Source organism: Delphinus delphis, chromosome X (assembly GCF_949987515.2).
Source record: "Delphinus delphis chromosome X, mDelDel1.2, whole genome shotgun sequence".
NCBI lineage: Eukaryota > Metazoa > Chordata > Mammalia > Artiodactyla > Delphinidae > Delphinus > Delphinus delphis.
The window spans coordinates 46,429,135-46,573,313 of record NC_082704.1 but is presented as its reverse complement, the minus strand read 5'-3'; the positions used below and the strand labels follow the sequence as shown (position 1 = coordinate 46,573,313).

The window sequence follows — 144,179 nt, the reverse complement described above, 5'->3', positions numbered from 1 at the left end:
GAATATCTATCCTGAGGGACAAAGGTCCAAATAATGCTAGCCTATTGATTGAAATCTGCAATCCAGAAGATAGTGAATGATATCATCAAAGCACTGAATGATAGACAACTGTCAAACAAGAATTCTATATCCAGTGAAAATAGCCTTCAAATATGAAGGCAAAATACCTTTTCAGACAAAAATTCGCTGAGAGAATTTTTAGTCCTCAAATGTTTACTATTGAAATGTTAAAACAAGTTCTTTAAGCAGAAGGAAATGATACCCAACAGAAACTTGTTTTCTACAGTAAGAAATGAATAAGGGCCATACAAATTGTAGATACACAGGTAAATGTAAAAGACTTTTTCTCATATTTTGATTTCTTTAGAAGATAATTGATTGTTTAAAAGTAATATCCAAATATTGTGCTGTTTGTAATAAATGCTGATGTGAGAAGCATACTTTTATAAAGATCTCATATTATACATTAAGTGGTGTAATAGTATTTGAAGGTAAATTGTGAAAATGTAAAAGTACATATCATAAACCAGGGAGGAAAATATATGGGACATGTAGAAAAAAAGATGATGGTAGTTTTAAGCCCAACTATATTAGTAATTGCATTAAAGATGAATAGTCTAAATATTTCAATTAAAAGATGGATGTAGTAAGAATGGATTAAAGAAAGACCCAACAGGGGCTTCCCTGGTGGCGCAGTGGTTGAGAGTCCGCCTGCGGATGCAGGGGACACGGGTTCGTGCCCCGGTCCAGGAGGATCCCACATGCAGCGGAGCGGCTGGGCCCGTGAGCCATGGCCGCTGAGCCTGCGCATCCGGAGCCTGTGCTCCACAGCGGGAGAGGCCACAACAGTGAGAGGCCCGCGTACCGCAAAAACAAACAAACAAAAAAAAAGACCCAACAATATGACCTAAGACATGCACTTTAAAGATAAAATCACAGATAGCTTCAATGTAAAAGAATAAAGAAAGATAACACCATGTAAACACTATTCATAACATAAACAGAGTGGTTTTATTAATATCAGACAAACTAGACTTTGGGACAAAAAATATTGCCAGGAGAAAGAAGGATATTTCCTAAAAATAATAAGTCAATTCCCACAGAAGATATGATAATCCTAAATGTGCACGCACCTAATTATAGAACTTTAAATATATGATAGAACAGAATGGAGAAATAGAAAAAGCCCAAATTGTGGTTGGAAATTTCAGAATTATTTTCTTTGTAATCAATACAACAAGTACATAGAAAATCAGGATGGATATAGAAGGCTTGAACAACACAATAAACCCACTTAACCAAATGGAAATTTTATAGAATACTTACCCAATTAAGAGAAGAACACAGATTTGTTTTAAGTTCACATGAAATAGCCATAAATGGAGCCATAAAAAAAACCCTCAGTTACAAAGTAGTGAAATCATAAAGACAATGTTCTCTGACCACAATAGAATTAAATTCTAAATCAATAACAGAAAGATATCCTCAGTCATGCATAGCTCCAGTGGCAGAAAACTAAAGCCTCATGGGCTTCAGGTGTCAGAGGACAGAGTTAGATGCCAGCAGAGTAGTTGGAAATTGGAAGTCAATCCCTAAAAGCAAGGAAGTCAGGGAGAGGAAGCTAAAACTCTGCCCAAATCATTAACTGACTGCAAAATTATTCATGTACGGTGGAGAACTTGGAAGAGCGAGGCTAAAAAGTGCAATCCTAGGAGGTCTTAAGAATGGAGCAGAAATATTGGCTGCTGTATACTGTAAGTGAGACAAAGTTTGCAGTTTGAGAGCAGGCAAAACCCAAACAAAGAAAAACAAATGCAATCATAAAACAACTCAATATCCATTCATGATAAAAAAAATTCTCAAGAAAATAGGAAGAGAAGGGAACTTCCTCAACCTGATGAAGGACAGCTCTGAAAAACTCTATGGCTAATACCTGACTTCTTTCCCTCTAAATAAGAAATAGGGTAAGGCTATCCACTCTCAAAACAAAATATGTACAAAACATCATTGAAAGGAATTAAAGAAAACCTAAGTAGAAAGATATGTGATGTATATGTGTTGAAAGATTCAATATTGATAAGATGTCAATTATCTAAGATTAGACATAAAGATCAATGAAACAGCTCTGAGAATCCAGAAATTGATCCATACTTAAAAGGTCAGTTGACCTTTTTTGCCAAAGGTGCCAAGGTAATTCACTGAGGAAATCCTAGTCTTTTCAACTAGAGATGTCAATACAATTCAGATATACATTTAGGGAAAAAAAATGAACATCAACTTTTACCTCATACCATATATGAAAATTAACTTGAAATGGATCATAGGCCTAAACATACAAGCCACAGCTATAAATCTATAAGTCTTTGAGAACAGAAGTAGGCAGAACTACAGTGCATGGACCATATTTGATCTATACTCTTTTTTAAGCATGGCACTTGAGCTAAGGATATTTTTTACATTTTTGTATGAGAGGAAGAGAGGAGAAGGAAAATATGCAGCAGTGACCATATGTAATCTCAAAGCCTAAGATATTTGTTATCTGACCCTTTAAGGAAAAAGTTTTCTGGACACATTATAGAAGGCAACAAAGGAGGAATTCTTTGCAACTTAGAGACAGGCAAAGTGCTCTTGTATAGTATACAAAAAGCACAAATTATAAAAGAAAACATCAATAAATTGTAATTCATAAAAATTAAAATCTTCAATTCTGAAATACTGTCTAGAAAATGAAAAAGCATGCCATAGATTGGGAAAAAAGATTTACAATTCACTTATCTGTCATGGGATTTATAACTAGAATATATAAGTATTTCTTATAAATAATAAAAAGAGAGAACACAATAAATAAATTGGGAAGTTTTCAGAAGACTTCACAGTAGAAGATAGTATGTACATGAACAATAAACCCATTAGAAGGAAACTCTGTACATTGCTGTTGGGAATGTAAAATGGTATAACTTTGGATAACAGTTTAACAGGATGATATGAAGTTAAACACACACTTAACATAAGACACAGCTAAGTTAAAGGAAAGCTCATGTCAACACAAAGACTTGTAAGTGAATGTTCATAGCAGCTTCATTCCTAATAGCTAAAACCTGGAAACAATCCAAATATCCATTGACAGGTAAATGGATAAAGAAATTGTCATAGAACTACAAATCAGAATATAAGCCATTATAAAGAAGACCACACTACTAATGTAAATGTGTATGAATCTAAAAATATGCTTAGTGAAATGAGTTAGATACAAAATAGTAAATACTGTATGATTTCATTTTTATGAAATTCTAGATAAAACAACACTAACCTACAGTTACAGAAAGAAGGTCACTGGATGCCTATGGCCAGGTTTGGAGAGACATGACTAGAAAGGGAATTTTTGAGTTATGAAAACGTTTTATATTTTGATTATTATGATGGCTACACAGGCATACACATATGTCAAACCTCATCAAACTGGCACTTAAAATGTACATTATTGTACATAAATTGTACCTCAATAAAGTTATTTTATTAGATGCATATGAGCAATACAAGTGAGGTAATATGGGTGACATAAAGACAAAATTTCAGGGCCTTGTTTTAGGCCTACTTTCAAAAGCAATATAGGAACTTCTCAAAGGAAATTCCATTAGCAAAGAATAAGTGAACAGGCTGCCAGGAATATCCTCATGGAAGTTTCTCAGGAAGAAGCCTAGGGGAGGTTGCCAGTTCCTAGAGATAGCAGACACTGTTGATCACCTACCTAATAGCTAGCATTCCCTTCTTACTTGCTGCTAGAACCATAATTTAATACCTAATAGCTAGCATTCCCTTCTTACTTGCTGCTAGAACCATAATTTAATACCCCTCCACCATGTGATTCAGGGATAAGTCTTAAGTATTTTAATCTAATTACAATGATCTCTTAACTCTGGCCAATGTTTGATTTATAGGTGAGCATGTGATCCCCTTTTGGCTGATCAGACATAAACAGAGATCTGTTGGATGCTTTTCGTAAAGAAATCTTTCTTCTTAAAAAGAGACCCAAGGAAGAAAATTATTCCATTGGACATTATCCTTTCTGGGGCAGCCATGTTGTGACAATGAGGGAAAATAGCTTGAAGACAAAGCTAGCACACTGAAGATATCAGAACCGAAAAATGGAAAGGACCAATGTCCTTGAGGCTGTCACTGAGCCAATGTAATGACCTACACAGGCTATATCTACTACGAATTTCTTTTACTGAAGGAAGTAAATTTATTGTTAGTTCACTTTTGTCTAGGTTTTCTGTTACTTAAAGCTGAAGGCACTCTGATAATTGCACTGCTATTGCAGCCTTGGGAAGGAACTCGCTAAAGAATAACTAGGTAGCTCAGTGGCTGGACATTTTCCATACAGTAAATAGCAACTCAAAACAAAATTATTGATTCACATCAATTAAGAATGGAAGGTAAACTACTAAGACCTAGAGTAGATTTGAACATAAATGGGCTCCATTTGACAAAAACAGCTTAAAGGAAAAGAAAAATAATTCTTCAAATCTATGTGCACTCATGCAGTCTGAAATGGAAAATGGAGATAATTACTCAAACAATTCACTTTTGCTTGAATTACCTGGTCCAATTATGAAAAACCTGTGTTGTATATGATATGTTGTGAAAGCAAGAACATGAGTACATATGAAATGCATAAATTAATGAAATAATTTTATTATATAATACATGCAAATATGATTTTTAACTATAAAATTCTACCTTTAACTTTATGAGTTATTTAGTTGGGCTTCATTATTCACTTGATTTTGCACGTGTAGACACATGTAAAGTTTCAACTTTATAAGTAATATAAACAATATGGGCTGCTTCTAGCACTTATGAAAATTTAGCTATGCTAAATAATAGCGATCCTCACTATTTTTCATATACCCCTTAGGTACATATACAGTAACATTATTCTACCTACTTTGCAAATGGAGAAATAGAGAAGGTTACCAAAAAAAAGATCAACTCACCCACTCTGAAGTATTTGATAGAAATGACCAGATGGAATTCAAAACAGAATTAGAATTCAGGCACAGACTGATCTTTTGTCCTTTTAACAAGTATACCAAATCTCATTTCTTTCCAGAAAAGAAATAAAATGACACCATGCGATGTATTGAAAAGCAGGGTTAGTTAATCTGCAACTGTGAAAAAACACAGCAGGTTGTTTCCTAACACGTATCTCCTAAGAAAAGAAATGAGGCCAGATAAGCAAAAGGGCATTGTGCTTCTTCAGTGGTAGGAAATGAACTGGCTGAGTATCAGTCTTTGAACACTGAAGTGTCCCCTGAACAATACCTTTAAAAAGAATAAGAAGAAAGAAAAAAAAAAAGTATTCCAAAGCAGTGGGCTACATAAGCAGCCGAGAGAAGGAAGAGTCACAATTCATAATTAAACAATTGTGTGTGACTTATTTACGTGGGACCTGAGGCAAACTAATTTCATTTGCAGAAATGGATAAAGAAGATGTTACAAAGCCACATTACACGGTTATTTGGAGGAAGAAATAAAAGAAATGCAATGAAAAGTAATGCTTTACTAAAAGAAAATCAAAAGTGAAGAATTCAAAGCCTAAACTCTTTGTGGTAAGGATAAGACAGACAGAGAATTTAGAGCTCTACCTGAGAAGACAGCACATGTAAATTGTATAACCCCTCTAAGGTTCTGAATATAATTCCCCAAACAAAACACAATCCAAGATCCACATGCACAGTCACAGAGTACATCTTTCTAGCATGTTTATACAGAGCATAGTTGGGGTTCATCTAAATGACCGAAACAAAACAAAATAAAATAAATAAAATGTCTATTTCTAATTAAAAGTTATTTTGTGTGCTAGTAAAATATCCTAGGAATACTGACTAATATTTAATAAGCATATATTTCCTTAATGTTTATACTCTGAGTTAAAATTGTGTTTTTATTTGACTCTGTTCCTCAAGCCCTGTCTCCTTCCTCTCACATAAAAACTTCCATAAATCAGGGCGCGGCTCTGTCCTGGATGACAGCTAGTGAAAGTAATTCACTCTATAGATTTCTGGTACTAACGGGATACTATGTTACTTCTCCCCTCCTCTCTGTCCCCATATAGGAGTCCCATTTGAATAGATGCTTCTAGATGCATTCAACTTTTAAAGAAGCTTGGATACCATAGAAAGTGCACTTAAAATTAAACCATCCATGTTCGAGCTTCAGCTTTTTCGTGACTTACGTGCCTGACCTCAAGTGAGTAAATTAACCTCACTAAGTATTAGTTTTCTCTAGCTACAAAAATTGTATAACAGTACCTCTAAGCTAAAGTTGTTGTGAGAATTCAATGAGATAATGTATGTAAAAACACTTCGAAAATGGTAATATACTATATAGATGTAGGACACTATTGCCCCCCACCCCACAAGCCCGAAAGAGTAACTCCAATTAGAGGTAAGAATTCAAAGCTCTGAAAGTAGCCAGCAAGACAAAGGTTTGAGACACTTCTTATATTATACTATGTATGGGACAACCACATATTTCATCAGGCCTAACAACCTCTGTCCTGTACCACAGATTTTTGAAGAACATGATTATATGAATTAAAAAATGACTTTTAACTCTCTATCCTATTTGTATTGAAAATAACCTAAACTAAATATATCTTACAGAGAAGTTATTCAAATGAGTTTCAGATACCCACCCTCATGCATGAAAAATGCATAGGTCTGTGTGAGTGTGTGTCTGTGTATGTATTAGCACTGGAACATTGGTGCTGCTATACTATTTCCATGATGCCTGAAGCAGTTATTAAACATATTAGAAATGTGCAAGAAATGGCATAGGACTATCTTCTATTCTTAGTTAAAATACATTTTTCCAGGAATTAACACAGCATTGTAAATTAACTATACTTCAATGAAACAAATAAAAATATTTTTCCAGATTTTATTAGTTTTATATTATTTAGTGATTAAATGTGGTTTTGTCTCTATTAGCTTTCAATTAGAATCCCATAGTCACAAATTGGCTCCATTACTGATAAACAGCCCCTGAAATCATCACAGTCTGGTTTTTACAAAGCTTTGTTAAGATGTAATTCACATACTTTTGAACTACTATTCAGTGAGTTTTAGTATATTCACAGAGTTGTGCAATCATCACTACAATTTAATTTTAGAACATTTTCATCACCCTCCCAAAAGAAACCCCGTACCTATTAGCAGACATTCTCCATTCCCTCACAACACCCCATCCCTAAGCAGCCAACAACCTAATATTGGTTTCTATAACTCTGCCTACTCTGGACATTTCATATAAATGGAATCCTTCAATATGTGTTCCGCTGTGATTGGCTTCTGTCGCTTAGCATAATGTTTTCAGGGGTCTTTGGTGTTGTTTCGTATATCACTACTTCATTCCTTTTTATTGCCCAATAACATTCCATAAAAAGGATACACCATAATTTGTTTATCCATTTATCAGTTGAAGGTTATTTGAGTAGTTTCTACTTTGGGGCTATTATGAGTAATGCTGCAATGAACATTTGTGTGCACATTTTCGTGCGGACATATGTTTTCATTTCTCTTGGGTATATACCTAGAAAGGGAATTGCTGGATCATATGATAATTTTATGTAAATTTTTTGAGGAACTGCCAAACTGTTTCCCACAGTGACTGCACCATTTCACATTCCCACCAGCAATGTGTATGAGGGTTCCTATTTTTCCATATCCTCATGGACATTTGTTGTTGTCTTCCTTTTTTATTATAAGCATCCTAGTGGGTGTGAAGTAGTATCTTATTGTGATTTGGATTTGTGATTGACTGCATTTCCCTGATCTTTTCTTGTACTTATTAGCCACTTGTATATCTTCAGAGAAATATCTATTCAGATCCTTTGCCCATTTTTTCAATTGGGTTATTTGTCTTTTTTACCTTTTAGTTGTAAGATTTCTTTATATATTCTGGATACGAGACTTTTTTCAAATATATGATTTACAAATATTTTCTCCCATTTTGTGGGTTTTCCTTTCATTTTCTTGATGGTGTCTTTTGCACAAAAGTATTTAATTTTGATGAAGTTCAATTTATCTATTTTTTTATGCTGTTGCTTGTGCTTAATTATCACATCTAAGAAATCAATGATTGGTGGGGGCTGGGAGCTGAGGCTCGGGCTTCAGTCGGATCGCAGGGAGAGGACTGGGTTTAGCGGCGTGAACACAGCCTGAAGGGGTTAGTTGGCCGGGAGGGACTCCGGGAAAAAGTCTCACCTGCTGAAGAGGCAAGAGACTTTTTCTTCCCTCTTTGTTTCCTGGTGCGCAAGGAGAGGGGATTAAGAGCACTGCTTAAAGGAGCTCCAGAGATGGGCGCGAGTGGCGGCTAACAGCGCAGATCCCAGAGACGGGCATGAGACGCTAAGGCTGCTGCTGCAGCCACCAAGAAGCCTGTGTGCCAGCACAGGTCACTATCCACACCTCCCCTCCCGGGAGCCTGTACAGCCCGCCACTGCCAGGGTCCCGTGATCCAGGGACAACTTCCCAGGGAGAACGCATGGCGCGCCTCAGGCTGGTGCAACGTCATGCTGGCCTCTGCCGCCGCAGGCTCGCCCCGCATCCATACCCCTCCCTCCCCCCGGCCTGAGTGAGGCAGAGCCCCCGAATCAGCTGTTCCTTTAATCCCGTCCTGTCTGAGCGAAGAAAAGACGCCCTCAGGCGACCTACACACAGAGGCAGGGTCAAACCAAAGCTGAATCCCAGAAGCTGTGCGAACAAAGCATAGAAAGGGAAATCTCTCCCAGCAGCCTCAGGAGCAGCAGATTTAATCTCCACAATCAACTTGAGGTACCCTGCATCTGTGGAATACCTGAATAGACAGCGAATCATCCCAAATAGAGAAGGTGGACTTTGAGAGCAAGATTTATTGTTTTTTCTCCTTTTCCTCTATTTGTGAGTGTGTATGTGTATGCTTCTGTGTGATATTTTGTCTGTATAGCTTTGCTTACCGTTTGTCCTAGGGTTCTGTCCATCCATATTTGTCTGTTTGTTTTACTTTAAAAAAAACTTTTTTCTTCATAATTATTTTTTTACTTTTTTTTTTAACACCTTTATTGGGGTATAATTGCTTTACAATGGTGTGTTAGTTTCTGCTTTATAACAAAGTGAATCAGTTATACATATACATATGTTCCCATATCTCTTCCCTCTTGCGTCTCCCTCCCTCCCACCCTCCCTATCCCACCCCTCCAGGTGGTCACAAAGCAACGGGCTGATATCCCTGTGCCATGCGGCTGCTTCCCACTAGCTATCTACCTTACGTTTGTTAGTGTGTATATGTCCATGACTCTCTCTTGCCCTGTCACAGCTCACCCTTCCCCCTCCCCATATCCTCAAGTCCATTCTCCAGTAGGTCTGGGTCTTTATTCCTGTCTTACCCCTAGGTTCTTCATGACATTTTTTTCCCCTTAAATTCCATATATATGTGTTAGCATACGGTATTTGTCTTTTACTTTCTGACTTACTTCACTCTGTATGACAGACTCTAGGTCTATCCACCTCATTACAAATAGCTCAATTTCGTTTCTTTATATGGCTGAGTAATACTCCATTGTATATATGTGCCACATCTTCTTTATCCATTCATCCGATGATGGGCACCTAGGTTGTTTCCATCTCCGGGCTATTGTAAATAGAGCTGCGATGAACATTTTGGTACATGACTCTTTTTGAATTTTGGTTTTCTCACGGTATATGCCCAGTGGTGGGATTGCTGGGTCATATGGTAGTTCTATTTGTAGTTTTTTAAGGAACCTCCATACTGTTCTCCATAGTGGCTGTACCAATTCACATTCCCACCAGCAGTGCAAGAGTGTTCCCTTTTCTCCACACCCTCTCCAGCATTTATTGTTTCTAGATTTTTTGATGATGGCCATTCTGACTGGTGTGAGGTGATACCTCATTGTAGTTTTGATTTGCATTTCTCTAATGATTAATGATGTTGAGCATTCTTTCATGTGTTTGTTGGCAGTCTGTATATCTTCTTGGAGGTTCCTTAAAAAACTACAAATAGAACTACCATATGACCCAGCAATCCCACCACTGGGCATATACCGTGAGAAAACCAAAATTCAAAAAGACATGTACCAAAATGTTCATCGCAGCTCTATTTACAATAGCCCGGAGATGGAAACAACCTAAGTGCCCATCATCGGATGAATGGATAAAGAAGATGTGGCACATATGTACAATGGAATATTACTCAGCCATAAAAAGAAACGAAATTGAGCTATTTGTAATGAGGTGGATAGACCTAGAGTCTGTCATACAGAGTGAAGTAAGTCAGAAAGAAAAAGACAAATACCGTATGCTAACACATATATATGGAATTTAAGAAAAAAAAATGTCACAAATAACCTAGGGGTAAGACAGGAATAAAGACACAGACCTACTAGAGAATGGACTTGAGGATATGGGGAGTGGTAAGGGTAGGCTGTGACAAAGCGAGAGAGAGGCATGGACATATATACACTACCAAATGTAAGGTAGATAGCTAATGGGAAGCAGCCACATAGCACAGGGAGATCAGCTCAGTGCTTTGTGACCACCTGGAGGGGTGGGATAGGGAGGCTGGGAGGGAGGGAGGCGCAAGAGGGAAAAAATATGGGAACATATGTATATATATAAAACTGATTCATTTTGTTGTAAAGCAGAAACTAACACAACATTGTAAAGCAATTACACTCCAATAAAGATATTAAAAAAAATGCTTCCACCAAAAGACACAGACTGGCTGAATGGATACAAAAACAAGGTCCATATATATGCCATCTACAAGAGACCCACTTCAGACCTAGGGACACATACAGACTGAAAGTGAGGAGATGGAAATGATATTCCATGCAAACGGAAATCAAAAGAAAGCTGGAGTAGCAATTCTCATATCAGACAAAATAGACTTTAAAATAAAGACTACTACAAGACAGAAAAGAGGACATTACATAATGATCAAGGGATTGATTCAAGAAGAAGATATAACAATTGTAAATATTTATGCACCCAACATAGGAGCACCTCAATACATAAGGCAAATACTAACAGCCACAAAAGGGGAAATCAACAGTAACACAATCATTATAGGGGACTTTAACACCCCACTTTCACCAATGGACAGATCGCCCAAAATGAATATAAATAAGGAAACACAAGTTTTACACGATACATTAAAAAAGACGGACTTAATTGATATTTATAGGACATTCCATCCAAAAACAACAGAATACATATTTTTCTCAAGTGCTCATGGAACATTCTCCAGGATAGATCATATCTTGGGTCACAAATCAAGCATTGATAAATTTAAGAAAATTGAAATCATGTCATGTATCTTTTCCAACCACAAAACTATGAGACAAGATATCAATTACAGGATAAGATCTGTAAAATATACAAACACATGGAGGCTAAACAATACAATACTTAATAACGAAGTAACACTGCAGAAATCAAAGAGGAAATCAAAAAATAGCTAGAAACAAATGACAGTGGAGACACGACGACCCAATACCTATGGGATACAGCGAAAGCAGTTCTAAGAGGGAAGTTTATAGCAATACAATCCTACCTTAAGAAACAGGAAACATCTCGAATAAATGACCTAACCTTGCACATAAAGCAAGTAGAGAATGAAGAACAAGAAAACCCCAAAGTTAGCAGAAGGAAAGAAATCATAAAGATCAGATCAGAAATAAATGAAAAAGAAATGAAGGAAACAATAGCAAAGATCAATAAAACTAAAACCTGGTTCTTTGAGAAGATAAACAAAATTGACAATCCACTAGCCAGGCTCATCAAGAAAAAAAGGGAGAAGACTCAAATCAATAGAATTAGAAATGAAAAAGGAGAAGTAACAACTGACACTGCAGAAATACAAAGGATCATGAGACATTACTACAAACAACTCTATGCCAATAAAATGGACAACCTGGAAGAAATGGACAAAGTCTTAGAAATGCACAACCTGCAGAGACTGAATCAGGAAGAAATAGAAAATATGAACAGACCAATCACAAGTACTGAAATTGAAACTGTGATTAAAAATCTTCCAACAAACAAAAGCCCAGGACCAGATGGCTTCACAGGCGAATTCTATCAAACATTTAGAGAAGAGCTAACACCTATCCTTTTCAAACTCTTCCAAAATATAGCAGAGGGAGGAACACTCCCCAACTCATTTTACGAGGCCACCATCACCCTGATACCAAAAACAGACAAAGATGTCACAAAGAAAGAAAACTACAGGCCAGTATTACTAAGGAACATAGATGCAAAAATCTTCAACAAAATAACAGCAAACAGAATCCAACAGCAAATTAAAAGGATCATACACCATGATCAAGTGGGATTTATTCCAGGAATGCAAGGATTCTTCGATATACACAAATCAATCAACGTGATACACCAATATTAACAAATTGAAGGAGAAAAACCATATGATCATCACAATAGATGCAGAGAAAGCTTTCGACAAAATTCAACACCCATTTATAATAAAAACCCTGAAGAAAGTAGGCATAGAGGGAACTTTCCTCAACATAATAAAGGCCATATATGACAAACACACAGCCAACATTGTCCTCAGTGGTGAAAAACTGAAACCACTTCCAATAAGATCAGGAACAAGACAAGGTTGCCCACTCTCACCACTCTTATTCAACATAGTTTTGGAAGTTTTAGCCACAGCAATCAGAGAAGAAAAAGAAATAAAAGGAATGCAAATCAGAAAAGAAGAAGTAAAGCTGTTTGCAGATGACATGATACTCTACATAGAGAATCCTAAAGATGCTACCAGAAAACTACTAGAGCTAATCAGTGAATTTGGTAAAGGAGCAGGATACAAAATTAATGCACAGAAATCTCTGGCATTCCTACAAACTAATGATGAAAAATCTGAAAGTGAAAGTAAGGAAGCACTCCCATTTACCATTGCAACAAAAAGAATAAAATATCTAGGAATAAACCTACCTATGGAGACAAAAGACCTGTATGCAGAAACTTATATGACACTGATGAAAGAAATTAAAGATGATACAAATAGATGGAGAAATATACCATGTTCTTGGACTGGAAGAGTCAACATTGTGAAAATGACTCTACTACCCAAAGCAATCTACAGATTCAATGCAATCCCTATCAAACTACCACTGGCATTTTTCACAGAACTAGAACAAAAAATTTCACAATTTGTATAGAAACACAAGACCCCTAATAGCCAAAGCAATCTTGAGAACAAAAAACGGAGCTGGAGGGATCAGGCTCCCTGACTTCAGACTACACTACAAAGCTACAGTAATCAAGACAGTATGGTACTGGCACAAAAACAGAAATATAGATCAATGGAACAGGATAGAAAGGACAGAGCTAAACCCACACACATATGGTCACCTTGACTTAGATGAGGGAGGCAAAAATATACAGTGGATAAAAGACAGCCTCTTCAATAAGTGGTGCTGGGAATACTGAACAGGTACATGTAAAAGGATGAGATTAGATCACTCCCTAATGCCATACACAAAAATAAGCTCAAAATGGGTTAAAGAACTAAATGTAAGGCCAGAAACTATAAAACTCTTAGAGGAAAACATAGGCAGAACACTCTATGACATACATCACAGCAAGATCCTTTTTGACTCACCTCCTAGAGAAATGGAAATTAAAACAAAAATAAACAAATGGGACCTAATGAAACTTCAAAGCTTTTGCACAGCAAAGGAAACCATAAACAAGACCAAAAGACAACCCTCAGAATGGGAGAAAATATTTGCAAATGAAGCAGCTGACAAAGGATTAATCTCCAAAATTTACAAGAGGCACATGCAGCTCAATAACAAAAAACAAACAAACAACCCAATACACAAATGGGCAGAACACCTAAACAGACATTTCTCCAAAGAAGATACACAGATTGCCAACAAACACATGAAAGAATGTTCAACATCATTAATCATTAGAGAAATGCAAATCAAAACTACTATGAGATATCATCTCAAACCGGTCAGAATGGCCAGCATCTAAAAATCTAGAAACAATAAATGCTGGAGAGGGTGTGGAGAAAAGGGAACCCTCTTGCACTGTTGGTGGGAATGTAAATTGATACAGCCACTATGGAGAACAGTATGGAGGTTCCTTGAAACACTAAAAATAGAACTACCATACGACCCAGCAATCCCGCTACTGGGCATATACCCTGAGCAAACCATAATTCAAAAAGAATCATGTACCAATATGTTCATTGCAGCTGTATTTACAATAGCCAGGATATGGAAGCAACCTAAGTGTCCATCAACAGATGAATGGATAAAGAAGATGTGGCACATATATACAATGGAATATTACTCAGCCATAAAAAGAAACGAAATTGAGCTATTTGTAATGAGGTGGATAGACCTAGAGTCTGTCATACAGAGTGAAGTAAGTCAGAAAGAGAAAAACAAATACCGTATGCTAACACATATATATGGAATTTAAGGAAAAAAAAAAGTTCATGCAGAACGTAGGGGTAAGATGGGAATAAAGACACAGACCTACTAGAGAATGGACTTGAGGATATGGGGAGGGGGAAGCGTAAGCTGTGACAAAGTGAGAGAGTGGCATGGACATATATACACTACCAAATGTAAAATAGATAGTGGGAGCTGCCGCATAACACTGGGAGTTCTGCTCGGTGGTTTGTGACCACCTAGAGGGATGGGATAGAGAGGGTGGGAAGGAGGGAGACGCAAGAGGGAAGAGATATGGGAACTTATGTATATGTATAACTGATTCACTTTGTTATAAAGTAGAAACTAACACATCATTGTAAAGCAATTATACTCCAATAAACATGTTAAAATAAAAAAGAAATCAATGATTAATCCAGTATCACAGCTGCCACTCATTTCTCTTAACTTCCTTTTTTTTAATACCATGGCTTTATTGATATAATTAATATACCACAAATTAACAACATAAAGTGTACAATTCAGTTTTTTTTTTAGCTTCCTTCCTTTGCCTATTTTTTAACTGGGTTGTTTGTCCTTTTGCTCTTGGGTTATGATTACTTTGTATTAATATATCCTGGCTACTAGGCCTTTATCAGATAGATGATTTATAAATATTTCTCCTATTTTGTATGTTGTCTTTTAACTTTCTTGATAAATCCTTTATTTGCCAAAGTTTTTAATTTTGATAAGTCCAAATTCTTATCTAAATAACTAAATCAATCATGGATGGACTCTGGGTATAGTCCATCCTGGGGTAATATTTTTTTCCACCTGTGGAACTGTGAAATCAGGAAACGAGCTATCTCTTCCAAAATATAATGGTAAGACAGGCATAGGATCAACACTCCCATTCCTAAAGGGATAAATAGGAATCAAATGGACCACACGTTCCAAGCAAGTCCAAAACTCAGCAGGGAAAATTCCATTAGATCTCAAGACTTGAGAATAATTCTCTGTGGCTCAAAACTCTGTCCTTTGCATCCATGGCTCTGCCCTTGGAGCAATTTTTCCTTTGTTTTGTCCCATCTCTGTCCCTTTCAGTCCAGGCCGGCAGCATTTTTGCTGGTAAAAAAAAAATTTTCCAAAACTTATTTGTCCCATCAAATTTATAAGGGTCCAAGACATTAGACAAAGGGGTTCTCCACAGATACTTCCTGGATAACCACATCTCTGTTCCCAGCTTCTGATGAGATGGTTGATTGAATCTGTAAGTTACATGTCTAATCTCTTAGCAAGTTGTCCAGCCACACACTTGGCCCTGATTACAGAGCATACTATCTGGACAGGCAGATATCATCAGGTGCTGGTGCCCTTGTACTTAATTTATCTTTTTTCTTTCATTTTCTATAAGCCGCAAGGAGAAACCAGACTGAACTTTCCACACTTTGCTTATAAATCTCCTTGACTAAATATCCAAGATTATTGTTTACAAGTTCCACTTTCCTCCCAATGATAGAACATAACTCAGTCAAGCCTCTGCCACTTTATACCAAGAATCACGTCTCCACCAGTGTCCAAAAACATGTTTATCATTTACATCTAAGGCGTCACCAGAAGTATATTTAACGTTTGTATTTCTACCAACCATCAAGGCAACCTATGATTTTTCTATCAAGCATCTCAAAATTCTTCTGGTTTCTACTCATGACTCAATTCCAAAACCAACTCCACATTTTCAGGCATATTTTACAACAGCACCCCCTCTCCATGATACTATAATCTGTATTCGATTCCTAGGTCTGCTATAACTAATTAACACTAACTGGGTGGTTCAGAACAACAGAAATTAGTTCTCTCATAGTTCTGGAGTCTAAAAATCTGAAACCAAGGTGTTGGGAGGGCCATGCTCTCCCCAAAGGTTCTGTGGAAGAGTCCTTCCTTGTCTCTTCCAGCTTCTGGGAGTCCTGACAATCTTTACCATTCCTGGACTTGTAGATGTACCTCCAATCTATGTAGTCATCATCACATGGCATTCTCCTTTTTTTATCTCTGTGTCTCTTTACCTCTTCTTAAAGGATACCAGTCATATTGGATTAAAAGCCAACCCTAATCTAATATGACCTCATCTTAATTAATTACATTTGCAATGGCCCTATTTCTAAACAATGTCACATTCTGAGTGAGGTACTGGGAGCACCTCAGACTTAAATGTATCTTGTTGGGGGACACAATTCAAACCATAATAAATATTGGTTGGTTTTTTTTTTTCTTTAGTAGATTCCATGGGATTTTCTACTTAGAGGATTATGTTATCTGCACATAGAAACAGTTTTATTTCTTTGCCAATTTTGAAGGCTTTTATTTCTCTTTATTGCCTAATTGCTCTAGTTAGGGGAAGGAAGGAAGGAAGGAAGGAAGGAAGGAAGGAAGGAAGGAAGGAAGGAAGGAAGGAAGGAAAAAAGGAGGGAAGGAAGGATGGAAAGAAGACAAGGAGGGAGGAAAAATTATTTAAAAGAATAAAAAGTCTCCTACTCTTTGCAAATTGGCTCTGTTCTGTGACACTTTAGAACTTAGCCAGACCATTTACAATTCTGCCTGTCCTTCACTTCCTGTTAACATTGAGCCTAGAGTTCAGCCAGAAGTGAAAGTTTAGAGTCTTCTCAGTTCTTTTCCAATCAAATATTTTGTCCTGGGCATGCACATGACTTTCTTAATTACCCAGAATACACAGGTACTTTTGAATACCTGGATTTCCCAAAGAAACTCTCTCTCCAGCTTTTCCTCCCAGACTTTGAACACTTTATCTGTTGCCTCAGCTATAATCTTTTGCCCCATGTGGCTACAGGTTGTTCTTGTGGCTTACAGTATTTTTAAGAAGCCCACCATTTTGGTACCCTGAGTGAGTTCCAAGTTGGAAAAAACAAAAGCCTTGTATCAGTCCTTCAGGTAGCCCCCAGACAGGTTAGAACAAATACAATTCTTTCAGAATAATGTCTGCTCTTATCCTTCTGCAAACAGGGACCAGGTTTCCAGATTGAGAATGTGACTACTGCTGTGCAGGGAAAGAATATGGGGTAAGGGCAAATAAAATGCCACAAAACTTTTCTACCACTTTAATTTGCCTTTTTCTTAATTCAGCATTTACTTGGTTGTTTTAAACTTTGTTCTCCATAGTTCCAACAAAGTTTATTCTGACAGTTTTTGTAATTTTTTGATAATTCTGTGGAGGAATGGGTCTTTGGAGATATCTACTCTGCCATTTTCACTGATGTCTAAAGTAAGACATTTTGATAACAGAAAAGAGGGATATAATCTCATAATAAATTAAATTTTTGTCCTTAACATTTAACAAATGCTGGAGATAAAAGATAAGTAATTTGGGCTTCCCTGGTGACGCAGTGGTTGAGAATCTGCCTGCTAATGCAGAGGACACAGGTTCGAGCCCTGGTCTGGACTAGGCCCGTGAGCCACAACTACCGAGCCCGTGCGTCTGGAGCCTGTGCTCAGCAACAAGAGAGGCCGCAGTAGTGAGAGGCCCGAGCACAAAGAGTGGCCCCCGCTTGCCACAACTAGAGAAAGCCCTCGCACAGAAACGAAGACCCAACACAGCAAAAATAAATTAATTAATTAAACTCCTACCCCCAACATCTTCTTTAAAAAAAAAAAAAGGTAAGTAATTTTAATGAGTATAAATTAAGTTATTTTAAGCTTTACTGAGAGCTCAGTACATGGGCCTCATTTATCATTTATCACTGCCAACAGGAGGAAATATCATGGCCTATGAATGAGTGTCCTGCATTGGAGGTCAGTAGATAAATATTTATAATGTTCTTATTTGTGCTTACATCCATCCCATATCCTTTCAAGAATTAAAACATGCTGAATATAAAATATAACAACTTTAAATGGAGTAAAATACTAAAAATATAGTAATCTAGGAAGAGGAATATAAGAAAACATTTTAACAGATAATCTACCAGCTGGATAATGAGCTGTACAATAATAGGTAATAAAAAATGATACTCTAAAAAACTGAGAATTGAAATGCAGCTGATAAGAGTCAAAGAGGTCACACTAGTTGGGGGGGGGGGGGGAAGTGATACCAAAAGAGGTTAGAACTCTTCACACATGGGATGGACATATTGATAATCTATCATTGAGGAGGCTTTTGATACAAGTCTGCCATGGATGGTGGGAATGGTCTAGGCTTGTAAAGGCAGAAGTCTTTTTTAGGTAGCAAATCTGATTCCATTGCTCTAATTGTTTATTTAAAATTAAATCAAAACATCTCTTTGAAAATATTCTTTTAAGTACATCTTACTATAACAGAGTCCAGTTTTCTAATCTCATATTAGTATAACACCCAAGGAGAATTACAAAATGGAAATACTGGGCAAAATGGGGAAAAAGTAAAAGAGACCTTTCTGGACTTCATTTCTAGAGTTTATTCTAAGGTCATTAAAAAGTTATATAAAAAAAAAGTTACATATAAAAATTTGGTTTCGGGGACTTCCCTGGTGGCGCAGTGGTTAAGAATCCACCTGCCAACGCAGGGAACTTGGGTTCGAGCCCTGGTCTGGGAAGATCCCACATGCCTTGGAGCAACTAAGCCCATGCACCACAACTACTGAGCCTGTGCTCTAGAGCCCACGTGCCGCAACAAATGAAGCCCGTGCGTGCCTAGAGCCCGTGCTCCGCAGCAAGAGAAGCCAATGAGAAGCAATGAGAAGCCTGCACACCGCAATGAAGAGTGGTCCCTGCTCGCTGCAACCAGAGAAAGCCCACGCACAGCAACGAAGACCCAACACAGCCAAAAATAAATAAATAAGTAAATTTAAAAAAAAAAAAAAAGAAAAAAAATTTGGTTTCATTTTTAGGTAAGTAAAGACGTGTGTATGTTGTTGATATTCATATTCTTTGCAGTTCTGTTTTATAGATAGAACAAAAGGGGTTTTTTAGTTCAGGAATATATCACAATATTTAACGTAGGCTCCAAAATTCAGGACAAATTGAATGTGATCAGAAAGTTTGTTTTGTTTTGTTTTGTTTTTTACAAGTGAGAAGAGCAATATCTAAAGTACACTAGAGCTTCTGTAGAAACTAAAGAGCCAAAGGGGCCTAATTGATTTTTTTTTTCTAAATTGTGAATAAGCTATAAAAATCCCCTTTGTGGGCTTCCCCGGTGGCGCAGTGGTTGAGAGTCCGCCTGCCGCTGCAGGGGACGCAGGTTCGTGCCTCAGTCCGGGAAGGTCCCACATGCCGCGGAGCGGCTGGGCCCTTGAGCCATGGCCACTGAGCCTGCGCGTCCGGAGTCTGTGCTCCGCAGTGGGAGAGGCCACGGCAGTGAGAGGCCCGCGTACCACAAAAAAAAAAAAAAAAAAAAAAAAAAAAGAAAAATCCCCTTTGTGCAGAGAGAGAGTCCACACATTATATTTAAGTTCTAAATCCCACTGCAAATCAGGATATTCAAAGAATTACTGACACACCTTAAACTATCTGGGCAGCAATGTACATTGTTAATACTCATTCCTTTCATTTGCTTCACCTATAGATGACTCAGTTTCACTGTCTTCTTCCTATTACTTCTGTCTATATTATTTTCATCCTAACTTACATTTAAGCACTTTTCCCTTTTTATCAGTTTTGATAGTCATTCTTATTCAGAGAAATCTTGTTCCCTTTCCTTTTTCATTTCATAGAGCTCTGGTTTATATCAATATGATGAAATAGAGCTCAATCTTTTTGGTTTCAATTATAAAAGTAGTCATGGCTATCTTATTAAAACACTGCTTCTCTACTACAGGGTAAGAAATTTTATGAGAAAATGGTGATGAAAAGAACAAGATCTCAGGCAAAGTAACTATACTGCATTATGCCAAATACATATCAAATTCTGGTCCTCTGACATTCTATTTTTTTACATGGCAAATGCTTTTAGCATTTCATTGGTAGTAGAGTCTATTCATGCAACATATATTACACTCAAAATATTTTGGTTTTGTTGTTTTTTGTCCTGGCCTTACATTTCTTTGTTTCTTTATTATTCATTTCAATCTATATGTATTCAGTGAAAACTTAAAACTTGGCTACTTTTTGCTTGTCTCTCCTTTTCTACTCCTCTCTAGGATAACCTGCTTTTATTATAAATTGACCAAAACCAGGATGATCACTTCTGTGACTATTTCCTTATAAAAGATTGGAGTGATTCTTTTTGACTGATATTCTACATTTTAATTCATTCACCATTGTTTGCTTCTTTATACTGATGCTAAGCACTCTTTCAAACTTTTAATAGTTTTCTCCTCCATTAAGCAAGTTCTTCCTCTGATGGTATGTTTGGTACTCCATGACTTGAAGGGCAAATTTCACTTAATTTCTTTTTATTTATTTATATGTTTGCTACTCTAAAATTGGATTCCATTCACCATTTGCTTCCTTATTCATCATCTGGAGCAATAATTAAATTTTTTTTCTGTAGCATACGTGCTGCATTTGCAGGCTTCAGAACTTAACATTGATTGACTTTAGGAACGTCACATCTTGAGCTAAAAATGGATGAAACCAGAAAGTATTAGTATTAGCATTAATACTAATTAGCATATGACTTTCAGCTAAATTTGTTTAGGCAGCAGCACTTACATTAAATCCTTGTCCAGAAGGAACCAAAAGGACCCTGACCTTTATGTGACCTCCACTAATGTGTGAGTGTTTGTGTGGATCCTTTGTGCCTTACCAATTATTTAGTACACACTGAACACAGTAAATAAAGGTTACTATCTGGAACATCTATTGCCCAAATTGGCATAGACTTGAAACCTAATGCCTCTGGCAATATCCATAAAAATAAGGTAATCGATATAAAAAGTATGTCAAATACCCAACTCTTTAGAGATATCCATACATTCAGAAGTGGGGTGACAAGACCCTATTAATCAACAGTATATTTCCCTTTCCATCAAAAGGCATGATGTGAAGACACAAGAAACAGGCTGAGTGTGATCAGCTTGACACACCTTTGTGTATGCATGCAATCTGATCCTCATATTTGACTCCAAACCTTTTCTAAGAACAAAATAACTCATACATTGACTGCTACACACTTTGCCTGTCTGCTGCTATTTCTCAAACAATTGTACTCTTGCTTCACTTTGGTAAGCTGTACTTTAGTAAATCCATGCAAAAGTATGTTCTCCTAGCCTCTCTCACCTTCTGTTGCCAGTTTCAGCTGCAAGCTACCCCTCTGAAATTCATCACTGTCACGACTAGCCCTGCGGAATTTCAAGAAACCTTGTAAAGCTTCTGTGCCCATTGCAAAGCATTTTGGAAATCCTCAGCTGCAAATGAAGTCAAAGTGCAAAATTGTTTCTACAGTGAAATCTTGCAATGTGTTGAACTTGTGTACTTTTGAAGAGATCACCTTCACATACTCTTTTTTTTCCCCTTCTGTCTTCCTAAAAGATGCAGGATCCTCCTAGCTTGAGCAGATTCAGGTCACCTCTAAGCCTGATCGTTTCCTGATTATTCACAAATAAATCATCGTCAAAATAAAGGAAAAAGTCACACAATCCTCCTACAGCATTAAATTTGTAATCACACAAGACAGGTCATGAAATTCAGGATCACGGTTCCCACGGTAACCCTGCTCTTCTCCGATTGTGTATGCCCTACACCACTGTCTCTACATTGAAAATGTTTTTCTTACATTGTATTCCAACTCTTAGTATCAGCATCTTGCAAAAGCTGCCTGATTAAGTATTCACCTTACCATATGAACAAAGATTATTAAGTTTTAAAATCAAACTAAAATTAAATTAATCAATATAGCTAATGGGAATTCTAGCTAGAACAGAAAATAAGATTCATGTGATAAGCAATTCTATAAATCTAACTTGTATTTCTTAATTTAGCCACTAGTTGTCTACTCTTTGAAGAATCGTCTCCTGAGGGGGGAGCAAACTCATAACCCAATGGGAAATGAAACTGGATTATCTTTTATGCTTGAAGTATTTTGTGACATCAGAAAATAACATTAAATGTTTAGAATTTTTCCAGAACAGACAATGTGTGTGGCATTTTTCAATTTTAGTTTTGGTTGTAAACAATCACACTTTGTCCAATTTTCTTAACTAAACTGTTAAATATAAGGTACATTCTTTATTCATATAGGAGTATGACTATATAATGTTAAAAGATTAGTACTTTCTCTTTAGTATGATATTTCTGGTTGTTAGAGATTCAATAGCAAATTAGCAGACTTTCAGATTTCTGGATTATTGCCTGAAATAACATTTCAGTTTTGCTTAATCTCCTAAACCTTATTCAATATCCTGGACTCAGCCTATTTTTGCTTTGATTAATTTATGCAACCTATATTTGTCCAAGAACTGAACCCAAATCCCTGGATTCTGGCCTCACTCTTTTATAATGGCTTTTCCTTTGTTACTTATAACTTCTCTATAAGATACCTTGGCTCATCAGCATGGCTCAGATAAGCAATCACCACATTTCGATTCTTCTTCCATTGTGTGTATGGATTTGTCCCTTTCTCCATAGCCACCACTCTCCTTCATACTTTTACCACCTACTAATTAAATTACTATAAGATATCCATAAGCAGAAGTTTTTTTCTGTCTAGAGACAATTAAAATCCACCCTGAGTATGATTGCCTGAAAAAGTATAAGCTGTCCAATTAAATTCGAATTTCAGATAAACAGTAAATAAGTTTTGTGTAAGTCCCAAATATCACATGGGATGTATTTATACTAAAAATTATTCATTATATGAGATTCAAATTTGCAATGGAGTCATGTATTTATATTTGCTAAACCTAGCAATTCAATGAGCCAGAATTTAATCCCAAATTGCACCACAAATAGTAAAGATTTTTCCTTTCCACAGAAATCCAGAGGGTAGTAATGAATTCAGGGTGAGTAGAGGAGGCAGGAGTCTCTGAAGTGCTGTGAAAACTATCCAATCTCTTATGACCTTTGCATCTGCCAAGGAAGTACTGATAGCACCACAAAGCCAAGCTGTCCATAAAGGTAGGGGAAGTATGTAATTATCTACCTTTTTTGCAATTTGAGGAGCTTTTAGAAATCTTACCTACTTAATATTTACCCAATCTCCTCTCCATGCATCCTCTTTGAAAATGCAAATATTTCTGGAAGAGTTAACATTTTCTATACCTGAAAGAATATATTTCTGAGAGGAATAACATAATATATATTTTTAGAGAATATATTTTATCGTGTGCTTTCCATTAGAACAAAAGTGTAGGGTAGCGGTAAAGCATGAGACACTGGGGTGGGAGGGCTGCTGTGAAAGTTAGGAAAGGGTGGAGAAAGGGATGATTGAGTTGTGCCAGACACAAACTGCACCGGCTCACAAAGATGCCTAAGCTGTGGTCTTGTAATAAGCCAAGTCAAAAAACACATAGCCTTGTTTTAGGAGCAGCAGTACCTCAAGCAATAAAGGGTGCAGACTCTCGAACCACCCTACCTAGGACTGAATCTCCAATCTGCCTCTTTTGTAAAATGAGCATATTAGTACCTAGCTCACAGAGTTTTCTGCACTCAGGCATACATGAGATGATAAATGTAAGACAGTTAGAAGAGTGCTTGGCACATAGGAAGTGCTATACGTGTTGGTAGTCGTGTTGGTATTGTCATTACCAAATACATTTTTTAAACTCATTGCATTTATTCTGTGTATATATTTTTTCTAATTACAGATATCATGAGGGTACACATCTAATTTATTTAGCAGACTAAAAAAGACCTTGAAACCACTTTGTTTCACAAAAAGTATTAGGGCAAAGAAGGTATATATATGTATAACTGAATCACTTTGCTGTACAGTAGAAATTAATTCAACATTGTAAATCAACTATACTTCAATAAAATAAATTTTTTTAAGTATTAGGGCAAATATTTATCATCTTCAGAGCATTTCATCCCCCAACACAATCCCCAGAGCTCAACAGAGGCAGATTGGTGAAATGGACACACATACTGGGCGTAGTCTCTCAAACTGGTCTTTTTCGATAGTCTTAAAAGACAATATGTCAGCATGACCATTATTAAAACTATAATGAAAAGTCCTTAAAGGAATTCATTTGAAAGCATGTCCTTCAGATATATAGAGGAGATCATCAAAAGACAATTCCTTATCTATGTGCTAGTTTCCTCAGCAAACAAAGGTACAAACTCTGGCTCCCTTTGATGTCAGAACCCTGCTTCCCTATTATCCAATATATTCTAGCCCTGTCCATACTACCCAACATAGCTTCCCCCAGTCATTATATTCTCCTCAACTGTCTTCACTGTTAAACTTGCAGGGGCATATGCCTCCAGGAGACACAGTCAAAGTCACCACACGAACATGGATATATATGAAAATTAAAAGCAAAGACAAGAAAGGAAAGACAAATATATCATTATATGTTCTTTTGATTATAGCCTTTATAGTAAACAGCTCACAGTTTATATTCATGCCTGTATAAGATGATGCTTAATGCATTAAAAGAAGAAAGAGAGAAACAGGGTATCAGGTTTTTAAATTTTAAAATGCTTGATTTATATTCATATCACTTTCTTTCTTTTGGGGTCATTTTGAGGTTTTGATTTTTAGGAGAAAAGTTCAGATATTAAAGCATAATTACAATAGGCACCACTGATTTTTTTTTCTTAGAAAAGAAAGATTATGTCAGAAAAGAGTAATTCTTTTGACAAATAATAAAGAATTCGGATGGGGCTTCCCTGGTGGCGCAGTGGTTGAGAGTCCACCTGCCGATGCAGGGGACGTGGGTTCGTGCCCCGGTCTGGGAGGATCCCACATGCCGCGGAGCGGTTGGGCCTGTAAGCCATGGCCACTGAGCCTGCGTGTCCGGGGCCTGTGCTCCGCAATGGGAGAGGCCACAGCAGTGAGAGGCCCGCGTACCGCAAAAAAAAAAAAAAAAAAAAAAAAAGAATTCGGATGAACATTGCTAGCTGCTCCGAGTGTAGCTGTACTATACAGAGGGTACACCAAACAGTATGTTCTTTAAAAATCACCATGCTTCTAGTTGCATTGTCATTGATATGGCAACAGTCCATGAAGAGTTCACAGAAAAATATAAATTTAATATCTTAACCTCCCACTATCTCAGGACTAGGGCCCTGGGAATGACAGCTGTAATATTTCAGGAAAAATACTCATCATATTTTACTTCCTAATTCCCTCATGCTTCTATATAGAATCTCATGTTTGGGATAGAACTGTCTCTGGTTAAATCAAGAGTTGAGAAGTAGGATTCAAATTTATTTTCTGCTCAATTCATGTCTTCTTATACATCTTTGGTCTTCTTATATAGCTTCACCATATTTCATCTGTTTACTGATCCATAAAGAAGTCATAACAGTACCTATTCCTCAGTTGTATTTGGAGGTTAATTTCCTTGTGCAAAAAAACAAAAGACTATTATTTCCATCTCCACTAGTCCCAAACTGTACAATGACAATTTTTGGTAAGCTGGCAATTCTCCAATTCAGTCATGATAATATGTCTCCCAAGTTGGAACTAAAGAGTTATGAAAATTGAAAAGGCTTCAAAATGACAACACATACCATGCTCACATGAAACATAATTTTGTCCTATTTTATAAACTACCTACCTTTTACCTCAGCCTTATTATCTTTCCAGTCCCCAAAGACTGGATTTTCTGTATCCTATCTCCATGTTGCACTAGTCATTCTCTGCAACCCTCCAAAATACTAGGCCTGTTGTAAATGTGCTATGCAATTCCACAGTGTATATTACCTACAGTTTGTCACCTCTCCCAGGTCTCTGCATCCTCACCACTTAAGTATGGTTTCCACCTGCGGCTCCTTCTATAATAGGATCTCAAATACCCCAACAATAAAGATTATCCAAAAATTTTCAGGTTAAAGGGTATAGAAATCTCCTATCCCTTAAACCCTGTTCAGTAATAAAAAGCCAATTTGTATGCAGTTTATTGAAAGTCAAAGATGTATTTATTGAAAAACTACTATCTGAAAACTATGTTGCCTGAAAGGCACACACAAAGCTTGCGAGAGAATAAGAGTGGTAGAGAATCACAATTGCTCAGGCTATCAAATGATTATAAGTTTCGTGTGCATTGTAATGAAATTATACAAATATATTCACATGTATATCGTGTATTTCAAGGTATTAAAGAACTTTTGAAAAATATGTATATTCTGCTCCAGAACTGTTGCCTAAAGGAAAGGAAGTGAGTTTCTTAAGACGATCTGGGATCTTACTGCTTTTCCAGACTTTTAACCAATCTTCTTGCTTAATTTAAAAATCAAAACCAGAAAATCTGCCTCTAGGGGTACCTGCTGTCTTTAGTTTCTGAGCCTTTCTATTGTATTACAGGAATTCACATCTCCCTGTGCAGATATTTGAGTTTTATCTCCTTCTATTCTGTTCATAAATTACTACTCATCCGTTTGCCTTCCATCTCCCAAAATGTGTGGATATACTAGTCTTCTGGGTTTCCTTTCCCATTCTCTTTGTCCTTGTGGTTTTATGACTTTTTAGTTGCTTTTACTATCCATGTTTTTATGGGCTTCAAGAAGTGGCTCAGATAAACACTCGTATAAACTCACGTGTTTATCTAGAAGTCTCACTGAAGTACTTTAGTTATGGGAGTAACATGGTCAGATATACATTCCATAAAGGATAACTCAGGCTGTAGGGAGGACAGAATGGTTTTGAAGAAGGCAAGATTGGAAACAAGTAGAAGAGCTTGAAGAGAGATAAGTACAGACTGAACTTAGTGAGGATGTAGAGGAGGTGCCACATCCAAAAAGTGCTAAGGAGGTAGGATTATTAGGAAGTGCTTTCAAATTGAATATAAAAGCCTGTATTTCCATTACAGGTGGACCTAATGGAAAGGGTAAGGATGTAGAGACCTGGGAGACATGGCAAAGGGAAAACAAGCTTGGGTAAAGAAACACATGATTTCCATGTTGGACATGTTGATTTAAGGGACCAATGGGATATACGGGAGACACCCAGTAGACAGTTGGCCATACCAAACTGAAATTCTGGGGAGAGGTCTAGGGTGAAAATATAGATTTTAGAGCCATCCAAATAGATATGCTGTAACTTATCAAAAATACAATTTCTCCATATTAATATTAAAAATACATTATTATATAGAGATAATGATTTTTTTTCTCTATTTCAGTGACTTTAGATCTCCCTGAAATGGGAATACATGTATACAAAACATCATTTTAGGAAAGCAGTCTCAGGTGCACATAAAATCATTATGCATATCACACACAGTTTTGTATATGAATAACATCCATCTAATAATACTGTCATATTTTATAATCAGGTGAATCAAATGGAATCTGGCTCTCACCACGTTGGTCACCAGGGCTGATTCTGATCATGTAACTAGCTAAGCAGGTGTCTATCTCCTTCCTCACTTCACTAGATGTCTCTCCCAAAGATATGTGCTCACTCAAATAAATAATCAGGTCGAAATTTAGTTAAGATTATACGTTAATCTTCTTATGGTAGCAAAATAATTGCATAGCCCTACTAGTCTTTGCTCTAATATTGTTTAGAAAGATTATAAAAAAGACATATCTTTTATGTTGCATAAATTCTGACTTCTCCCATGCTTATGAAAATATTTTTTTTCCTTGAGGGAGAAACAATAAAACAAGTTCCACATTTTTCAAGGGGGTGGATTCCTCAGTTTTACTTATTATTATCATGAAGCACTTTCATGTGCTCAAAGGAATTTTCTTTTTTTTTTTTTAACACTTTTAGTGGAGTATAATTGCTTTACAATGCTGTGCTAGCTTCTGCTATATAACAAAGTGAATCAGCTATATGTACACATATCCCCATATCCCCTCCCTCTTGCGATTCCCTCCCACCCTCCCTATCCCACCCCTCTAGGTGGTCACAAAGCACCAAGCTGATCTCTCTGTGCTATGCAGCTGCTTCCCACTAGCTATCTATTTTACATTTAGTAGTGTATATATGTCCATGTCACTCTCTCACTTCATCCCAGCTTACCCTTCCCCCTCCCTGTGTCCTCAAGTCCATTCTCTACATCTGCATCTTTATTCCTGTCCTGCCCCTAGGTTTTTCAGAACCTTTTTTTCTTTTTTTAAGATTCCATATATATGTGTTAGCATACGGTATTTGTTTTTCTCTTTCTGACTTACTTCACTCTGTATGACAGACTCTAGGTCCATCCACCTCACTACAAATAACTCAATTTTGTTTCTTTTTATGGCTGAGTAATATTCCACTGTATGTATGTGCCACATCTTCTTTATCCATTCATCTGTCGATGGACACAGGTTGCTTCTATGTCCTGCTATTGTAAATAGAGCTGCAATGAACATTGTGGTACATGACTCTTTCTGAATTATGGTTTTCTCAGGGTATATGCCCAGTAGTGGGATTGCTGGGTCGTATGGTAGTTCTATTTTTAGTATTTAAAGGAACCTCCATACTGTTCTCCATAGTGGTTGTATCAATTTACATTCCCACCAACAGTGCAAGAGGGTTCCCTTTAATTTGTTATCTTTTTAGGCTTGTATCAAAGTCTTAGATTCTTGTCTCCCTGTTAACTTTGCATAATGAAAAATGACGGTGCTATTATTTCTACAGGTTTAGGATCAAAGTTCTCTCCTGATGATCATTACTTTCTTGTATATTTTGGCCTCAAAAACATCGTTTCCCCAAATTCCAGCATACTAAGACATGATAATAAGGGATTATTCATATATAAAATCCCCAAAAGTGTTTTTTATCAAAATTACACATTTTTATCCCTATTACACCACACTGGGAGGCACGTCTTTTTCTTTCATTCCCTTCTTTCTTCTTCCTTTTTTCCTCACAATCTGTTTGTAATGTTCTATTTGTCCAGTTAATGGAGATTTTAATTAAACAAGAGCACAATTTCAGCAATGATTTCCAATTAAAATTATGAATTCCAAACTATTCATGATCAACTAATTCCATAAGCTGATTTATTTTAAAACAAATGATTAAAATCATACATAACTCTACTTGTTTGAAATGAATTTGATGGCATATACAATTCTTGACATCAACGTGCTTATTCTTCCAATGCCTTATTCATTAAAGAACAATAGAATGTTCTTTTGTTGCTGATTGGCACGGAATTATTATCTTTTCAAGTGTCAAACTAAGGTCATAGTTATGAGTGTACATAGCTAATGTGTTTTGTGTAAGTGCACACTTTGATGTATTTGCTGTATAGATTTTCTGTAAGCTCATATATGCAGATCCTAATTAATCCAGAGAGTTGTGGATAGGAGAGCTTACAGTATTCTAGATCACAAATCATAGAAGAGTCACAGGTGATATGAGGTAAAAGAATCTGAAACAAAAAGACATATATGTACATATAACTGAATCACTTTGCTGTACACTTAAAACTAACACAACATTGTAAATCGACTATACTTCAATTTAAAAAAAAAAAAAGAAGAAGAAGAAGAGTCCCAGGTGAGAAAATACAGCCCAGAAGGCTGAAATTCTGAGGCTGAAGTCCTACTCTCATGCATACAAAACTAAATCTTTCTCCTTATTTATTTTTATTTACTGGGGTGTAATGCTCTAGAGAAAAATGAAATAAAATTAAAATCACTTCTGAGCCCAGTGTCAATCATTACAGCACTAAGCTTAAAAGAAATTTTTATCCGCAATAAGATTTGCCATTTGTCTGTTTTACAAAACCAAACATTCCTCTCTTGTTTCTCTAACACCAAATAGACAAGCACAGGTTGAAAGAGTAGGATTAGTATTTCTGCTGTAAGGCCTTATTACTGAACCTCAGTTTTCACTAAAATGTATGCCTAGGCTGGAATGCAACATCATAATTATCTTCATACCTTTGCACATAAGGCAGGAGGATGTGAAGGGACTGAAAGGCCCTTTTTACAGTGCAATGCTTTCCTTTTATCAGGATACAACTGATCAAATAGTGTTTAATCCCTTTCCTGAAGGAACACTACCAGTGTTCACTGGGGAATTTTGTCTTATTTTTACTGGTCCTTATACTTGAAAAGTCAAATACAAGAACAATGAATGGAAACTGAATAAAAACATATAGATATAAGAAAAATTCTTAAAATAATAGCTAAATCTATATGCAGAGCTGGCCCTAGACAAAACTTCAGCATATAAGAAAAAAATGGTGAGTGTCCTTGACCCAATGCTCAGCTCATGGTAATTTCTTGCTAAAATTTCCCCCAGAAACTTTATTTTTCTTCTTCCAGCTTTTTTCCCTACTCACAGACACGTTTACACCATCCTCCAGGTATCCCCACAGTATCTTTACTCTGCATGCCTCTACCACTCTCTAATCAAATTGACTCCCACCAGATAATTTCCTATATTCTTTCTTGGAAAACCTATTTTCAATAGATTATTTTGTTGGAAAGGACCTGACCAATTAATTCTCACTTAAGGTTTAACAACACTTCATAGCTTAATACATTATTCCTCCCAAAGCTAAATATTAGCAACTTAATAGGAACCATCAAAATTTCAAGTCAAAAGAGTGATTAATGATTATTACAGGCACCAGTAGGGAGCTATTTGGGGATGCAATACCATTATTGTAAGGAACACAATATCCTTACAATCCCTCTATTGACACTCATGGACAGCAATATATTCCAGAGGGCCTTTAAAACACTAAACACACAGCTTAGGATATAATAAAAAATTGGGCTAACACTGCATAGATTGTATTCAAATAATGAAATATATCATATGTTCCTTCTACTTCGCTTTGGGGTTAGCAGTGGTAGTCTTTAAGTGGTTCTGTTCCTCAATTCTTCCCCCTACGTTCTGAAAGTATTGTGATCAGTAATCCTGTTAATAGCTGGTTCTGTAGTTAATAGGTTTCTTTTTTTGGGGATATGTGAAAAAGTTTGCAAACATCATGGTTTGAGAGATGCTCTCAAATTTGCAGTGACTAAAATTTCCACTGACCCCACTGATACTCGAAAACTGCTAGTTTCACACCATTCTAATTAACACTAATACCGTTTCCTGAGTAAACTGATTGTACTTCCAACTTAATCAGGCTCTGGCAATAGGAATAGTAAACATAAAAGGTAATGTCTAGAGCTGATTTTTTTTTTTTTTCCCTTCTTTTTGCGGTATGCTGGCCTCTCACTGTTGTGGCCTCTCCCGTCGCAGAGCACAGGCTCCAGACGCGCAGGCTCAGCGGCCATGGCTCACGGGCCCAGCCGCTCTGCGGCATGTGGGATCCTCCCAGACCAGGGCACGAACCCGCGTCCCCCGCATCGGCAGGCAGACTCCCAACCACTGCACCACCAGGGAAGCCCTAGAGCTGATTTTTAAAGAGCCTCTTTCTTTTTCTTGGGATCTGCCTGCATGAGACAGAGATTGTTTGCTCTTCTGTTGTTTTTTTAAAATCACATCTAAGAGGCTCCTTATATTACACCGTTATTCCCTTGCTTGTGCTGGCTGTTCCTTCCAACTTCAAGTCCTCCTCTCTCCCAACTACTTAGTCAATTCAGCCTGTTGAGGCACCCTATAAACCTGAAGATGACTGCTGCCTTGCACTGGCATCTTTCACAGCGTACTGTGTTCTAAGATAAACTAAATGCCATTTGTTTTAATGCTTACTATATGTTCTATCTCATTTCTTTCTTACAGAAACCTGTGAGTTACATATTAACCTCATTTTACACAGATAAGACTCAAAGAGGTTAAGTCATCACCCAAGGTCATAGGCCTTAGTAACAAGCAGGGCTTAGATTAAAACCCTGGATCTGGATCGTCTGATTCTGTCTGACTATACATACCATTTACACAAATGGACTTTCTCCTGCCACTTGAATCTCTGTATTGCTTGCCCCATCTGTGCAAATGTATCCATCTTTCTCAAATGTTCTCATTCATTTAAATTACCCAAATTCTGGCCCAGCTGGATTCAGAGATAACCTAATGAGGCAGTTGTCTTTCCTCATTGTCCCAAGTGACTTGTAGAGTGTTTGGAAGAAGCACAGACTAAACAGAGCGACCTCAAGAGTTCCTGTGACAAGAGCCCTCACTCATTTGTTCCTCTGCTGAGGCAGGGATTTAAAGTGGTATCAATAAAGGCAACTGGTACTCTAATGTTCCAGCAGCCTCGGAGGCCGGTAGGAACAGAGTCTGGAAGGCAGTGAAGCATTTCCCTGGCACTATCAAATAGGTAGGTGTGGTGTTACATGGGCCGAACACATGGACAAGAATTTTAACTTTTTATGCACGTGGTTTAGCATGATATGGGTAGGTTCCTACACTGGACAAACTGATGTGCAAGGAAAAAAATAAAGATCCATTTATTCAAAGTTGAAAGGTAATATCTCAGAAATGTTCATATTAATAAACTAAAGCAAAAATCTTCCTTATCACTAGCAATAAGTATAAAGTGTTCCCATGATCAAGGCTTTCTTCTGCTTTTTCTCTTGCCTGGTACTCCATATCTAATTTCTGAATATTACGCTGAATTCAACAATTATCATTCTCAGAATATGCTGCCCTCTATTTTTAGAGCACTTTCCCAGGAAACCTGTACAACATTGCTCTTGTGTAAGTGATGACTAACTCATTCATTTGAATGAGGACCACTCAGCAGCATCGTCTTCATGACCATCTAAAAGTAATTTTTCACCAAGGTTGGCTCTACCGTGTCATTATGGAGTATCCCATATGCAGACCGTCTGTCCAAATATAGAGGATTTTAACTTTCTCCACCACTGAAAATCTTCTATATCACACACTCTTCATAGAAAATATGTTAAACTGAGAAAAGAGAGGTAGTAGGAAACCCAAGAAGCATGAAGTCATAACAGATCATTCTCATAGTCTGTTGGTCTCTGTAACTTGCCTCCAGGCCTCTAGGATTGTCATTTGATGCCAGAGACCCAACATCCTCTTGTAGACCCTTATTGGAAGAGCATTATATCTGTTTTTTTTTTGAACATCAACTCAAAAGTGGGGTCACTGGGGTCACTGGTCCTTTGATGCTCATAGAAGGAGGCAAGAGGCTAAGAGTCCTGGGATATGAGGAAAGTGTTTTTTCAAGAAAGTTTCTCCCTATTCTGACATCCATGGTGAACATTGTTTATTTTGTCCCTTGATTTGACTTGTTACTTTTCCTTTTGGATTCCCTGGTTCTGGGTTTTTGGATAGTGTCTCTTATTGGCTAGTTCTTGATCCTGACCTATTCTTTTCCATCAAAACTTCAGAACCTGGCCTGAGTGTTAGATTTTCTCCTTTCATGGTAATATCTTAAATGTAGGTAAGGTATATTATTCTGCATCAAGAATGGAAACAGAAGAAAAAAATGAATGGTTGGAGGATATGGGTAGGTGTGGGGGCAGATTAAGGGGAGCCAAAGGAAATTACCATTGCTTATGCTCTCGACATGGCAGCCATTTTGGAGAGAGAAAAACAAGAGAGAATTCTGTTTATTTATTTTTAATTAATGTAATGGCCAAAATTTATAAGCACCTTAATAACAGGATTTGCCTTCAACTATTTCAGTAATCATCATTGGATTTGCCTGTGTGCACCTGTCTTCACATACTATCTTTTCAACTCAAGGTGGAAATATTATAAGATCTTTTCTTCCTAGAGATATCTTTTCCTCAGTAGATTTATATGAATAATAAACAAGAGATACATGCTTTCTTACTGGAGATAATTTTAGCATCAATTTATGCAAATATTATTGCCAATGCTCATGTATGTAACCAGGTATCTAATCATCTGGTCAGAGAATTCTTTTTCTGAAAGTAAAAATTTAATACATTTATTGAGTGTTTATTTATATGTTGTTATTTATATGATAGACAATGTGTGCCAGACACCCTTGTTTCACCACATACACCAGTCAGATGTAGGTAATTTTTAGAGGCCATTTATGTTCATTACACAGAGTCAGCTATATCTGCATGGCTCAGGAGAAAGGAAGAGAGTGGCATATTGACTCTATCTTAATATATACTTTTATAATGATTGTACTGTAAATATCCCAGGAGAATCATTATTAAAGTAGTATAGCTGCCACCTTTTACCATGTACAGAGTAAGATAATTAGTTTGGAAAATAAAAATTTTAAAAAGCTGATGCTCAGAGATGTTAAGTGACTTGGACAAGGTCATACACCCTGCACGAGGTCGTGAGAAAAGATTGACTGAATGAAAATTAGGGAAGTTACTTACATGCTTCTCACACATTCTAAAACACAAGACTAGAATGTCTTGAAACTGCTGTCATCACACTAGTAATTTAGTTACCTTTTGCTAACTCCTTTGTTTTTTGGGAAACATATGTTTTTGAAACTTTGGACAAATGAATTAAGAGGTTATTTTTATTAAATGCAAACAAATTAATGAGGTTTTCTAAATGAAAACCAATGTAATATGTTATTATTTTATTTAATTTAATCATAACTCAGTTTTAGTATGATATTTAATGGGAATGATTAAATATAATAGCAGAACCATCTATCATAGGCTGCCTCAGAAAATATTTAGTTGTTGTGGAGATCTGTAGAGGCAATTAAAATGCCCCACAAACAGATGGAAAGAGGGAAAGGTGCAGCCAAAAGATAAAGTACCATTAATAAGATCCCTAGTGTGATAAATATTAAGGGGAAGATGGTTCTAACAAATCCTGATAGAAATTTTGAAAATACATTGAAACTCAAGAAAATTAATCACATTACATTGGTGAGATAGTCACTAGGCCCTGATATTCTGCCCCACCTTTTTTAACTCTACCAAAATCAAAAGCCAGACAATATTGACTTTTAATAAATAAGGTATGTTTCATGAATCTACTTTGCTATTATTCAAAAGCATTACATATGAGGTCATTAAGACCCCATGAAAAATCTGCAAACATTCTTACTTATTGGGCTGAAAGAGTGTTGTCCACCTGCTGCAAACGCTTTCATATAAATCCAAATATTACTAAATTTCTTGAAATAAAAATAAATTAAGGGAGCTTTCTGAGTAAGTTGGAGGAGAGTAAGCTAAAGTAAAATTGAAAAACAAAGAGAAATGAAAACTAGTTATGTAGCTCTTATATTATGAATACTATCATAACCCAAGGTAACATATGCCATTATATATAAATTGTAATAACCATTGCTATGATGGAGAAGAGACTGCAGAATAAAATAAAACCCATCTAAATACAGGCTACATATATATGGCATCAAATATTCTAAATTTCATTATAGGTAATGAAGTAAACAGTAATGTAGGGATTCACTATATGCTTCGAGAATTTAATTTGCAGTTTTTCAGTTTAATTCAACAATGACTAGGTATTGAGTATCATTAAGATAAAGAAGATTTGAGCTAGATATTGTGATGGACACTACTAAGAATGAATAAATTAGTCTCTGCTTTCAAAGATCTCTTAGAATTAGACTGGGTTAAGTTGAAATATAAGACATGCACATAAATAATTACATTACTAAACAAACCAGGATAAACAGCCAAGAATAGCTACGAACTACTTTTGCAAATTAGTAAATAAATAAAATGTGTTCAAAGTCTATATATTAAAATGTATTTTTGAGTTGGTCAGTTATTGCTGCATAATAAGCAACCATGAAAATCTTACTGGCATTTATTTATTTCACATGGTTGTGAATCAGTTAGGGACTAGCTAATCTAGTATAGTACAGGCTATTCAGCTTTATGGGAATTGGCTGGGATTTCTTAAACATCTTTCAGTTGACTAATGGTTATCTACCCTAGGCTAAGCCTAGCTGTGGCAGCTTAGCTGAGGCAGCTCCTCTCTATATGTCTTTCATCCTCCTCCTGGGTCTAGCAGGGTAACTAGGTATGTTCTTCTCATGGCAGTTCTATGAGAACAAAGAGAGCAAGCCTAACTCTGGAAACACGAATCAAGTCCCTCTCTCTATCACATTTCCTAAAATCACATGGGCCAAAGCATGTCACAGCCAAGCCCAGAATGACAGTAGGAAGGCACTGCACAGTTCATGGCAAACGATGTGATTATATAATCTTATCACTGGTGATAGAAGAAAGATTTAGAATAATACAATCTACCACAAATATAAAGTTTTAAAACCAAGTTGTATAGGTGAAGGCACTGGCAGGCATATCATTGGAACAGAACTTACAGGCCAGATTAAGACATGGGAATATCAATTTAATTTATGATAAAGGGCATTATTCAAAACCAAAGTGGGTAAAGTGCAGGTTACTAAACAATAAACAAAAGATGTTGGGAACTTTAGCTCACAGTTTATAAAGAAATCAGGCTAGATCCTTACCCACATACAATACATCCAAATAAATTCCACATGGCTTAAAAAATGAAATATGAAAAATGCAATCATAGCATTTAGAAGAAAATGTAGGTAAAAATGAAATCAATCTTGAAAAGGGAAGGACCTTCTAATTCTCAAAGGAAAAGAAATCAATAGATTTCAAAACATAAATAAAATGAACACTAATAGCAACAAAATTAAAGGGCAAACAGAAAATAGACAAAAGCTCATAATCTTTATACATTGAGCTTTTTAAAAAAAGTTCATAATAAACTACTAACACTCAAACTAAAAATGGACAAAAAAACAATAACAAAAAGCAATTCATGAGTGACATGGAGTAGGATATTTCAGGAATTCATCCTTCCACGGAAATAACAAATGAACTGTCAGGAACTATCTAAAGCAACTATTTTGGAACTCTGAATTGAATATAACACTTGCAGCATCCAGGGGAGAGCTTGATGAAAGCTTGATGAAGAGGATGGTAAATTTCAGTCAATTTTGGCTGTTATAGTTACTAGCTACTATCATCCATCCACCAACCCCATGGCAGGCAGCTATGTAGACTATATCCCATGTTTCTGATACAACTTGCTAGAGTCAGATGGACAGTAAACATTTGTTCCCCAGGGATACATATTTTGCAATTTGATTGCTGATTGCTGCTTTTTATCACTGAGGGACTGGCATAGAGATCAGTCACTGTTTCAACACCAAAGGGCTAACGTGCCTTCCTAGCCACAAGGGGATTTAAAGACACAAGACTCCTCTTCCACCCTATTGAGAGCCAGATATTTAAGGAAATCTTGTCAGGTCACTGGCTGATTGCAGGAAAAAAAAAAAGTGAAAGAGAAACTTCAGTGGCCACCCACAACAAGGATACACAATTTACAAAACTAGTTCATAAAATCATCAAAGGATGGTTCCAGCCCTCAAACAGCAAAAAAACAACAATCAGGGAGGAATGAGAGAATTAGATTTCCAGAGTTACCACAACATAATACTCAGAATGTTCAAATCTCAACAAAAATTTACAAAGCATACACAGGAATTTTAAAGAATAGCCTATTCACAGGGAAAAAATAATTTGACAGAAACTATCACCCAGGAAGTCCAGACATTGGAAATATTAGTCAAAGAAGTTAAATCAACTATATTAAATATATTTGATAAGGGAAACCATGAAAAAAGAACTAAAGGAAATCAGGAACACAAATGTCTGAACAAACTAAGACATTAGGAGCAGAGTATCTTTTTTTTTTTTTTTTTTTTTTTTTGGTGGTACGCAGGCCTCTCACTGTTGTGGCCTCTCCCATTGTGGAGCACAGGCTCCGGACGCGCAGGCTCAGCGGCCATGGCTCACGGGCCCAGCTGCTTCACGGCATGTGGGATCTTCCCAGACTGGGGCACAAACCCATGTCCCCTGCATTGGCAGGCAGATTCTCAACCACTGCGCCACCAGGGAAGCCCACAGAGTATCTTTATAGTATTGAAATTAAGTTGGTATTATTTGAACTAGAATGCTCTAAATTTAAGATGTAAATTGTAATCCCCAAAGTAACCAATAAGAAAATAATTTAAAAACATACAAAAAAGGAAAAAAGAAAGAGATCAAAATGGTACACTATGAAAAGTAAATTTTATAAGGTCAGTAACGGAGGAAGTGAAGAACAAAAATATATGACATGCAGAAAAAAATAGCTAAATTGCAGAAATAAATCCTTCTTTAATACATTTAAATGTATTAAATTCTCCTATTAAAACACAGAGATTGGCAGATTGGATTAGAAGGATAGAAAATAATATTCCATTCAAATAGTAACCAAAAGAGAGCTGTTCAGACAAAATAGACATTAAGTCAGAAAAGATTACAAAACAAAAGAACAGGTCAATACAACAAGATATCTAAAAATTATAAACATGCACAACCTAACAAAGAAGCTCCAAAATATATGAAGGAAAATTGACAGAATTGAAGGGGAAAATAGAAAATTCTACAATTGTTTGAAATTTTAATACCCCACTTTCAATAATGGATAGAACAACCATATATAAAATCAATAAGGATATAGAAAACTTTAACTACACCATTAGCCAATTAGAACTAACAGAGAGAGACCATTTCACCCAATAACAGCAGATACACATTTTCCTTAAGTTTACATGAAAAATTCTCCAGGGTAGACAATACTTAGGCCACATAAATTTAAAATGTTTGATGTCTTAATAAATGTCTTAATAAATTTAAAATGTTTGAAATCATACAAAGTATCTTTTCTGATAACAATGCAAAGAAACTAGAAATCAACAGCAGAAAGAAACAAAAATATCCACAAATATGTGGAAATTAAACAACACACTTATAAACAACCAGTGAGTAAAAAAAGAAATCATAAAGGAAATTAGAAAATACCTTGAGACAAATGAAAATGAAAACAGAACATATCAAAACTTATAAGCTGCAGTGAAAGCAGTACTATAAGAGAAATCTATAGTTTTAAATGCATACATTAAAAAAAGAAGAAAGAGTTCAAATCAAGGACCTAACTATGCATCTTAAAGAACTAGAAAAAGACCAAACTAAACCCAAAGGTAGCAGAAGGAAAGAAATAATAAAGGTTAAGTGGAGATAAATAAAATAGAGAATAGAAAAACAATAAAATATTCAACAAAACCAAAGGTGGTTCTTTGAAAAGACTAACAAAACTAACAAAACTTTAGCTACATTTAGTATGAAGAAACAAGAAAACTGAAATTACTAAAAGCATAAATGAAAATGGGGATATTACTAACAAAATTATAAAAATAAAATGGTTATGAGAGAATATTATGAACAATTGTATACCAACAATAGATAACCTTGATGGAATGGAACAATTCCTAGAAACACACAAACTATGAAAACTGACTCAAGAACAAATAGAGGGACTTCCCTGGAGGTCCAGTGGTTAAGACTCCGGGCTTCCATTGCAGGGGGCATGGGTTCGATCCTTGGTCGGGGAACTAATATCCCGTATGCCACAACGCACGTCCAAAAAAAAATTAAAATAAATAAATTAATTAAGTAAGTAACACAGTACTTTAAAAAAAGAAAAAATAGAAACTCTGACTAGACCTATAACAAATAAGGAGTTTGAATCCATAATCAAAAACCTCTAATACAGAAAAGCCTAGGACCAGATGACCTCACTGTTGAATTCTATGAAAGCTTTAAAAAGGATATAACACCAATTTTTCTCAAATTCTTCCAAAAAATTGAAGAGAAGGGAACACTTCCTAATTCAATCCATGGGGACAACATTATCCTGATAACAAAATCAGACACAGTACAAGAAAAGAAAACCATAGACTAATATCCCACGTGAATATTGATGTAATACTTCTCAACTAAATATTAGCAAATCAATTAAGCAGCATGTTAAAAGGATTATATATCATGATAAAATGAGAATTATTGCTGAAATGCAAGGATAATTCAATATACAAAAATACTACATTAAGAGAATTAAAGAAAAGAATCACATGATTATCTCAATTGATGCAAAGAAAGCATTTGACAGAATACAACACCTATTTGTGATTAAAAAAATACTCAATAAACTAGGAATATAACTTCCTCAGCATAATAAAGGACACATATGAAAAACACAAAGCTATCACCATAATACTCAAAGCTGAAAGAAAACAAGCTTTTCCTCTGACATCACAAGCAAGACAAAGATCTTTCGCCACTTCTATTCAACATAGTAATGGAATTTCCAGCCAAGAAAAGAAATAAAAGACATTCAAATTGGAAAGGAAAAAGTAAAATTCTCTGTTTATAGATAACATGATCTTATATGTAGAAAATCCCTAAAGATTACACACACACACACAAAGTTAGAACTAATAAATTTAGCAAAGTTACAAAGTTACAAAGATACAAAATCAAAAGACAAATACAAGTTGTATTTCTTATACTAACAATGAAAAATCTGTAAAGGAAATTTTAAAAATTATTTATAATAGGATCAGTAGGAATAAAATATTTCTGAATAAATTTAAACAAAGAGGTGAAAGAGTTTTTCATTGAAAATTACAAAATATTGCTGAAAGAAATTAAAAATGACCCAAATAAAAAGAAAGACAACCTGGGGGTGGTGGCCAAGATGGCTGAGCAGGAAGGCCTGAGCTCAATTCCTCCCACAGGTAGACCAAAATTATAGCTATTAACAGAGCAACTATCTATGAAAACGACCAGCAGAAAGATTTTCTGCAACTAAAGATATAAAGAAGGAATCATAGTGAGACAAGTAAAAATGATGGAGATGCAGTATGGTCAAGACCCACACCCCGAGGTAGGCAACTCACAAATGGGAGAATAATCACAACTGCAGAGTTTCTCCCCCAAAAGTGAGGAATCTGAGCCCTATATTGGGCTCTCCAGCCCAGGGGTCCTGCACTGGGAAGATGAGCCCCCAGAATGTCTGTCTTTGAAGGCCAGAGGGACATGAAGACAAGAGAGTCAGAGGGCTATAGGAAACAAAGAGTCCACTCTTAGAATGGCAAGAAAATCTCACACTCTCCGAGTTGCAGTGCAGAGGCAGTAATTTGAAAGGAGCCTAGTCAGACCCACTTGCTGATCTTGTAGAGCCTCCTAGAGAGGCAGAAGGCAACTGGGAAACCCCTGTGGACACAGACACTTCTACTACTAGAGCAGCCATTTGGGGGGGTTTGTTCTACCAGGAGGACACTGGTGCTGGCAAGCACCATACTGGATTCCTCCCTCTAGCATATTAGCACCAGGGCTTACCTGCCCAACAGCGGCCAGCAACAGTACCAAGGTGCCTGGGCCCAAGTAGGCAGCTGCCTGTGGACCTGGCCCCACCTACCTGTGGGCCAGCACCAGGCTTGAGACCCCCACCAGCCCAGCAGCCAGTGAGGTGTTGTGACCCAGCCTTGCCCACCAGTGTGTCAGCATAATCCCCAAACTCCAAGCCCTGCAGCCAGCCACCCCCAGAACCCAGTCCCATAAAACAGGGTGCCAGAACCACCTCTGAGCCTTGGCCCATGGGCCATGCAGCCAGCTACATGGGGAACCAGTTCCACCCTCCAGTGGTTGGGCGCCAACTCCAAGTCCCCCTGAGCTACACAAACAGCCATCCAACAAGTCTACCATGCCTTCTAGTGGGCCTGCAGCCACTGCATGAGGCAAAATCTTGCAGCCAACCAGGCCAGGGCCAGTCCTGCCTACCAGCATGCCCACATTAGTCAGCCCCACCACAACAGAAGGGCACACACAACCCACATAGGGAGAACCCCTAGAATACAAAATTCTGGTGACCAGAGGGGAACATGCTTCTAGGCCTCATAGGACGTCTCCTACTTAGGACCACTTCTCCAAGATTGGGAAATGGATCCTACCTATCACATAGAAATAAACACAGAGAATTGGGCAAAATGAGGAGACAGAAGAAAATGTTCCAAAGAAAGGAATAAGACATAATATCAGAAAAAGAACTAAGAGTGGAGATAAGAAACCTAACATGCACATGGACTGGAATAATTAATATTGTTAAAATGACCATACTACCCAAGGCAATCTACAGATTCAGTGCAATCCCTATCCAAATAACAATACCAAGGGCATTTTTCACAGTACTAGAACAACAAATAATTCTAAAATGTGTATGGAAACACAAATGACTCTGAATAGCCAAAATAACCTTGAGAAAGAAGAACAAAACTGAAGGTATCATGTTAACTGATTTCAAACTATACAACAAAGCTATAGTAATCAAAACAGTTATGGTACTGGCACAAAAACAGACACATAGACCAATGAAACAGAAGAGAGAGCCCAGAAACAATCCACACTTATGAGGCCTGTTAATCTAAGACAAAGGAGGCAAGAATACAGAATAGGGAAATGACAGCCTCTTCAATAAATGGTGTTGGGAAAACTGAACAGCTACATGCAAAAGAATCAAACTGGTCTACTTGCTCAGACCATATACAAAAATGAAATGGATTAAAGACCTATATGTAAGACCCCAAACCATAAAACTCCTAGAAGAACATAGGCAGTAAGTTCTTTAACATCAGTCTTAGCAATATTTTTTCCAATATGTTTCCCCAGGCAAGGAAAAGGAAAATAAACAAATGGAACTTCATCAAAGTAAAAAGCTTCTACAGAGAAAAGGAAACCATCCACCAAACAAAAAGAGAACCTATTGAATGGAAGGAGATATTTGTAAACAATATATCTCTGATAAGGGGTTAATACCCAAAATATAAAAAGAACTCACAACTCAACATCAAAAAAACAAACAACCACAATCGGGTTGAAAAATGGGAAGAGTAAACGAATAGATAGTTTTCCAAAGAAGACATGCAGATGGCTAACAGGCACATGAAAAAATGCTCAACATCACTAAACATCAGACAAATGCAAATCAAAACCACGTAAACTACCTCACACTTGTTAGAATGACTATCATCAAAAAGACAACAAATGACAAATGATGGTGAGGATGTGGAGAAAAGAAAGCTTTGTGCACTGTTGGTGGCAATGTAAATTAGTGCAGCCACTATGGAAAACAGTAGGTTTCTCAAAAAAATCAAAAATAGAACTACGATATGATCCAGCAATTCCGCTTCTGGGTATTTTTTCAAAAAAAAACCCAAAAACAATAATACAGAAAGTTATATGAACCTCATGTTCATTGCAGAATTATTTACAATAGCCAAGATATGGAAGCAACCTAAGTGTTCATTGATAGATGAATGGATAATGTAGACATGGTACAGACACACACAGACACACACACACACACACACACACACACACACACACAATGGAAGCCATAAAAAGAATGAAATCTAGCCATTTGCAACAACATGGATGGACCTACAGGGTATCATGTTAAGTGAAATAAGTCAGAGAAAGACAAATACTGGATGATTTCACTTATATGTGGAATCTAAAAACCAAAACAAACAAACAAACAAACATAATAAAACAGAAACAGACTCATAGATACAGAGAACGAACTGGTGATTTTCAAAGGGGAAGTCGGTGAAGGCACAAGTGAAATAGGTGAGGGAGATTAAGAGGTACAAACTTGCAGTTATAAAATAAATAATTCATGCAGGAAAAAAGATAACTCATGTTCACAAATTGGAAGACTTAATATTATTAAGATGAAATTCTTCTCAAAGTGATCTACAGAGCAGACCATTGTAAAGTGAGCAGCATTCTAAAGTAGACAAATCCCCTACTTTTTCAAAGTGAAAAATCAAACCACCAGAGAAAAATGGATGACTATGTTTCAATCACATATCAGCTATATATTCTTTTGAATTGCAGTTGCAGAGATGGGTTCCTATCTGTAAATTAGGATGGTCCTTTTACAGGCTATTGCTGTATTCCTTGTGTCTGGCTAAGGGACTACTTAGAATCACCTTCTGCACAGAGATTAGGAGAGTTACATCATTCTGATTTGACTTTATATTAACTTCTGTTGGGAAGTAGGGACATGGACCTCCTAACTATACTGACAACATAAATGATCTTTTCTCTTTCATTCCCCATATCCATTCTTATATTTGTCAATGCTTAGACCAATCATCTACATAATTGACTCAGTACCCTCCTTCCTTTTAATCAGCTTGTTGTAGTCTTGAGTGTAAACACTGACTATTCCATTTTCTAGTTGCTCATCCTAATAAAGTCTGAGATATGAAAGTAATCTGTACAGCTAAAGATGGCAAAGGGGGCCTCCAGTGAACATGGTGGAGTAGATTCATGTTATTATAGCTTTGATAGGAAAATACAGAAAATCAAAAAGATATGGCTAAGCTCAACAAAGGGATCAATCATGCACCAGAAACAGAACTGAAATGTAATCAAGTGAGCAAAGCTGAAGTCACAGCACTTCAAGGCTCCAAGCCTGAAAGCAAGCACTGGTTTCCAGGAGTCAGAATCGTGAAGAGTGAGACTAAAATTGCTCTACTCATTATAAAGGACTGACAATGAGAAATACAAAATCTTTGGAAATGACCAATAGAAATACTAATCGTCAAATCTTGTGGGATACCGCTAAAATGGTATTTGGGACAAATTTATAGGAGTAAATGCATTTGTTAAAATAAAAAAAGTTGTAAAAAGGAAGCTATAAAATTAACAGAATATACCTATAGAAAAATGTAACAGAGGAAGTAATGGAATAGAAAACAAATAGTACTGAGAATTAACAAAACCAAAATCTGGTTCCCTTAAAAAAATAAAAAGACTGGTAAGAGTTTCACAAAACTAATAAAGAAGGACAGAAGTCATGCATTAAAAAAAATTAGAAACCAAAAAGGGAATATAACTGCAGAGAAAACAGAGCTAAATAATCATAAGAATATATTATAAACAATATTATACCAATAAATTTAAAACCTTCAACAAAATGAATAATTGCTTAGAAAGTATAAATGACCAAAACTGACTGATAAAAACAGAAAGCCTGAATAAATCAATAACCATTAAATAAATTATATCAATAATAAAAAAATCACCAGGCAAAAAAATGACACTAGCCCCTAGTGATTTTAACAGGTGACTTTTATCAAAAATTCAAGGGAACAAGAATCTCTATTTTATGTGAAATATTCAGAGAACAGAGAAGTAAAGAAAACCCTAAGTCACCACTCATTAGTAAAGTTGTATGGCAAAGGGAAGACATACACTACCATTGAGAATGTAAATAACTGCATGTACAAGTCTCCAACTTACGATGGTTCAACTTATGAGTTTTGACTTTAAGATAGTGCAAAAGTGATACGCATTCAGTAGGAACTGTACTTTGAATTTTGATCTTTTCCCAGGCTAGTGATATGCAGTGCAATAGTCTCTTGTGATGCTGGGTGGCAGCAGCTCCCAGTCAGCCCGGAGATCACAAGGGGAAACAACCGATACATTTACAGCCATTCTGAACCCATACAACCATTCCGTTTTTCACTTTCAGTATATTATTCAACAAATTATATGAGATATTCAATACTCTATTATAAAATAGGCTTCGCATTAGATGATTTTGCCCAACTGTAGGCTAATGTAAGTGTTCTGAGCACTTTTAAGGTAGGCAAGGCTAAGCTATGATGTTTGGTAGGTTAGGTGTATTAAGTGTATCTTCAACTTATGATATTTTCAACTAATGATGGATTTATCAGGATGTAACCCTATCATAATATGAGGAAGATCTGTACATTATTTGGATGGCAACTTGGCAATATCTAGCAAATTTGATGATAGATATACCCTTTGATCCAACAATATCAGTACTAGGTATAAAACTAGAGAAACACCTCACACGTTTGTAAAATATATCCCTACAATACTTTTTTCTTTTGCCTGTAGAGCTGTTAGAAATACCTAAAAAATCAAAAGAATCTAAAATCCATCAACAAGAGAACAAAGTGTGGAATATTCAAACAATGGAACATAGTAATTAAAATGCAAGAAGTAGAGCTACTCGTATGGATTTAAGCTCAAAAACATAAGTTTGAGCAACAAAATTAGGTTGCAGAATGATAGAATGATACTATTTATATGCAATTTATACACAATTTTAAAACATGCAAATAAATCTTATAAATTGGTATAGATACATGCATATGTATGAAAGTATATAAAATGAAGGCTGTTGGTCACCTCGAGGGAATAAGTGAAAGTAATAGGAACAGGAAAAACATCTCTCATATTTTACTTCTTTTACAAAATATCTGGATAAAATACCAAAAAATGGTAAGGCTTAGTGGTAAGCACAAAAATATTGATTTAGTTGTCATCTATTCCTTTCTAACAGCTAGATACATCTCAGAACTTTTAAAAAAGAGGGTAAAACACACAAGAATCATTGATATGGACTGTATGTAAGTCAAAGCATGGCGCTTGACAATTAGATATACTGGGTATATTTGATGAATGAGTGAATGAATGAATGAACTAACCTATAAAACTCAGCCATATAAATTAAAATTATTCCTCTTATCTTACCTTTATCACCCACAGGTCTTAACTTTATGTCTTCCATCTTGCATAAACAATATCTTTAGGAGGCACTCTAATTGAAGAAATCTAGAAACAAAAGTAAGAAAGAAAAATGAATCCTTTGCCATTTCACACTGAGTAACTGGCATCTCTACCACAGCACCCTTCCTTTGGAATAGTGATTTCTTTTTTTTTAATTTCCTATTGGGTTGTTCTATAGATTCCTCTGATTCTGATTCAAACACAAGTATTATTGTCTGAAACACGTTCTAAACCTCTCTCCTGAAGTGTGAGAACAAAATTGGATGTTCTTTATTGAAGGACATTAATGCATCACAGGAAAGAAAATTAACTCATACAACAATGAACTATTTCTCTTTTGTCAATAAATTCTGTCATCTTATTTATTACTGCACTGCTAAAGAGCTGCAAGTTTAAAAAAAGATATAATTATCATACTTCAATGCTGATTTGTTTCTCAAGATGACAAAAAAAAAGAGGGCTTCAAAATGGCTGCTATAACTGTAAATAAATCGAAAATATTCTTCTAAAGATGTTGAAAACCGTACCTCATAACAAATGTTATTGTCTTGTAAAGGTAGTCTTAAAACAATAGATCACAGATATTCAGAGATAAAAAAGGAACATAAAAAGTCTAAATCTCTTTGTGTATATGTGTGTAATATATCTGCTTTTCTTTCTCTTTCCAGTTTGACAATCTTTTTTTCTTTTTCATTGAAGTGTAGATGATTTACAATGTTGCATTAATTTCAGGTGTACAGCAAAGTGATTCAGTTATACGTGCATATATATCTATTTCTTTTTGGATTCTTTTCTCTTATAGGTTATTACAAAACACTGACTATAGTTCCCTATGCTATACGTCGGTCCTTCTTGGTGATCTATTTATATATAGTAGTGTGTATATGTTAATCCCAAATGCCTAATTTATCCCTCCCTGCCCTTCCCCTTTGGCAACCATAAGTTTGTTTTCTATATCTGTGGATCTATTTCTGTTTTGTGTATAAGTTCATTAGTATCCTTTTTTTACATTCCACATATAAGTGATATATGATATTTGTCTTTGTCTGGCATACTTCACTTAGTATGATAATCTCTAAGTCCATCCATGTTGCTGCAAATGGCATTATTTCAATCTTTTCTTTTAAATTTTTATTGGGGTATAGTTGATTTACAATGTTGTGTTAGTTTCAGGTGTATAGCAAAGTGAATCAGTTATACATATACATATATCCACTCTTTTTTAGATTCTTTTCCCATATAGTCATTACAGAGTATTGAGTAGAGTTCCCTGTGCTATACAGCAGGTTCTTATTAGTTATCTATTTTATATGTAGTAGTGTGTATATGTCAATCCAAATATCCCAATTAATCCCACCCCTCCCCTTTCCCCCCGGTAACCATAAGTTTGTTTTCTACATCTGTGACTCTATTTCTGTCATTCTTTTTTATGTTAATCAAAGCTAAATACCTTCTTTTCCAAAGATAATATGGGGCCCAGTGAAGGAAAGTGACTTGCCTTACATCATCCATCCATTTAGTGGCAAAGTCTGGATCAGAGTATTAGCCCCCTGATCCCTGGATTAGTGCACTTTTCACAAATGTCTTATTCATAGTTATAACCATTTATTATTAGTTTTGAAAATTCAATGAGTGAAGAGGGCAGCCAGCAAGTATGCACTGTTGGAAGTACAGCACTGCATTTCAGACATTTAACTTCAATATAATCTGGGACTCAATTCAATTCATGCAGCACACAGAATAGAGTTTGGGCATCAATTTAAACTAAAGTAACCAGCTAGCTCCCAGAATAGTAGAAACAAACCTGGGCAATTTTACAGGCCTTTCATCAAAGAAAAAGTTCATTGAGGCTTCAGGGAAGAATGGAAATTTTGACTCATTTCATAACTTCAGAAATCTAACCCATGGTTCATTTGGTTGTATCTGCTCTCTATTTCTTTACTGTAGCAAATTTACTTTAAGAATGTAAAGGAACTTTTACTGGTCTCAAGCCTAGAAACACAGACACACACACATGCACACACAAACACACATACACAGAGAGTTGTCATATCAATTGTCTGATCTTATGCTTGTAAGGATTAAGGAGATATATCTAAATAGTCATAGTACTAGAAAGCTATTTTTTATTGGCCTTTGCTTAGTGTGATAAGTGTATTATCATGCAAGGGCACAATTATTATATCCAAAAAGAGGTGATGGGGTGAATGTGAATCTTCACGGCAATAGCATTTGCCTAAGATAAAATGTGGAGAGGAAAAGTAATGGCTATCCCTTAACATCAGTGCATCAGAGCCTGGGTTGCTTTGTCTGACACTGAGATGAAATGAGCCAGCGAGTCATACAGTTATATCAATACAGGAGCTTTTGATGTAAGGCTCAGTGACCAAAACAGCAGCCACCTGCAGCCTATGGGGTCTAGGCACACGTCTAATGTAGAAATCCAAGAATCTTTCAAAAAAAAACTTCTCTAAAAATCTAGGAATCTCTATAGACTAAAAACAAACAAACAAACAAACAAAATAGGAATATGGAAATTTAAGATTATTTTACAAAATCCTCCATTTACATGCTCATTGATCACACACTCCTGGCTACAGGAATGCACTACTCAGTCTACCCTCTGAGTGACATCAACCTAGGGTGCAAGAGGTGCTTTAGTGAGTATAAATAATGACTTATTGGAAAGAGACTGAGTATGAGATTTTATACTAAGGTTTCCTCAATATGATGAGATTTTTTCTAGGTCCAAAATAAATATGAAATTAATTGGGAACTTCAAAAATTTAGAGAGTGTTTCACCAATGAAAGAATTATGAGGGCCTAAGTAAAGGTAAAATAGAAGCTGTGAAACTGAAATCTAGCAAACTGAGGTACATTTTTCAAAAGAAAATCCTCTGGTGCACATAAGTGCACAGAAATAAGGCACTTTCATGTTCAACTTTTAAATAGATGACCATGTCACAAGCAATCTGAGCCAAGACCCAGCCAGACATATTACACGTGGTAAGAAGCCTATAAGATGCAGTTAATTGTTTTACAGTGAATACTTCATTCTGAGATTATCAGTGCTTCTTTGTATGTTTCAATATCATCATGCAATCACAAGGTCAATGGAAACTCATTGATATATAACGGCATTGCTGAATAAATGTTTTGGCTGATTTTTTTTTGGCAAGATATACAGGTGTGAAGGAAAAAAGAGCAAAAACAAAACTAACAGACTATTTAATTGATGCCTGTTCATCAAACCTGTACTTTCATCCATTCTCAGTTAACACAAAGGGATACATTACTACTTACATGCTTTTTAAAATCCCATCACTTTCAATAACTCACACTTGTTACTGCTTTGAGGCGCTTTTACCATTATTCACTCTCAACAAGAACTAGAACACTGTCCTAGATTTTCCTGTCAATTATATGACTAACCACAAACTGGGTATTAGAGTTCAGTGTAGAAGAAATTCTGGTTAATCAAACTTCCCCATATATGTTGTGTAATTACTGGCTGTAGGCCCCATCTGTCAGTAATGGAACCGTCATAACTGATGAGGTTATAGGTATTGTTTTTCTTCTGAAATGGCAAACTATCTTTAAAGTACCTGTCCACTAGATCTAACAACATGGTGCACACAGCAAATTCATTATTTCAGCATCGGGCTTGTATAAGAACCCCTTAGAGGTTTTAAGAACTCTATTAAGGACTGGCAAGTAAATCTTTGGTTAAACCAGACATAAGAAAGGTAGGTAAAGCCATTCTCTTTAAGAGGACTATTTGGTGTAGAACTGTGTGTGTAGTAATATAGTTATAACAAAAGTATTTTGTGTTCCCGACATTACTATTAACAAGCAACTCAAAGATGTGAATTGCTCCACATCTTTTCTAGGTAGGTGAAGATCTAGCACACAGGAATAATTTTTATTTCTCCTTTAGCTGGTCATCCCCCAACCAATTTCTTTAATAATGACTCCCAAACTTCCATTTTATTCTATATTTGCATAAAAATAAATCAGATACGAAGCTTAAAAAATAGGTCAGTGCAGTTCCCCTAAAAATTGTACTTTTATATGAATGGTGAAACCAGTGTTTCCAGATCTCCTGATCTTCCTCAAGTAGAACAGAGGTTCACAACATGGGGATCCAGGGTAGGCTTCAGGAGGGCCATGTTTTCCTAGAAATTGTATGCAAAATTGTGAGTATGTGTGTGTTCGCATGTATGCATACATATTTGCAGTTTTCTCAATAGTAGATTCATATATTTCATCAAGTTCCCAAAAAGATACATGAGACCAAAAAAAAAAAAAAAAAGTGAAGAAGTATAAATAGTTCAGAGACCCAGCTGAGAACATGGTATGGTTTCCATATGGTTGTCATTTAGAACACATGCAGTTAAAAAGTTAGGGGCATGTGCTATAGAGTCAGAAAAACCTAGTACAAGGCCCTGCTTCACCACAATGTGATATTGGGCAAGTTACTTAGTCTCTCTGAGCCATAGCTTCCTATACTTAGTATACAAATAATAATTGTACCTGACTCATAAGTTGCTCTGAGGATTAAATGAGATAAAGTACACATAGTCCTATGGGCTGCACATGTTAAGTGTTGAATAAACAGTTGGTATGACTGGGGAGGCTTTAAAACAATATCACTGAGAAACATTCATATGTCTAAACTTTTCATAGTGGACATATTGTCATAAATTCAAATATCAAAATCAAAACTGCCAAACTTCTCCTTGGTTAATCAGGGTCTTCTTCCCAGATTCTTCCTACACCTTTCATAAAGTCAGACTTAAATGAAGAATCAGATCTGATATAAGCCATATCTGAAACACATACATTTTCATTATGGATGATTCATTTGACAGAAAAACAACAATATACTGTGGTTTGTACATAAGTTATGCATATACATGGTTTCAAAAGTTCAAAGAATTACATCATTACCTGTCCAATGAATCTTTTCTTCATATTATTTGCCCAGTTTTCTTTTAGATTATTAGACTTTTACTTTCTATTTTTTAATTAAGGCCTCCATCTATCAGGGATAGCAATCTCCTAAAAGTATTACAAATATTTTCTCAGTTGGTTTTCTTTTGACATTGTTCATGGTTTTTATTTTACTTTATTTTTGGAGGATATGAGTTTTGTTTACCTAGAAAAGTCAGTAAAAATTTCATTTATGACATCTGTAGTTCCTCTCTCACCTAAAGATTTTTTTGAAAACCACTAAACTTCCTTCTAATAGTACTATAATTTATTTCTTGACATTTATATCATCATTCCATCTTGAATTAATTTTGTATATGTGTGTGACATAAGGATATATATTTATTTTTCTCCATATGGATAACAAATTATGCCAACATCATTATTTTGGAGAACCATCATTTCCATACAAAATTAAAAGACAATATTTGTCAAATATTAAGTTCCAATATACTCACGTTTGTTTCTGGATTTGATGATGCCCTCCAGTTTCTATTGTTAAAGAAAACCAGAGCCTGACAGTGGTTAAAGCAGTAAAAATAGATTTTATTCAAGACTATTGCAATAAGGGAAAAGAAACCTCAGTATAGAACTGGGTTCAGTTCCAAATACACAAAGGGCAAGTGAGGATTTATAGGAAGGAGCAGGTTGTGGGGTGGGAGGGGGCTTGATGGATACAAAATTACTAAGATGAGACATCAAGGATCGGGGAATTCTCGCTATACTGACCTAATAGGATATTTGGTGAAGGCAGCCCAGGGTGAAGAGATATCACCTTGGTTATGGTGGGAAATGAGGAAGTTGGTCAGCTATCAAGGGTGGCGGATTCTCTCTAAACTGACTTAGCAGGATTCTTTCTAAAACTGGGCAATGCAGGCCCAATGAGGAGGGACACTAAAGCCCAAATTCAAGCCCTCATTGAGAAGAGGGCTTAGAGGAGCCTGACTAAAGTTTGGTCAAGGAGAGCATCAAGGTAGACAGATAATATCTATCTATCATCTGTCCATCTATTCTGATGGTTTTATTAATATCCAACAAAGCTAATCCCCATGAAGCATTCTTATTTTCATAGGTTTCTTAAATATTCTCAGGCACTAATTCTTCCATTTGAACTTAAACAATTCCATCTGATTTCAATTTAAAAAAACATTCAGAATACTGTGTGTGTGTGTGTGTGTGCGCACGCGCATGTGTGCCTACACGTGTTTTGGTATATTACATTTGTATGGGATATAACTGAAATTTTTAAATATTCTTTTTATACAGAAACACAGTATACCTTTCCATTTTGGGAGACTTATTTTAAATCCTTCAACAAGAAGTTATAGCTATCTTCACGTAGGTCCTATAGTTTCTTTATTAGATTTAATCTCAGGTATTTCATATTTTTGTAATTTTTATGAATATGATATATTTCCATTTGGTTTTCTAACTGCTTATTCCTAGTATAAACGAAAACTATTTATTTTCTGTGGTTACAGTTTATCCTTTTACTCTATAAAATTATCTTGTAAACACTTCTATGTTTTGTAATCTTTTGGATTTTCTAGGCATACAATTGCATGACATGGGACTTCCCTGGTGGCATAATGATTAAGAATCTGCCTGCCAGTGCAGGGATCACGGGTTCAATCCCTGGTCCAGGAAGATCCCACATGCCGCAGAGCAACTGGGCCTGTGCACCACAACTACTGAGCCCATGTGCCGCATCTACTGAAGCCCGTGTGCCTAGAGCCCGTGCCCCACAACAAGAGAAGCCAGCACAGTGAGAAACCTGCACACCACAACTAAGAGTACCCCCGCTCGCCGCAACTAGAGAAAGCCCATGCACAGCAATGAAGACCCAACACAGCCAAAAAATAAATAACATTTTTTTAAAAATCATTTTAAAAGAACAATTGCATGAAATGCTTATATATGTCTCTTTATTTCCAAAATTTGTATCACTTGTTCACTGTCTCAGTGCATTAGCCAGATCTCCAAAATAATATTTACTACTGCTTAAAATGAGCATTCCTGACTTGATCCTAAATTTAATGGGAATTTAATGATTTTTTAGTATACCTCATTTTACAATAATTTTTCTATGGTTTATGATAAGTAGTTTTACCATGATAATGTGTTTCTAGTCCAAATATACCCAGAGATGGTCTTAGAAATGCTGGTTGAATTTTAGTAAATAGCATTTACACATTTACTGATTTAACTATATGGTCTTTCTCCTTCAGTTTTGGGGGGTAATGAATTATGTTCATAGATTTCCTCATGTTGAAGCATCTTTATTTCCCTAGAATAAATTGTTTGCAATTATGGTGTATTATTCCTTTAATGAACTGATTCAATTTGTTAGTATTTCATTTAGAATCTGGAATTACAAGAATAAGGAACATTGGTCTGTAGAACATTAGAAATAATTCCCATGCCATAGCTCAAATAAAAAAAAAATCAGAAACTCTTTGGTGGGGCCTAGGCATGAACATTTTTCAAAAGCTCTCCAAATAATTATATTGTCCACCCAGCATTGAGAACCATTGACCTACTTTTCTTTTCTTGTGTTTATCAGTTTTGATATTATGGTTATCTGCAAAAAATCAATCAGGGAAATCTTACCTTTTTGAAATAACAGGAATTATTTGTAAAATGGGAGCTTTCTACTTTTGAATTTTTTGTAAAAACGATTTGGACCTGTTGCCTTTTGAAGAGAAATTCAAATTGGTCAATTAATGAAACACCGGATGCCCAGCACCTAGAGAGCCTGGAACCCCCAGTAAGTTACAAACCCTCCTTTTTGGGAGAAGCTATTAAGCCAATGGGAGGTTGGATTGTGGAGTTGCCCTTGCAACTGCCTTTTGGGTAAAAGTGGTCCCCAGGTAGCCCAGCAACCCAAAAAGAGCTCCCTGTGGCATTCTTGGACCACCCACTCGCTACCCAAATGGGATCACACTATGCTGTGGCTTACTATTTTCATTTAATAACATATCTTAGATATCATCCCATATCTGCATAAGCAGATCTAACTCATTTTTCTACTGCTGCATTACATTACTATACCATAATTTATTTAACTAATTCCCTATTGATGGACATTTAAGTTTTTCAGTTTACTATTACTGCAGATAACACTGCAATAAACATCCCTGTGGGCATATGTGGCACACTTTTATGAGTGTATCATTTAGTTAAAATCTTAATAGTGGAATTGAGAAAGTCAAGTAGTTTTGAATTTTAATAGATATTGCAAAATTGCTTTCTAAAAATGCTGTCCCAATTTATACTACTATCATACATAGAGCAACTGATTCCAATAATAGGTATTATGTTTTTTAATCATAATTTTTATTAATCTTTTCAAATCTGATACATGAGACATGGAATCACATTATTGTTTTACTTTGCATTTCTTTAATTATGAACAAAGTTGAGCATCATTCCATATGTCTCTTCTAAACTTATATTTCCTTTACTGTAAGCAGCCTATTTCTATCCATAGCCAATTTTATTATTTTGTTGTCCATCATTTTGCTTATTGGTATATAGGTGTATCTTGTAAATTAAAAAAATTGCCCTCTATCATATGTATAGCAATTGTTTTCCCAGTTTGATTTTTAGACTTTGTTCACTTTTGCACTACAACGTATTTTAATTTTATATAGTCAAATGTATGGCTTTTGGGTTTTATGCCCTAGTCATAAAGGTCTACCAAACTTCAAGATTATAAATACATAAATTCACTCTTTTTTTGTTTTCAGTACTTTCATGATTTATCTTGTGTTTTAAGTATTTGATTCATCTGAAATTTGTTTTGGTGCAAACCAAGAGGTAAGAATCAAAGTTTCCCTCTTTTCCTCTTGTCTCAAAACGATTTATCCTTTCTCTGCTGCTGAGAAATGACAGCTTTAATATATATCAAATTTCCATATATTATTTTGGTCTATTTATGGACTCTTTATTGTAATCCATTTATTTCTTGCCTAGTTCTTCTCAAGTGCCCAGCTGTGTTAATTATTGCAGCTTCAAAATATGTATTAATATGTAGTAGGAATTCTCATGTAATTTATATCATGTCTACATATACCTACTGAGGAAATTCAATTTTTTAAAAGATTTAATGCAGCAAAACAAGTTTTATTTCTCTGTTTTACAGTACGCCAAATAATTAGCTTAATTTCATAAACTTTTCAACCAACCATTTTGTTTGACATCATATATAATTAACATCCTCAAGTATATTGATCCTTTATACAGTCCGCATATACAATTTATCACTTCTAATATCAACATTAATCTTATTTTGTTCTGTTTTACTTCTGGAGAGCTCCTTAAGTGAATTACAGTCTTACATATGTTGATGTGTAGAGCCAAAATGTTAAGACCTACAATTTCCTTTATATCAGTTACTATAAAGCAATTCTGAATTCCAATTGTCAGGTGTCCTGGAAGGAAAATTAATATCTAGTTATGATGCATAAGTTTACCTATATATGATATTAAATTTATATAATAATCTTACTTAAATACAAGAGATGTCACTACCTTAAATATTTTCAGTCATCCAAAATGGACCATGTTGAATCACTCATCAAAAATACCAATATTGGGAGAGGTGAAGATGGCAGAAGAGTAAGATGCGGAGATCACCTTCCTCCCCACAGATACATCAGAAATACATCTACACATGGAACAACTCCTACACAACAAATACTGAACGCTGGCAGAAGACCTCAGACCTCCCAAAAGGCAAGAAACTCCTCAAGTACCTGGGTAGCGCAAAAGAAAAAAGAATAAACAGAGACAAAAGAATAGGGATGGGACCTGCACCAGTGGGAGGGAGCTGTGAAGGAGGAAAGGTTTCCACACACTAGGAAGCCCCTTCGCGGGCGGACACTGTGGGTGGCGGAGGGGGGGAGCTTCGGGGCCGTGGAGGAGAGCGCAGCCACAGGGGTGCGGAGGGCAAAGTGGAGAGATTCTCGCAAAGAGAATCGGTGCCGACCAGCACTCAACAGCCCGAGAGGCTTGTCTGCTCACCTGCCGGGGCGAGAGGGGCTGGGAGCTGAGGCTTGGGCTTCGGTCGGAGTGCAGGGAGAGGACTGGCAGCGTGAACACAGCCTGAAGGGGTTAGTGCACCATGGCTAGCCGGGAGGGAGTCCGGGAAAAAGTCTGGACCTGCTGAAGAGGCAAGACACTTTTTCTTCCCTCTTTGTTTCCTGGTGCGCGAGGACAAGGGAATAAGAGCACTGCTTAAAGGAGCTCCAGAGACGGGCGCGAGCCGCGGCTAACAGCATGGACCCCAGAGAGGTGCATGAGACGCTAAGGCTGCTGCTGCCGCCACCAAGAAGACTGTGTGCGAGCACAGGTCACTCTCCACACCTCCCTTCCAGGGAGCCTGTGCACCCCACAACTGCCAGGGTCCCGGGATCCAGGGATAACTTCCCTGGAAGAACGCACGGCGCGCCTCAGGCTGGTGCAACGTCACGACAACCTCTGCCGCCGCAGGCTCGCTCGACATCTGTACCCCTCCCTCCCCCAGGCCTGAGTGAGCCAGAGCTTTCGAATCAGCGGCTCCTTTAACCCCGTCCTGTCTGAGCAAAGAACAGACACCCTCCGATGATCTACACGCAGAGGTGGGGCCAAATCCAAAGCTGAAACCCGGGAGTTTTGTGAACAAAGAAGACAAAACTCTCTCCGAGCAGCCTCAGAAGCAGTGGATTAAATCTCCACAATCAACGTGAGGTACTCTGCATCTGTGGAATACCTGAATAGACAACGAATCATCCCAAATTGAGGAGGTGGAATTTGAGAGCAAGATTTATTATTTTTTCCCCTTTTCCTCTTTTTGTGAGTGTGTACGTGTATGCTTCTGTGAGAGATTTTGTCTGTATAGCTTTGCTTTCACCATTTGTCCTAGGGTTCTATCTGTCCGTTTTTTTTTTTTTAATTTAAAAAAAATTTTGATCTTAATAATTATTTCTTTATTTTAATAATTTTATTTTATTTTACCTTACGTTATTTTATTTTATTTTATCCTCTTTCTTTCTTTCTACTTTTTCTCCCTTTTATTCTGAGCTGTGTGGATGAAAGGCTCTTGGTGCTCGAAACAGGAGTCAGTGCTGTGCCTCTGAGGTGGGAGAACAAACTTCAGGACACTGGTCCACAAGACACCTCCCAGCTCCACATAATATCAAACGGCGAAAATTTCCCAGAGATCTCCATCTCAACACAAACACACAGCTTCACGCAATGACCAGCAAGCTACAGTGCTAGACACCCTATGCCAAACAACTAGCAAGACAGGAACACAAACCAACCCATTAGCAGAGAGGCTTCCTAAAATCATAATAAGTCCAGAAACACCCCAAAGCACACCACCAGACAGGGACCTGCCCACCAGAAAGACAAGATCCAGCCTCATCCACCAGAACACAGGCACTAGCCCCTCCACCAGGAAGCTTACACAACCCACTTAACCAACGTTAGCCACTGGGGACAGACACCAAAAACAACGGGAACTACGAACCTGCAGCCTGCAAAAAGGAGACCCCAAACACATTAAGATAAGCAAAATGAGAAGACAGAAAAACACACAGCAGATGAAGGAGCAAGATAAAAATGCACCAGACCTAACAAATGAAGAGGAAATAGGCAGTCTACGTGAAAAAGAATTCAGAGTAATGATAGTAAAGATGATCCAAAATCTTGGAAACAGAATAGAGAAAATGCAAGAAACATTTAACAAGGAGCTAGAAGAACTAAAGATGAAACAAGCAAAGATGAAAAACACAATAAATGAAATTAAAAATACTCTAGAAGGGATCAATAGCAGAATAACTGAGGCAGAAGAACAGATAAGTGACCTGGAAGATAAAATAGTGGAAATAACTACTGCAGAGCAGAATAAAGAGAAAAGAATGAAAAGAACTAAAGACAGTCTCAGAGACCTCTGGGACAACATCAGATGTACCAACATTCGAACTATAGGGGTTCCAGAAGAAGAAGAAGAAAAGAAAGGGACTGAGAAAATATTTGAAGAGATTATAGTTGAAAACTTCCCTAATATGGGAAAGGAAATAGTTAATCAAGTCCAGGAAGCACAGAGAGTCCCATACAGGATAAATCCAAGGAGAAACATGCCAAGACACATATTAATCAAACTGTCAAAAATTAAATACACAGAAAACATATTAAAAGCAGCAAGGGAAAAACAACAAATAACACACAAGGGAATCCCCATAAGGTTAACAGCTGAACTTTCAGCAAAACTCTGCAAGCCAGAAGGGACTGGCAGGACATATTTAAAGTGATGAAGGAGAAAAACCTACAACCAAGATTACTCTACCCAGCAAGGATCTCATTCAGATTTGATGGAGAAATTAAAACCTTTACAGACAAGCAAAAGCTGAGAGAGTTCAGCACCACCAAACCAGCTTTACAACAAATGCTAAAGGAACTTCTCTAGGCAAGAAACACAAGAGAAGGAAAAGACCTATAACAATAAACCCAAACCAATTAAGAAAATGGGAATAGGAACATACATATTGATAATTACTTTAAATGTAAATGGATTAAATGCTCCCACCGAAAGACACAGACTGGCTGAATGGATACAAAAACAAGACCCATATATATGCTTTCTACAAGACACCCATGCCAGACCTAAAGACACATACAGAATGAAAGTGAGGGTATGGAAAAAGATATTCCATGCAAATGGAAACCAAAAGAAAGCTGGAATAGCAATTCTCATATCAGGCAAAATAGACGTTAAAATAAAGACTATTAGAAGAGACATGAAGGACACTACATAGATCAAGGGATCGATCCAAGAAGAAGATATAACAATGGTAAATATTTATGCACCCAACATAGGAGCACCTCAATACATAGGCAAATACCAACAGGCATAAAAGGGGAAATCGACAGTAACACATTCATAGTAGGGGACTTTAACACCCCACTTTCACCAATGGGCAGATCATCCAAAATGAAAATAAATAAGGAAACACAAGCTTTACATGATACATTAAAAAAGATGGACTTAATTGATATTTATAGGACATTCCATGAAAAACAACAGAATACACATTTTTCTCTAGTGCTAATGAAACATTCTCCAGGATAGATCATATCTTGGGTCACAAATCAAGCCTTGGTAAATTTTAAAAAAATGAAATTGTATCAAGTATCTTTTCCGACCACAACACTATGAGACTAGATATCAATTACAGGAAAAGATCTGTAAAAAATAAAAACACATGGAGGCTAAACAATACACTACTTAATAACGAAGTGATCACTGAAGAAATCAAAGAGGAAATCAAAAAATACCTAGAAACAAATGACAATGGAGACACGATGACCCAAAACCTATGGGATACAGCAAAAGCAGTTCTAAGAGGAAAGTTTAAAGCAATACAATCCTACCTTAAGAAACGGGAAACATTTCGAATGAACAACCTAAACTTGCACCTAAAGCAATTAGAGAAAGAAGAACAAAAAAACTCCAAAGTTAGCAGAAGGAAAGAAATCATAAAGATCAGATCAGAAATAAATGAAAAACAAATGAAGGAAACAATAGCAAAGATCAATAAAACTAAAAGCTGGTTCTTTGAGAAGATAAACAAAATTGATAAACCATTAGCCAGACTCATCAAGAAAAGAAAGGAGAAGACTCAAAGTAGTAGAATTAGAAATGAAAAAGGGGAAGTAACAACATGACACTGCAGAAACACAAAAGATCATGAGAGATTACTACAAGCAACTCTATGCCAATAAAATGGACAACCTGGAAGAAATGGACAAATTCTTAGAAATGCAAAACCTGCCAAGACTGAATCAGGAAGAAATAGAAAATATGAACAGAACAATCACAAGTACTGAAATTGAAACTGTGAATAAAAATCTGCCAACAAACAAAAGCCCAGGACCAGACGGCTTCACAGGCGAATTCTATCAAACATTTAGAGAAAAGCTAACACCTATCCTTCTCAAACTCTTCCAACATATAGCAGAGGGAGGAACACTCCCAAACTCATTCTACGAGGCCACCATCACCTTGATACCAAAACCAGACAAAGATGTCACAAAGAAAGAAAACTACAGGCCAATATCACTGATGAACATAGATGCAAAAATCCTCAACAAAATACTAGCAAACAGAATCCAACAGCACATTAAAAGGATAATACACCATGATCAAGTGGGGTTTATTCCAGGAATGCAAGGATTCTTCAATATATGCAAATCAGTCGTGATACACCATATTAACAAATAGAAGGAGAAAAAACATATGACCATCACAATAAATGCAGAGAAAGCTTTTGACAAAATTCAACACCCATTTATGATAAAAACTCTCCAGAAAGTAGGGATAGAGGGAACTTTCCTCAACATAATAAAGGCCACATATGACTAGCTCACAGCAACCATCATCCTCAATGGTGAAAAACTGAATGCATTCCCACTAAGATCTGGAACAAGACAAGGTTGCCCACTCTCACCACTCTTATTCAACATAGTTTTGGAAGTATTAGCCACAGAAATCAGGGAAGAAAAGGAAATAAAGGAATCCAAATCAGAAAAGAAGTAAAGCTGTCACTGTTTGCAGATGACATGATACTATACATAGAGAATCCTAAAGATGCTACCAGAAAACTACTAGAGCTAATTAATGAATTTGGTAAAGTAGCAGGATACAAATTTAATGCACAGAAATCTCTGGCATTCCTATACACTAATGATGAAAAATCTGAAAGTGAAATCAAGAAAACACTCCCATTTACCATTGCAACAAAACGAATAAAATATCTAGGAATAAACCTACGTAAGGAGACAAAAGACCTGTATGCAGAAAATTATAAGACACTGATGAAAGAAATTAAAGATGATTCAAATAGATGGAGAGATATACCATGTTCTTGGATTGGAAGAATCAACATTGTGAAAATGACTCTACTTCCCAGAGCAATCTACAGATTCAATGCAATCCCTATCAAACTACCACTGGCCTTTTTCACAGAACTAGAACAAAAAATTTCACAATTTGTATGGAAACACAAAAGACCCCGAATAGCCAAAGCAATCTTGAGAACGAAAAATGGAGCTGGCGGAATCATGCTCCCTGACTTCAGACTATACTACAAAGCTACAGTAATGAAGACAGTTTGGTACTGGTACAAAAAGAGAAAGATAGATCAATGGAACAGGATAGAAAGTACAGAGATAAGCCCACGCACATATGGTCACCTTATCTTTGATAAAGGAGGCAGGAATGTACAGTGAAGAAAGGGCAGCCTCTTCAATAAGTGGTGCTGGGAAAACTGGACAGGTACATGCAAAAGTATGAGATTAGAGCACTCTCTAACACCATACACAAAAATAAGCTCAAAATGGATTAAAGACCTAAATGTAAGGCCAGAAACTATCAAACTCTTAGAGGAAAACATAGGCAGGACACTCCATGACATAAATCACAGCAAGATCCTTTTTGACCCACCTCCTAGACAAATGGAAATAAAAACAAAAATAAACAAATGGGACCTAATGAAACTTCAAAGCTTTTGCACAGCAAAGGAAACCATAAACAAGACCAAAAGACAACCCTCAGAATGGGAGAAAATATTTGCAAATGAAGCAACTGACAGAGGATTAATTTCCAAAATTTACAAGCAGCTCATGCAGCTCAATAACAAAAAAACAAACAACCCAATCCCAAAATGGGCAGAAGACCTAAATAGACATTTCTTTAAAGAAGATATACAGACTGCCAACACACACATGAAAGAATGCTCAACATCATTAATCATTAGAGAAATGCAAATCAAAACTACAATGAGATATCATCTCACACCAGTTAGAATGGCCATCATCAAAAAATCTAGAAACAATAAATGCTGGAGAGGGTGTGGAGAAAAGGGGACTCTCTTGCACTGTTTGTGGGAATGTAAATTGATACAGCCACTGTGTAGAACAGTATGGAGGTTCCTTTAGAAACTACAAATAGAACTACCATAGGACCCAGAAATCCCACTACTGGGCATATACCCTGAGAAAACCATAATTCACAGAGAGTCATGTACCAAAATGTTCATTGCAGCTCTATTTACAATTGCCCGGACATGGAAACAACCTAAGTTTCCATCATCAGATGAATGGATAAAGAAGATGTGGCACATATATACAATGGAATATTACTCAGCCATAAAAAGAAACGAAATTGAGCTATTTGTAATGAGGTGGATAGACCTAGAGTCTGTCATACAGAGGGAAGTAAGTCAGAAAGAGAAAGACAAATACCGTATGCTAACACATATATATGGAATTTAAGAAAAAAAAATGTCATGAAGAACCTAGGGGTAAGACAGGAATAAAGACACAGACCTACTAGAGAATGGACTTGAGGATATGGGGAGGGGGAAGGGTAAGCTGTGACAAAGCGAGAGAGTGGCATGGATATATATACACTACCAAACGTAAAATAGATAGCTAGTAGGAAGCAGCCGCATAGCAGAGGGAGATCAGCTTTGTGACCCCCTAGAGTGGTGGGATAAGGAGGGTGGGAGGAAGGGAGACGCAAGAGGGAAGAGAGATGGGAACATATGTATATGTATAACTGATTCACTTTGTTATAAAGCAGCAACTAGCACACCATTTTAAAGCAATTATACTCCAATAAAGATGCAAAAAAAAAAACCAATATTAATGATTTTGTTTTCATACTCTGCAAATTGAATTTACTTTTACAGAGTATACTTCATTTTATTTTTTAAAGTTCACGCTACTATGTCATTGTCTCTTATCTGTTATGTTGATTAAGACAAAAATGACTTTCATTTCTTAGTGCATTTAATTTCCCAGGCACTAACAATCAGGGTAGAGTAAAATTTTCTTGATTTAATCTTTCTAAATTAAATAACTATCCAAATAACAAACCTAAAATATCCCAAAGAACTCCAAGATCTGATCAGCGTACATAGGGAATTATTTTTATGAAGATACAACAAGCAAGAATAAATAAGGGACAGTTTAGCAATTCATACTTTATTGTGCAAGGAACCTAGATTATAGCTATTCTTTTTTTTTTAATATTTTTTTAATCTGTTTTAAAGGGCAGTTATTTCCTTCTGCCTCATTTATTTATTTTTTATTTTTGCTGTGTTGGGTCTTCGTTTCTGTGCGAGGGCTTTCTCTAGTTGTGGCAAGAGGGGGCCACTCTTCATCGCGGTGCGCGGGCCTCTCACTATCACGGCCTCTCTTGTTGCGGAGCACAGGCTCCAGACGCGCAGGCTCAGTACTTGTGGCTCACGGGCCCAGTTGCTCCGCGGCATGAGGGATCCTCCCAGACCAGGGCTCGAACCCGTGTCCCCTGCATTAGCAGGCAGACTCTCAACCACTGCACCACCAGGGAAGCCCCTATAGCTATTCTTAATCAATTTGGTAATTACAGCTGTTCTTAGTCAAAATGAAGAGCACATCACCAAATGATTTTATCAATGTATACCCTTAAATTATTTTTTCCACGAATTCCTTTCTAATGAATTCTATACTTAATGAGAGAGATTAGCAGGCATGGTGTTTCCTTTCTCCCTTCTTTCCATCCTTTAATCAAATCTGCTTCCAATTCAACATGTGTCCTTTGTTAATGAGACACATTAAAATGTTGTACTAGTCTTCTCTATATGCAAAGGGGAGGACTCTGAATACTTCCCTTTTTGGGTGCTGTATGCAGATGGAACTAGAAACTGATCTAAGCTTTAGGGATCAATCTCATATATAACAACTATGATCTCATCTCTGATCCTCAAATCAACTGTCCTCCCAAGGTCACAGAGCCACAGAATCAAGTGTCATTTCCATTATACCCTACTGCCTTAAAATATCAATAATTAAGAACTGGCAATCTGTTTTTTCAATTATCTTTTGGTCTGATTACTCAGCAACATATATGATAAGATGTTGGGCAAGTACCCTATTTTACTCCATTTGATCACTAACAGTTTAAACTTCTTAAGAGCATACACATCTGAAAGAAAGCACCTGCGTGCAGAAGGAACCCAAATCCTACTTGCTGAAAATATCCCAGCAGTTTTTCATTACCTTCTTTTTAGGGTGTTAAGAAAGGTAGAAAAGGTCAGTAAATACACAAATCATCAGACCCTACTATAGACTTCCCACTGACAAGATTGTTGTCACTCGCAGCCTCTCATAATAGAAGCACTGGAGGATGGGGCTCTGATCTTTGAGATAAGCAGCATATCTATTTGACACCAAAGTGGTCAGGCTTACTGAATTTTTGAATGAACTACCTGAATAATTTGATACCAAGTAAATTCAACCAAAGGGATCTGTAAGGGGGGAAGACTTCTCCTTTCTTCCCTTCTAGATTCTTTGGCTGGTCTAATAATTAAATTGACAAAATACATAAACAGGAGAAAAACCAATTTAGTTTCATATGTACGAGAGAGCTCACAGAAATATGACATTCAAAGAAGCACCCAAAGCAGGCGGCTTTTACACCTTTTAGACAAAGAAACAATGAATTTGTGAAGAACTGACAAGACAAACAAGTTTGGGCTTCAGGTAGTAAATTAGTTAAGAAGTAGCAAGGTTTGTTTATACAGCCTTCATGGCCCTAAATTCCCTGTCTCTGGTGAGAAGAATGCCTTCTACTCTCCTGGTACAGGGAGGGTACCTTTCACATAGGAGATTTATTTCCTGCTTTCAGAAGGACAAAGGAGGGTCAGAGTGCCTTTTTTGCACTGGCTGCTTCTTAAGTAACTTTAATTCAAAATAATCAATATGCCAAAATGGCATATTTTAGGGTGGCATATTCTGCTCCCTTCAGATAGAATCACTAGTGGTTCTAAAAATTTCTTAATGTCTCTGTGCTTTAGAGTCCTCTCCTAATAGCAACAAAAAGACCCTATATCATAGGTTGTTATGAGAATTAAATTATATATATATATATATATATATATATATATGGTGCTTAACATAATGCCTGGTATAATAAGTACTCAATAAATATTGCCTATTATCATAGTTATTGAGGTGCGATGGAATCAAGTGAAGAGCTTGTTAATGTGCAAATTCCAAGCACTGCACCACACCTTTGGGGAAAGAGCAGAAAATCTACATTTTTATTAAGCATCCCAGGGGATCCTAATGCAGATAGTGCAAGAAACCCACCCTTTGAGAAACATTGGACTAGTCACTGCATAGAATAGTTTCAGCCACAACCTACACCTATATGGATAACTGATAGATTATATAGTGATTGTAGACCTCCCCCAGTTCAATGCAACCAATTATTTGTCCAAGCTTCATTAAGCATCAACTTTGAGTCCAAGAAGAATAAAGAAATATGACAGAGGTGACGTACACAGAGCCAGTCTATCTTGCTCACCATTCTATTCCTAACACAGGAATCTACAGGAACACAGGAATCTACAAAGTATTGGAAGTTTATATCCTATTAGCAAGGACATACTGATAGTGATCACCAGTAGCAGAATTGTCATCTCTAAAACATCTAGGGATGTGCATAGGTGTGTAATCCAGATAGTGCTCCTAGGAGGGCAAGAAATATCATAACAAAAGCTGGAATATTTTAGAGTTTAAAAAAAGCAACAGTAACAAAAATCATTGCTGTGAAATGTAAACAAGCAGTTAAATGCAAACAACACACGGAAGTTTCTTAGGGCTGATGCAATCTGAGAGAAGTGGTGAGCACTATGAAACGATAATCCCATAATGAAAGACATCTATGTATCTCCTACCTACACTGACTCATCGTGCATGTTGAAACATGCAAACATTTCTATATTCAATAAAATAAATTTTGCAGGGTGTCAGGACAATATTTCTAATGGGCCGGGCACAGATCCATATGATAACATGGATACTGTCCCATAATCACCTTCTTCAAAGGAAATAAGACATGAAACCAGAACCTGATGAAAATTGAAAGGTACAGAATGCAATCCTGTCCATACACAGATTTAATTCTGAAAGTGAAATCTTATTTAGATGACTACAGAAATTCCTTCTTAAGATCCAGAACTTATAATACAATTACTTGCTATAGTCCTCCCCCCACCTCCCCCAGAAGAAAACCCATTGAGTTACTATAAAGCTATCTTGACATTTCCCATTCAGGTAAAGATTGTATTTTTCCCTATGCCCCCAAATTCTAGTTTCAATAACTCCCAATCACAGTATCAGAATCACATTAATAATTCAAACCACAACTATAAAAAGAAAAATCTTTAGCAGATGTTAACCTGCAAGTTAAGCGGAAGAGATATTTAACACCCCAGAAACTCTCCATGTTATCGTCGATTTGCCTCTCCTCTACCCTCCCAGACTCTATGCCTGAAGTATGCAAGGTGTTCCTCTTTCCTCTCCTAACGCTTTTCTCTTAGACCCTTGAATTGGCTCATCAGTCTGATTCTTTTTTTTCTGTTTTATTTTATTTTTTAAATTCATTTTTATTGGAGTATAGTTGATTTACAATGTTGTGTTAGTTTCTGCTATACAGCAAAGTGAATCAGTTATACATATATACATATACCCACTCTTTTTAAGATTCCATTCCCATATAAGTCATTACAATCTACTGTGTTCCAGATCACACGTTCAACTTTTTGACAGTTCAGAATTCTTGGTTAAGAGCAATGGTTCTGGTGGCAAGCAGATTTAGGTTTGAATCTCACTGACACCAATTTTTAGTTATGGAATTTGGGCAAATTATTTAACCACTCTAACTCAATTTATCACTAGTAAATTTTTTTTAAAAAATAAGGCAAAGTGAAAATAAACAAGGTGATGTGTTCAGAACTTAGGAAAATGCCTCAATAAATGGTACTTACGCACTCCTCAAACCTTGTTCTTATGCCCAGCTTATTGCCTGACACCTAGCAATGCTCTGTGCTTGATTTGCTCTGACCTTTCTGATCCTCATCTCCTCTTTGATTCTGGCCTCCTCCTCTGACAGTGACTTGATAAGTTAAGAAATAATCCTTATCTAAATATATCCGCAAGGCTTTAAAGTATCTGGGCCAGGTTCAGCTTAACCAATGGCTATTTTCCAGACTCTTCCCACTGGTCCCTCAAAACCAGTTCTGAATCTTGGTTCCCATTAAATTTGAAGAAGCCAACTGCAGCAATTGCCAGGAATACCTTCCTAAAAAGCTACAAATGTAGGTTAGAATGAACGGTAGCTTTCTCTGCAGTCAATATAGATAGTTAACCATTCTTTTTGACCTCCAGTAAACATTAATCCAAGAGAGATTCAACCAAAGGCTGATATTAAAAATCTTAAATTGTATAATTGGAGTTTCTTTTAATATATTTAAAGTGAGACATACCCTTTAATGTCTTATAAGTAGAGACACTGCATCGGCTACAATGCACGGGGACAAAGGCAACTTGCCTCATCAAGTGACAAGATAGATGAAATCAAACTCTAGCCATATGCTAAAATAAAATATCTTGAGTACCAGTTGAAAAAAAAAAGAAAGAAAATAAATAATCCTTAGAGCATGTTGGATGGCAATAACGTATGATTATCTCAAAACATATATCTAACTCCTGGTGGAGTTAACCAGCTAATCAAGATATGCAGCTCATTTATCCGGCTAATCCAAAATATCTAACAAATCACTAGACTGTGAACTTCAGAAACTATGGCTCCCTGGAACATGTATCTTTGCTTCAAAATTTACCCAGAACTCTGTCCTACCAATAGTACATGGTCTATTTGGTAACATGAATCTAGACTTTTTCCAGTTATTTGGAACTGCTGTTCTTGCTAACCCTCTAGTAAGGCTGGGATCTCAACTCAGGAATTCTCTTGGATATGGATCAATGAACTTCCCAAAAGATAACAATTCAAGAGTCAGAGGAGTTTTCATGTCATTTGGTATAGTAAGTACTCCGAGACTACTGGGCTCTGAACACAAAGTTCACAATTCTGTTATATGTGTGCATAATTGCCCTTCTGCAAGTGTCTTCTTGAGATAAGATTGGCTTTAAAAATATTTCTAAACCTAGGTATAGAATTCCTTCATTAAACTGTGAGTTCCCTGAAGTCAGGGAATGTGTCTCTTTTCATTTTTATCCTCGGGATTTAGCATGCTAAGTAAACATTTAATTCACTGAATTCATTTATTGAATTCTGGCTCAACTTGGAGATTGATTTTTCAGATATTCTCATGAAAAAGTGACAATAATTCTGAGAAGAGATTTTCCTGGCAGGCTGCTGCAAAAGTCTCTGTGAATAATTCCTAGGAGCTAAACTGGGATTATTTGCTTCTTTGTTTTCCTTTTTTCTTTCTTAAAAAAATCTGGAGAATAATATTACTATGATGATCTCTATTTTTTTTTTAATTATTTTAGCATTTTTTGCCAGAAACAAGTGCAACTGAAGCACTAACTAGCAATCTGTGGTTTTCTTGATGTTTCTGGTTCTCATCTTATGATTGCATTGTCAAGTTTTTGCAATAACTTTTTGATACACGAATTTATTCATATTAGGAGAGGGGGACTTTTAGCAAATCCTTTATACTCGCTATTGACAGAAAGGTTTAGAGGTTAGTTATCAAGTGTCTTGGGATCAGATATAAGCAATTGTTTGAAACTACAACAGTCTCTTTTGACATAAAACATCTGAGGCATAGTGGTTACACATGTGAATCTGATATAGTGGCAGAGAGCCCTACATGATGGAAGAAACCAGACTGTTTATTCCCAATGATGCCTGTTTCCTGGTCCATACCTGAATCCTGCCTCGTGTTTCTTCAGTCTTGTGAATCTTGTGGTTCCTAGTGTTTCCTCTCAGCCTAAACTGACCAATTACATCCTGTGATGTCCGTTAATAATCCAGTGAGAGGATGTTTTAGTTGTGCAGGGAATCTAATGACACTCCAGGAAATTTTCATCCAATTCTCACCTGTCTATACCACTAGCATATCAAAGTTAAGATGCCCAAAACAGATCTCAGCTTCCATTCCAAACTTATTCCTCCCTGCATTCCATATTTTCCTAGTATATAACCATAACCTCTCATTATTGAGGCTTAAAATAGCAGGGTAATCTTGGGCCTTTCTCTTTCCCTTACCTCCCTCATCCAATCAGTGACTAAACCCTGCTGATTTTCCCTCTTTCATATGCCTCTAATTAAAATTTACTTCTCATTTCTAATTCTACTATTATCCACTCAATTAATTAATATAATAAACATTTATTAGGTACATACTTCTGTCAGGTACCTTGGTAAGGGTTGAGGATGCAAAGATGCATATAACCAACTCTCTTCTCTCAATTATCTTCCAGTGTTATGGATATTAGTATACAAGTCTGAGAGTGAAGTGAGGCAGACCTGAGAGAATGGTCAATTCTCCCTGGGGCTGGTGAGAAAAGTCTTCAGAAAGGACATAAAAATTGAACTGTGTATACTATTATTCAATTAAAAGTCTAAATCTAGACAAATACCATATGATATTACTTATATGTGGAATCTAAAATATGACAAAATGAAGTTACCCATGAAACAGAAAAAGACTCACAGACATAGAGAACAGACTGGTGGTTGCCAAGGGGGAGAGAGGTGGGGGAGGGATGGATTGGGAGTTTAGGATTAGCAGATGCAAACTATTATATATAGAATAGATAAACAACAAGGTCCTACTGTATAGTACAGGGAACTATATTCAATATCCTGTGATAAACAATAATGGAAAAAATATTTTAAAAAGAATGTATATATATATATTATACACATTGTTGTACAGCAGAAACTAACACAACATTGTAAATCAACTATACTTCAATAAATTTTTAGAAAGTCTAAATATAGAACTGAAGATGGGGAAAAGGTAACCAAGGCAGGGAAAAAATACTGAAAGAATAATGTGCAACAGAAAGGCAATTTGGTAGAGATAAAGCTGGGAAAGTAGGCAGGAGACAGTTCATGGAGGGCCTTGCATGCCATGCTAGGAAGATTCTACTTCATCTAGTCGGTAAGGTAAAGCCATGGAAGAATTTTAAGCAAGATAGTATTTCTTTCAGAAAAAACAGATTTCTATTCAGAAATACAACTGTGGTGACAGATTAGTAAATGGATTAGAGATGTGACAAGATTTGAAGTAGAAAGATTAGTTAGAAGATTATAGAAGTATTGCAAGAGAATGATGATTAGGGTCTAAAGTAAGTCTGTAATAATAAAGATTAAGAAGAGAGGACAGTTAAAGTTCAGGGGGTGGTCAAGTTCATAATTCCTGTTTAGTGTCTGTTCTGGGTCACATTAACTGAGATTGAAAACATAGGAAGGGAATTAGAAAAAATAACTTCATCTTTAAACACGCTGAATTTGAGATGTGCATAGGTATACATGAGGATAAATTCAGCAGGAAATCCTGAATCAACTGAAGTTCAGGAGAAAGACAGTGACCTGGATTTGGGAATCACTGGTGCATAAGTAATATTATAAGCCTTATAAAAATGCTTAACATTACTCATTATGTTACTTAGAAGTTGGTGTAGCTAAAAAAAGTGACAGAAAATCCAAAATAACAGCAGCTTAAATAAAAAGAAATTTATTTCTCTTTCCAAAGGCAAACAGTTCAGGGCAGCTAGAGTAGCTTCTCAAAGTCATGAGGAATATAGGCTCCTTCCATGGGCTGCTCCATCATTCTCAAGCCATGGCCATTACTTCATAGGCCAAGATAATTGCTTGAGCTCCAGCCATCATACCTGCATTCCAGCAAGCATGAAGGAAAGATAGAAGGAATACCCCTTTCCTGTAAGAGTGCTTTCTGAACACTGCATGCAATATTTCCACCTAATTTCCACTGGCCAGGCACTTTGAATGGAGTCATGAGTAAGGGAATCAGGTTGCAGGGAGTTGAGGAGTAAATATAGGGAAGAAAATGGAGACAGCAAGTAAATAAGACACTTGGTAAATTTACCTTTAAAGAAAGAAGAGAAAGTGAAAGCCATAGACACAGGAATCTGTTTTATTTTTACATTGGGAGAGGCTTTAGATGAGCCATTAGAAATAAAATGTAGATGAGCCATTAGAAATAAAAAAAAAACAAAAGAGATAGCTCAGCTAATAGAATAAGGTTATCATTTCAGAGAAAGCAGAAGGAAATAGAAGGAAGATGACAAGTGAAAAATCAAACTTGAACAGAAGAAACTGCTCTTTCTAGGACTGGAGGAAAATTTGAGCTCAGGTCTGGCATTTCAGAGGTTGAATGTTTCCAGTGTTTGAGTTCTGGTGTATTTTTAAAATGAAGAAATGCCAAAAAAAAAAAAAAAAAAAAGGGACTTCCCTGGTGGTACAGTGGTTAAGAATCCGCCTGCCAGTGAAGGGGACATGGGTTCGAGCACCAGTCTGGGGAGATCCCACATGCTGTGGAGCAACTAAGCCTGTGCGCCACAGCTACTGAGTCTGCACTCCAGAGCCCATAAGCCACAACCACTGACCCCGCGTGCCACAACTACTGAAATCTGCGCACTCTATGACCCGTGTGCCGCAACTACTGAGCTCGCATGCTGCAACTACTGAAGCCTGCACTCCTAGAGCCCGTGCTCTGCAACAAGAGAAGCCAGCACAGTGAGAAGCCCGCTCGCCGCAACTAGGGAAAGCCCGCGTGCAGCAGCAAAAACCCAACACAGCCAAAAATAAATAAATAAATTTTAAAAAGGAAGAAATGCCAAAACACAGCTACAAAACCAGTAAGGCTTCTTGTCCAACACTTAATAGTTTAGTGGTAAGACTACCTTACTTTTAGTCATTGATCGCAGTATATACCAAGGATTTCCTTATTTCTGTACCTTTGCTCACATTATTCCCCATCTGGATTGCAACCTCAACACCTACTTAAAGTCCAAAATCAAACTCTAGTGTCCTTCCTCTATGCCTCCTCTGGCCCCTTAACTAGAAGTTATTTCTTCATCCTCTGAACGTTTTGAGCACTTACATGTACCTCTCTTCTATCACTTATATTTTTCAATCTTGTATTTATAGTTAATTACATATAGGATTTGTCTTCTTTTATATTAATCGCTTTGTCAAATTTGGGTCCTCATTAAGTTCATTCATCTATCTCCCACACCACTAGAATAGCTCTAGACTGGAAACTGACAATAAAAAATATTTATACAGTCAATGAAGGCACCAAGGTGCTCCTATCATGAATCCTGATCAATTTAAAAATTGACCATTAGCTTCTCCAAAACATAGCACCCATCCCTAGGCTTTCCAAGTGAATCTCTAAGTCAAACACCTGAAGTAATATATGATTTCTCTTTGTCTAAATACAAATAACTCTTTCTTTAAACAAAAGCAAGTCAGAAGTCAAAAGTATGGACAACTTTAAGCAAAGGAATCCAATCTCATTACGAAACCATTTGCTGAATGTCTGGCCCACCCTGGCAGTAGCACAAACACCAAGAACCCACTGATGTCCAAACTCAAGCAACATGGTGTTGCAGCCAACAGACAGGAAGCAGCAATTGCAGCTGCAGGAAGACCATGCTGTGATGTGACATTCTAAAACATAACGGCTCAGTTTGAACTTACAAGTTCATGCCATCTGTTAGGTCAAAAAGGAGAGTGAGAACACAGTGCAATAACTGACACCAGATAAGAACATCAAGGTACAGCCATTCAGATATAACGAAAGGGTCTGTGGGTCAGAGATGGATCATGCCAATCACTCCCATCCTCACAAAATATCCATATAGAAGCCACATGTACTTGCAAGAAATTAGTCATATTTTCCCCCTTTTTATAAACCACAAAAGTATGGCAAATTATAACCATTTTATATTCACACAGAATCAGCCAGGCGAGAACATTTTAGAAAATGCCAGTATTTCTTTTCTATGCTGAGGTGAGAAAAAAGAAAACTTGAAGAAATACATGGTGGTATTTATTAAAGCTTCTGCTTATAATATTGGGGTTTATTAAAATCAGATATTTAAAAAATCATCATCTAATAAATCCAGCAGGAAAAGCTAACATTCACTGGAATCAAGACTTAGTCCTTGCTGAAGAATTAAGCTGAAATATCTTAATTAATTTTTTCTTCTGATTAAAAAATAAAGGTGGGAGTCTAAGTACCTAATATAAATATAATAACTAATTTTTCCTTTTGGAATAAAATATAATTAAAAATTATAAAGCCAAACTCAGGAAATAGTTTTAGTTTAGTGATTCCTTTTTAATGCCTGTACCTATAAAGACACTTGTACAGTCACAGAATTTTAGAAATTTAATGATCTGATAAATCAGTTTCTTTATGCATTTCAACCCCTTACACAAACTGGCATTCCATAAATGTATGTTGAAAGAATGAATGGATGAATAAATGTATGATTAAAGTAGTCTAACCAATACGACATTTTTCATATGAGAAAAAATTTTTTTCCAAGAAAGTGAAAAAACCAAAATCATGCAGCTAGTGGGAAATCCAGGATTAGAAATGAGGTTTCCTGAGGTTTTCTTTTTTTTTCTTTAAAGCAAATCTTTTATTTATTTAATATATTTATTTATTTATTTTTGGCTGCGTTGGGTCTTCATTGCTGTACGCGGGCTTTCTCTAGTTGCAGCGAGCAGGGGCTACTCTTCATTGCGGTGTGTGGGCTTCTCATTGTGATGGCTTCCCTTGTTGCAGAGCACGAGCTCTAGGCACGCAGGCTTCAGTAGTTGTGGTGCACGGGCTTAGTTGTTCCATGGAATGTGGGATCTTCCCAGACCAGAGGTCGAACCAGTGTCCCCAGCATTGGCAGGCAGATTCTTTTTGTTTTAATTAATTAAATTATTTATTTATTAATTTATTTAGTTATTTTTGGCTGTGTTGGGTCTTCATTGCTGCGCGTGGGCTTTCTCTAGTTGTGGCGAGCAGGGGCTACTCTTCGTTGCAGTGCGCGGGCTTCTCATTGAGGTGGCTTCTCTTATTGTGGAGCATGGGCTCTATGCACGCGGGCTTCAGTAGATGTAGCACACGAGCTCGGTAGTTGTGGCTCACGGGCTCTACAGTGCAGGCTCAGTAGTTGTGGCACATGGGCTTAGTTGCTCTGCAGTATGTGGGATCTTCCCAGAGCAGGGCTCTAACCCATGTCCCCTGCATTGGCAGGTGGATTCTTAACCACTGCACCATGAGGGAAGTCTCCTGAGGTTTTCTTTCATAGGAGCATAAGGCGAGGAGATCTAAATCCTTAGGCACCTATCAGGGCACCACTTTAGCTACTGTCTTTAGAGATGTTAGAGGCTGTGTGTCAGGAGAGAGCAAGCAAACACCCTGTATTAGCTAAAGTTTACATTTACCATTGCCATGCTACTGTCTTTTCTTGAACAATTATTAAACTATTATTCAACAGTAGAGTTGGAAATGACCTCACTCATTCAACAAGATTTATTTATTGAGCATCTACACTGTACCAGACACTGTTCTGGGTGCTGGAGATACATCAGAGGACAAGAGAGACAAAATTCTTGTCCTGATGGAATTTATATTCTAGTGATCTTAGAGATGAAAATTCCCTCCATTTAAAAAAAAAATTATTGAAATATAGTTGATTTACAGTGTTGTATTAATTTCAGGTGTACAGCAAAGTGATTCAATTAAACATACATATTTTATATATATATATATATATATATATATACACATATATATATATATGTCTTTTCCATTATAGGCTATTACAAGATATTAAATACGGTTCCCTATGCTATACAGTAGGTCCTTGCTGCCTCTGTTTTTTTAATAGATGTGACCCTCCTGCCCCCAACAGGTGAAGTGACTTACCTACATCACACAGGAACTCAGGTCCCCTAGTGCACTGCACTTTCCACTATGGCATGCCAGCTTACAAGCACAACCTGCCGAGACTGAACCAGGAAGAAATAGAAAATATAAACAGACCAATCACAAGCACTGAAATTGAAACTGTGATTAAAAAACTTCCAACAAACAAAAGCCCAGGATCAGATGGCTTCACAGGTGAATTCTATCAGACATTTAAAGAAGAGCTAACACCTATCCTTCTCAAACTCTTCCAAAATTTAGCAGAGGGAGGAACACTCCCAAACTCATTCTATGAGGTGCTTTGTGACCACGTAGTGGGGTGGGATAGGGAGGGTGGGAGGGAGACACAAGAGGGAGGAGATATGGGGATATATGTACATAGCTGATTCACTTTGTTATAAAGCAGAAACTAACGCAACATTGTAAAGCAATTATACTCCAATAAAGATGTTAAAAAAAATAAAAAATAAAATAAAATAAATTAGACCCACTGCTTTCCAATCTCTCATTCTCTTTCCCTCGGTCCCTCCCTCCTTCTTTCTCTCTCCTCCTCTCTCTCCCCTTTCTCCCTCCCTCTCTCCCTTCCTCCTCCCCTCTCATCATCCCAGGCCACTCTGTATCAGCATCACACTTGCAATGAATTGCCAAGGTTTTGAATCACTATATGACAATAATAGAACACATATAATTAATATTATAGAACCTAGCTACTTTTAAGACTATGTCTCTGAAATTGCTTAAATCTGGAGCAAGGGAAGCAAAAGAAAAAAATACGAAGGAAGGTAGGAAGAAAAGGAGAGGGATAGGAAGGAGGGAGGAGGCTAGGAGGAAGGAGGGAGGAGGCTAGGAGGAAAACCGAGCAAGCAATGCCTTAAAAATGCACACAAACTGCAAATAATCAAGTTTCTAACACTCTGCCAAAAGGTTGATCGTTATAGTTTAAAGGGGAAAATTACAGTCAGATACAAATTTCCTAGATCTAACTTGAGAGTGAAAGGCAGTTAAAAATGTAGGGACACTCTCATAAACAAAACACCCTTTACTATTTGGATGCTTATAACCCTAGAAGCATTATTTCAGTGATTTTCTTGTTTCTCAACTAAAATATTTAGAAAAACAGAACATGAATGATACAAATAGGGACTTTCTTTAGAACCTCAATTTATATTGTAGGGGTAGTCATAACATTCATGAATAAACGTTCTAAATGGCAGAACTGGAAACTAGCTCTTTTTTTTTTTTTTTTTTTTTTTTGCGGGACACGGGCCTCTCACTGTTGTGGCCTCTCCCATTGCAGAGCACAGGCTCCGGCGGCACAGGCTCAGCGGCCATGGCTCACGGGCCCAGCTGCTCCACGGCATGTGGGATCCTCCCGGACCGGGGCACGAACCCGTGTCCCCTGCATTGGCAGGTGGACTCTCAACCACTGCACCACCAGGGAAGCCCGGAAACTAGCTCTTTGAACCCAAATCTGTTGATCATCAATTTCATTTCTCTGCATTTCTTGTTTGAAAATATTAATGTTCCTACATAAAAATTAAATGGATTATATTCAAAGAAGAGGAAATACGTACAAAATTCAAAACACCTTTTAAAATGTGAAAAGAACATTTCCATTTCATCTGGGATCATAGCATTGAACAAAAGCCAACTGTACTGATGTGATAAAGAGCAATTAAACCAAATAGGCATTTAGAATAATATATATTACAAAGAAAAAGTCAGTTGACTAAATTCAATAAATTTGTTTCTGCTTTTGTTTTGCTTTGGGTTTTGTTCTATATCCACTCAAACCATTTTGCGTTTAGCAAGTGTGAATGGTTACAGACCATTTTTACAAGTTTACTGAAAGTTTTGAGCTATCTTTTTTGTAAAAATAAGCAGTCAACAAATAATAAAGTACATAAGATTCTTTAAAATGCTGAGCACTAGGCTTAATGCTTTAATTACCTAAAAAGAATGGGAAATGTTAATTAAATCCAACCCATATTTCCTAATTTTAAAAAGAAATAGACCATAAGTATACATAATTTTTGTCATGCAAAAAGCTTGAGAATCCTACAAAATGCTTTTTCGCATTTTACTCAGCATTTCAAATCTAGGAATGGCTCAGATTATTTCTCTAAAAATTTACTTAAAAGTGAGGTCTTTTTTTGGTATTGAAGAAGTATGCTCTAGGTTATCTAATTGAAGTTTCCACATAATTTAAACTATAAGGTTAAATATTAAAACAGTGTTAAATTTCAACCCATTTAAAGACAGGAATAAGAGGGAATTCCCTGGCAGTCCAGTGGTTAGGACTCTGTGCTTTCACTGCCAAGGGCCTGGGTTCAATCCCTGGTTGGGGAAAGAGCCCACAAGCTTGCAAACTGCACTCTGTGGTCAAAAAAAAAAAAAAAAAAAGGATGCTCATTATCACTACTATAAGTTAGCATTTTTCTGGAAATGTTAGTCAATTAAATAAGATAAAGAGAAAAGGGAAAATACATTGCAAAGAAAGAGGTATTTACTACTATTCACAGGTAGTATCATTGTCTACTAGAAAATTCATGAGAATCAACTGCATGAACTATTAAAATGAATATGAGAGTTTAGGAGAGTGACTGGTGAGAGCAATAGCATATAAATATATAAAATGAATACAAACATAAAGGAAGGAAATATCCTATTCAAAACTGGAACAAGACATTATAAAATACTTAATATTGAACCTATGAAGTATCCAGGAAGAAGAATTCAATATTCTACTATCAGATATAAAAGAATATGTGTACAGATGCAAGGAGGTATTTATCTCCTTAATATTGACTCTCATAAATCATTAACAGAAAAAAACAAAAGAATTCAAAAATGAGAAAAGACATAAATAGAAAAATGAAAAGGGATATTAAATACCAACAAACATTTGAAAACAATTCACTGGTGATGGAAATAAAATATATCCTAGTTATTAAATTACAAACATAAAATCATGTTAACACTCACATAGCTGGTGGTACCACAAATGACTGCATCTTTCTGAAGGGTACTTTGGAAGTGTAAGACAAAGTCCTCTGAATTGTCCATTCCCTTTAATTCAAACATTCTACATTTATGGGTTTCAAGGAAATAAACTTATCTATATATAAGTATATTGTTTATAAATTGTTCTTCCCAACATTACTTAGAATTATGAAAAATTGGAAATAATCTGAACATTCAACCATATATGATTAGCTAACTAAGTTATTCGTTTATTTGGTGAATACCACAGACATTAAAGATGACAAAAAGTGGAGGAGTGGTTCAAGATGGTGGAGTAGAATGACATGCGTTCACTCCTTCTTGCTACAGCACTGGAATCACAACTAAATGCTGAACAATCATTGACAGGAAGACACTGGAACTCACCAAAAAAGATACCCCACATCCAAAGACAAAGGAGAAGCCACAGTGAGATGGTAGGAAGGCCGCAATCACAATAAAATAAAATCCCATAACTGCTGGGTGGGTGACTCAAACTGGAGAACACATACCACAGAAGTCCACCCACTGGAGTGAAGGTTCTGAGCTCCACATCTGGTTTCCCAACCTGGGGGTCTGGCAATGGGAGGAGGAATTCCTAGAGAATCAGACTTTGAAGGCTAGTGGGATTTGATTGCAGGACTTCAACAGGACTGGGGAAAACAGAGACTCCACTCTTGGAGGGCACACACAAAGTAATGTGTGCATCGGGACCCAGGGGAAGGAGCAGTGACCTCATAGGAGACTGAACCAGACCTACCTGCTGGTGTTGGAGGGTCTCCTGTGGAGGCAGGGGGCGGCTGTGGCTCACTGCAGGGACAAAGACACTGGCAGCAGAAGTTCTGGGAAGTACTCCTTGGTGTGAGCCCTCCTAGAGTCTGCCATTAGCCCCACCAAAGAGTCGAGGTAGGCTCCAGTGTTGGGTCGCCTCAGGCCAAACAACCAACAGGGAAGGAACCCAGCCCCACCCATCAGCAGACAAGCGAATTAAAGTTTTACTGAGCTCTGCCCAACAGAGCAGCACCCAGCTCTACCCAACACCAGTCCCTCCCATCAGGAAACTGGCACAAGCCTCTTAGATAGACTCATCCACCAGAGGGCTGACAGCAGCAGCAAGAACTACAAACCTGCAGCCTGTAGAACAAAAGCCACATTCACAGAAAAATAGACAAAATGAAAAGGCAGAGGACTATGTACAAGATGAAAGAACAAGATAAAACCCCAGAAAAACAATTAAATGACGTGGAGATAGACAACCTTCCAGAAAAAGAATTCAGAATAATGATAGTGAAGATGATTCAAGACCTCGGAAAAAGAATGGAGGCAAAGATCAAGAAGGTGCAAGAAATGTTTAACAAAGATCTAGGAGAATTAAAGAACAAACAAACAGAGATGAGCAATACAATAACTCAAATGAAACATACACTATACTACCCAAAGCAATCTACAGATTCAATGCAACCCCTATCAAACTACCAATGGCATTTTTCACAGAACTAGAACAAAAAATCTTAAAATTTGTATGGAGACACAAAAGACCCCAAAGCCAAAGCAGTCTTGAGATAAGACAATGGAGCTGGAGGAATCAGACTCCCTGACTTCAGACTATATTACAAAGCTAAGGTAATCAAGACAATATAGTACTGGCACAAAAACAGAAACATAGACCAATGGAACAGGATAGAAAGCCCAGAGATAAACCCACACACCTATGGCCAAATAATCTATGACAAAGGAGGCAAGGATACACAATGGAGAAAAGACAGCCTCTTCAATAAGTGGTGCTGAGAAAACTGGACAGCTACATGTAAAAGAATGAAATTAGAACACTCCCTAACACCATACACAAAAATAAACTCAAAACGGATTAGAGACCTAAATGTAAGGTCAGACACTATAAAACTCTTAGAGGAAAACATAGGAAGAACACTCTTTGACATAAATCTCAGCAAGATCTTTTTTGATCCACCTCCTAGAGTAATGGAAGTAAAAACAGAAATAAACAAATGGGACCTAATGAAACTTCAAAGCCTTTGCACAGCAAAGGAAACCATAAACAAGATGAAAAGACAACCCTCAGAATGGGAGAAGATATTTGCAAACGAATCAATGGGCAAAGGATTAATCTCCAAAATATATAAACAGCTCATGCAGTTCAATATTAAAAAAAACAAACAACCCAATCAAAAAATGGGCAGAAGACCTAAATAGACATTTCTCCAAAGAAGATATACAGATAGCCAAGAAGCACATGAAAAGCTGCTCAACATCACTAATTATTAGAGAAATGCAAATCAAAACTACAATGAGGCATCACCTCACACCAGTTAGAATGGGCATCATCAGAACATCTACAAACAACAAACGCTGGAGAGGGTGTGAAGAAAAGGGAACCCTCTTGCACTGTTGGTGGGAATGTAAATTGATACAGCCACTATGGAGAACGGTATGGAGGTTCCTTAAAAAACTAAAAATAGAATTACCATATGATCTAGCAATCCCACTCCTGGGCATATATCCAGAGAGAACCATAATTCAAAAAGACACATGCACCCCAATGTTCATTGCAGCACCATTTACAATAGCCAGGTCATGGAAGCAACCTAAATGGCCATCAACAGACGCATGGATAAAGAAGAAGTGGTACATATATACAATGGAATATTACTCAGCCATAAAAAGGAACGAAATTGGGTCATTTGTAGAGACTGTCATACAGAGTGAAGTAAGTCAGAAAGAGAAAAACAAATATCATATATTAACGCATATATGTGGAATTTAGAAAGATGGTACAGATGAGCCAGTTTGCAGGGCAGAAATAGAGACACAGATGTAGAGAACAAACATATTGACACCAAGGGGGAAAGTGGTGGGTGTGTGGGTGGGATGAATTGGGAGATTGGGATTGACATGTATACACTAATATTTATAAAACAGTTAAATAATAAGAACCTGCTGCATAAAAAGAAAGTTAAAAAAAATGACAAAAAGTGTTAAGTATGTTTTAAGTGTAAAAGTATATAAAATAATAATTCTATTTTTGCTTATTCATAGATACACTTTTTCCTTATTTATTAAATAAATTATGTTGAACATGTGTTTATATCTTCTCAATGCCTCAGAGTCATTTTCTATTAATTCACTGATCATTAATCATTAGTGAATATATATTAATATATTGCTTATTAATAATTCATAATTTGTCAACTATTATACTGGTCTATAAAAGTGACCTCTAGGTGACCTTAGAAGCTACTAAAGGGTATAATTTTATATAACCTCTCACTAAGTGACATCAGTGGGTTCTCTCGCATCTCATCTCCCAAGTAAGCAAGAGCCAGGGAAACAGAAGCTTAGGCTGAAGTTTCCTATCTCAAGCACAGAGGTGGGCATTATTTTTTTTATAAATTTATTTTATTTATTTATTTTTGGCTGCATTGGGTTTTCATTGCTGTGCGCGGGCTTTCTCTAGTTGTGGCAAGCAGGAGCTACTCTTCATTGCAGTGAGTGGGCTTCTCATTGCGGTTGCTTTTCTTGTTGTGGAATACAGGCTCTAGGCACGCGGGCTCAGTAGCTGTGGCACACGGGCTTAGTTGCTCCATGGCATGTGGTATCTTTCTGGACCAGGGCTCGAACCCATGTCCCCTGCATTGGCAGGCAGATTCTTAACCACTGAGCCATCAGGGAAGCCCAAGGTGGGCATTATTTACCTAAGGGATACAGTGACTGGAGCCCAAGGTAAAATTCAAAATGTTTCATCTTGGAAAGAGGCTAAACCAATATGTCATACAAACCAACCAAATCCAACAGAGAAATTCTGGACATGAAATCAACATGATGAAAACTGTGGGATAAACTTTAAAGCAAAGGGTTAGAACAGTCTAGAGTAATTTCTTAAGCCAAGTATTTGCCTCTGCAGTGGGGACTTTTTATGCCTCTATCGCTCAAGATGAGAAATAGACTACGACCTAAAGTGTTCAACTTAGAGGCACACACATACTGCTCTGCTTTTTAAGTTTTTAGATTTTATCATTATATTTTTTTCCCTCTTTTCCTCTACAACCTGCCACTTATGCTGTCAGTGTGGTTTCCTTTTTTTCTGAACATTCTGTCTTCTTATTTTCTTCTTAGCGTCTGCTAGAGACTGAAAAATCACAGAGCCAAGTATGTTTGAATGCCTTTAGTACCAAAAAAAAACCCAGTGATGATAAAGATGATGGCATTAGAAAATCACCATTTTGCAACCATTATATTAATAATTTGTTCTAAGAATCATCAACAGCCACTAATACTGTTGGGTAATATATGAAGAATGATATACTATATTTACATAGTATTGAAGCATTTCTCCGCAAATTACCTATTAATTACAAACAGCGGTGCAAACCAGCAGACATCATTTTAAAATCAGTTAACATCACTGGTGATGGGAAATGTGATGTAGCTTAAAGGACACAACATTTCTTCTATGATATTCCTGCCCAAAATGCATAACCTGAATTTAAACATGAGGAAACATAAGATGAATACAAACTGAAGTACATTCTACAAAACATATGCCTATAATCTTTGAAAATATCAATATCACAAGAGACAAAGAGGGCTGAGGTAACATTCTAATTAGAGACGAAAGTCAAATGACAACTGAATGTGTGATCCTGCATTGCCAAAAAGGACATTATTGGAACATTACTGGAGCAACTGGCAAAATTTGAATATAAACTATTGCTAGATAATAGTATTATGCCTACTATCTAAAAGAAAGTATGATTAAGGAAAAGTGGCAAAATGTTAACAACTGGTGAATATGTGTGAAGGATAATTGGAGTCCCTTGTGCTATTCTTAAAGTGATTCTGTAAGTTTGAAATTATTTCAAATTAAATTTTTAAAATATGTAATGATAGAGCACCTACTTTCATTTCCCTGGAAAGCTTGACTGATACATATTTTGGCTAATCAGATACTTTCTTGGCTAAATACCCTTATCTTAATTAAGACAAATAAGAGAAGTTAAATGTTGCTAATTTATAAATTCTTTATTGTTATGTACTGAGTTGAATGTATTTTATTGCTACTAAATCACACTTATACATTCTTTTGAGTCATAAGTCTATACATATGCACTATTCATGATTACTTACCAATAATGAACTAGAAATTACCTTGACAAAGGGGAAAATCTATAGACTACATAGAAACATCCAAATATATTAGCCTAGAGCTTCATATACACGATTTCATCATTCAAACTGAATTAATTATAGGTTACAGTCAAAATCAGAGAGTTGATACTTTTCCATGTGTAAGGTCATAGCAGTTGTACTGTCTAATGGTGGGAAGCAGGCAGGAGTACATAATTCAATAACATCATAAAAAATAGCCCTGAAAAGTATTTATCCAAAATTAAGAGGCCTGTCTTAGAGAAATCATCAACCTTTTTACTGACAACTTAGAACTTCCAGTAGTTCTAGAAATAGCCACTCCTACTCAAGCTAAATAAGAAGTGGCTGTAGTGTTCTCAATCTCTACTGCAAATCAATTATTCTCCAGTAAGGAGAGAAAATGCTATTAATCCACCTTTGTTGTGATTCTGACAGAAAATATTAAATATAACTGGACTAGAGAAAGTATAGTCCATATGAATTTGCTGTTAATAGACAGAAATCATCCAGTCTGAATGAAAGACTAACAAAATGAGTTGAGACTGAAATTATCTGCTTGATTTGACGTGGTAGTAAAAACCTATCATCAGAATAGAAGTGATTTAATCATTTTATTCCTGAGACTTGCTATTTTGTTAATGTAAAAAACGTTTAGGGCTTCCCTGGTGGCACAGTGGTTGAGAGTCCGCCTGCCGATGCAGGGGACACGGGTTCGTGCCCCGGTCCGAGAGGATCCCACATGCCGCGGAGTGGCTGGGCCTGTGAGCCATGGCCGCTCAGCCTGCGCGTCCGGAGCCTGTGCTCCGCAAGGGGAGAGGCCACAGCGGTGAGAGGCCCGCGTACCACAAAAATAAAAACAAACAAACAAAAGTTTACCGATTAATCTGTATGCCTGAATATCTGTTTTAATTATGCAATAAATATGATAATATTTCTATTGCTGACCAAATTGTAATTATTCTTTCCTTAAACTATAATTTTCCACAGAAACTTAATCATATATATTTGAAATAATAACAACAGTAATACTGTAAATATAACAACTACTATTAACATTAGTTGATCACTTACTACTGTTACTACTAATAAAATTTATATAATACTATTTCTTTAACATCTTTATTGGAGTATAATGTTTTACAATGGTGTGTTAGTTTCTGCTTTATAACAAAGTGAATCAGCTATATATATACAAATACCCCATATCTCCTCCCTCTTGCGTCTCCCTCCCACCCTCCCTATCCCACCCCCTAGGTGGTCACAAAGCACCGAGCTGATCTCCCTGTGTTATGCGGTTGCTTCCCACCAGCTATCTATTTTACGTTTGGTGGTGTATATATGTCCATGCCACTCTCTCACTTTGTCCCAGCTTACCCTTCCCCTCGCCGTACCCTCAAGTCCATTCTCTAGTAGGTCTGCATCTTTATTCCCGTCTTGCCCCTAGGTTCTTCATGACCATTTTATTTTATTTATGCCTGTCTCTGGTGTCCACGCTGATAGCTGTGGCTCGAGCCCATCTCTGGAGCTCATTTAGGCGGTGCTCTGAATCCTCTCTCCTCGCGCACCCTGAAACAATGGTCTCTTGCCTCTTAGGCAGTTCCAGACTTTTTCCCGGAATCCCTCCCGCCCCTTCAGGTTGTGTTCACACAGCCAACCCCAGTCGTCTCCCTGGGGTCTGACCTCCGAAGCCAGAGCCTCAGCTCCCAGCCCCGCCCGCCCCGGCGGGTGAGCAGACAAGCCTCTCAGGCTGGTGAGTGATCGTTGGCACCGATCCTCTGTGCGGGAATCTCTCCACTTTGCCCTCCGCACCCCTGTGGCTGCGCTCTCCTCCGTGGCTCTGAAGCTTCCCTCCTCCGCCACCCGCAGTCTCCACCCTCGAAGGGGCTTCCTAGTGTGTGGAAACTTTTCCTCCTTCACAGCTCCCTCCCACTGGTGCAGGTCCCGTCCCTATTCTTTTGTCTCTGTTTATTCTTTTTTCTTTTGCCCTACCCAGGTACATGGGGAGTTTCTTGCCTTTTGGGAGGTCTGAGGTCTTCTGCCAGCATTCAGTAGGTGTTCTGTAGTAGTTGTTTCACGTGTAGATGTATTTCTGATGTATTTGTGGGGAGGAAGGTGATCGCCACGTCTTACTCCTCTGCCATCTTGAAGGTCTCCCCCTATATAATACTTCTATGTGCTTAACACTGTTCAAAGCCTTTTGTATGTCAATTTATTCCTTCTAACGGCCATATGAGGTAGTTGCTATTATTAGCTCCATTTTTAAAATAAGGAAAGTGAAGTTAAATTACCTGCCCAAGATAAGATTCCTAGTAAGTGGTGCATCTGGAGTTTGAAACAAAGCAGCCTGGGTCTAGATTTCACTCTTTTAACCATACTATGTTCATACACTGTGCTAAGCACTCTACAAATTTCTCTATTTTGGCTGCAAGTAACCTAAAACATTAGTTAAACTCAAACAATAAAGAAATGAGTAGAATTTGCATAAGACTTAGTTCAGAAATAAGACAAATTCAGGGTTGGTTGATTCAGCCTTTTACTGGCATCCTCAAGAAACCAGATCCTTTCCATTTCTCCACTGCTGCCTAAAATGTCTGCTTCATCCCAGAGCTTGTTTCTCCCTGGCTCTAGGAAGGCTTCCAAGAGGAAGTTGGATTACATGCTTCTACATTCATGTCTGTGTCATTTTGCTCCTCTGAGAAGCAGAAAGCAAGGTGGAATTGTATGTGCAAGATATTTGTTGGAGGAACATCTGTGAAGGACAAAGGGGAGGAAGGAAGTATAGGAGGATCCTTCAGCTCCATGTCCGTCTGGAGGACTCCTAAACAAAATGTGGTTCTGTCAGAAACTTGGAATGGCGAACAAATGACAGGTTGGCCACAACCAATATCCCCTACATATCCTAACAATTCTATGATGTTTGATGCTATGGAAACTACTGAATAGGACTTAAACGCAAGGTAAAGTGGAACAGGAGAATCAAGATGGTGGAATAGTAGGACGTGGAGCTCACCTCCTCCTACAAATACATCAAAACTACGTCTACATGTGGAAAAACAAGGTAAAGTGAACAACCTTTCATTAAAGCCATGAACTTGTAACTTCTCTCATTGAAAATTACTTTTCATGAGAAGGAGCCAAATTATTCACTTTAACAATGATCAAATGGGAAAAATAGAATACCTCAAAATCTAAAGTCAATTTTTTTCTGGTTTCTATCAACAGAAGGTACTAATTAGAGTTTAATATGGAGTTCATTGTAATACCTATTCTGAAGATACTCTTTCTCAGGTGCCAAAAGAGTTGCTTAACATTTTTAAAACCATCCATTCTCATCAGAATCTTAAATTATATTGCATTTTTTAGTCTGCATATATAAATGCTTCCAAAAATATTTCCATAAGCTACCATAATATTTAAGAATTTTCTGAGAAAATGATAAATAGCTGTTCTGTGATTGAAACAAATAAAGACTTGGAGTATGAAATCCTGGACTCAGGCCATGCTTTCCAACTATGACTTTGGTAAGCCTTGTCACCTCACTTAGCTCAGTTTCTCCGTCTTCGAAATGGGAATCAATGCCCACCTCCTATATCTGTCACAAGGACTTAAAGTGCTAATCAATTTCAAAGCAATTTATAAACTGTAAAGTGTTAATTATCTATAAGTTGTATATAAATATATAAACTAGTAAATGATAAACTCTATTATACACACAGAAGTACATTTACATTACAAAGCTTCAAGACACTGAGGTTGAGTGCATGCTTAATGAAGTAAACTTAAAACCTGAGGTAAAAAACTATCCACAGTCATCTTTCTATATTTGGGGGAAAATGGCCTCTGGCATTTCTGGAATAGTTGTCCGGTCCAGTCAACTAGTTGATTTTTAAATTTCTTGTTTTAGCAGAAATTTTGTGGATAAAATGATAAAGGCTACACCATAGCTTCTATCAAGCCTGTCTTTCTGCGGTATACAGTAAGCTCCACCAACTTCTGTCACTACAGGAGCTATTCACAAACCACTACAATTACATAGGGTGCTATAATACCTAAGACAGTGCCTAATATTAAATCTGGAAAGTCTCAAAAGACTGTGCCTGTAGTGTTATCCGTTTGCAAAAGTCAATTTGACCATGCAGTCTGTTGGTTTTATCTGTTCATCTTTATTAATGCTCAAACAAGGTGTTCTGGATCAGAGACAGATTTCTCATTAATTACCTTACAGTTAATACTAAGCATTTTCCTCCTCCTTACCTTGGGATGATACCATGAGAACCACGTCAAATTTCCTACTCAAGCAGCAGATATTTCATAGGTAAATGATGGCAAACAATGGATTTTCTCCATTTATATGAAGAAGATGTCATCCCTTTCCTCATGAAAAGAGAGGGTGGACACAAAACTTTTGCTCTTTTGAGCTGAAATGGAAATGAGCCTAGATTCTCACGTTAATCTTTAGGAATATAAACATATCTTTCCAAGAGTCAGATAAACCTTAGGTGCTTCCAGTTTTTAAGTTCTAAAGATGTCTTCAAGGGAAAAACATGGGAAATGCCTAGGAATATGGAGCTCCAGGCTTTCTGGCACCCCAGGGCTTCACCTATGGACTTCATTTGGACTGTAACCATTTGTCCCCCTTGAATCAGAGCAATTAGCTACACAAGTGGCTACAGATCTACTTCTCATGGTATATGAACAGTAAAATGTTCCTAGGGGAAGTGAAAGCAAACATGCTCGATCTTTATATAATATACATGTCTTTTGTGTCAGAAGGCTGGAGATTTTTACAGGAGCAACAAGAAATCCAAGGAAGTTTTCTTTCCCCACAGTCATTTATTTAAAATATAAATTATCCTACCTACTCATTCTGTTCCTAAAGGGCATGACTTTCTGGAACATATTCTTTTATGATAGTCTTATTTAAGTAACAGCAAAAAAGGAGGTGGTTTAGGAGATTTGCATCAGTCATTCAATAAACAATTTGTAAAGGGTGCTCCTCTTTCTACAGATTAAAATGTAGTTGATATACACACAAACATATATAAGTACATAAGCCACATTTATACATCAGTTTCATCCATTTTGTTCCTAGTTATTCACTCTAAAAGGACTGCTTAAATCCTGTAGTCCACTGCTATTACTGGAGCCATTAAGAAAACTGCCCTGCTCATTTTCATTGCCTGGAAAATAGACTTTTATTCCAATGATTTTTTGTCAGAGAGAGTGATGGCTTAGCAAAACAAGAGTCACGTTTTTTGAATTAACTACATAAGTGGTCAGGGACTTCTGAGTACTTTCAAGTCTTTTATAATAATACGCTTGCATCCTAGTTGCTGGAGAATGAATGCACTCCATTATTTTATTTCACTCACTATATTTCAATGAAGTACAGTAATCAAAACAATAGTTACCACAGTACGGAGCTCTCTGTGGACAGCAGATGGCACTACAAGAAACTCTAAAGTGGCACACCCAAAGGCTTCTTCTAGTAATGCTCCCTCCCACATAGACTAGTCTTCCCTCAAGCTCCTCAAAAAGTTTAACAGGTGAGGTTGACCTAGTCTCTTTACATTCACTCCAACAGACTGCGTTTCTGTTTTCACAGCTTCGGTTTCACCTGCATACAGTGAATCTGCATCTCACCTTCCCCACCCATTTTTACTCCCTTGATTCTGATTGTCCACAAGATTTTTTCCTTGAATTATCTTCTATTACCTAAAATTAGACTGTGATCAGAATGTTTCCACAACATCCCCAAATTCCTCATCAATCTCAGCATTACTCCTGATGGTGACTGGTTGCCCAGGAATCATCTTTGAAACCTCTATAATTAGCTCTATGAATTTCCTGGACTTACCAGTGGTTTTACATTTTCACAGACATTGCTCTAATCTAAACACTAATCCATCCACTCTGAGGTTAACGTCACTTCCTCCTTTCTTCTAACTTCTCCCTATCAGTCTGCTCTACCATGTGATGTTCTTCTAGTCTTTCCTCTAATATCTTGCAGTTTCTCTTACAGCCTTCAAATTTAAGGATAAGGTAGTGTTACTCAAATAGCAAAAATTACACATTATCATTAAGTGGACATCTTCCATTCTCCCTCCTTTCAGTGATTCTGATGCTAGACAAACATGGAAGTATTTGTATAGTTCAAGACAAATTTCACATCTGAATGTGTCCCTGTGACTGCCTTGCTGAGAATCATGTTATTATTTTCCAAAATTTGTGAAATTTCTTGTCCCATGGTCTCAGGCAACCAAAGATAACACGAGAAAATTAGCATAATAACGGATCTATCCAAACATATCTACCAGTGGAGAAACCATAAAGATGTAGAACCAAGTGCTTTCACTAATCTGCATCGTGTTTCACAGTAACAAAGAAGCAAGGAGACTGACTGTTGAATCACTGCATGGCAGATATGCAAATTTCATTTTAAAACCTCATATTCATTGAAGAAACCTTGTTAATGGAATGTTGGATAATGGAATGTTAGCCTCCCATCAAATACAGCATGAATCGACTGCTAAGGATTTTACCAAAATTAAAATCAGAGTATTTCACAGCCAAGATGGAAACCTGCCACATGTCCTCTAATAAGAACAAGGCAAATTAAAATATTAATTCAAGTGGTTGCCCATTATGTTGAGGCATCATGAGACTGCTGACAGTTTTGCTTTCAACTTAACAATACATTTCCTCACACGACTTAAAAATAATTGGAACTTTTCCCTGTGCACTGTTCAGTAGCTTTTTCAAAGTAGCTATAAATTCTCAAAGGCTTTTTATTGCTTAGATAAAGAATATATTTTTCATATTTCAGCATATTAGATTTCTTATACTGAAAATAAGTCTTTGTGAAGAATAAAAATATTAGGGACATTTTATAATCAGACTAGTTAAGAGAGGAGTTTTCTTTATTTCCGAAGGTAAGTGGTAGATCATCTATTGTACTAATTACATACACTGAACATTAATTAAAGCACATGTTAGGGCTTTCTTCTTTTTGGTCATGGTAGAGGGTTGGATGGTCTTTGTTAATTTTAGCTTTGGGACAAAATACTGGCATGGATTAGGCAGGCATTATTTTTTTGCTTCATACAGCTTCCACAGATGATGTATCATTGTCAGGAGCTCTTTTCAAGATTTGCAAAGTATTATTAAAGTGCTCGATCTGTTCTCATAACAGAAAAGGTTTCATGTAATTTACCTGTTTCTCTGTGTAACAGACATAGCTCAAATTATAAATGAAAATGATTATTTTATTTTTAAGTCTGGCTTCCTTTCTGCCATGACCAGTGTTTTCAAGCTAACATGCAAAAATGTCTACAGGATCCATGATCCTATTTAAAAAAAACTTACCTTGTTGGAAGTGGTGGTGGGTGGGGATAGCATGAGATTCTGTGAATTCCAACAATTAAATGTGTGACAGCAATTTCAAAACAAACTTCCGATGAAAATCTCCACCATAATGGATTAGACAACCCGTAGCCTATTTCTTCTAACAAAAAGTACACTCATTCTTTTAAATCTGAACAATATCATGACATAATCAAAGCAACTGCATTACCCCAGTCAACATTCTAACCTATTTTTAAGTAGCATTCTCCACATTCCCAATGTGCATTCTTTTGACATTTAAGGTAACAAATCACCTCTTTTACGCAGGATTTTCTTGCTCCTTTGAACAGTCTCTTAAGGCAAGCTGCAGTATAACAGATACTGACAAATGATGTCGCTATGCATCACTGGTGATGACCAGAGAAATATTAACATCTTGAATGAATTGGGTTTACTCAGCCATATAATAATAATTATACCTGTGCAGTGTGATAGACTCACAGGGCCACAAAGCCAAAAACAGCATGTGGCTGTCCAGTCTATTCCGCTGACTCTGAGCTGAAACAAATGTAAGATTCCTAAAGTATCCATCGACTTCTTCAATTTAGAAGTCGACTTCTTCCTTTCCCCCTTACAGCACTTCTCCTATCTTCTACCTACAGATAGCAAAAGATGTCTATTTAGTGTTTCACTTTCTTTACACTTTGACGTCTTTTCAGTCCAGTAGGTGTACTCTCACGGCTTCAAGTGTTATCTCTTTTTTGAAGATGCTTCAGGCTTTAATTTCTGCATCAAACCGTTAGCTCTAATTTGTAATATCCAACTGGGCCTTTCTACCTGGATTACCTGCCACCAAATGCTATGTATCAAAAATGAAATGTCTTTTTCCTTCCACACCCAAATGCCTCTCATAACATGCCTATTTCATTCACCTGGCCCCAAGGCTTGGGAACTCTTCTGGGCATATAACTAATCAATTACCAAGTGCTATGAATTCCTTTGTTTTTGTTTGGAAACTCATTACTTTCTTTCCATTCCAACTACCTTTCCTTTTCAAACTCTCATCATTTCAGGTATGATTTATTACAATCATCTCCTAAATTGCCTCCCAACCTCCAGTCTTTATTTTCTACAAACCATAATGCTATTAAACTTTTTTTCGAAAAAAACATACCTTCTGTCATTTGAATTTCTACCAAAAGCCATTTCAACATTTATAATTGCCTGATGTCATAATCCCCATGTGTTTCGTAAAAGTCACGCTAGGCACACTATGACAAAGACCAATGAGAATGGGAAGGAATTGGGGAATACATAAGGACTGAGCTAAGGTCGTAGTTCTCAAACTTTAGCACTTCTCATAAGTGGTACTGACTATAGAATTTGTGGAGCCCAGTGCAAAATCAAAAAGCAGACACCTTATTCAAAATGTTTAACAATCTCAAGAGAGCAACAGCAGAGCATTAAACCAAGTGCAGGACCCTTCTGAGTGTGGGCCCCAGTGTGACCTGGGGCACAGGTCACACTCCCATGAAGCCAGTTCTGTACATAAGACTCACCTGATTCACTTGTTTTAAATATGGATTCTTGGATAGCACCCCTTAGAAACTCAGGCTCAGCCTATCTGTGTAGGACCTGAGAATCTGCATCTTGAACACACATCCTAGGAGATTTGGAAGTTATCATCAGGAGACTATACTTTGAGTAACTCTGGCCTAGGAGAATAACATACAGGGCTAAAGTTGTTCCACAGACAAAGGTCAACAGTTCCAACTGTAGTGTCAAAGGGTTTATGACCAATTTTGGCTAATCTGGCAGGGAGAACACAGTGAGAAGGACCTGAAGCAATGATGCTACTCTAAAACTGGACTGAGTGAAGCAAAAGCCAAATCAATTATCTACAGGATTAAATTCACCTTGTTAGCCTAAATCTCAAAGGCTACCACAGTCATTGCCCCAAACTTGCCAGTCATTACTTCCAAACAAGAACTTTCCTCTCCAGAAGATGTTGAACATTCAGACTTACTCTATGATGACAAGGCTCACACTGCCTTCCCTTCCAAGCATTGACTCCTTTTGCTCTACACTTTAACACCCAATTCCAACTTCATCTCCTATACATAACTGTCCCTAATTCATAGAACCACTGAATTTTAGAGTTGGAAATTTTCTTAGAAATAATCTAGTACAATGGTCTTGTCTATAGACGATGAAATCAAGACTTAGAAATTTAATGATTTATTTAAAATTACAGAGCCAGTGGGCAAATAATGACCAGAACCCCAAGCCTCCTTCTTGATTCCCAATTCTGTGCTCTTGTCACTGCAGCACACTATTCCCTTTGACACCTCTCTTCTCAAATCCTAGATCATATATTCATTCATTCATTCACTTATTCATTCAATATATATTTATTGGAGACCTATGATTTTCCAAGCAGTAGGTCAGGAGCCAGGAAAAAATGGAATGGGTATGGTCCCTGTTATCAATAATGCCATTATCCTTCCCACTTATTTTACATACTTCAGCAGTATCTTCTACTGTTACAGAATCTTTAGTATGTATGTCTTGCATCCACAATGAAACTACATACATATTGCTTTAAAGCAAAATTGTTTTTTAATGTTTTGTTCCCCACAGTCTCTAGCAAATGTGTAGGACTGTTTTATGAACTGAAGGATATTTAATAACTGTAGCCCCCTTCCACAAAATGCCAACAGCATTCTAGTTATTGTGACCCTTGAAACTGTCCCTCCATATTTGTAACACCCTTGTTGGCCAGAGTCATGTTCATGTATGTAGAACTATCCTTAGTTGAGAAATACTGCCCTAGCACAATGTTTTGCACATAGTATTCATAAAATATTTTCTTGGGGCTTCCCTGGTGTTGCAGTGGTTGAGAGTCCACCTGCCGATGCAGGGGACACGGGTTCGTGCCCCGGTCCGGGAAGATCCCACATGCCGCGGAGCGGCTGGGCCCGTGAGCCATGGCCGCTGCGCCTGCGCGTCCGGAGCCTGTGCTCCGCAACGGGAGAGACCACAACAGTGAGAGGCCCGCGTACCGCAAAAAAAAAAAAAAAATTTTCTTGGATAACATTGTTAGAGAAACTCCAAACAAGTTTCATAGATGATATAAGAACTCACAGAATGAAGAGTGGACCAAAAATTGAAGCTCCTGAGAAAAAACTGAAGATAAAACAATTTTCTGTAAGCTCTTGCTAGCGATATAAGATATAAAAGTAGCAGTATCCCCACATTTGTTCAGGCTACTTACAAATAACTGATCTGTCATTTGAATTTGAATTTTACCTATTTGGAATTTTAAAAAGCCCTGAATATTCTGTAATCACATCCTTCAAGTTTCTCCTTCAAACTTTCCCTTTATCTTCCTCTTCCCTTCTGTTTTGGAGGAAGCTATGTCTAAACACATTTTCAAGGAGAAACTACATCGGTACCTTTGAACCCACCCTCTGGAACTGTGTCCATACAGTCACTATCACTCTTACTAATAATATCTATTCCAAAGAAAAAAGAAATCAATATTAATGACCACTTATCACAGTTGTGCACCCAGATATATGATATATATTCATTCCTAACTGCACTTCTGCAAATATTATTTATTCAATTTTTACACCAATTCCTTAAGATATATATAGTAAATGTGATTATTCTGACTGGACAGATGAGTAAAATTGGGAACACAACATGCCAAATGATTTGTCTATAAACATAAACCGGGACAGTGGCAGAGCCAGCATATAAACACTAACTTCTTGACTATAAATTCAGCAACTTTTCCATCTCCAACACATTTCCTATCATATCGCCCCTTTTTTGATTTTTCAATCTTTTCTACAACATTGATAACTTCCCCCTCTCTTGTAAAAATACACTCAAATGTCACTATTAAGATAAGAAAACAAAACAAAAACCTACACTCTGCCAGTGTTTCCCTTAAACTCTCCTTTTCTCTCTCTTCTTTTCATTACAAACTACAGGAAAGAATCATCTACTATTTCTCACCATTGAGTCATTCCTAAATTGATTACAATCTAGCCTCTGACCCACAACTCTACTGAAGCTGCTTTTCAATAAGGTCACCACAGATTATTTTTTTGAAAGTAACTTTTTTAAAAAAATTAATTAATTTATTTATTTTTGTCTGTGTTGGGTCTTTGTTGATGCGCACGGGCTTTCTCTAGTTGTGGTAAGCGGGGGCTACTCTACATTGTGGTGGGCGGGCTTCTCATTGTGGTGGTTTCTCTTGTTGTGGAGCATGGGCTCTAGGTGCGTGGGCTTCAGTAGTTGTGGCACGTGGGCTCAGTAGTTGTGGCTCACGGGCTCTAGAGCACAGGCTCAGTAGTTGTGGTGCACAGGCTTAGCTGCTCTGCAGCATGTGGGATCTTCCCGGACCAGGGCTCGAACCCGTGTCCCCTGCATTGGCAGGCAGATTCTTAACCACTGTGCCACCAGGGAAGCCCACCACTGATTTTCTAATCATCAAATTCTGTGGACTCTTCACTCTCTTAATAACCAGCCTCTCTACAGCAGCTGAGGCAACCACACCCTCTCCCTGATTCAAATATTCTCCTCCTTTGGCTATCATGAAACTACACTCTCCAGTTTTCCTCATACATCTTTTTTGCATTCAGTTCAGTTTCTTTAGCTCTTTCTTCTTCCTCCACTTATCCTTCAAATGTAGACAGAACCCAAGGCTCTGCCCTTCTTCACAGTCACCATTCCTCCCCTTAGATACTCTCATCCTCTCACATGGCTCCTATCATCACCTTTCCACAGATAAATTTAGACATTTCTTGGCTTCTTACCTCCAAATATATTGTTTCATGCTGCTCCATGAATAAGTTTAAATATGAATTTTTTTTGCCACTCCTCAAATTCACCTTTCTCCCATCTAAAATCTGCTCCTTTTCTTGTGATACTTATCTAAATTAATATTAATTGTATTTCAAAATGGCTTCTAAGACCCATCTATATTACCTCTGCAATTTTCCTTATATCTATCCAGAAACCTGCACTCTCACAGCCTTAATCCAGGCCCTCAACAACTCTGAACTGTGCCATCTATAAGACAGGCATAATATCACCTATCTTACAGGACTATGGTTGAGTCAAACTAAGTGATACATATGAAAGATCATTGAAATTTGTTGAGTAAATGCCAATATAATTCATAGATTTTAATACTCACTTTGATATATCCCTTATTTTAAATTTAATAAAAGATTGTAATTTGTAATTTTGTTGAGGCATGAATTTGAATCAAGTATCCGTAGAGAATGTACTCAGTGGCCCTGTCCACCATCTGCATCAATGTATTTTTCCCCCCCTCTACACTGTTAAATTTTATTAAGTAATTACAAATTTTGTTATTTTGCAGTGGGGAAAAAAATCCCTGAAAAGAGAGCCAATCACTGTAGTTGCTGGAGAAAATAAAGACAAAATTAGGAGATGTAAGACATTGATGTCCTATATATGGAAGTTTAACAACAAATTCTGAAGTAATTCCTAGGTTAAAGAAGAAATTATAATGAACATTACAATATATTTAGAACTAAAACAATAAATGCATTTTATTAAACTAAGTGGGATGCAAATAAAGCAGAACTATGATAAAACATACAGCTTAAATGATGATATTAGAAGAAAAAAAAAATGAGCCCAATCTTAGTAGCAATCAGGGAATGCTCATTATAAAGCAAAACTAAATACCTGTATACACTTTCCAGACTGGAGACACGTAAAAAGTTAGAGAAGACCAAGTATGGAGCTCCGAGAACTCTTATATACTGTACACTGCTTGCAGGATTGCAAATTGGTACCTGGTGAAAGTGTAAACTGGTACACTTAGATAAACTGTTTACCATATTCTATTGAAGGCTAACTTACACATATCTTATGGGTGAACAATTCTGCATCTAGTATATAGAGAAACTCTTGCTCCAAGAGAAATGTACGAGAATATTCATAGAAGGATTATTTGTGATAGCAAAAACCGGAAATAAGTCAAATGTTTAATAATAGCACACTGGATATATAAATTGTGGTATATTCACAAAATTGATTACAGCAATGAAAGTGAAAGAATGAATCTAACAGGTATAATATCAGGTGAAAAAAATAAGGTTTATAAAGGGTACATTATGTTTTGTTCCATTAAATGTAAAGTTCAAAAACAGAGAAGGTTAAACTATATCATTTAGGGATGAATATTTAAGTAATAAAATTTTAAATAAACAAATTATATCTCATCACGGTAGTGGTTACATGTAGAGGGCAGAGGTTACATGATCAGGGACACAAGATGACTGTACAGAGGACTAATGGAGTTGGTAGTTCTCCATTTCTTGATCTGAAGAGTGGTTACTTAATAATTATTCATTAAACTGGATGTATATGCTTTTACAGTCTTCTGTATGTAGATCTTAATCCAAAAACTGTTTAAAGAGAAGAAAGCCTCAAAATTAATGAGCTAAGCATACGACTTAAGATGTTAGAAAAAGAGCATCAGAATAAATCAAAAGAAAACAAAATGAAGGAAATAAAGCTAAAATCAGGAATTAGTGAAATATAAGGCATAAAATAGAGATGATAAATAATGTCAAAATGTGGTTCTTAGGAAAGACTAAAAGATGGTTCTTAGGAAAGATTAAAAGAAGACAACAAAACTTTGGCAAAATTAATCAAGAAGAAAAAGAACAAAAGTGCTATATTAGGAATGAAAAAGTGGGCATGAATCAGGTATAACAGAAGTGAAACAGATAAAAGGGAAGTACAAACAATGCTATGCCAAGAAGTTTGAAGACACAGATGAAATGAATAAGACGCATATAAGCACCAAAAAAAAATAACTCACAGAGAAACAGAAAATCTAAATAGTCTTAGAATGATTAAAGAAATTGAAGCAGTAGTTTAAAAATATTTGATCAAAGAACAATCCGGGCCCAGGTGACTTGACAAGAGAATTCTATCGTACATTAAAGGCACACACAATTCAAATCTTACATAAACTATTGCAGAGAATAGAAAAATAGGAAACATTCTCCCATGCATTTTATGAGATACCAAAAAAGACAAGTACAGTACAAAAAAGAAAACTCAGAAACTGATCACCTTCATGAGCATAGTAGAAATTGATCTAAATATCCAATGCAATTCCAGAAAAAATCCTAACAGGTTATTTGCGTCTGTGTGTGCGTGTGTGTGTGTGTGTGTGTGTGTGTGTGTGTGTGTGACTTGGCAAAGCAAAAGATCAGAAATAGACAAGATAGTGTACAAGAGTAAGGCAAGGCAACTTGCCCTACCAATTTTCAAGACTTACTATAAAGCTATATTAATAGAGATAATGTGGTATTAGAGCAAGGGTGGACATACAGAACAATGGAACAAAATGGACAGTCCAGAACAGACCCATGTATACGTGGAAACTTGATTTATGACAGAGCAAACATTGCAGATCAGTGTGGAAGAAACAGACCATGCATTAAAAGGTACAGGGATAAATGGTAATCGATATGGGTTAAAAAAAAAAAAAAAAAGCCAGGAGAAGATATTTGAAAGACATATAACCAAGAAAGGATTACTGCACAAATATATAAAGAACTCTGACCAGTCAGGAAGAAAAGACAGCCGTACCAATAGAAAATTTGCAAAAGACATGGTCAGGCATTTTACAGAGGATGAAATACAAATGTCCTGTGAACATATGAAATAGTCCTCAGCTTCACTTATATTCAAGGAAAAGCTTAGCAAAGTCAAGTGAGATGTCATTATATACCCACCAAACTAGAAATACTAAAAATATAGACAACACCAAGTTTTGGAGAGACTGTAAAGCAACAGGAAGTCTCATGCAGTGCTACTGAAAGTATACACAGGTATAAATCACTTAGGAAAACAGCTTGACATTGCTTAGTCAATCTGAGCATTTACTACAACTCAGCAATTCTACAGCTACAACTATAGCTACAACTTAGCGATTCTATTCCTAGGTACATATTCTGAAGAAACTATTTGAGCATGTACTTGAAAAGAACAAAAAGTGTTAAGATGCCCATTGCAGCTGTGTAAAACCGGGTTCCCTGAAAAACAGGGGTTGAGGTAAAAGTTTACGTGCTCAGACTTTACTGGAGAATGCAGTGAGGGAAGCAGGAGGGAGAAAAAAAGTAAAATATCTAAAATAAGCCATAAAAAGTTTTTTAAAAAGTGAAGTGAGGTAGGAAAGATGGGAGGGTAAATATATTCAAAAGCTGGTCAAACATAATAAATGGCTCCATCTTTGAATGTCTTCAAAGAGGCTTATGCAACTACTTTGTTTTACAAGAGTCTGTTGGGGGGAGGGAAGAGAAAGAGAGATCAATGTATCTGATACCTCCTTCCTCTCTCTCAACTCATCCTGGACAAAGACTGCTTTGCAGGAAATTGGCTTCCCCCATTGCCATTTTGTGTCAACTGTTTCTTCCAAGGAATCAGTGTAGAAGCCAGAGCCCTCATGGTCTAGTCCAGATGGCACACAACACAATAGTCTCTTTTGCCGGTTAGTGCCATGCATGTGTGCTCATTTTAGTCTGTGATAATAACAGCTCCTGGACTTGATGACCATAGAAATAGTATGAGTAGTTACTAGAGATGCATGAACATAGGAAAAGGTTGGGTGGGAGGGACTAGCAGATCAGTAGCAGGGCATGTAAACTGAGGCTGGTACAGCATTACTATCAATAATAGGAAAAATACTTGAAATAGCCAAATATCTATACCATGTTAAACTAGTTCACCAAATTATGGTATAGTCATATAATGGAATAGTATACAGCAGTGAAAAGGAATGGACTACAGCTATACATGTTAATGTTGGTGAATCCACAAATTATAATGAGATAATGAAGCAAATCACAGAAGAGTATGATTCCATTTATATAAAGTACTGAAATAGGAAAAGTAACATATTGTTTACGTAGACATACAGAAGTGATAAACAATAATTATAATCAAGAGAACCTGTATTAATCAGGGTAGTGGTTACCTCCAGGAGATGGATACAATTGGGGCAGAGGGCACTTAAGGGGATTCTAAGGTTCTGGTAACAATCTAGGTCTTAAACAGAATGGCAGGTACCTGGGTATTGGTTTTAACAGTATTTTTCAAATGAACATACTCATTTTATTTCACCAAAAAAAAAAAAAAAAAAAAATTGGTGGTCCTTAGGCAGAAAAAAATTAAGTTTTACAAATTACCTAGACCTAGATCTATACTATCACTATGGTTCTAAATTGGTCATTAAACTACTGTTATATTTTATGGTACTTTTCCAAACAAATTATATGTCAAAGATTATTTGCAAATTGAGCCATTTAACATGAATTGTAAGAACCATTGCCTTCTTTTTTTTAAAATTTTTTTAAATGTTTATTTATTTTCTTCTTAGTCATCCATTTTATACACATCAGTGTATACATGTCAATCCCAATCCTCTTTTCCTCTTTTATAGCTGTTAGCAGTTGCCTTATGTATTGAGCTGCTCCTATGTTGGGAGCATATATATTTATAATTGTTATATCTTCTTCATGGATTGATCCCTTGATCATTACATAGTGTCCTTCCTTGTCTCTTGTAACATTATTTATTTTAAAGTCATTTTATCTGATATGAGTATTGCTACTCCAGCTTTCTTTTGATTTCCAATTGCATGGAATATCTTTTTCCATCCCCTCACTTTCAGTCTGCATGTGTCCCTAGGTCTGAAGTCGGTCTCTTGTAGACAGCATATAGGCGGGTTTTGTTTTTGTATCCATTCAGCAAGCCTGTGTCTTTTGGTTGAAGCATTTAATCCCTTCACGTTTAAGGTAATTATCAATATGTATGTTCCTATGACCATTTTCTTAATTGTTTTGGGTTTGTTTTTGTAGGTCCTTTTCTTCTCTTGTGTTTCCCACTTAGAGAAGTTCCTTTAGCATTTGTTATAGAACTGGTTTGGTGGTGCTGAATTCTCTTAGCTTTTGTTTGTCTATAAAGCTTTTGATTTCTCCATCGAATCTGAATGAGATTCTTGCTGGGTAGAGTAATCTTGGTTGTAGGTTCTTCCCTTTCATCACTTTAAGTATATCATGCCACTCCCTTCTGGCTTGTAGAGTTTCTGCTGAGAAATAAGCTGTTAACCTTATGGGAGTTCCCTTGTATGTTACTTGTCATTTTTCCCTTGCTGCCTTCAATAATTTTTCTTTGACTTTAATTTTTGCCAATTTGATTACTATGTGTCTCGGTGTGTTTCTCCTTGGGTTTATCCTGTATGGGACTCTCTGCGCTTCCTGAACCTGGGTGGCTATTTCCTTTCCCATGTTGGGGAAGTTTTCGACTATAATCTCTTCAAATATTTTCTTGGGTCCTTTCTCTCTCTCTTCCCCTCTGGGACCCCTATAATGTGAAGGTTGTTGCATTTAATGCTGTCCCAGAGGTCTCTTAGGCTGTCTTCATTTCTTTACATTCTTTTTTATTTATTTTGTTCCACCTCAGTGAATTCCACCATTCTGTCTTCCAGGTCACTCATCCATTCTTCTGCCTCAGTTACTCTGTTATTGATTCCTTCTAGTGTAGTTTTCATTTCAGTTATTGTATTGTTCACCTCTGTTTGTTTGTTCTTTAATTCCCCTAGATCTTTGTTAAACATTTCTTGCATCTTCTCTATCTCTGTCTCCATTCTTTTTCGGAGGTCCTGGATCATCTTCACTATCATTATTCTGAATTCTTTTTCTGGAAGATTGTCTATCTCCATTTCATTTAGTTGTTTTTCTGGGGTTTTATCTTGTTCCTTCATCTGGTGCATAGCCCTCTGCCTTTTCATCTTGTCTATCTTTCTGTGAATGTGGTTTTTGTTCCACACTTCAGGACCGTAGCTCTTCTTGCTTCTGCTGTCTGCCCTCTGGTGGATCAAGCATCATTGCCTTCAAATTTACCTCCCTGCCTCCAATTTTTACTCTTCCAGTCCATTCTTCCTACTACTCCCATTCAGCTTCCAAAACAGTGATTTGATTATGTTATAGTCTGACTAAAACTTTCCATGGGTTCTCACTATTTTTCTAAAGTTTTGGAGGGAGCTCATGCAGAATTCAACACTTCCATTCTTTCATAAAGGAAACAATATAGTTAATTAGGGTGCAGCTTTCTTTAGTTACAAATTCAATCTAAAGATATACCCTGATCACCTTGTTTAGGCAGCGAGAAACTGGGGAGCTACTGATTAGACTACTGTATTTTCTAAGACTCTTTAGCAATACATGGTGTCTGTGGATCAAGTCAATAAATAATCCCATCAATATAAGCTGATTTGAAATTGTTTCATTCTCAAATGGTAAGCTTTTCCTGACCTTTTTCTTAAAATCTCAGGGAACCTTATTACTGTCCCTTTCTGTGACTACTACCATCTCAACATACTTTTAAAATCTAATTCTCCTGAGAGAATGTTCTAGTTCTGACAGATTCATGTCATTGCTCCCTAAACAAGCCATTCCTACTTGTATGACATAGCTCATACATCCTCTTGATATGGGACGCCTTCCTCCATCCTTTTTACCCATCAAAGTCTTCCAAAAACTGTCTCTTATGCTACCTTCTCCTTCATATCTATATTTAACAAACATTACTATGTGCCAATGACTATGCTTGGTGTTTACCATGCATTATTTTATTAAATTCTCACAACAACCCAATGAAGTAGGCACTATTACAATCTTCATCTTACAAATGATAAAAATAGGCTCAAAGGGGTTATTTAACATGTCTACAGTCACACAAATAGTAAGTAGCACAGCCAAGAGTAATACAAGAAGTATTTGATTTCAAAGACCATGCAGTGTGAAGCAACTATAATCATCCTCATTAACACTGACCCATTCTTGCTTTGGCTTCCTAGAGAATTTAGAACATTGTTTGAATCATGCTGCCACTAGAATATATGGAGCCACATATGATTTAATAATGTTACATATACTCAATTTTATATCCTGAATAAAATGATAAGTTCCATGAAGATAGACTCTACATATCACATCTTTTTTCTCTCCCATACTCAAAATATACCTATTCTTATTAATTTCATTTCATCAAAACCCTATATTCTAACTTGTTGACTTCTATCTAACAACCCTTGAAATTGCTCCCTTATTTTTACCCTATGTAAACAGTTAATAAATATCAGGAAGTTGAAGATTCATGGCAAATAGGTCTTAATTTGAATCATTAATAATTCAAAATCAATGCTAAAATTGGGACATGCATGAATTGTATGCATTTATATAACTACATGAATCTGTAGTGGATCTAAATCACCACAGACTCTTTAAAGGCTTTCCCTTCCAACTTTCTCTTCCACCTCTATAAAATCTTGCCTCCTCTCAGGAGCAGGAAGTCTTGCTCTGACCCCTAGTGTTGTCACTTTCACTCTGTTCTCTATGCTTGTAATAACTTTTGAGGGGTTAGTGATGAAGAGAAAGGGCCATAAAGATAAGGAAACATGAAGAGGAATAAACTTTCCTGGTTGATATTTCAAAAATATTACCTTTATTCCTTGTTCTCTCCAGTAAATATTTCCACCTCCATGAAGAAAGCTTACTTCTCATCTAGATGCCTATAAATGGACAGACACATGCAACCTGTACCCAAAGGTGGAAACTGAGTCTCTCTCCTGAATTTCTTTCTACAGAATGCCATTATTTCCCAAAGGTTTTTCCCTCTCTAGACACTGTATCTCCTTCTACTACTCTGGGGATTTCACCCTCTCACACAATCAGAATATAGCTGTGATAGAACTTACCCAAAAAGAGCAAGAGTAAGCAACTTAGCTTAAAAGCTGTAGGTTGTGTGGGCTCGTTCCTCACCCTGAATCTCCTGCCATGCCCTATTCTTTCTCAGAAGTATTGTCCAGTCTCTTGGCCCTGGCAGTCTGTTTCAAGAAGGGAAATCATTGGTGAATGAGGCTTAGATTCAAGGGAGATGAGTGATTATTATCCAGTTTCTGCACTGCCAGCTATGGGTTTTCTTTAATGGTAAGATAGTGCTAAAAATGCGGGAACACAAAAAGAAGAATGCTTGCATTGACTTAATCTCTTAACTGTTTTAAAAAGATTCTTCTTCTTGTCCTTGCCTTGCTATGTGGTTCATTAAGCCTTTCTGCAATGCCTCAGGTGACTGTCCATGAGCATGCTAGTTTTGAGGTCTAAAGGAGTCCCTCTGTTTTGGAAGCCAGAGCTTGTCCCACTGGAGTAACCTTTCCCTATTCAGAAAGAGGTTCAGTTCTTTTGGATATTTAGTCCAAAATTGATCTCAATGGCAACCTCTAACAAGGCTTCATTAGACCCTCTTTTCCAACCTTCTGCTCACTGCCCTGCATCTAAAAAAGAAATTCAAAACCTTATTTAGTGAGCTTTAAAACCCATTGCCCTCTCAGCCCAGCAGAATTACTTTTGAAATCATCAGTGTCTTCTGGGCATCTACCAATGACTCTGTCATCGCTTACCTGGACAGAGTAATATATTAATATATTCTGATAGTTCTGGTTCATGAAAGACCAAAGATAGTCTGTCTCTAGCCCATTTGTCTAAACATAGCACAAACTTACTTTTATCCTACTACTCCAATGCCATGATAGCATGCAGTGGGAAAATGGAATCTCAGATCTTAATGTTCCATGATTATTACTCAGGAAACAAGGGCAAAATACGATCCTGCCATATGTGAATGAATAATAAAATATTGCTGTTGTTCATTTCTAAGGTTGATTATACTACACTATTATTGATAGCATATGGTTTTAGTTATTTTTATAGTATTAGTAAAGGCTTAGTTCTAATTGGTCCCCATTCTTTCTCAGTTTCTCCTTGTAGCCAAAGGTTTGCATGCCAGTCATCCGTGTAGGGTCAATGCAGATTGCCTTTGAATAGAGCAATATTCAATTGCCTACATGGTAATCAAACCAAATATCCTGGAGTCACCAATATAGTGGTCACAAATGAGCCACCAGATTTATACAGAAATATTATTTATCTACCTGCCTATTTTCAAAAATAACATATTTGAATTAGTTTATTATGCATGGCACCTATACAAAATGGCTTTAAGGTTGAGGAAAGAAGATAACTATATGGGAAAACCACACACTGAGGTTAATTACTGCAATTCGTCATTATATTTAACTGTGAGCTTCCCGAGAGTCAAGGCAAAATTAGAAATATAATGAATTATGTAGTGGTTATTGTTTGATTAAAAGTACCAATTCATCTGGATACAGATTTTCTTTATTTTTTGCTTTTGCCTGAAACTAAATAGTTAGAGGAGTTTTTCATGAAGCTCTTTATGTAAGAAACATTAGACCTAATAGGCAATGTTCTTAAGCAAAATTTTTCTACTGGCTATTTTAAAAATATATCCTCAATAAAAACTGGGTATAATATTAAATTATAATTTTGTGAAGGTGTTTCTACAAAGAGTTATATTAATAATGTCCAGGTAAGTGGTGACCTATCTTGATTCAGAGTTTTGAGTTCACACTAACCAGTCATTTCTCTACATCTTCTTTTTTTCTCAAATATCAAGGGCCTCAGCCTTATGCTTAAATCACTCATGTTAATGTGAGAAGTTACTATTACTGTATATCTTCCTCTGAACTTACAAAACTTGCACACATATGATCTCATGTGTCTTCTCAACACAACCTAGAGACACAGTTACTTTCACGCTTTGCAGATGTATCACCTACAACACAAAATGAAGTCACTCACCCAAAAGTCACAAACTTGACTGATATAGAACTAGGATTAGAACACCTCTCTTCCAGCCTGATGTTCTTTCCATTATTTTTCTGCATAGATAAAATATATAATAGGCAAATGTCCACATACCTTGGGAATAAAACATTCTCAACAAGATCACAGGCACAATATACTTACCAGGTATTATGTATAATAAATTTTCTCTATTGCCTAGGGTTACCTATTAGGCATAATGAGGTGGTTCATTTCCTTAATTTTTAAGCCAAGAAATTATACAATCTTTCAAAATCCTAATGTTCAAAATATGGTTACAAACCATGCTGCTAAGATTTTGCAAAATGAACAAATACTCTGACAGAAAAGACAGAAAGAACAAGACATCCTGACTCAACAGCTTACTGAAGCCTCCCTGGCTCTCCTCTGCCTTTTGTTAAGTATCATTTAAGAAACACACCTGAAAAGTATCCATTTAATAAATGATATTCTACGCCACCCCTCCACCCCCAACAGAGATTCATTCTCCCATCTAAAGACCAAATGTTTATTCTGTAAACATAGGAAGCAAAAAAGAAAGGGGTGAAAACCAACTTTTAATACATTGGGTATGGGAAGGATGTACTCTCTCTTATCAGAGCCCAAAAGACTCTAGAGCCTGAAGATGGGTGGCTTACAGGGATGCTGCGGCTGCTGCCATTTCTTGCAGCTGCCACTGCCACTCTCTCAAACAAAGCAGCAGTTTCACCCTTTGTGTCTGCCTGGGGTCTCACTTGCCTTTTCAGACTAATGACAAGCATTTTTCTAGTTCTTGGAGGTCAAAAAAGTTCCCTAAAAATGCAGATGGGAAATATCCTCCCTGCATAACCAACTTTCTCTGCTACATTCTGCTATGGCAGCTGAAGGAAAAGGAAGTCCATTTTTTTTTTAACATCTTTATTGGAGTATAATTGCTTTACAATGTTGTGTTAGTTTCTGCTGTATAACAAAGTGAATCAGCTATATGTATACATATATCCCCACATCCCCTCCTTCTTGCATCTCCCTCCCACCCTCCCTATCCCACCGCTCTGGGTAGTCACAAAGCACCGAGTTGATCTCCCCATGCGATGCAGAGATGCAGACGTAGAGAACGGACTTGAGGACACAGGGAGGGGGAAGAGTAAGCTGGGACGAAGTGAGAGAGTAGCATTGACATATATATACTACCAAATGTAAAATAGATAGCTAGTGGGAAGAAGAAAGTCCAATTTAAATGTGTTGATACCAAGTAGTGTCAAGCACTTGAAGTAAGAGTGCTTTAACCTAGATTTTCTGGTTTAATCCTCATAGCAAATATGAACAGTAAATATTATTATTTCCATTTGGCAGGTGAGGAATTGAGGCTCAGAAATGTTAACTAATGTCAAACTAGTAAATACCTTAGTAGAGCTCCAGTCTGATTCCTCCCATGTTTTCTCAGGACCACAGCCATCGTTGTGTCTTGAAAGGCTTCTCAATTCTCTAGGATTCATTCGCACTGAATAGAGTAAAAGAAGCCATTCAGAGAAACCATCAGTTAAGGTTTGGCCTTCAACTTGTCCTGAACAGAGATCAAGGACAGAAGGAACGGCAACAGAAACAAAGCAATGGTTGGAGCAAATCTTCAAGAGGAAGTAAGTAATATCCTGTGATAAACCATAATGGAAAAGAATATTTTTAAAAAATGTATGTATATGTATAATTGAATCATATTACTTTTCAGCAGCATATTGCTTTTTACACATTGTAAAATAACTATACTTCAATTTAAGAAAAAGAGTAAGTAGAAGAGACAGAAGAGACGATTATTTTCAAGGGTGAATTCAGGGTTTTTTAAAGAGCCTAAATCCTACGCAGCTGAAGGGAGAATGCTCTAAGGAAAATAATAGCAAATTACAAGTACAAAATGAAGTACAGGGGGAACTATACTCAATATTTTATTATAACCTATAAGGGAAAAGAATCTGAAAAAAAATAGATATATATGTATGTATAACTGAGTCACTTTGCTGCACACCTGAAACTAACACAACATTGTAAGTCAACTATACTTCAATTAAAAAATAATAAAGTACAGGATCTTGGAATGGCCAATGCAAGTAAGCAGCCCTGTAGCTTAAGCTTCTCTGGCTTCAAAGTAAATCTGTCTCTGCTTACAGTATTTAACAAAGATAAACTTTGGAGCAAAGGGGGTCAAGAAGCTGTGCATAGAGGTAAAGAGATATGGACTTATAAGCTTCTGGAGTAAAAGAGATAGCTCTGATTCAAACTTTCCACTTCAGCACAAAAAAGAAGAAAGACTTAGCAAGAAATTAACCTCTGTCAAGTAAAAGGAATGAGCAGAAATGGTCAAACACTCTCTTCTCTCCTATTGCCAGTCACCATTCCTCAGTAAAAGAGGTATCTTCACTTGAGATCACCCACTACCTCACTCACCACACAACATACAAGATGTCCCTGAAAATAAGGGACATAGAACTTAATACAAGATGACAAGAAGAGAAATAGAATGTGTATAATAATAAAAAATGGAGCAGAATGAGTAGAGAAGAAGGATTGGGTACACTTGGGGGAAGAGCAGTATTTACATAAAGATGATGTTATGTTTATATGCAGCTGTATCAACCATTCAACAGATCAAGCAATTGAAAAGTCATCTCTAAATATAAGGGTTACTATCACAGTAATGGTGCCGTTCATCTAAGTCCATCAAAATGGCTGCAAATACCATTTCTGTTGCTTTTCATTGCAATGCTTTGGTCATATAGATAAAGCTAGTGTGTGGATGAAAAGCCACAGAGGCTTTGGGAAAATAAATATAGATTTGAGAGTATTATGATATAACAGTGTATCCAAGGTGTGACTATGGGCTTTTCAGACCAATTTGTCCACAGACATAACAGAAATGAGACAATCAAATGAGCACTGTTCTTCAAAGTAGTCACCCACTGATTTTAACAATGATGCTACTATACAAACATTTCTGGAATTACTAAGTGGGATTAGATACAGAGTTTGAGACACTGTCGTGAGTATCCTCACTGATGGCAAACCTTGGTCCTCTGAGGGGAAGATTTGATTTTCTGAAACAGCTAAAAGTCATTCAGAGTCAGATCTCATGAACAGGGTGAACGATCAAACTGCTAACAGTATTTGGGTCAAAAAATGAAGCGTGACTCTAAAATAATGAAACGGATCATCTGATGTAGCTCAGAATGTGATCTTGAATGCAATTCCAAAGCAGGAGTTTATAGATAACATCATACTTGCCAGGTTCCCATTCTCTCTGACAATGTCATTTCTAATTCTCTTTGTTAGCAACTATCCATCTGAGATTGTTAGTTGTGTTGATGGAAAGACAATGCTTGCATGACCTAGCTGACTAAGGCTTGTTTGATTTCTACAAAGGGAAAAAAAATCTCTTCCATATTCACAGAACTCACCCTAACACAACTTCATAAATATGTGTTGCAGATCACAAAATAGAACAAGAATAGCTCAGCGAGAGGACTGAAGGGAGATAGGGAGGAAGAAGAGAAGGAAAGGTAATATATTCATTATAGTAGTTCTCTAGAACTTGTACTGGGTCTTCTGCTAGGAATCATGCTAATTTTGCACTAGGTACTTTAAATACCTTTTTCTCATTTAATATCATCCTTGTTACATAGAATATATAGTTTAATACACTGCTGAAGAATTACAATAAAACTAAGGAATATGGATCGTTATTCCAATGTGTAATAGAGCTGAGGCACAGAGCAACCGGCTAACATGTTCAAGGTCTTACAACAAATAAATAGCAGAACCAGGAAAGAAATCCCTGTCTGGCTAACTACAAAGCCAACGTTCCTTGCAGGATACTATGATGTACATGTTCTTTTACTGTGAGCATTTATAATGTCAGCTACCACATTTACTTATTCAACAAATATTTATTTGGCACCTATTATATCCTGGCACACTTCCAGATGCTAGAGATACAGCAAGAAACAGGACAAGGCCCGATGCCTCGTGGAGGTTACATTGAAGTGGGAGGAGAGAGGCAATAATGAGATAAACAGGCAAAGGAAATAGTGTGTTAGTCATAAATACTGTGTTGAAAAATAAAGGAAGGGTGGAGAGAGAAAGAAAAGTAGCTGGGCTCAGGGTATAGGGAGGTGATCAGGAAGCATCATATTCTGGATTTTTAAATTGAAGTATAATTGATTTACAATGTCATGTTAGTTTCAGGTGTACAGCACAGTGATTCAGTTTTATATATATATATATATATATATATATATATATACTCTTTTTCAGATTCTTTTTCCTTATAGATTATTACAAAATACTGAGCGTAGTCCCTGTGCTATACAGTAGGTCCTTGTTGGTTATCTATCTAGTGTGTATCTGTTAATCTCAACCTCCTAATTTATCCCTCCCCTCCTCTTTCCCCTTTGGTAACCATAAGTTTGTTTTCTATGTCTGTGGGTCTCCTTCTGTTTTGTAAGCAAGTTCATTTGTATCTTTTTTTTCAGATTCCACATATAAGCAATATATGATATTTATCTTTCTCTGTCTGGCTTACTTCACTTAGTATGATAATCTCTAGGTCCATCCATGTTGTTGCAAATAGCATGATTTCATTCTTTTTTATGGCTGAGTAATATTCCACTGGATATATTTTGACAGTAGAAACAACAGGATTTGCTGGTAGATTGGATTTGAGATGAGAGAAAATAAGGAATCAGATGATCCCAAGTTTGTTTGTTTTTTTCAAAATTATGTAATTGTGTATGTATCACAGAACTATCATCCTATACTGTATTCTATGAAAAAATAGTCTGTGGTCAAATAAGTGTGGGAAATTCCAGATACTGTAGTATATCCTCCTCTTGAACATTAACCATACAATTAGCACATTATAGGCTCTTGGAATACTGATGTAAAAATAAATAAATGCATGGGCAAATGAGTTAATAAACAAATAGAATTTTCTCAATTATTTTAACCACAGAACCCACTTTTTCTGATAGTGGGGTAGAGGAGGCACTTATTAGTATATCTTGGAACTACTGTCCTGAGAAAAGCACATAGGAATATACAACAACACAAAATATTATTCATGATCTTGAATTGAATTTTTTCAAGATACCACTCTGAGTGCAGGACTCCCTCTCCAGAGGCAAAATACACAGTCTAAGGTTTCCACAGGAATAGTGGCATCTGTTAATACTGCACTGTAGCTGTGATTTCTGGGAAAAAGTCCTCAATTGGGAACAAACTGTGAGTTATTAACAAAAGAATTATCACACTTTCTCCATAGGCAAATGTCAGGAGTTATAAGGTGTTAACAAGCAGAGTATGAGGAACGTACCAAGAATACCCTTTTTTTTTTTTTTTTTTTTTTTTGCGGGACACGGGCCTCTCATTGTTGTGGCCTCTCCCGTTGCGGAGCACAGGCTCTGGACGCGCAGGCTCAGCGGCCATGGCCCATGGACCCAGCCGCTCTGCGGCATGTGGGATCCTCCCGGACTGGGGCACGAACCCGTGTCCCCCGCATCGGCAGGCGGACTCCCAACCACTGCACCACCAGGGAAGCCCCAAGAATACCCTTTTTTAACTACTTAGAGCATTTGCTTTTTGGATCAGAAATTTCCACCACAAATATTCAAAATGGATTTCTTACACAGCTGTCACCCTGAAAGAGTTCCTACATATCTGTCTTCCTTCTGGTTCCTCAGGAGCATTTTAGTATCATGGAAACTCAGAGATGAAAAAGACTTTTAAATTTCGACCCAACATAAGAATCTCTTTTACAATGTCCCCAAAAGACTAACCCTTCTTAAACATCCCAGTAACAGGAAGCCAGCTATCTGCTCTATGAAGCAATCCATTCCATCTGGGGACTGTTCTAATTGTTAGCAGAATTTTCTTCATATTAAATGTAGATTGCCCTCCCTTCTTTAACTCTTACAATGGGTCTTAGCCCAGTTTTCTGAAACTAAATAAAATAAGATTCCTCCTTAAATCACTTTATTTGAAAACTGCTATCATCTCCCATTGGTTCTTACTGTGAAGGAAGACTTGAAGTTCTTACTGTGAAGGCTTGAGGAGCTAATTCAAACTCTCCATTATCTCCCCCTGACCCTACCGAGATTCCAGGACATAACATGACCTTTGGAAGGTGACAAACATCTATTTGCTTGAAAAAAGTTAATGAGCAGAACTTTCCCTTTTCAGAAATATTCCAGGTAATAAATGAAAAAGGAATGACAGAATTAGAATATAACCATTTTTGCAAGCCCTAATGGATAAAACAAAAAGCAAAGCTAGGTAATGTTTACCAATGGCTGCTAACCTTTAAAAAAAGAGATAACCGGAAATGAAGTGGCTCCTGATGGAAGAAGAAATTAACACTGCTTATGAAGCATTCTTTTTTTTTGTTTTTCTTTTTTTGACCTTGCAGCTTGTGGGATCTTAGTTCCCTGACCAGGGACTGAACCTGGGCCCTCAGCAGTGAAAGCACCGAGTCCTGACCACTGGACCGCCAGTGGTCCTATGAAGCATTCTTTCAAACACAATAAACAATCTGACCAATCCTCAATATCCAACTACTAATTCATAGGAAATTCAGGGTCAAAGGAAAAAAACTGCACCACAAGAATTCAATCCACAAAATCCAAACTGGGGAAAAATCTACAGGACAAATGATCAATAAGTAACATGGATCATAAAAGAAAGACAAATGGAATTGAAAGATATATCAACCAATTACAATCTATGGACTTCTTATTGAGCTCTTGTTTCAAAAAAACTATAAAATAACATTTGTGAGACAACTAGAGAAATTTGTACACTAACTGGATATTTGATGATGTTAAGAAATTACTGTTCATTTTTTAGTTATGTTAATGGTATTGTAATCATGGGTTTTTAAGTTCTTGTCTTTTAAAGATACATAGCAAAACATTTATAGATGAAATGACATGATATCTGAAATTCTGGGATTTCCCTCCAAATAATCCAGTTGGGAGGATAATAGATAAAAATGTTGTCCATAAATTGAAAACTATTGCATCTGGGTGATGGGAGTATATGGAAGTTCATTATACTAATCTCACTGTTTTTGTATCTGCTTCAAATTCTCCATGATAAGCAGCTTAGGGGGAAAAATACTTCCCTTGATTTGTCTACTACCAATCCCCATCCCATAAGTCTTATTTTCTCCAGCAGAATGCTTTTTCCCCTGTAACATGGATTCTAGACTCTTTGCCATTGTAGTTACCCTCCTCTAGGAAAATCAAAGTCCTCCTTGAACACAGTCTCCCAAATGGGGTCTGAACACTACTGAGGGACTATTATCTCCCTTAATCAAAATACTATTATTCTATTGAAAATCTAAGTTGCATTAGCTGGCTTGTCATTAATATCATATGTTTGACTCATACTGACCTTAGAGTCAACTAGAACCATCAAGTTTTATTCACATGAGATGTAGTATATTCAGCTCCTCCATCTGTACAATTGATTTTCATCTTAACTGCTAAATTCCATCTTTAGTTTTAGCTCATATTTCTGGTCTATGGAAGTAATAATGGTTGTATGAAATCCAAAAATAATAAATAAATAAAAGCTACTATTTATTGTTTTCTGGGTGATCACTTGGTCTTCATGAGTTAGCAGAAATAATTCACCCCAGGTCACATAGCTAGTAACTGTGGCAGAGTTGATTCAAGCCTTCGATCTTACCAAACCCATGGTTTTATGCTTTCTGCACTGGGGTGCCCTCTACCATACTAGCTATTCTCCCTAGTATCATCTGCATATTTTATAAGGATGTCTTCTGAGAAATCTTTAACCTTTGATAAAAATTGTTTATCAGAATATGACCAAGAACTGAGTGTGGGGTATCATTAGCAGAAACCACCTGGTACTGATTTAATAATCAATGTACTCAGTTAACGATTAGTTGAACAATTATAAAACTTATTTAACTTTATTCTCACCCAACCCACATATCCCTCCCTATCTATTCTAAATAAGTAACATGCTAAAGATTGTCAAATGTTTGCAAAAACAAGACAGCTTCCTATCAAACTAGTAACACAACAAAAAATCAAATGAGGTTATTTTAGTATGACTTATTCCTAGAAGAAAGCATCTGGTTCCTGGTGATTATCATATTCTTTTCTTAGTGTACATAAGACATTTATTTCACAATCTAGTCTAGAATCTTGCCAGGAAAACATATGTTGATTATAGTTCTGTATTGTCAGGAATCCATCTTGTTCTCCCTTAAATCACCACAGATGCCTATCTCCTGCCCCTTAAAAGTCTCAAAGATGACTGAAATGATTCTAAAATCATATTTTCAGATTATTTCAACACCCTAAAATGGAATTTTTCTGGCCCTCGAAACTTGCCCCCACTGAGAGTTTGCAGCCTGGTTGATTTAAAACTACATGTGATCTTTATTCATAAGGCATAATTATTGAAAAGGCAGTTCAGGATATGGGGCTTAGAAATGGCAGAAAGGAGTCAGTGTGGACCAGAGGAAGAACATCATAGGGAAATGAGATTGAGAAGAATGTTGAGAAATGTGCAGAAGATGTAAAATGAGAATTGATTAATTTCATTTTTTTATTGCTGTCTGTGCCAGTCCTTTTAATTCTTGCTCCAAATACAGATCTTTAAGTTTTTTATTGTCCTTAGCTTCTTAGAATTTTTCAAATAACAATTTTTGGTTTTATCTTTTATTATTCTACCTTTCCCCCTGGGCAAACAGTGCCCAGGGCCCCTTCTAGAGATAGAATTCTAGAAGTCAGGTGTCGGTAAAGAGGTTTACCAGTCCAGCATGCAATGGTGAAGTATACTTTCTGGGACAAAACCAGGTCAGGAAGTAAGAGCCAGGCCAAAGTGGAAAAGGCAAAAGAGTAGGACAAAAGCAAGAAATGATCCAAAATGAAGGGTGTGTAACCAGTGACAGGCATGACCTAGTAAGCAAGTTTAAGTGGCACAGACCAGGGAGAGTTCTTAAGAGAACAGTCAAGATAAAAGGAAGACAGCCTATTATATAAGCAAGAGAGGGCCTTAGAGTCCTCTTCAAACTGACTTGAACAGTCCTTACATTCACTATTCTTCAGGGTATAAATGATGTTTGTAACATTTAGTGTCTTAAAGTATTTACTTTTTTTTTTAATTGAAGTATAGTTGATTTACAATGTTGTGTTAGTTTCAGGTGTAGAGCACAGTGATTCCGTTATATATATATATATATATATACTCTTTTTCAGCTTTTCCCTTATAGGTTATTACAAGATATTAAGTATATTCCCTGTGCTATACAGTAGGTCCTTGTTGGTCATCTACTTTATGTATAGTAGTGTGTACATGTTAATCCCAAACTCCTAATTCATCTCTTCCCCCACCTTTCCCCTTTGCTTTCTGTGGGTCTATTTCTGTTTTATAAATAAATTCATCTGTATCTTTTTTTTAAGATTCCACATATAAGCAATATCATATGGTATTTGCCCTTCTCTGTCTGGCTTACTTCACTTAGTATGATAAGCTCTAGGTCCGTCCATGTTGCTGCAAATGGATAGTATTTACTTTTAACCTGAAGGAATGGTAATTTAGAAAACCTACTATCAAGAATAAATATTATGGATTTGCTTGAGTAATGTACTCTGTTGCTCAAAATAGTAAAATGACACCTGTAGCTCAGTCAGTCAATCAGCATACATTTCCTTTTGCCTACAATGTGCAAGAAATAGCAACGCACCTTTGATAAGAAACAATATGACAGATATGATAAGATGTTTAAGACACAAATCTGAGAAGCAGGGACTTTATAACATCAGGCAGATAAGATATGAATAATGAAATATTTGAATAAATGATATGAGGCTGTATATAAGGGTAAAATGACTGATATGAACAGTATGTTACAAGTGTTCAGACATGAGAGAAAATTCTGAGTTGGAGTAATCAGATGAGGCTCACAAACCCCGGTCCTGAAGAATCTAATAGGAAGAAAAAAATTAGAGAGAGCCTTTCTCGAAACTCCTTACAGGCAATGTGAACACAAATGCCTCCTTCTAAAACGTGCTTGACTAACCAGATTGAATTCTACACAATCCCTTCTTCATTTTGTACTCCAAAAATTGCTGTTTCCTTTTTGCCCCACAGCCAATATTGGGAGATGTTGAATGAGTAACTTCAAAGAAACAGAAAGCCTTCGAGAACATTTTGTAAATGAAGAAAAAAAACATGGTCACCCCGAGGCTCCACGGTGGTAATCACTACTAAATACAAAATTTCCATCTGTCCTTTGGGTATCACTTTCAACCTACAAGAAGGAAAACTTAAAAAGCTAAGGTTATAATAAAGCCCTTTTGTAGTGGACCACAAAAAAACAAAAGGGCTGTTCAACAGCTTAACATTTGCTTTTGTTTGCAACTCAAAGAACAGCTGCTTTCTGACTTGTTAATAAATTTCAGTGGGTGTCCTCTGCCTTTTACAATCCATCACCGTTTCTGGGAAAACATTGAAGTAAATCATGTAGTCAAGAGCCTGGAGTTATCTATGCTTTGGCGTTCATTTCCTATATTACAGTTAATGGGGACAACAGATGCCAAAAAGAGCCATGCAATTAGTTTACTTCATTTCAGAGACTCTTCCATCAGTGGAATGTAGTGAATTTTACCTTAGTAAAGGTGGAGGCAACTTTCAGGTTTAGCCACTGTCATATTTAAGAATGAATAGGCAATAGTTTAGGAACAAGAAGTGATATATTATGATTTACCACTCTTTTTTATTGACTTTTAAATCAATAATGCAGCGGTCTGTCTTGCCACAGAGAGCTGTAGGACACATTTTTAAACCCAAAAGCAAGTTGAAACAGGTCATAAAACTTGAGAATCTATGAAAATCCCCTAGGGATCAATGTTAACCACTCGGATTTCTTCTTAAACAACCAGAATCTCTTTGAGTTCCAATGACAAGATTTACAAAAGTGTGAATTCCCAGCTTTTGCACATGAAATATTATCATTATAATTCCTTAAAGCAACATTAAGTAAGTAAGTGCATTTTGTGTTAAGATACCTGAACAGAAGCCTGGAAAAAGCTCAGCTACATCAAAGGATAAAAGAGAATCAAATCTGCTGTCTCTAGTTTTTTATTCTTTCATTTGTTCATTCACTCATTCAAAGGCACTTATTGAACCACGATGTGAATTTTCTGAGATGAAAAGACATGTTTTTTCCCCTCAAGAAACATACAATCTAGTCAGAGAGGCAGAATATGAACACTTGTGATAAAAACAAAAAAGAAAGAAATGCTAAAAGAGAAGTGCATGTAAAGGATTTTCTAAGTACAGAGAAAAAACAAAACATAAAATAAAATAAATATTATGAGTACTTACCTTATACTAGGCCTGTGCTTGGTACTATTATTACACATATTAATTTAAATGTTCCACACAACAACTTGGTGACCTAGGTATTATTTCCCACGTTTTATATGTGAGAAATCTGAGGCTCATACAGGATGGATAACCTCCTCAAGGTCATGCAGCTAATAAGTGGCTGAGCCACAATGTAAACCCAGCAATGCTTTACTCCAAAGCTTGCACTTAGTAGACTACACGTCCAGGTGAGGAAGCATTCTCAACCGCTGCTGAAATGCACACTTAAAAAAAAGCACTGCTTACACATCTGAAAGAGTATAAACAGATCTGCATTATGCAGGATGGTAGTGTAAGAAAAGCAACCTGATTACATACAGTAAGAGGGTGATGGCAATGCAAGTTGCATTCGGAAAGTAGCAAGGATCTCAAAAGGGGGTAATTTGAATCCTATTTTAATCTTATATGCACCAAATATTTGAGTACCTAACAAGTTCAATTCTGAACACTTGAAATTGAGATGCCTGAGAGACATCCAAATGGACATGAAGAGAAGCCAGCTGGATTTGCGGGTCTGTAGATCATCTGAAATAGTTCAGTTAGAAATATTATTTGGGGAGTGTACAGAATAATTGAAGCCAAAGGTATGGATAAGACTGCCTCCAGAGAAAATAGAGAATATAGATAAGTGGGCCTGGAAGTGATGTTTAAGGACTGCCACACTTCATTACTTTGGGCAACGGTGTAAAACCATCCGTTTTGAAACTGTGGTGATACTGTAGAAAGGGGAGCAGAGAGGAGTTCATGAAGACTTTGATCAGACAGAAGTGCTGAGCTTTGAAGTATTATCTCCCGAGCTTGTGAAGGTAGGGATGGGCAATTCACTCTTGAGGAAAGAGCATGAGCAAAGGCACAGAAGCATAAAATGAAATGGTATATTTGGAGAATAACAAGCAAACCTTTTATGGCAGCAGTATAAGAACCAGGGGGAAAAAAGGCCACAAAGATAACCTGAGACCAATTTTGGGAAAATTTAATCTATACCCAGTGGGGATTTGTTGAAGTTTGTAAGAAAAGCAATAGCTATATTTATATTTCAGAAAAAGAATTCTGATATCATTAAGAGGAATTGACAGAAAATAAGAGTGTGGTTTTTATTCCTGTGTTATGGGATAATATGTCGATATTAAATTAATTTTCCTGTATTTTCTTTATTTTGAATTTCCCTTCTTCCAAATTCATGCAGTGCCTTTCACTGCCTTGGGGAACAGTAAAAGATTCAAATCATGGCTTTTGAATTTTAGAAATTTATTTGAATTACAGAAATCTGGGATATTGAGCTTCCAAAGCCTCAACCTTGAAGAACTTGAAACTTCAAATTTATGTCACAAAAAATAGATCTGGAGTAAGAGCCCATTTTCCCAGCCCAAATTAAAGATTCCACAGTCTGCAGAAGAAAGTCAGAAACAAAGCAAGAGAGTGGATGCTCATGGGTCTTTGAAAAATGGCCCTGAACAGCAATACTTCCCACTAGTTGAGATTTGATAGTTTAAGGGTATGAAACCACTGAAGAGTATGGAGAACAGAAGAGCAGAAATGTTCTGTGTTTCCCTTCCTGGGATGTCTTACCATGTCCACTAACCCCAGCAGGAAATAGGAGCAGAAAATAGAGGTGGCTACATTCAGAGTCTAGAAACATAAGTTTCCAGGAGATTCAGAGTTCCCCATTGTTCTGCAAGATATGAAAAGGGCCATGTGCTGTCCACGTTCTCAAGAAAAATGGGAAAGTAATTAGACTAATGAATCCTTATGATAGAAATTAAAAGGACAATCAGTGATTTTCATGGACCAAGGCCAGGGTTTAGACAGGGATGGAGGCATATCAACATGGATAGATGACAGTATGATGACAGAAAAACAGATGATCCATCCCCCCCCATTCCCCCCCAAAAAACAAAGAAAATTAAGGCAAGAGATAGGGACTCTGAGATGACTCAGGAAAACTTGAATTGTTGAGCTTATTTCTATAACCCAGTTTACTGGGACCAGAGACAAGAATTTTAAGTTCAGATGTAGAAAAAAAATAAAATTAACTACTCAAACTGAGAATTTATATCCACTACATCTTTGTCTTGAATATCCAACCAGGGTCAGGTATATTAAACACACTCAAAACTTGTTTGTAACTTATACAAGACATGTATTTTACAAATATAGCAAAGCAAGAAAAAGAAAAAAATAAAGGAACCATAATTTCCTTATTCACATATAATCACTACCAACCTTGTGGTATATATCATTCCAATCCACTATTTTCCATAAAACAGATACTGTACAAAATATTTTACATTAAACATTATATTGTCAATATCTTCCTATGACATAAAACACCACTTGAGTGATCAATAATATTTTACCACATGAATATAGACTACTTTTTTTATCATTTCCTTACTGATGAACATGTACATTGATTCTTTTGTTTTTGTAACTATAAATAATTTTGCATTTAATATCCTTATACATAAACCTTTGTGGCCATTATGACCAGCATCTTCGGATAATTTTTACAAGTAGAAAGTCAAAGGGTACTTCTGGTTCAAGGTTGAAGAAATGTTGAAATGTCCTTCTCTCAAACAAAGGAAGATATCAGAGATAGTATTCACAAGTATGTCACTGTACTCACAAATAAGGGAACTCTCTGAAGACCAGAAATGAAAATACTGAATGAGGTTCATGAAATATTTCTGAGACATTTGGAAATGCTGATTTCCTCCAGAGTTTACCAAGAAAATATAAATTTCAGTATAAATTTAAAATATGTAAGTTTAGCAAAAAATAATAAAAACAGAATATGTACCTTCAAAAAGAGTAGGGAAAAAAATCAACAAAGAAAACCATATTTATTCTAAGAATGTAAAGAAGAAAATAATAGCAAAGAGAAAACACACAAAGAAAATCATTGCAAATAGAGAACACACACCACAAAAAATATGATGGCTGAAATATATCCAAATTTTTTATTAATCATAATAAATGTTAAGTAACTAAACTTGTGTATGTATTTTATACATAAACAATATGGTATTCATAAGGCTCACATCTAAAACAAAGTGATACAGATATGTTGAATATAAAGGATAACAAATGGTATTCCAGACAAATATTAATAGAAATAAAGCTGATAGTGTAATAATAACATCAGACAAAATAGAATTCAAAGCAAACACATTAAAAGGTAAAATGAGGGTCATCTCATATTCATTAAAGGGTCAATTCACTAAGAAGATAAAACAGTCATCAACTATGGTTCCTTCAAGAAACAGAGAACTTTTTCATATAAAATCTCACAGTTTATAAAGAAGGTAGAAAGCTTCTAAACTCACTTTATGAGACTAGCATATTTCCTTCCTATTAGGCAGGTACCCCAGGAAAAGATAGTGTTTTTCCTCTGGATGTTACTATGTCTAATAAATGCAACTCTCAAAGGAGGATGAAACTTAGAGCAGGGTTTCTCAGCTTCAGTAATATTGATATTTTTGGCTGGATAATTCTTTCTTGTGGGGGGCTGGCTTATGCATTTTAGGATGTTTAACAGCATCCCTGGCCTCTAACTGCTAGAAACCAGTAGGATTGCCCTGCCTCTACCCAGCTGTGACAACCAAAAATGTCTCCAGACATTGCCAAATGTTCTCTGGGAGGCAAAATCACTCCCAGTTGAAAACCACCTAACTCATCTCAGAGAAAAGGAGCTGGAAAAACTAGATTAACTCAAAGCTTAACTCAATTTATAACTAAATTTCGAGTTATATGAGTCAATATTACTATTTAAACCATTTTAAGACTAATTTTCAGTTACTTGCAGCCAAAAGCATCAAAAAAGTTATACTCTGTCCCTACACCAAGTTCTCTCCAATTTTGTCCGAAATTATTTATCTCTTATAGTTAATTTTTCCCATTGAACTTTAGACTATGTCAGGCAAAAAAAAAAATTCCAGTCGGAACTTCTTTAAAACTATGATGTGTTTGGACAGAATTTCCATCAGTACAACATATAGGTTTTCCATCAAAGATCATGGTTTTTCATTCGATTTTCATGTGACCCTTTCTACTCCTAAATACAATTGTATAATTTTGCCATATTGATCCTGCACATTTCCTGTTAAGTTTACTTAGGTATTTTTGTTTTGTTGCTATTAATGAATAGCATTATTTCCCTAATGTGATTTCTGATTGATAATATAATTTCTGACTGATACTGAAATTAGGATAATTTAATTGTCTGTTCCAAGGGTCAGGAAACTAAATCCTTCAAGACAAATCTTACAGGGGTGTGTTCTTGTAAATAAAGCTTTATTAGTACACATCCAGGTTCATTCATTTACTTATTGTCTGTGGCTGCTTTCACACCACAACAGCAGGATTGAGTAGTTACAACAGAGACCATATGGCCCCAAAAGCCTAAAAGATTTACTATCTGGTCCTTTACAGAAAAAGTTTACTGGCTTCTGGTCTACTTCCATGAACTCTTATTAGTTTCAATCATTTTTTCAATTAAGTCTCTGAAGTTATCTAGATTACCAACCATCAGATAAGCATACTTTTATCTCCTCTTTTCCAAAGTTTATTCCTCTTATCTTGGGGTTTGCTTGGTTGCTTGGCTGTTATAAATGAACTGCCTAAAACTTTCTCTGATATTAACAAAAATGTCTTTAAAGTTTGATTATTGAGGATAATCTGACTTTGGATTTGAATAGCTTTTCTTTATTAAGAAAATATCTTTATATCTCTCTTGCTCTCACTCTTTTAATCATGAATGAATGCTGAATTACATTAACTTTCTTTTGATGATCTATTAATCTGGGTTACTTCATACTAGATAATCAACCATCTTTGCATTCCTGGGATAAATTATACTTATTAATCATATGTCATCCTTCCAGTTTATTCCTACATTTTCTCAGGAGCATTGCATATAGGACTATTTGCATCAATATTTAGAAGTATAATCAATCTGTTTACTTTTAGTGTTATTCTTGTCAGGTTTTATCAGAATTATACTATATTAATGATATAAATAAGGAAGTTATCCCTTTCATTCTAGGCTCTGGAATAGTTCCTATAGAAAATAAATGATTTGTAACTGAAATATTGAAGAATATTCCAGTACAAAACTATCTGGGTAAGCAGAGAGTTTTTAGAGCTAATTCTTCAACAACTCTTTTACTTTCTTCCACAGCTACTGATCTCTTCTTTTTTTACACCTTGAAAAGCCATTTGAGTGTTTTGAAAAGTCAATACCTTGAGTTTTTCAAATCTATTAGAAGAGAATTGTATGTAGAAATCTGTTATTTTTAAAAAGCCTCTCTGTGTCTATTGCTCTATATAATTTTGTATTCTTTTTTTTTTTTTTTTCTGTACGCGGGCCTCTCACTGTTGTGGCCTCTCCTGTTGCGGAGCACAGGCTCCAGACGCGCAGGCTTAGTGCGGCCATGGCTCACGGGCCCAGCCTCTCCGCGGCATGTGGGATCTTCCCGGACTGGGGCACGAACCCGTGTCCCCTGCATCGGCAGGCGGACTCTCAACCACTGCGCCACCAGGGAAGCCCCTGTATTCTTAATCTTACATATTTTTTTCTTTTGATTTTTTTTTTCTTTCCTTCATCTTTCATTTTTCCTAATTACATTTTCCAGGAAGGTATCCTCTTCCCACTGCAATTATTTGCCCTTGAATTTGTTTTATTAATTCTATGTATTCAATTTTCTGCTTTATAAATTTCCCTTTTCATTTGGCATTAGAGGGTCATTAGTGAACCTTAAAAGCAGTTTATCACTTTCAGCAATCACATGATTTCCTTCTTCCCTCTAAATTCTAACCCAAACACAAATATTTGCAGGCAGATAAAAGTCCTTAAAACTTTGCTTCTATATTTTAGAAGTAACACAATGGAAAATAGATTAACATTTTCATAAGAAGAAGCAAAGAGAGAGTTATAGTAAAGTTTTCCAAAATTAAGAGATACTATTACATTTTACAAAGCACACAAACAGACCCACTAATAGAAAATGCAACAATTAACTAGATTTAAAATGTACAATCTCTCAAACAAAGAACTGTATGAAATAAAAGTGTACTTTTATTTATAAATTTGCAATGGTATTTTTTTATTTATGTTGAAAGAACAAAAAGCTGGAAAGTGTATAAACAGGCACTTTTCTGGCAATAGTGTAAATTTATATACCATTTCAGGAAATAATTCATAAGTATGAAGAAAAAGCTTTAAAGGGATTATAATGGGCAAAATTACTTCTTGAATTCTATCTTAAGGAAAAAGTTCATCATGGTATTATGTATGATTACAAAATTTCAGATATAACCTAAAACTTTCAAAACAGAAAAATGTTTAATTAAATTATGACTGATTCACTTGATAAAACTTGAATGATTTTAAATGTTTACAAGTGTGTGATAACATGAAAAATATTTATGCATCACTGTTAAGTAAAAACGCAGAATTTAAAGACTGTGTAAACAATATATTGCATTGGCCAAAAAGTGTTTCCAGTTTTTAAGTAAAAATAAAAGACACATTTTTCATTTTCACCAAGAACTTTATTGAACAAAGTATTCATCCTTTTGTTCCACTACCTTCTGCCATTTTTCAGGCAACTTCATAATTCCATCTTCCCAAAACTTTTTATCTTTTTGAGCAAAGAACTGTTCCAGGTGCCTTTTACAGTCTTCCAAGGAATTGAAATTTTTTCCATTAAGAGAATTTTGTAAAGATCAAAATAAATGGAAATCTGAAGGTGCAATGTCTGGTGAATGCAGCAGATGAATCAGAACTTCCCAGCCATGCTGTAACAGTTCTTGCCTGGTCATCAAAGAAACATGCGGACTTGAGTTATCCTGATGGAAGATTATGCATTTTCTGTTGACTAATTCTGGATGCTTTTCATGAGTGCTGCTTTCAACTGGTCTAACTGGGAGCAGTACTTGTTGGAATGAACCGTTTTGTTTTCTGGAAGGAGCTCATAATAAAGGACTCCCTTCTAATCCCAGCATATACACAAACATCACCTTCTTTGGATGAAGACCGGCCTTTGGTGTGGTTGGTGGTGGTTCATTTTGCTTGCCCTACGTATCTTCCATTCCACATTATTGTACAGTATCCACTTTTCATCACCCGTCACAATATGTTTTAAAAACGGAATGTTTTCATTACGTTTAAGTAGAGAATTCCATGCAGAAATATGGTCAAGAAGGTTTTTCTCGCTTAACTTCTGTGGAACCCAAACATAAAAGCCATTCATATAACCAAGCTGGTGCAAATGATTTTCATTGCTTGATTTGGATATTTTGAGTATGTCGGCTATCTCCCACGTGGTATAACATTGATTGTTCTCAATTATTGTTTCAATTTGATCGCTATCAACTTCAACTGGTCTACCTAACCTTGGAGCATCGTCCATCGTCCATGGAGAAATCTCTAGCATGAAACTTCGCAAACCACTTTTGACACATTGGATCATTCACAGCACCTTCTCCATACACTGCACAAATCTTTTTGTGTGTTTCAGTTGTGTTTTTACCTTTCTTGAAATAATAAAGCATAATATGCTGAGAATGTTGCTTTTTTCTTCCATCTTCAATATTAAAATGGCTACCAAAAATTCACCAATTTTTATGTCTTTTTTTAAATGCATGCTGAATGACAGCTGTCACATATTATCTAACAAAATTGTTTCGAATGATGCTAAAGACAACTAAGTGCTACTAGAGCCATCTTACGGGGAAAAAACGAACGAATTACAAGATTATTTTACAATTTATTTTATTTCATATTTTAGTGCTGTACCTTTCCATATTTTTTACTGAGATATAATTCACATAGCACAAAATTCACCATTTTAAAGTGTACACTTCTAGGGGGTTTTAGTATATTCACTATGCTGAATATACTAAACTAACACTAATTACAGATTTTCATCAATACTGAAAGAATCCCTGTAACTATCAGCAGTTAGTCCTGTTAATCCTCCAGTTAGAGCAGTTAATCCTCCTCTCTCCCTTTCCACTAATCAATTTTCAATCTATATGCAGATTTAAATGGATTAATATTGACATTTCATATAAATAGAATATATGGCCTTTTGTGCCAGCCTGCTTTCATTTAGCATAACGTTTTTAAGGTTATGCTACATCCATGTTGTAGCATATATCAGTACTTTTAATCATTTTCATAGTTAGAATAATATTTCATTGTATGGATACCACATTTGCTTTATCTATTCATCAGCGAATGAACATTTGGGTTAATCCCACATTTTTGCCATAACTAATACTGCTGATATGAGCATTTGTGTACAAGGTTTTTTGTGAACAGAATGTTCTCAATTCTCTAAGAGTAGAACTGTTTGAGGAACCACCAAGTTGTTTTCCACAATATACTCACCATTTTGCATTCCCAGCAAAAATGTATGAGGGCTCTGATTTCTGCACATCCTCACTAACACTTGTTATTACCAGATTTTTCTCATCATAGCAATCCTAGTGGTAAGTAGGGGTTTCTCATTGTGGTTTTGATTTGCAATTCCCTAAAGTCTAATGATGTTGAGCATCTTGTGCTTATGAGATATTTGTAGATCTTCTTTGAAGAAATGTCTCTTCAAATCCTGTGTCAGTTTTTAAATTGGGCTCTTTTGTGGTTTCCTTTTTTCTTATTGTTGAGTTAGGGTTAGGGTTAACGCTAGTTCTTTATATATTCTATATACTAGACCTTTATCTGCTATTTGATTTGCAAATATTATCTTCCACTGTGTAGATTATCTTCTCACTATCTTGATAGTGTCCTTTGACAAACAAAAGTTCTTAATTTTGATAAAGTCCAATTTATCTTTTTTTCCTGTGGTTGTTTGTGCTTTTGGTGTCATATCTAAGAAACCTTTGCCTGATCTGAGGTCCCCTATGTTTCCTTGCAAGAGTTTTATAGTTTTAGCTCTTACATTTACATTATTGATCCATTTTGAGTTAATTTTTGTATATGGTGTGAAGAAAGGATCCAAATTCATTTTTTGCATGTGGATATTCACTTGTAATAGCACTACTTATTAAAAAGAATATTCTTTCTACATTGAATAATTTTGGCACCCATGTTAAAATCAACCTGCCATAGATAAAATCAACTGGCCATAGACAAATTTTATTCTGGATTGTCAATTCTATTCTACTTATCTATATATCTATTTTAATGCCTCTGTCTTGATTACTGTAGCTTCATAGTAACTTTGGGTCTTGGAAAGTGTGAGTCTCTCAACTTCGTTCTTCTTTTTAAAGGTTGTTTTGGCTATTGTGTGTCCCTTGCAATTCAATACAAATTTTAGTATTAGCTTGTCCATTTCTGAAAAGAAAAGGCAGCTGGAATTTTTATAAGAATTTTATCAAACCTGTAGACAAATTTGGGGGATATTGCCATCATGACAATATTAAGTTTTCCAATCCATGAACATAAGATGTATTTCCATTTATTTAAATATTCTCTAATTTATCTTAACAATGTTTTTAATTTCACAGTATGTCTTGTAGCTCCTCCGTTAAATTTATTCCTAAGTATTTTGTTTATGATATTGCAGATGGAATTATTTCTTAATTTCATTTTCATATTGTTCATTGCTAGTGAATTAAACTCAATTGATTTTTGTATATAGTAAGTCCCCTACCTACAAACCTTCTAGTTGCAAACTTTCAAAGATGTGAATGTGCACTTGTTCCAGCAAGGAACCAGAACCTGTGCCATCAACGTCAGGCGTGAGTGAAATTGCAGCTTGCCCTCGTCTCCTATTGCTGATGATCCTTCAGCTCTACCATCTCCCACCTCCTCTCCCTCCTCCAGTCAGTAACTCTTCTTGTCTGTTCACTCAATGCCAGCCCCTGTATGCCAGCTGCTGTATTTTACCACTGTACTTTTCAAGGTACTGTACTGTAAGATTAAAAATGTTTTATTTTTTGTATTTGTTTTTTATGTATTATTTGTGCAAAAAGTATTATAAACCTATTACAGTACAGTACTATATAGCTGATTCTGTTAGTTGGGTACCTAGGCTTACTTCATTGGACTTATGAACAAACTGGACTCAACAAGTGCATTCTCGGAACGGAACTCATTCATATGTTCAGGACTTACTATATTAGTCCTGCACTTTGTTGAACTTGTTTTTTAGCTCTAATAGTATTTTTGTAGATTCTTTAGGGTTTTATATATATAAGATCTTCTCATCTGCAAATAGAGATAGCTTTACTTTTTCCTTTCTATGTAAGTTTCCTAGGGCTGCTATAACAAAATATCATAGAGTGGGTCATGTAAACAATAGAAACTTATTTTCTCACAGTTATGGAGACCAGAAGTCCAAGATTAAGATGTTGACAGGTTTGGTTTCTCCTGAGGCCTCTTTCTGTGGCTTGTAGATGGCCACCTTCTCACTGTATCCTCACATGGTCTTTCCTCTGTTTGTGTGTACCCCTAGTGTCTCTCCATGTGTCCAAATCTTCCCTTCTTATAAGAATAACAATTTGGATTAGGGTCCTCCATAAGGAGCTCATTTCAAATTAGTCACCTATTTAAAGACCTTATCTCCAAATACGGTCACATTCTGAAGCACTTGGGGTTAGTACTTCAACATATGAACTTGGGGGGTGGCACAATTCAGTCCATAACACTTTCCATTATGGATGCCTTTTATTTATTTTTGTTGCCTAACTGCCCTTGTTAGAACCTCCAGTACAGTACTGAATAGAAAAGGCAAGACTGGACCTCTTGGTCTTTTCCTAAGTCTTAGGATAAAAGCTTTCAGTATTTCACTACTATGGTGTTATCTATGATTTTTCATAGGTGCCCTTTACCATGTTGAGAAAGTTCCCTTCTATTCTGAGAATGTTGAATATTTTAATCATGATTTGGTCAAATGTTTTTCTGTCTCACTGAGATGAACATGTGCCTTTTTTCCTTTAATCTACTAATATGGTTTATTAAATATATAGAGTTTTCATATGTTGGACAACTAAGCATAATATTAGTTTTATATTTGCATATGCAGTTTCCTTTATCAGAGGTATTTATTTCTTTTTATGGCTTTGAGTCACCATTTAGTGACTTTTCATTTCCAGCCTGAAGAACTCCTTTAGCATTTCTTATAGGGCAGGTCTACAAACAATGGATTGCCTTAGCTTTTTTTTTTTTTTTCTAGGACTGCCTTAATTTATCCTTCATTTATAAAGGATTGTTTTTCTGCATATAGAATTCTTGGTTGACAGTTATTTTTGCTTCAACATTTTGAATATGGCATCCCACTGCCCACTGGCCTCCATGGCTTGTGATAAGAAGTCAACTGTTAATCTTATTGAAGATCCCTTGTTGGTGATGATTCATTTCTCTCTTGTTGTTTTAAAGTTTCTCTCTGTCTTTAGTTTGTAATAATTTGATTATAATATTTCTAGGTGTGCACCTCTTTGAATTTATGCTACTTGGAGTTCATTGAGCTTGTTGAGTATATGGATTTTTTTCTTTCATCAAATTTGGGAAGTCTGCAGCTATTATTCCTTCAAATATGCTTACTACCCATTTATCTTTTCCTCTCTTCTTCTTTAATTCTCAGAATGCATATGTTGATATGCTTGATGGTTTCCCATAGGTCTCTGAACCTCTCTTGACTGTTCTTCATTTCTTTCTATTCCATAGGCTGGATAATCTCAACAGATCTATCTTCAATTCACTGTTTCTTTCTTCTGCTTGCACAGATCTGTTTTTGAGCCTCTCTTGTGAAATTTTCATTTCAGTTGTTGTCCTTTCCAAGTCTAAAATTCCTATTTGATTCCTTTTCATGAATGCTATCTCTTTATTGATATTCTTTATTTGGTGAGAAATTGTTCCCATATTTTCCTTTATTTCTTTAGACATGGTTTCCTTTAGCTTGCTGAACATATTTAAAACAGTTATTTTAAATCCATTGTCTACAAAGTCCATAGTCTTGGCTTGCTAAAGCACAACTTCTATTGATTTCTTTTATTCCTGTGTATGGTCCACGTTTTCTTCTTTCTTTCTATACCTCCAATTTTCTTGTTGAAAATTATCTTCCAGTTGAAAACTGGATATTTTGAATATTTTAATGTGGCAACTCCGGAAATCAGATTCTCCTACCCATTATTTGCTGTGATTGCTGCTTGTAGTTATTGTTTGTGTAAATGACTTGCTGAACTAATTCTGTACAGTCTGTCTTTTCCTGTGTGGTCCCTGAAGTCGCCTTTCCAATAGTTTAGTGGTCACTAAATGAATGGACAGAGATTTCCTTAAACATCAATAACAAAAAATCTTCCAGTCTTTGCCAGGAGGCTCTGTGTGTGTTGGCCACACCTTCAACACTCAGGCAGGTAGTTTACTACTCTGCCTTAGCCTTTGTTTCCTGCTTCTACAAAGCTTCAAAATGAGCAGGATATGAGAGCTTAGGGCCTTGTGAGGTCTTTCCTCAGCATGTGGAGAGTCCCTACCATCTACATGGAATTCTAGATTTCCAGGAATACATTGGAACTTTTCAAAGACATTAAAGATTTCTCATTCCCCAGTTTTTCCTCCCAAGCACTTTGATTAGTCTATTATTTTCCCAAACTCTAATTTATGCCTCTGACAAAAGTAACTAATACATTAGCCTGTAAATATTTTAAACAAATGCCCATTGGGAAGCAGCTTTAGCAGTAGGCTAATTCTGAATTAAGGGGAAATAAAGACAAACCCTTTGAGCCAGTCTTCTAGGAAGTCACCAGACAGGTCAGAACAAATAATTACTTACAATTCTTCTGAATGATAAGAATCAATTAATTACAATTCTTCTGAATGAAGTCTGTTCTACTCCCTCAATTACTGAAAATATGGGTTGTTGTTTCCATAGACACTACTAAGCTTAGGAGCAGAAAATGGGACTAAGTTAAAATTTATTGCTCTTACTTCAAATCTACCATTTTCCTTGAATGAGCATTCTCTAGGTTGCTGCAAACCTCTGGTTAATTTCCACAGTTCGGCAAAACTTGATTCTCAAAAATTTTGCCCATTTTTTATGGCTTTTATGGAAGAGCAGAATTTGGTGCTCCTTACTCTGAATTTTTTCTCAACATTGCTCCTTATTTTTTAAATTTATGTAGCACTTGCTTTTTTGTATTTTTAATTTATATATAATAGACAAGTCAAAGAACTTTTTCCCAGTTAAGTGTGTGCATAACATGAAGGGAAAGTGAGTTTTTTGAACAATTCCATAAAATATGAAGTTGTTCTTTTCAAATATTTTGTTACTATTAATGATGTTCTATATATCAGATAAATCCTTTAGAGTAAAATATAAAGGATAAATTTATTCACTGTATTGTTCCAGAAATTTCCCAATTATCACCATTATCTTTATACAAATAATTTAGGGAGCACTTGTCTAATTCAATATAAAATAGGTTAAAACAGATTTATTACATCTAAGACTTAAAATTATGAGGTCACATCTGTGATAAAAAAACATTGCCATGAAAAAATAAATTTATTTCACAATATTAATGATGAAAAATAAATTTAATGATGCAGAAGCAACAAGAACTTCAGTCCTGCAGCATGTGGAACAAAAACTACATCCACAGAAACATATACAAGATGAAAAGGCAGAGGGCTATGTACCAGATGAAGAAACAAGATAAAACTTGAGAAAAACAACTAAATGAAGTAGAGATAGGTAACCTTCCAGAAAAAGAATTCAAAATAATGATAGTGAAGATGATCCAGGACCTCGGAAAAAGAATGGAGGCAAAGATTGAGAAGATGCAAGAAATGTTTAACAAAGGCGTAGAAGAATTAAAGAACAAACAAACAGATGAACAATACAAAAACTAAAATGAAAAATACACTAGAAGGAATCAATAGCAGAATAACTGAGGCAGAGGAACGGATAAGTGACCTAGAAGACAGAATGGTGGAATTCACTGCTGCAGAACAGAATAAAAAAATAAGAATGAAAAGAAATGAAGACAGCCTAAGAGATCTCTGGGACAACATTAAACACAAGAACATTCATATTATAGGGGTCCCAGAAGGAGAAGAGAGAGAGAGAAAGGACCAGAGAAAATATTTGCAGAGATTATAGTCGAAAACTTCCATAACATGGGAAAGGAAATAGCCACCCAAGTCCAGAAAGCACAGAGAGTTCCATACAGGATAAACCCAAGGAGAAACATTCCGAGACACACAGTAATCAAAGTGGCAAATATTAAAGACAAAGAAAAATTATTGAAAGCAGCAAGGGAAAAACAACAAATAACACACAACAGAACTCCCATAAGGTTAACAGCTGATTTCTCAGCAGAAACTGTACAAGGCAGAAGGGAGTGGCATGATATACTTAAAGTGATGAAAGGGAAGAACCTACAACCAAGATTACTCTACCCGGCAAGGAACTCATTCAGATTTGATGGAGAAATCAAAAGCTTTACAGACAAGCAAAAGCAAAGAGAATTCAGCACCACAAAACCAGCTCTACAACAAATGCTAAAGGAACTTCTCTAAGTGGGAAACACAAGAGAGGAACAGGACCTACAAAAACAAACCCAAAACAATTAAGAAAATGGCCATAGGTACATACATATCGATAATTACCTTAAACGTGAAGGGATTAAATGCTCCAACCAAGAGACACAGGCTTGCTGAATGGATACAAAAACAAGACCGATATATATGCTGTCTACAAGAGACCCACTTCAGACCTAGGGACACATGCAGACTGAAAGTGAGGGGATGGAAAAAGATATTCCATGCAATTGGAAATCAAAAGAAAGCTGGAGTAGCAATACTCATATCAGATAAAATAGACTTTAAAATAAAGAATGTTACAAGAGACAAGGAAGGACACTATGTAATGATCAAGGGATCAATTCAAGAAGAATATATAACAATTATAATTATATATGCAGCCAACATAGGACCACCTCAATACATAAGGCAACTGCTAACAGATGTAAAAGAGGAAATTGACAGTAACATAATCATAGTGGGGGACTTTAACACCTCACTTACACCAATGGACAGATCAACCAAAATGAATATTAATAAGGAAACACAAGTTATAAATGACACAATAGACCAGAGAGATTTAATTGATATTTATAGGACATTCCATCCCAAAACAGCAGATTACACTTTCTTCTCAAGTGTGCATGGAACATTCTCCAGGGTAGATCACATCTTGGGGCACAAATCAAGCCTCAGTAAATTTAAGAAAATTGAAATCATATCAAGCATCTTTTCTGACCACAACGTTATGAGATTAGAAATGAATTACAGGGGAAAAAACATAAAATACACAAACACATGCTGGCTAAACAATACGTTACTAAATAAGCAATATATCACTGAAGAAATTAAAGAGGAAATCAAAAAATACCTAGAAACAAATGACAATGAAAACACGACAATCCAAAACCTATGGGATGCAGCAAAAGCAGTTATAAGAGGGAAGTTTATAGCTATATAAGCCTATCTGAAGAAACAAGAAAAAATCTCAAAAATAAAAACCAATCAAACCTTACACCTAAAGGAACTAGAGAAAGAACAAACAAAACCCAAAGTTAGCAGAAGGAAAGAAATCATAAAGACCAGAGCAGAAATAAATGAAATAGAAACAAGGAAAACAAGAGCAAAGATCAATAAAGCTAAAAGCTAGTTCTTGAGAAGATAAACAAAATTGATAAACCATTAGCAAGACTCATCAAGAAAAAGAGGCAGAGGACTCAAATCAATAACATTAGAAATGAAAAACAAGAAGTTACAACAGACACTGCAGAAATACAAAGCATCCTAAGAGACAACTACAAGCAATGCTATGCCAATAAAATGGATAACCTGGAAGAAATGGACAAATTCTTAGAAAGGTATAACCTTCCAAGACTGAACCAGGAAGAAATAGAAAATAAGAACAGACCAATCACAAGTAATGAAATTGAAACTGTGATTAAAAATCTTCCATCAGGGCCTCCCTGGTGGCGCAGTGGTTGAGAGTCCACCTGGCGATGCAGGGGACACAGGTTCGTGTCCCAGTCTGGGAAGATCCCACATGCTGTGGAGTGGCTGGGCCCATGAGCCATGGCCACTGAGCCTGTGCGTCCGGAGCCTGTGCTCCACAACCGGAGAGACCACAAGAGTGAGAGGCCTGTGTACCTCAAAAAAAAAAAAAAAAAAAAAAAAAACCTTCCAACAAACAAAAGTCCAGTACCAGATGGCTGCACAGGTGAATTCTATCAAACAATTAGAGAAGAGCTAACACCCATCCTTCTCAAACTCTTCCAAAAAACTGCAGAGGAAGGAACACTCCCAACCTGATTCTATGAGGCCACCATCACCCTGATACCAAAACCATACAAAGATACTACAAAAAAAGAAAATTACAGACCAATATCACTGATGAATATAGAGGCAAAAATCCTCAAAAAATACTAGCAAACAGACTCCAACAACACATTAAATCCAACAACACATTAATCATACACCATGATCAAGGGGGATTTATCCCAGGGATGAAAGGATTCTTCAATATACTCAAGTCAAACAATGTGATACACCATATTAACAAATTGAAGAATAAAAACCATATGATCATCTCAATAGATGCAGAAAAAGCTTTTGACAAAATTCAACAACCAGTTTTGGTAAAAATTCTCCAGAAAGTGGGCATAGAGGGAACCTACTTCAACATAATAAAGGCAATATATGACAAAACCACAGGAAGTATCATTCTCAATTTTGAAAAACTGAAAGCATTTCCTCTAAGATCAGGAACAAGACAAGGATGTCTACTCTCACCGCTATTATTCAACAGAGTTTTGGAAGTCCTAGCCTTGGCAATCAGAGAAGAAAAATAAATAAAAGGAATACAAATTGGAAAAGAAGAAGTAAAACTGTCACTGTTTGAAGATAACGTGATACTATACATAGGGAATCCTAAAGATACCACCAGAAAACTACTAGAGCTAATCAATGAATTTGGTAAAGTTGCAGGATACAAAATTAATGCACAGAAATCTCTTGCATTCCTATACCCTAATCATTAAAAATCTGAAAGAGGAATTAAGGAAACTCTCCCATTTACCATTTCAACAAAAAGAATAAAATACCTAGGAATAAACCTTCCTAGGGAGAAAAAAGACCTGTATGCAGGAAAGTATAAGACACTGATGAAAGAAATTAAAGATAATACCAAAAGATGGAGAGATATACCATGTTCTTGGATTGGAAGAATCAATATTGTGAAAATGCATATACTTCCCAAAGCGTTCTACAGATTGAATGCAATCCCTCCCAAATTACCAATGGTATATTTTATGGAACTAGAACAAAAAAATCTTAAAATTTGTATGGAGACACAAAAGACCCTGAATAGCAAAAGCAGTGTTGAGGGAAAAAAACAGAGCTGGAGGAATCAGACTCCCTGACTTCAGACTATACTACAAAGCTACAGTGATCAAGGCTATATGGTACTGGCACAAAAACAGAAACATAGATCAATGGAACAGGACAGAAAGCACAGAGATAAACCCACACACAATTGGTCACCTTATGTTTGATAAAGGAGGCAAGAATATAACAATGGAGAAAAGACAGTCTCTTCAATAAGTGGTGCTGGGAAAACTGGACAGCTACATGTAAAGAATGAAATTAGAGACCTAAATGTAAGACGGGACACTATAAAACTCTTAGAGGACAATATAGGCAGAACACTCCATGACATGAATCACAGCAAGATCCTTTATGACCCACCTCCTGGAGAAAAGGAAATAAAAGAAAAAATAAACAAATGGGACCTAGTGAAACTTAAAAGCTTTTGCAACGACGAAAAGACACCCCTCAGAATGGGAGAAAATATTTGCAAACGAATCAATGGACAAAGGATTAATCTCCAAAATATATAAACAGCTCATGCAGTTCAATATTAAAAAAAACCAAACAATCCAATCCAAAAATGGGCAGTAGACCTAAATAGACATTTCTCCAAAGAATACATACAGATGGCCAAGAAGCACATGAAAAGCTGCTCAACATTACTAAGTATTAGAGAAATGCAAATCAAAATTACAATGAGGTATCACCTCACACCAGTTAGAATGCGCATCATCAGAAAATCTACAAACAACAAATGCTGGAGAGAGTGTGGAGAAAAGGGAACCCTCTTGCACTGCTGATGGAAATGTAAACTGATAGAGCCACTATGGAGAACAGTATGGAGGTTCCTTAAAAAACCAAAAACAGAATTACCATATGAACCAGCAATCCCACCATTGGGCATATACCCAGAGAAAACCACAATTCAAAAAGATACATGCACCCCAATGTTCACTGAAGCACTATTTACAATAGCCAGGTCATGGAAGTAACCTAAATGCCCATTTACAGGCAAATGGATAAACAAGATGTGGGTGGAGCTTCAAGATGGTGGAAGAGTAAGACACAGAGATCACCTTCCTCCCCACAAATACATCAGAAATACATCTACAAGTGGAACAACTCCTACAGGACACTTACTGAACGCTGGCAGAAGACCTCAGACCTCCCAAAAGGCAAGAAACTCCCCACGTACCTGGGTAGGGCAAAAGAAAAATCAAAAAACAGACACAGAAGAGTAGGGACGGGACCTGCACCAGTGGGAAGGAGCTGTGAAGGAGGAGAGGTTTCCACACACTGGGAAGCCCCTTCACAGGTGGAGACAACTGGTGGCCAAGGCGGGGAGCTGCGGAGCCACAGAGGAGAGCACAGCAACCGGGGTGCGGAGCGCAAAGTGGACAGATTCTCGCACAGAGGATCGGTGCCAACCAGCACTCACCAGCCCGAGAGACTTGTCTGCCCTCCCACTGGGACGGGTGGGGGCTGGGAGCTGAGGCTTGGGCTTCGGTCAGATCACAGGGAGAGGACTGGGCTTGGCTGCGTGAACACAGCCTGAAGGGGGCTAGTGCGCCACAGCTAGCCGGGAGGGAGTCCGGGAAAAGGTCTGGAGCTGCTGAAGTGGCAAGAGACTTTTTCTTGCCTCTTTGTTTCCCGGTGCACGAGGAGAGGGGATTAAGAGCGCTGCTTAAAGGAGTTCCAGAGACAGGCACGAGCCGCGGCTATAGCGCAGACCCAAGAGACAGGTAGGAGATGCTAAGGCTGCTGCTGCAGCCACCAAGAAGCCTGTGCACTAGCACAGGTCACTATCCACACCTCCCCTCCCGGGAGACTGTGCAGCCCGCCATAGCCAGGGTCCCGTGATCTAGGGACAACTTCCCAGGGAGAACGTATGGGGTGCCTCAGGCTGGTGCAACGTCACGCCGGCCTCTGCTGCTGCAGGCTCACCCAGAATCCGTACCCATCCCTACCCCCGGCCTGAGTGAGCCAGAGCCTCTGAATCAGCTGCTCCTTTAACCCCGTCCTGTTTGAGCAAAGAACAGACACTCTCATGCGACCTACAGGCAGAGGCGGGTCCAAATCCAAAGCTGAACCCCAGGAGCTGTGCGAAAAAAGAGAAAGGGAAATCTCTCCCAGCAGCCTCAGGAGCAGCAGATTAAATCTCCATAATCAACTTCATGTACCCTGCATATGTGGAATACATGAATAGATAATGAATCATCCCAAATTGAAGAGGTGGACTTTGGGAGCAACGATATACATACTATTTCCCCTTTTTCTCTTTTTGTGAGTGTGTATGTGTATACTTCTGTGTGAGACTTCGACTGTATAGTTTTGCTTTTACCATTTGTCCTAGGGTTCTCTCTGTCTGTTTTTTGTTATTTTCTATTACTTAAAAAATTCTTTTTCTTAATAATTATTTTTTTATTTTAACAACTATTTTATTTTATCTTCTTCTTTCTTTCTTTCTTTTTTTTCTCCCTTTTATTCTGAGCCATGTGGAGGAGAGGCTCTTGGTGCTCCAGCCAGGTGTAAGGACTGTGCCACTGAGGTGGGAAAGCAAAGTTCAGGACACTGGACCACAAGAGACCTCCCAGCTCCATGTAATATCAAATGGCGAAAATCACCCAGATACCTCCATCTCAATGCCAAGACCCAGCTCCTCTCAATGACCAGCAAGCTACAGTGCAGGACACCCTATGCCAAAAAACTAGCAAGATAGGAACACAACCTCACCATTAGCACAGAGGCTACCTAAAGTCACAGTAAGGCCACAGACACCCCAAAACACACCACCAGACGTGGACCTGCCCACCAGAAAGACAAGATCCAGCCTCATCCAACAGAACACAGGCACTAGTCCCCTCCACCAGGAAGCATACACAACCCACTGAACCAACCTTACCCACTGTGGACAGACACCAAAAACAATGGGAACTACAAACCTGAAGCCTGCAAAAAGGAGACCCCAAACACAGTAAGATAAGCAAAATGAGAAGACAGAAAAACACACAGCAGATGAAGGAGCAAGATAAAAACGCACCAGACCTAACAAATGAAGAGGAAAGAGGCAGTCTACCTGAAAAAGAATTCAGAATAATGATAGTAAAGATGATCCAAAATCTTGCAAATAGAATGGAGAAAATAAAAGAAACGTTTAACAAGGACCTAGAAGAACTAGAGAGCAAACATAGATGAACAACACAATAAATGAAATTAAAAATTCTGTACAAGAGATCAACAGCAGAATAACTGAGGCAGAAGAACGGATAAGTAACCTGGAAGATAAAATAGTGGAAATAACTAGTGCAGTGCAGAATAAAGAAAAAAGAATGAAAAGAATAGAGAACAGTCTCATAGACCTCTAGAACAAAATTAAACGCACCAACATTCAAATTACAGGTGTCGCAGAAGAAGAAGAGAACAAGAAAGGGACCGAGAAAATATTTGAAGAGATTGTAGTTGAAAACTTCCCTAATATGGGAAAGGAAATAGTTAATCAAGTCCAGGAAGCACATAGAGACCCATACAGGATACTTCCAAGGAGAAACACACCAAGACACATTTTAATCAAACTATCAAAAATTAAATACAAAGAACAAATATTAAAAGCAGCAAGGGAAAAACAACAAGTAACACATAAGGGAATCCCCATAAGGTTAACAGCTAATATTTCAGCAGAAAGTCTGCAAGCCAGAAGGGAGTGCCAGGTCATATTTAAAGTGATGAAAGAGAAAAACCTACATCCAATTTAGTCTACCCAGAAAGGATCTCATTCAGATTTGACAGACAAATTAAAAGCTTTACAGACAAACAAAACCTAAGAGAATTCAGAACCATGAAACCACCTTTACAACAAATGCTAAAGGAACTTCTCTTGGCAGGAAACACAAGAGAAGGAAAAGACCTACAATAATAAACCCAAAACATTAAGAAAATGGTAATAGGAACATACATATCCACAGCAGTCGGAATGGCCATCATCAAAAAATCTAGAAACAGTGAATGCTGGAGAGGGTGTCGAGAAAAGGGAACACTCTTGCACTGTTTGTGGGAACGTAAATTGACATAGCCACGATGGAGAACAGTATGGAGGTCCTTAAAAAACTACAAATAGAACTACCATATGACCCAGCAATCCCACTACAGGGCATATACCCTGAGAAAACAATATTTCAAAAAGAGTCATGTACCAAAATGTTCATTGCAGCTCTATTTACAATAGCAAGGACATGGAAGCCACCTAAGTGTCCATCAACAGATGAATGGATAAAGAAGATGTGGCACGTATATACAATGGAATATTACTCAGCCATAAAAAGAAACGAAATTGAGTTATTTGTAGTGAGGTGGATGGACTTAGAGTCTGTTCTACAGAGTGAAGTAACTCAGAAAGAGAAAAACGAATACCATATGCTAACACACATATATATAGAATCTAAGAAAAAATAAAAAATGGTCAGGAAGAAACTATGGGCAAGATGGGAATAAAGACACAGACCTACTACAGAATGGACTTGAGGATATGGGGAGGGGTAACGGTAAGCTGGTACAAAGTGAGACAGTGGCATGGACATATATACACTACCAAACGTAAAATACATAGGTAGTGGGAAGCAGCCACATAGTACAGGGAGATCAGCTCGGTTCTTTGCGACAACCTAGAGGGGTGGGATAGTGAGCGTGGGAGGGATGGAGATGCAAGAGGGAAGAGATATGGGAACATATCTCACCAATATTCACCAACAGACAGATTCACTTGTTACAAGCAGAAACTAACACACCACTGTAAAGCAATTATACTCCAATAAAGATGTTAGAAAAAAACATAAATATCGATAATTACCTTAAACGTGAATGGATTAAATGCTTCAACCAAAAGACATAGACTGGCTGAATGGATACAAAAACAAGACCCATATATGTGCTATCTACAGGAGACCCACTTCAGACATAGGGACAGATACAGATTGAAAGTGAGGACATGGAAAAAGATATTCCATGCAAATGGAATCAAAAGAAAGCTGGAGTAGCAGTTCTCATATCAGACAAAATAGACTTTAAAACAAAGACTATTACAAGAGACAAAGAAGGACACTACATAATGATCAAGGGATCGATCCAAGAAGAAGATATAGCAATTGTAAATATTTATGCACCCAACCTCAATACAGAAGGCAAATACTAACAGCCATAAGAGGGGAAATCTACAGTAACACAATCATAGTAGGGGACTTTAACACCCCACTTTCACCAATAGACAGGTCTTCCAAAATGAAAATAAATAAGGAAACACAAGCTTTAAACGATACATTAAACAAGATGGATTTAATTGATATTTATAGGACATTCCATCCAAAAATAAGAGAATACACATTCTTCTCAAGTGATCATGGAATATTCTCCAAGATATATCATATTTTCGGTCACAAATCAAGCTTTGGTAAATGTAAGAAATGTGAAATCGTATCAAGCATCTTTTCCGACCACAACGCTATGAGAGTAGATATCAATTATAGGAAGAAATCTGAAAGAAATACAAACACATGGAGGCTAAATGACACACTACTTAATAACCAAGAGATCACTATAGAAATCAAAGAAGAAATCAAAAAATACCTAGAAACAAATGACAATGAAAACACAACGGCCCAAAACCTATGGGAGGCAGCAAAAGCAGTTCTAAGAGGGAAGTTTATAGCTATACAAGCCACCTTAAGAAACTAGAAACATCTCAAATAAACAACTTAACCTTACACCTAAGCAGAAGGAAAGAAATCAGAAAGATCAGATCAGAAATAAATGAAAAAGAAATGAGGAAACAATAGCAAAGACCAATAAAACTAAAAGCTGGTTCTTTGAGGAGATAAACAAAATTGATAAACCATTAGCCAAACTTATCAAGAAAAAAAGGGAGAAGACTCAAATCAATAGAATTAGAAATGAAACAGGAGAAGTAATAACTGACACTGCAGAAATACAAAAGATCATGAGAGATTACTACAAGCAACTCTATGCCAATAAAATGGACAACCTGAAAGAAATGGACAAAGTCTTAGAAATGCACAACCTGCCAAGACTGAATCAGGAAGAAATAGAAAATATGAACAGACCAATCACAAGCACTGAAATTGAAACTGTGATTAAAAATCTTCCAACAAACAAAAGCCCAGGACCAGATGGCTTCACAGGCGAATTCTATCAAACATTTAGAGAAGAGCTAACACCTATCCTTCTCAAACTCTTCCAAACTATAGCAGAGGGAGGAACACTCCCAAACTCATTCTACAAGGCCACCATCACTCTGATATGAAAACCAGACAAAGACGTCACAAAGAAAAAAAAAACTACAGGCCAATATCACTGATGAACATATGTGGAAAAATCCTCAACAAAATACTAGCAAACAGAATTCAACAGCACATTAAAAGGATCATACATTATGATCAAATGGGGTTTATCACAGGAATGCAGGGATTCTTCAATATAGGCAAATCAATCAACCTGATATACCATATTAACAAATTGAAGGAGGAAAACCATATGATCATCGCAATAGATGCAGAAAAAGCTTTCAACAAAATCCAACACCCATTTATGATAAATACCCTCCAGAAAGTAGACATATAGGGAACTTTCCTCAACATAATAAAGGCCATATATGACAAACCTACAGCCAACATCATCCTCAAAAGTGAAAAACTGAAACCATTTCCACTAAGATCAGGAACAAGATAAGGTTGCCCACTCTCACCACTATTATTCAACATAGTTTTGGAAGTTCTAGCCACAGCAATCAGAGAACAAAAAGAAATAAAAGGAATCCAAATCATAAAAGAAGAAGTAGAGCTGTCACTGTTTGCCGATGACATGATACTATACATAGAGAATCCCAAAGATGCTACCAGAAAACTACTAGAGCTAATCAATGAATTTGGTAAAGTAGCAGGATACAAAATTAATGCACAGAAATCTCTGATGTTCCTATACACTAATGATGAAAAATCTGAAAGTGAAACTAAGAAAACACTCCCATTTACCATTACAACAAACGAGTAGAATATCTAGGAATAAACCTACCTAAGGAGATAAAAGCCCTTTGTGCAGAAAATTATAAGACACTGATAAAAGAAATTAAGGATGATACAAATAGATGGAAAGGTATACCATGTTCTTGGATTGGAAGAATCAACATTGTGAAAATGGCTCTACTACCCAAAGCGATCTACAGATTCAATGCAATCCCTATCAAACTACCACTGGCATTTTTCACAGAACTAGAACAAAAAATTTCACAATTTGTATGGAAACACAAATGACCCCGAATAGCCAAAGCAATATTGAGAAAGAAAAACGGAGCTGTAGGAATCAGGCTCCCTGACTTCAGACTATACTACAAAGCTACAGTAATCAAGACAGTATGGTACTGACACAGAAACAGAAATATAGATTGATGGAACAGGATAGAAAGCCCAGAGATAAACCCACGTACATATGGTCACCTTATCTTTGATAAAGGAGGCAAAAATATACAGTGTAGAAAAGACAGCCTCGTCAATAAGTGGTGCTGGGAAAACTGGACAGCTACATGCAAAAGAATGAAATTACGACACTCCCTAACACCCTACACAAAAATAAACTCAAAATGGATTAAAGACCTAAATGTAATGTCAGACACTGTCAAACTCTTAGAGGAAAACATACGCAGAACCCTCTATGACATAAATCACAGCAAGATCCTTTTTGACCCACCTCCTAGAGAAATGGAAATAAAAATAAACAAATGGGACCTAATGAAACTTAAAAGCTTTTGCACAGCAAGTAAACCATAAACAAGACAAAAAGACAATCCTCAGAATGGGAGAAAATATTTTCATATGAAGCAACTGACAAAGGATTAATCTCCAAAACATACAAGCAACTCATGAAGCTTAATATCAAAAAAACAAAAAATCCAGTCCAAAACTGGGCAGAAGACCTAAATAGACATTTCTCCAAGGGAGATATACAGATTGCCAACAAACACATGAAAGAATGCTCAACATCATTAATCATTAGAGAAATGCAAATCAAAACTACAATGAGGTATCATCTCACACCAGTCAGAATGGCCATCATCAAAAAATCTAGAAACAATAAATGCTGGATAGGGTGTGGAGAAAAGGGAACCCTCTTGCACTGTTAGTGGGAATGTAAATTGATACAGCCACTACAGAGAACAGTATGGAGGTCCTTAAAAAACTAAAAATAGAACTACCATACGACCCAGCAATCCCACTACTGGGTATATACCCTGGGAAAACCATAATTCAAAAAGAGTCATGTAGCACAATATTCATTTCAGCTGTATTTACAATAGCCAGGACATGGAAGCCACCTAAGTGTCCATCAACAGGTGAAGGGATAAAGAAGATGTGGCACATATATACAATGGAATATTACTCAGCCATAAAAAGGCACGAAAGTGAGTTATTTGTAGTGAGGTGGATGGACCTAGAGACTGTCATACAGAGTGAAGTAAGTCAGAAAGAGAAAAACAAATACCGTATGCTAACACATATATATGGAATCTAAAAAAAAAAAAAAAGGAAAGAAAGAAAGAAAGAAAGAAAACGGTCAGAAGAACCTAGGAGCAAGATGGAATAAAGATGCAGACCTACTATAGAATGGACTTGAGGATGGGGGGAGGGGGAAGGGTAAGCTGGGAGAAAGTGACAGAGTGGCATGGACATATATACACTACCAAAATAGAGAGCTAGTCGAAAGCAGCCACATAGCACAGGGAGATCAGCTCGGTGATTTGTGACCACCTGGAGGGATGGGATAGGGAGGATGGGAGGGAGGGAGATGCAAAAGGGAAGAGATATGGGGACATATGTGTATGTATAACTGATTCACTTTGTTATAAAGCAGAAACTGACACACCATTGTAAAGCAATTATACTCTAATAAAGATGTAAAAACAAAACAAAACAAACAAAAAAGAAGATGTGGTACATATATACAATGGAATATTACTCAGCCATAAAAAGGAACGAAATTGGGTCATCTGCAGAGACGCAGATTGATCTAGAGACTGTCATACAGAGTGAAGTAAGTCAGAAAGAGAATAAAAAATATCATATATTAATGCATATATGTGGAACCTAGAAAAATGGTACAGATGAACCGGTTTGCAGGGCAGAAGTTGAGACACAGATGTAGAGAACAAACATATGGACACCAAGTGGGGAAAGCCATGGTGGGGGGGGGGGTGTATGTGATGAATTGGGTGACTGGGATTGACATGTATACACTGATGTGTATAAAATTGATGACTAATAAGAGCCTGC

At 36.7% G+C, this 144,179-nt stretch overlaps 1 long non-coding RNA gene across 1 annotated transcript; it reads right to left on the bottom strand.

Moving 5' to 3' along the window:
• Nucleotides 1-46,864: 46,864 nt before the first annotated feature.
• On the bottom strand, nt 46,865-107,468 carry LOC132418968 (uncharacterized). The gene is made up of 3 exons (XR_009518060.1): nt 107,411-107,468; nt 75,706-75,788; nt 46,865-46,945 (listed from the first exon to the last, which is right to left on the bottom strand). It is a non-coding gene; the product is annotated as an uncharacterized lncRNA (long non-coding RNA).
• Nucleotides 107,469-144,179: the final 36,711 nt, after the last annotated feature.